The sequence below is a fragment of the Xenopus tropicalis genome, chromosome 1 (assembly GCF_000004195.4).
Source record: "Xenopus tropicalis strain Nigerian chromosome 1, UCB_Xtro_10.0, whole genome shotgun sequence".
In the NCBI taxonomy this organism is placed as follows: Eukaryota; Metazoa; Chordata; class Amphibia; order Anura; family Pipidae; genus Xenopus; species Xenopus tropicalis.
In genome coordinates, this window is record NC_030677.2 from 31,268,582 (window position 1) to 31,405,251 (window position 136,670).

A 136,670-nucleotide genomic window follows, 5' to 3' on the forward strand; every position below is an offset into this window, starting at 1 on the left:
ACTCCCAGTTCCCTCCCTTAGGATTGTGTGATCTCAGCTCTAACGGCTAGCGCTGGAGCAGGAAGCTATTTAAAATGGCAGCTGCTATCCTAAGCAAACGGAGAAAGCTTCTAGGGCTCTTTACTCAGGTATGGTAATGGTTTCTGCAGAATAAATATATTGTTCTAGGTGGCACTAATGTGGTAAATCTATTGGCAATAAAATGCTAAAATGAATTTCCTTCTCCTTTAAAGCCAAAAATGAAAGGCCTTATGCCTCACATAAGAAATTATAGGTGGAGACATGCAAATTATCCCTTTATGGGTTGTGGCCAACTATGTATCTAAGCTATAACGTCATAATTTAGATCATATATATAAACTTTCAGGCAGTCTGTTTAGATGATTTTAGATATTATCAGTGCAAGATACTGAAACATGGCTTCTAATGAGTAGGGCTGTGGAACAACCAAACAAAAATATCCATAGGGTCAGGTGTGAGAAGGGCCAAAAGGAGTTTGGTATACCTTCTCTGTGCAAGAAATGCAACAATAAGCCTTCTGAAATGCAATATTAAGCCTCCTGTAAAATAGGATCTTAAGGGACACAGACAAAAAAAAAAATAGAAACCCAAGTTAATTAAGGAAAAATCTGGTGAAAGCTACACCCAAATGCATTACTTTAGAAAACACATGAAAGCTTAGATGATCATGTAAACGTGTATAAGGTCAATATGCAGATTTCTCTAATTAACTTTTTATCCTTTGGGCAGTTCAGGTGAAAGACGGATATCCTCGGAGACTAGGAAAATGGTGGGTCACCCTCTGCATTACAAGGGGCAGTTATGGAAATCCGTACCTAAGCCTGTGACGAGTGACTAATTAATTAGGTTGGAAATGGAAAAGTACTTGTCTACCGCAGTGTTTGCTCATGATTAATGAGTTTTGGAGGAAATGAACATGGGGAAAGTTCATCTCTTTTTTTCAGCTAATGGGGCAAGTGATATAAATACAAGGCTTTGTTCCTAGTAGCAACATCAAAAAACTGATTCAGCAAACTTAATATGTTTCCTGAATGCAATTTTAAAAGAAGCAATATGTCTATGAAGATTCTCATTCACCCAGGTCATGATATACAGTATCTAGAAGAATTAAGTCTAAAACAACTGGACTTTTCTGAGTTTTTCTTGATAACGTTTCACCAACTCATCCGAGTGGCTTCTTCAGTTACCTACCAGGGTATATCCCTACCAGTCATTTGAACTGAAGAAGCCACTCGGATGAGTTGGTGAAACGTTTTCAAGAAAAACTCAGAAAAGTCCAGTTGTTTTAGACTTAATTCTTCTACATAATTTTAAAAGAACCTATTTTGAAAGTAATGATAAGAAAGTCAACAAAACCACAAAGATGCATGTTGGTGGTCCTGCTGCCTGCGACCAGGGATGAACCAGGTTGCACAAAATGCGCTGCATGAGAGATATGCCAATGCATTCACTGATCACAAATCAAATTTCATTTCATTACTGGATTGTGTTTTTATTGAATTCTGTCATCCAAGTGAAGAAAATGTAATCTGTACCATTCCACTGCATGTTTCAAGCAGAAGAACCTCAAGGAAGTGAGGAACATCATCTATAATGTAGATCAGTGATCCCCAACCAGTGGCTCGGGGGCAACATGTTACTTCCAACCCCTTGGATGTTGCTCCCAGTGGCCTCAAAGCAGGTGCCCATTTTTAAATTTCTGGCTTGGAGACAAGTGTTGGAAGCCCAGACACAGTTTTACTCCAAACAGAGCCCCCTGCAGGATAGCAGGCCTCATGGGGCTACCAAATAGCCAATCACAGCCCTTATTTGGCATCCCCAAAGAACTCTTTTCATACTTGTGAGGCTCCCCAATACTTTTTACATCTGAGTGGCTTATGAGTAAAAAAAAGCTTGGGGATCCCTGATCCAGATGGACCTCATTTGCCACTAAATATAAAATGTCTTTACTGATACACAGCCTGATATGGAACAATGCTTGCCATGAAGTCAGGGGTATTGTGTTCGGGGATGTAAGCAGCCAAAATCCTACCGGTATAGGTGAGAGCAGACTGAAGAGAAATAGGTAGGTAGGTAGGTGGGTAGAAAAAATAGAAGACCATTAGTATTGTCTAAATTATTAATTATTAATTGCCTAAACATGCTATTTAAAACAATTTTCAACCTATATACCCCCTTATTTCAACCTCCATATATTTTGCTATATTACCTTTTATTTGTCTTTAAAGGGGAACTCCACCCAACACAACTTAAGCTTTTTGAAAAGTAAACATAGTTTAAGCAACTTTGCAATATATATCAATAATAATAATTAAAATATATGCAGCCTTTTCATGATGTTTAATGTAATAATATGGTTTGGAACAGTTCCCTAAGCCCCGCCCCCTGTTCCCCTTCTGATCTGGCTGACTACTTTGAGACTCAAATAAAATGTAACAGTAGTCGCCTGTCCTCAGCCTGCCTTCAGCCTGCATCTTCCCAATCCCACAATCCACTACGCATGTAATGTCAATAAGGAAAGGAACAACACCGTGCAATGCATTGTGGGTTATGTAGTTCCTGCATGCTGTCTGTAAGCTGTGGAGAAGTTGTTACAATTTGTAACATGAATGTTTTAGTCCCTTCTCCCCTACCAGGATTTCAAATGATACAGAACTCCTTGCAGCTGGATTTCAGCATCTAAAAATGGTATTTATTCATACTTTTAAAGTAACCGATTTAAGTGGTAGATATATTATGGATTTCTGTGGTGTGTGGGGCTCTCAATTTTTGGTTCAGAAGCTGGAGTTTACCTTTAATAATTAAAACAAGCAACACATTTTTAAATGGTGCCAGATGACCACAGAACTGCGCTACTGGCATGACACAGACCTTTAACTATGGAGACACTGGAATCCTGACAAGTTAATTTATTAAGATTTATTGCTGCAGATAACTTTCATGTGCTAGAGGACAGTGAGTGATCCTCTTAAATCCCAACCAAAATTCAATACATGGACTTTGGATTAAAAAGGCCACGGCTTTAATAAATAAACAGCATGCAGAAAAGGAAGCTTGCCAGCAAAGTGAACACTGCCTCATAATCCTCAAGGTCGGTCACATACCTGAAAGCAGGACTCAGAATGTCCTACATTTATCAAGTAGCAAGAACATCTCTACGGAGAGAAAAAGATGGCACAGTCTAATCCGCTGAAGCTGCACTGCTAAACAGGGATCTGAAAACCTGACCGGAAAAGATGCCCTACAGAAATGCGGCTAGCGAGTCCCAACTTTATTTATAGTTTAGCTCAGGTTTTTCGGAAGCAGTGCATAGAATAAAAGGGCAGCGGCTTGTATTAAACATGATTTATTTGATGCAGATGCTGAAAGAGACAACAAATATTAAGTTTATCTTCTAATAAACTAACGTTGTGTTTGTGCACAAAGCAACTGCCCTGTAAGGTAAGGTGCCAAAAGGTAAATATGCCAACCAATTAGCATTTGCTTTACATTCTGTGCTGGATGGCCTCACTTTTTAGCAACTACATAACTTCATTTTGGATTATGCTCCCACTTCACCCACCTATAGATTCTCTAATGGAAAGTTTCATCACCATAATAACATTCAAGTATTTATTTAAGTAAATACGATAATTTCTGATGATTGCAAATATCACGTAAATGCTTACGAAAAGATCGTGTTAGTCACGATAATATTGTATTGGCGATCCGAAAGTCACAAAATTTTCGTATCTGAACGATCGTAAACGGCGGGAAAACCTTTCCAACTTTGATCCTTCAGTGCATGATTTTGGAAGCCTCCCATAGGACTCAATGGCACTCTGCAGCTCCAACCTGGCCCAAGGAAAGTCTCCCATAGGACTCAATGGCACTCTGCAGCTCCAACCTGGCCCAAGGAAAGCCTCCCATAGGGCTCAATGGCACTCTGCAGCTCCAACCTGGCCCAAGGAAAGTCTCCCATAGGGCTCAAAGGCACTCTGCAGCTTCAACCTAGCCCAAGGAAAGCCTCCCATAGGGCTCAATGGCACTCTGCATCTCCAACCTGGCCCAAGGAAAGCCTCCCATAGGGCTCAATGGCACTCTGCATCTCCAACCTGGCCCAAGGAAAGCCTCCCATAGGGCTGAATGGCACTCTGCAGCTCCAACCCGGCCCAAGGAGACTCTCCCATAGGGCTCAATGGCACTCTGCAGCTCCAACCCGGCCCAAGGAGACTCTCCCATAGGGCTCAATGGCACTCTGCAGCTCCAACCTGGCCCAAGGAAAGCCTCCCATAGGGCTCAAGGGCACTCTGCAGCTCCAACCTGGCCCAAGGAAAGTCTCCCATAGGGCTCAATGGCACTCTGCAGCTCCAACCTGGCCCAAGGAAAGTCTCCCATAGGACTCAATGGCACTCTGCAGCTCCAACCTGGCCCAAGGAGACTCTCCCATAGGGCTCAATGGCACTCTGCAGCTCCAACCTGGCCCAAGGAGACTCTCCCATAGGGCTCAATGGCACTCTGCAGCTCCAACCTGGCCCAAGGAAAGTCTCCCATAGGGCTCAATGGCACTCTGCAGCTCCAACCTGGCCCAAGGAGACTCTCCCATAGGGCTCAATGGCACTCTGCAGCTCCAACCTGGCCCAAGGAAAGTCTCCCATAGGGCTCAATGGCACTCTGCAGCTCCAACCTGGCCCAAGGAAAGTCTCCCATAGGGCTCAATGGCACTCTGCAGCTCCAACCTGGCCCAAGGAAAGTCTCCCATAGGGCTCAATGGCACTCTGCAGCTCCAACCTGGCCCAAGGAAAGTCTCCCATAGGGCTCAATGGCACTCTGCAGCTCCAACCTGGCCCAAGGAAAGTCTCCCATAGGGCTCAATGGCACTCTGCAGCTCTAACCCAGCCCAAGGAAAGCCTCCCATAGGGCTCAATGGCACTCTGCAGCTCCAACCCGGCCCAAGGAAAGTCTCCCATAGGGCTCAATGGCACTCTGCAGCTCCAACCCGGCCCAAGGAAAGTCTCCCATAGGGCTCAATGGCACTCTGCAGCTCCAACCTGGCCCAAGGAAAGTCTCCCATAGGGCTCAATGGCACTCTGCAGCTCCAACCTGGCCCAAGGAGACTCTCCCATAGGGCTCAATGGCACTCTGCAGCTCCAACCTGGCCCAAGGAGACTCTCCCATAGGGCTCAATGGCACTCTGCAGCTCCAAACTGGCCCAAGGAAAGTCTCCCATAGGGCTCAATGGCACTCTGCAGCTCCAACCTGGCCCAAGGAAAGTCTCCCATAGGGCTCAATGGCACTCTGCAGCTCCAACCTGGCCCAAGGAAAGTCTCCCATAGGGCTGAATGGCACTCTGCAGCTCCAACCTGGCCCAAGGAAAGTCACGATACCGAAGCTTGAATGAATCTGAAACTTTCGTACTCGGCGCGACAATACTATTGTCGCACAAATTTTGTCGCAAAGTACGAAAAAGTAGCAGAAAATATGCAAAGTGCGGTCAAATACGAATTTTTGGTATTTCATACCTGTCGTCCTTTAATAAATAGACCCCTTAAGGTGAGCTCCTTTCTAGAATCTAGCAGGCTAAATACATATTTCAGTTTCTTATTTTACTCTTTACTTTTTTGTAACAAATCAGCAAAAAATTTAAAAAAAAATGAAGAAAGAATCCATTGAAGTTTCAGTGCTGTGGTCAAGGGTCTGAATATTTGCGTTTGTTACAAAGTAGCGCTTATAATACAACTAATTGTACTTTTGCTTCATTAAATCTTTATTGTGCCTTTCAGACAAGAACAATTAAATGAAATGCGCGTGTTATTGCAAGTTCACATAGGAAAGCGACACCTTAAAACAGTGTCTGGGGGGTCTTTATTGCCTTCTGAACCCTGTTATTCTGTGCAGATCATTATATATAGAGAGAGAATAAAATGGAAAATACCCGTGAAATTCTTAATATAGGTTTTTAATGTCGTCGGTACAGAATAAAACAAAATGCATTTTTTTAAACATTGTAAAGATATATATCTTCAATAAAAGTCTACTTGTTTGGGTTGAACATATGCCGTCTATATTTAAAGGGCCAGTAATGAAATCCATTTTTTTTAACATATTCTTTGTCCAGCAAAGTGAAAGTAGATTTAGTCATTTTACTGTAATAGAAATATATTTTTCCTAGAATGAGTTGCTGTTCTAGAGAAAATGTTTGTGACCTCCCATTTTATGAACATAAAACGCATATTGGCATTATATTGTGTTTTATTTTGGGCATTACTAGCCCTCTGAGTAAAATTCCCATCACTTAAGGGGATGTTACAAAGAGTACAAAAGGTCCTGCATTCAACAGGAAATAATTAGCCCATCTCTAAACCACGGGGACAGCTAAAATTATTTCAAGGTACGGTTTATTCTGTTCATAAAAATCTAATTTTAGCACTGAAATGGCTGTTCCAAGGGAAAAGAATAATGTTCTTTATCTTAAACTGGTCGTGAACTTCAGTAAACATAATCATTAATAAAACATGCAACATATAAAATGGCATTTATATATTAATTTAGATGGTAAAATTCTGTTATCTGAGATCCTATAAAAGCCCAAGGTGAATAACGTGGGGACAGTCAATGAGGACAACAAAATGCAGAAATAAACCTTAAAGGACAATGAAAGGTTAATATAAATTAAAAGTAAGTCTAAAGACATTATTTTTAAGTACTTACTGCATATCTAAATTCCCAGATCCCTGCTTGCTTCTCTGAGATATGGTGCTGGCAGCCTACAGCAGTGTGAAGCCTACAGTGACATCACTGAAATCTCTCTCCCCTTCCTGTAGGTGCCAGCGGCAGCCTTCCTATTCTCTGAGCATGTGTGTAACTTGATCCTGTCTGCTGTTCTGAGCTACACATGCCCACCAGCCAATCAGAAGCGGATCTGGCAGAGGGGGGGGGGAGGGAATGAAACACATGTGCAGTATGAAGCAAGGAGGGAAAGGAAGGGAGAATACCTTTTTAGAGATGGCTGCCTGTTCTAGAAAATGTGAAGTAAGTGTGACTGAGTAAATATTTGATTAGGTGAGCCAAAAGTGTGGCGTTTTTACTAAACAATAGGAGGACTATTGGGCAGTATGCTTTTTACATTTTGACTTGCATTCTCCTTTAAGGTATGTATTGGCAGTGCAGCCATTTAGCTCTTAGCAGTGAGCACAATTGTTCCAAAGGCTTTTTGTTCTTCTAGATCCATTTCTGTTATTAAAATGCATTTATATGGGGTCAACACCTCCTTTCTGTTGGGCGTGGGGGGGAAAAGCCTCAAAACGCCGAATATGATAGGAATCAAAGTCCGATCTACCCATAGTTTGAAGTTAATCCCTGCTTTGGTGCTAAAGCCCATTCCTGCCCATACACATCTAGTTTGTGACCTTGCTACTGTAGTTTGTGATGACAGCTAATTCGATTTCTATTGGATGTTGGCTCTGTTAATAGACAGTTTTACAGACGAGTGGAAGTAGAAATGTCCTGAAGAGGTTGCAGATCAAGTTGAATAATCTGGGTGCCAAAGCTTTCATTTCTTATCTAAGGACAGTTTGTTAAAGTAGCCCATCATGTAGGCCATAAAAATATTTAATGTGCCAATAGTGACATTTAGAATTCCCATGCAAGGTATGTTACCCTGGCCTCATTGTCTCTGGGCAAACACTCAGCAGCGTATTGTGGCAATGGCTGCATAGCGGTCAGGTTAATAGTTTCACTTCTACCTTTGTACATTGACTGATTCCCTATAATCTTGGTATCGGTTTCCCTTAATTGTCCTCTGTTTCCTATAAACCATGGACTTTTGCTTCTTTTGATGGACCGGAGGCATAATTTGAATGAGATAGTTCTTAAAACCCCAGTGAGACACAAGTACAAGTAGAAATGTCCTGAAGAGGGTGTAGATCAAATTCAAGAATCTGGGAGTCAAAAACTCCAGTTTTGTATTTGAGGAAAGTTTGCTAAAGTAGACCATCATGTAGGCCATGATATGACAGTGATAGTGGCATTTAGAATTTCCATGCAGTGTGAGTGTCCCTGACATTCAATTCTTTGCTCTGGGCAAACACTCAGCAGCTTATTATGGCAATGGCTGCATACTGGTGAGGTTAATAGCTTCACTTCTACTTGAGCACATTGACTGATTCCCTGTGGTTTTGGTATCTGTTGCCTATAATTTTCCTCTGTCTCCCATAAACCACACAGAGACAGTAATGAAGATAATGAAGGGAGAAAGCCACCTTGGAACTGTTTCTGTGTGGACAAGTAGCGGTAGAATTTTTCTGATACCTGGAAGAGCCACTCCACCATAATTTATGGCCCTTTCCAGGCAATCTCTAACAAGCCTAAAAGAGTCTGTATAGTCCATTTTTTTTTTTTTTTTTTTTTTTAAATAAGCCTCAAACCGTGATTTCTCTCTCTGCATGCAGAAGATAGGACCTCCTCCCATGAGTCCCTGCAACCATACTGCAGCCTTTGATGATTTCTATGCTGTGAATAAAAGAATGCAGCTAAGAAAACGAATATGGTTATTCTCTGATTCCATATCATTGATAGATTGGGGTAATAGAATTAATACCTGCAGTAACAGAGGTGCCCTACTTAGAACGGAACATAATATGCTGATGCTGCAAAGCTAACCACTGTGCCACCAAACTACCCTACATACAAGAAATGGCAATATTAACACACAAAATGCCCTTTGGCAGCGTTATGTTTGTGCTGATAAGAGGCTCAGCTGTTGCTCATCTCCTAACCTGTTACTGAACAGATCATTAGCTTGGCAGCTTAGAGACATGATAAAGATACCATTTTATATCAATCACAAACACTACACCTGGAAGGGCTATTAGGTTTTATAATGTAACCAGCTGCCACATTGCTAATGCTCTCCCCCTGTATAACTGATTGCTTTGCATCCCTGCAGATATGGGTATACGTTACCCATGCACAATGTATAATACTAGGGCACTAATATGCACTGCAGGACATATATATTCATGCAAGTGGGGAAAAAACTAGGATCAAATATGCTTACAAATCCCCATTTTTTTAACCACAATGCAGCATTCTATGGTGAAAGTGGGAAAATTTGAATACAAAGCTCTAAGGTTTCATTTATTTCACAATTTCATGGCTCAGTCACAAAACGCCATACGTGTTTATCGGCACTTAACTGAGACACAGAGGAGCCGGCTATGGTGAACAGTACACAAAGTATAAATAGCTGTTTGTAATGAACTGTACATAACATACTTTTTTTCTGAAACTTGAGTTTGTGAAGAACAGTACAGGTATGGGATCCGTTATCCGGAAACGCGTTATCCAGAAAGTTCAGAATTACGGAAAGGCCATCTCCCATAGACTCCATTTAAATCAAATAATTCAAATGTTTAAAAATGATTCCCTTTTTCTCTGTAATAATAAAACAGAACTTTGTACTTGATCCCAACTAAGATATAATTACCCCTTATTGGGGCAGAACAGCCCTATTGGGTTTATTTAATGGTTAAATGATTCCCTTTTCTCTGTAATAATAAAACAGTACCTGTACTTGATCCCAACTAAGATATAATTACCCCTTATTGGGGGCAGAACAGCCCTATTGGGTTTATTTAATGGTTAAATGATTCCCTTTTCTCTGTAATAATAAAACAGTACCTGTACTTGATCCCAACTAAGATATAATTACCCCTTATTGGGGGCAGAACAGCCCTATTGGGTTTATTTAATGGTTAAATGATTCCCTTTTCTCTGTAATAATAAAACAGTACCTGTACTTGATCCCAACTAAGATATAATTACCCCTTATTGGGGGCAGAACAGCCCTATTGGGTTTATTTCATGGTTAAATGATTCCCTTTTCTCTGTAATAATAAAACAGTACCTGTACTTGATCCCAACTAAGATATAATTAATCCTTATTGGAGGGAAAACAATTCTATTAGGTTTAATTGTTTTATTCATTTTTCAGTGGATGGAGATCCAAATTATGGAAAAACCCCTTATCCAGAAAACCCCAGGTCCCGAGCATTCTGGATAACGGCTCCCATACCTGTATATAAAATATATTTCTTGACCATAAGCTGTTTCATTGGTTGTGTAGCAAACCAAATATATACGCTAGTTTCTCATTTAATGGCTAGAATTCAATAAAATGTTTGCACATTTCTAATTATATAGAGATGTTGATATGGCCACACCCTAGGAAATACTCCCATAACTGCATTATACAAGTCTGTTAGGAAGAGGCTGCCTTAGGCACCCAGGGTTTGACACCCAAAGTATAATGTATTGGCCCCATTTTAGAAATGTGTCGATTTGCATTCTATAATTAAATATTTGCTTCCTGAGATGATGGGCATTTGGCTTGTGCGTTGCTGTGCTCCCCTATTATCTATGCCAATCATTAGATTAGGGCTGTACTACTCAGCCACTCCACCCCTTCCATCTGGTCTTGTTCCCATAGCAACACATGCACAGAAAATACAGATGGGATGCAGGTATTGGATCTATTATCCAGAATCCCCCTATTCAGAAAGCCCTGGAATACAGCACTTCTCACTGTGTCCTAGCTAAACAATGTGCTTTTCTCTGCAATAATAAGAAAGAACTTTCTACTTGATGGCAGTTACGCTTGCATTGAGCTGTTTCAGTGTCCCAGGCAAGATGCGAGACATTGCTAAGAGAATTGTTTGTGTATCACACAAATCCCTGGCCCAAACGGACAAACCTTCCTCCCAAGGGGCATGAGCAACAGAACCAGAACGTCCTAAACCAGTAGGGGAATTCCTGACCTAGAATCACCAGTCTCATCACCTTCACCAAAGATACCATAGTATGTTATACAATTTCCTATTCATAACAACTTTTTAACTGGTCTTTCATTTTTTATAGTTTTTGAATTGTCTTCTCCTTTTGCCTCTATCCAGCTTTCTGATAGGGGTCACTGACCTCGACAGCCAAACCATTCTCACTCTGTGAGGCTACAATTTCATATTTATTCCTACTTTTCATTACTTATCTTTCTATTCCAGCCCACCCCTAGCGACCACTTCTTGGTAAACTGGACCCTAGCAACCAGACACCTGCTGATATCCCAAACTTTAGAGCTGCTGAACAAAAATCCACAATAAAAAATGTAAAAAAGAGTTGCAAATTGTCATAGAATATGAATGGCTACATCATACTAAAAGCTCATGTAAAGGTGAACCATCCCTTTAAATGATTAAGGGCATTGCAAAATTATTCTTTTGTTTAAAAAGGTGCATCCAAGGAGTACATACAATGTCAATACAGGCATCTCTCCGGCAAACTATATCATCTGCAAAGCAGGTGATGCCAAAACAACCCTTTTTAGTGGTGAAAAGGATATTTTAACACCAGCAAAGTATATAATTGTTTATGATAAGGTCAATAAAGTCAGAATCCCTACCTCTAGATGTTGTAATACCTGGTTATTCTGGATTATTATCCATAATGCACTGAAAATGTCAGTTTGGAAATGTATTTAATTTTATTTTATTAGTGCATTCTGGATAATAATCCAGAATTCTCCCACTCTCCATAAACATTCAGGCAAGTTCATTGGCTGCTGATAAAACTGACCCAAGTGTGTGATAGGGACCTTAGATTGTAAGCTCCACTGGGGCAGGGACTGATGGGAATGTGATAGGGACCTTAGATTGTAAGCTCACTGGGGCAGGGACTGATGGGAATGTGATAGGGACCTTAGATTGTAAGCTCACTGGGGCAGGGACTGATGGGAAGGATGTATCATATCTGTAAGCACTGTGGGATAGGTTGGAAATATATAAATACATAATAATAATACTTATAATGATGTTCTACCTAGCAGAGATGCAGCTGCATTGAGGCTGTTTTATCATTATTTTTCCCCTTTATTTCAGGCATGATGGAACAAAATATAGAAAGATCTTTTATCTGGAAACCCTATGGTAAATATTCCAAATAGCAGATCCCAAACCAGAATTTAATCTTGATTTTAGCCAAGTTTGTTGATCAAAGGAGTAATCATATTGCCCCCTTGTGGCTACACTGAATAATGTCTCTCTTATTTTTTTGCCATCCTCAGGATAAATGTACATGGGTCCTTACCATGTAAAACTTGATGTACTTGTATCATTTTAACCCTTTAGTGTTTGACTCCCTTTTCTCTTTTAACTGCTTTTCCCCAAGGATGAGCCCTTTCACACTTGGGTTGAACCCTGAAGCCACCAGGATTCCATGGGATTAACTTCCCAAGTATTTAAAAAAAAAAAAAAAAGTACAAGGAGGAACCAATCTAACATTCCAGAAAAGGGTCCAGGAAGTTGGCGCAGGTTGTGGCAGATATAAAACATACATAAGCAGAATATCAGGCAGAGGGGTGCATCACCAAGAAACAGACAAGAGCAGTCATATCAAACAGAGACAACTAGGGTTACCACCCGGCCAGTATTTGACCAGCCCAGTCAGTAAATCACCAGCTAAGGCCCCAGGCGGAATTACAAACTTACCAGCAATGTAATTGCTGGTAAATTTGTAATACCCTACGAATCCTTCCAATCGTAGACCCTCTCCACTGATGGATTACCCCATAAGGCCAGACCCTGCCCATACTTTGCCCATTTCCCACCTACTCTGCCCATTTCCCCATCCACTCTGTCCATTTCCCCATCCACTCTGTCCATTTCCCCACCCACTCTGTCCTTTTCCCCACCCACTCTGTCCTTTTCCCCACCCACTCTGTCCATTTCCCCATCCACTCCGCCCATTTTCCCACCCACTCTGCCCATTTCCCCACCCATTCCACTCATTTCCCCGCCGATTTTCCCGCCCACTCTGCCCATTTCCCCATTCACTCTGCCCATTTCCCCACCCATTCCGCCCATTTCCTCACCCACTCTGCCCATTTCCCCACCCACTCCACCCATTTCCCCGCCCCATGTGATGCCCCCACTTGCTCCCCCAACCCAAAGGCCGGTATAATAGTTAAAAAAAGATGGCAACCCTGGAGACAACTGGTCCTTTAAACCTGTTTTGGTAGCACAGGTGGCACCATGACTTCCTCACATATCCTTGAGAGTGATGATGTCACTATGATATCATGGCAAGGTGATGACATCATTATATTGTTACGCTGTGATGACATCACTGTTGCAGCAGGACTGCACAATGGCTCAAAGAGAACAAGGAGCTGGCTGGCACCAAGCAAGAGAAACCCACGTGGCTCCTAAGACTTGGCTATTACATTAGAGCTGACAACAAGCACCTCACTCAACAACAGAGTGCATCTAACTTACAGATGGCGTTCACATTACTGAAGTATCTGGTGCACAGATGCTTCATTTAAAGCTGCTTTCTCTGTGCAGAATACATAATATAAATATACTGCAGTTAAACCTGTAATCCCTCTACCTACAGCTCTGATAAAGTGACTTATTCCTATCGGTTTCATTTCACAGCACAGAAAAAAAAAAGCCACTGCCAACTTCATATTGTGTTTATAATGATATATAATCTTTTTACTGATAAACCGGCATGCCTCCTGCAGCAATGTATGAATCCCGAGCAGAACACAGATGGATTGCAGCACAGAATCCGCGCCCATATTTCACAGTAATAAATGTTAAGTGTCTTCATAAATATAGTTCGTCCTACAGAACTAAACGATAACATTCATTGATCAGATTTGACCTATAAAGAAAGACAAAATGCTTTTATGCAAATATGGTTTCCCAATCATAATGTGGAGTTATTCCGCTCGTGAAGATGATGTCTCTAGGGCGGCGGCACACGGTGAATTAAATAAGGTTTCCTATAGAGGGGAGAATCTATTCTGCAATCAGCGCTGTTTCCGGTGAGGGGATCAATCTCACGCAGTTCCCACGAAGGCTTGATATATCCTCTCAGGTGGCGATGAAGCTGTCTGTGCGGCGCAAATATTGCTTCCATTTTACTCTCAGAAAAGCCACCAAATATTACTGCCCTCTCCAAAATTTATGTAACACAAATTTAATAAAAGAACACACTCACTGTGTAACGAAAGGAATGTGCACCCAAGGTATAAATGGTTTATTATTGTGCTTCCTCAGCCTAATCTTTTCTCTACTGCAAATAACTCCGCAATGCTGCAGTAATGCAACTCATGCTGGAATCATATTCAAAGAGTCGCACCAAATGATCGCAGTTACAGCAAATTTTAAGTGAAGCTCTTACCCGTAGTTCAGGTGGGTCCGGGTGCTCATGCCCCAGACCTTCAGCTTAGGAAGCCAGTAGGAAATTCACATAGGCCTATGATTAAGTACCCTATACGTAGGAAACGCGTAAGGCTTTGCTTTTTAAGACTACTAATGTATGGATAAATAAATGACTATGTTTAACTACGCTGCTTTTAGACTGATGTTTGTGAATCATCCGGATGTGCCTGCCAGCTTCTTTCCTATGTGATTTTATGCTGGAATCAGCCAATCAGAGCAGGAGATATCTGTCAGTGACTCAAAGCATGGATGTGTTGGTTGCAGCAGGGAAAAAAGTTAGATTGAGAAACTTACACGTACATTTAGACATAAATATATATAGAACTGCAAGAACACAAACCCTGGCCGAATACCGAACCGAATCCTGGATTCAGTGCATCCCTAGTTAATAGTCCACTGGTTATTTGGAATCAACTGTAGGTGACCCAAAGGATTAACTTCCTCTACTCCTCAGGACGTTCCCAGTTATTAACCTATGCCCTGTGGGAGGGAATTATTCCTCATTGGCCTTAAGGTAGTTAAGCAGTTTTTGGTTCCCTAGTGTATGAAAAGAAACAAGTGCTCAGTCTCTGTATGAATGTCACTATAGCAGGGTGTGCTTCTGCCAGATGGCCTGGGTGGTGTTGGTCTCAGCATCCAAGGGGAAGAGTTCAAACCCTAAGGTAGACCCTTGTAGATTTCTCCTCACTTGCCCAGATTACAGCTTAAGAATGCAATAATACTCAAATGTTTTACTAGTTAAAGGGTTTGTTTGCTATCAAATTAGCTTTTTGTAAGTTATAAAGTGCAGCTTTGCACTTGGTTTCCATTTTTATTTTTTACAGTTATTTGCCTTCCTCTTCTGCCTCTTTCCAGCTTTTATGGGGGTTAGTGACCCTAGCAGCCAAAATCTATTGTTCCTTGAAGCTACAATTTTATTGTTATTGTTACATTTATTATTCTATGCATGTCCTCTCCTATTCATATTCCTGTCTCTTGTTCCAACCACTGCCTGTCTTGGAATATCAATGTCTACATGGAGTACTACCCTTTAAAGGCAACATGCTCTGTAGGATGTGCTGCTAGGGTTTCGGCGGGAGTGTACATGCTTCTAATACGGGCTGGCACATCTCAGGATCAGATTGGACTTCTCACGTGCACCTGTTTTCAGTCTCTTTTACTGTATGTGCGCTTTGTGTGTTGTTCTGTAAATAAAGGGGTCATGCTTGATAAAGGGGTCATGTTGCCCCGAAACATTGCACCTCCGCAATAAACTTTTAAAAGGGTTTTCCCTTGTTTGTAGCCCTGAGTGCCATTTGCATTTTTTGTGGTTGTACAGATTTTGGAGGGTGCCGATCCCTCCAGCAGTGTGCACTGGGCATATAATTTTGGAGTGCTAGGGTGTGCGGATAGAGTCTCTGTGGTACTAGAATTGTTCTGTAAATAAGCCAATCACATTGAGGAAAGCTTGGCACCCACATCTGTACCATCTCTGTAGGAACATCTATGCCCCATAGCTCTGCTTTGCCAGCGTACAGAGGCTCCCACCTGAGGAACAACTAATTCCTAATAAAGTCCCTTATTGAGGAAAGCTTGGCACCCACATCTGTACCATCTCTGTAGAAACATCTATGCCCCACAGCTCTGCTTTGCCAGTGTACAGAGGCTCCCACCTGAGGAACAACTAATTCCTAATAAAGTCCCTTATTGAGGAAAGCTTGGCACCCACATCTGTACCATCTCTGTAGGTACATCTATGCCCCACAGCTCTGCTTTGCCAGCGTACAGAGGCTCCCACCTGAGGAACAACTAATTCCTAATAAAGTCCCTTATTGAGGAAAGCTTGGCACCCACATCTGTACCATCTCTGTAGAAACATCTATGCCCCACAGCTCTGCTTTGCCAGTGTACAGAGGCTCCCACCTGAGGAACAACTAATTCCTAATAAAGTCCCTTATTGAGGAAAGCTTGGCACCCACATCTGTACCATCTCTGTAGGTACATCTATGCCCCACAGCTCTGCTTTGCCAGCGTACAGAGGCTCCCACCTGAGGAACAACTAATTCCTAATAAAGTCCCTTATTGAGGAAAGCTTGGCACCCCCATCTGTACCAGCTCTGTAGGAACATCTATGCCCCACAGCTCTGCTTTGCCAGTGTACAGAGGCTCCCACCTGAGGAACAACTAATTCCTAATAAAGTCCCTTATTGAGGAAAGCTTGGCACCCACATCTGTACCAGCTCTGTAGGAACATCTATGCCCCACAGCTCTGCTTTGCCAGCGTACAGAGGCTCCCACCTGAGGAACAACTAATTCCTAATAAAGTCCCTTATTGAGGAAAGCTTGGCACCCACATCTGTACCATCTCTGTAGGTACATCTATGCCCCACAGCTCTGCTTTGCCAGCGTACAGAGGCTCCCACCTGAGGAACAACTAATTCCTAATAAAGTCCCTTATTGAGGAAAGCTTGGCACCCACATCTGTACCATCTCTGTAGGAACATCTATGCCCCACAGCTCTGCTTTGCCAGCGTACAGAGGCTCCCACCTGAGGAACAACTAATTCCTAATAAAGTCCCTTATTGAGGAAAGCTTGGCACCCCCATCTGTACCAGCTCTGTAGGAACATCTATGCCCCACAGCTCTGCTTTGCCAGTGTACAGAGGCTCCCACCTGAGGAACAACTAATTCCTAATAAAGTCCCTTATTGAGGAAAGCTTGGCACCCCCATCTGTACCAGCTCTGTAGGAACATCTATGCCCCACAGCTCTGCTTTGCCAGTGTACAGAGGCTCCCACCTGAGGAACAACTAATTCCTAATAAAGTCCCTTATTGAGGAAAGCTTGGCACCCACATCTGTACCAGCTCTGTAGGAACATCTATGCCCCACAGCTCTGCTTTGCCAGCGTACAGAGGCTCCCACCTGAGGAACAACTAATTCCTAATAAAGTCCCTTATTGAGGAAAGCTTGGCACCCCCATCTGTACCAGCTCTGTAGGAACATCTATGCCCCACAGCTCTGCTTTGCCAGTGTACAGAGGCTCCCACCTGAGGAACAACTAATTCCTAATAAAGTCCCTTATTGAGGAAAGCTTGGCACCCACATCTGTACCATCTCTGTAGGAACATCTATGCCCCACAGCTCTGCTTTGCCAGCGTACAGAGGCTCCCACCTGAGGAACAACTAATTCCTAATAAAGTCCCTTATTGAGGAAAGCTTGGCACCCCCATCTGTACCAGCTCTGTAGGAACATCTATGCCCCACAGCTCTGCTTTGCCAGTGTACAGAGGCTCCCACCTGAGGAACAACTAATTCCTAATAAAGTCCCTTATTGAGGAAAGCTTGGCACCCACATCTGTACCAGCTCTGTAGGAACATCTATGCCCCACAGCTCTGCTTTGCCAGCGTACAGAGGCTCCCACCTGAGGAACAACTAATTCCTAATAAAGTCCCTTATTGAGGAAAGCTTGGCACCCACATCTGTACCAGCTCTGTAGGTACATCTATGCCCCACAGCTCTGCTTTGCCAGCGTACAGAGGCTCCCACCTGAGGAACAACTAATTCCTAATAAAGTCCCTTATTGAGGAAAGCTTGGCACCCACATCTGTACCATCTCTGTAGGTACATCTATGCCCCACAGCTCTGCTTTGCCAGCGTACAGAGGCTCCCACCTGAGGAACAACTAATTCCTAATAAAGTCCCTTATTGAGGAAAGCTTGGCACCCCCATCTGTACCAGCTCTGTAGGTACATCTATGCCCCACAGCTCTGCTTTGCCAGCGTACAGAGGCTCCCACCTGAGGAACAACTAATTCCTAATAAAGTCCCTCATACCTCCAACATGTCCGACAGCTACTGTTTCCCTTTAAAGAATCCACTGCAGATCTCCATAAACATCCTGAGACTTTCGGCTGCAGCTGTGTGGCACATTCCAATGCATTTCATGGTGATGATTATATTTCCCAGCTAACTGCAGGGTTTTTTTCTGTATATAATTGGCAGGGCTTATTGCGCTAACTACTGCATTCGCCAAACAAATGACAGCGCATAAGGATAGCATGTACGACGTGACCACCTCGGTATATTTCCAGTAATCTATAGCATGCTTCACAAATTCACTAATCCGCTCCTTCGTCACTCTAGCTTCAAATTGTCTCTGTCTAAGTGATGGATTTGACAATTAAAACTCCTAAAAGGCTCACCGTTCTTAATGTTATGTAAAATTTACACACAGAACACCGCAGCTCCTGGGACCGGATGGAAATGCGAATACATTTTAATTTTCGCTCTGCGTTGTGCAATGCCATTAGGTTCCTTGCCTGTAAGGCTCCCCATGCATTCAGCACATGACAAATGCAGCATTATCTAATTTGGCCTTCATTACGCATAAATATGGCAAAGTAAATGCATGTAAGCTGAGAATAAAGGGGATAATTTACTGCTATTTTGCAAACAATCATTTTCTCTTTCTCCAGCAACACTAGAAACACATATGCTGCAATAAAACTCATATTCCCCGTAATCTCTCCGCTGATGGGAGACACTTATCATCAGTAGCGCAAGGCAGGGCTGGAGGAATGCAGGTTTTAGGGCACTGCCTAGGGGGGTTCATTTACAAACCCTGGGCAAATTGGCACCTGGGCAGTAACCACAAAGCAACCAATCAGTGGTTATGTTTTTTCAGCTAGCTGCAGGTAGAACAATGAAAGCAAACTTCTGATTGGTTGCCATGGGTTACTCCCCAGGTGCAAATTGCTCAGTGTTTATAAATGATCCTTCAAGAGTTCCATCTCATTAAAGGGGAACTCCACCCATGAACTGTTTTCTGCCTAATTTAAGAAAATGCATTGCTAAGCAACATTACAATACACGTCAAATGTTTTCAGGGGCAGGCCAAGCCAACCAGGCACCCTCGGAAACCTGGCCGGCAGTGTCAGACTGAGATGCCAGGGGCCCACCAGAAAACCTTGGACCATAGGCCCACTTTCTAAACTATTATTCCTCCTCTCCTCACTCAACCTCTCCTCCCTTAACTTCTTCATTATCCAAGTCTCTTTTCTCTATCCTTTCCTATCTCTTTTTCCCATACGAGAAATAGGGAATGACCATGCAATTGGCCAAATAGTCAGAAGCAAGAGGGCCCACTGACACCTGGGCCCACTGGGAGTTTTCCTGGTATCCTGGTGGGCCAGCCCGACACTGCCGACCGGCCTCCTCACCCCTTTGTCCTTCAACCCCTCCTGCATGAGTACTGCGGGGGGGGTACTAGGGGTGGGCAGTAGAGATACCTGCCTGTAGCCCCTCCAGCACTGCCCCCTAGGCCTCTTCTGCCTACCCCTAGTTCTGGCCCAGAAAGTTATCTGTAAATGTAAGTGCTATTAAAAGCAGCAGTGTCAGACTTGGGTATCTGGGGCCCACTGGGACTGCCACCTGGGGGCCTCCTACCCCAGTTGTGACATAAAGCTCCCCCACCTCATGCACCTCCCTTCTTCCTTGCTGCCACATTGAGGGGAGATGTGCTAGCGCCTGCAGTTAGCAGATGGAGCGGCCCTGGGTGGGAGGGGCTGAGTGGCCCATCAGGTTTTTTCCTGGGGCCCTGCCTGTCTAACCCTGAAAAGCAGCCTGTGTCTATCTTTTTCTAATCTCTGCTCTTCTGGTTCCCGAAACAATGTTGCAGCAGGCAGCTGATCAACAAACCTGTAAGAGAATGAATCTCTGCTATATTATTGGAGGATTTGGAATCAGAGAACAGAAACAAAAAACAAATACTGCTTTCAATTGCAATTATATTTGCAAATAATGATTGAAATGTGATAAGTCAGGGGAGGCCAATACGTTGATCGCGGTCCACCAGTCGATCCTCCGTGGATTTCTGGTGGAGCGCGATCAAGCCGGTGCTGCGTGAATGCGTACACATAAGTCCGGTTGATCGCGACCGAAAAAAGACTGGTCACCCCTGTGATAAGTGATATCGACTTCTTTTTCTTTTCTGTTGTTAGGGAACAAACAGGTTATGGGCGGACAAGCTCTTTAAGGCCAGAGAAACTGATTTCACAGGTTGCACCACATTCACAACGTCATTGCACCTCTGTATAAGCTAAGAAGGTTTATTGGTAGGCACAACTTTCCCTTGGGCTATCAGTTTATACAGGGGCAATGGTCAGTTTGTTGCTTTTGCTCCCATCATTCCCAGCCTCTGCCTGGTGACCCCTGTAATATCCAATAAATAGGGCTGCAGGTACAATTTAGTCCCTATATAAATACATAGTAAATGAAAATCTATGTTGTTCTGCCCAGTCCATGGATTAATGTAGCTTTCATCTTAATGGCAATCTAGCCTATTTTTTTAGTTAAGCTTGTTGGTCTCTTTTCTTCTACCTTTTAGACATTATCCCCCATATATAATAGGCACTGAGTTTGTCCAGAAACAGTAACCCATAGCAACCAATCAGCAGGTAGCATTTACCGATCACCTGTTTAAAAGCAAACATCTTATTGGTTGCTATGGGTTACTGCTCCTGGACAAACGCAGTGCCTTTTATTACATATGGGGGATAATGTCTAAAAGAGCTTATTTGCTTATCATAGTCACCACCCAGGTCTCAAACATTTCAAATCTCATTAAACTCACAATAAAGGTTGTTGGAAAACATTACTATTAAATTTAAGGTTGCCTTCAAAGATGATGATGATGAGTGTTGCAGCAAAAGCCCTAAAATGATATACGCATACATTGTGTGATGGCACCTTGCTTGCTCTATATTCCCCAGTTATTGTGCACTTACGGAATTAACAGGTGGCAAGAAGAACATGAAAGAACCAATCTAAAACCTGGATTTGCAGAATAACTTAATTGAAACCAAACCTATAAAATATAGCTTAACCTTAATGTCTTCCCTACAGCTAAGGAAATATTATTTCTACAAGATGGCTAGACGTAATGAGGCAAATGCACACAGGGGATAAAAAAAAAGCTTAAAGTCACATTTATAATAATTTCCCCCCCTTTAGTCTATCATTTTTCACTAGCAGTGGAGGGCCGTTACTTGAGGGCTAATAGATTACAAATTGAGAACACTGTTCCAATACTGTAATGTGCTCCTAGGTCAAATATCATTTAGAATCTTCCATTCCAGAGAACTTTTTTGTTGACTTAGTAACTATTACTGACATAATTGCAAAATAAGCCAAAAACCTTTAGCATTGGGCAGTGTTGACATCCACTGAAGGACATCTCTCTGTATATACACATTTGCCAATACAAGGCACCAGTGCCATATACTTTATGTTTATAAATTAAACATAATTATAAATATGATACCATTGTTTTTGAAAAAAGCATGTACCAATAAAAAATGTCCATCAAGTTCAACCAAGGACCTTCTCACTAAAGAAGCTGTAATGCTGAGCAACAATGTCCACTGCTTACTGCCATTTGTTTATCTAAAACAATTCAATTTATAACTTTATTTGGCATCATTCTCTTTAGTCCAGCCCCTTCTCTATCCATATTTTCTCACCAAGATCATATTTCCTTAACAAGAAACAGGTGCTTTACAAGAAATAGTTGCCCCACACCACAAAGCATTCAACCTGCTTTTAACTAATGAATCACTCAAGTGCCCTTAGTGGAAAAAGTTCTTTCGATGCTGACACTGAAAGCACCTTTCCAGTTAATGATTTTACCCACAATGCCCTGTGACAAGTTAACGAGATATATTACCAAATATTAGGAAAGACCAATTTTGTAGTCATATTAAGTCAACCCTAAGGATAATGGTCCATGGTGCGTAATGACTGCACTTTTCACCAATTAAATAAGCAAAGATCAAGCCTTCTAAATTGGTGATGGGTCATATTATTAAACTAAGTATCAATGTAAGAGGATTGTGGTAACGTTAGATTAGAAAATCACCTTAACACCTTTTTGGTCGCACAGTGATCCCGACACCTCTTCAGCTATGGCTGCTTCGGATGTGTCGTTGGGCTGGGTAACATGAGAGCCAACTGGATAGAGAATAGTGTCTCTAGCTTTTAGGCTTTTAGGCTTTTTCCCCAGCTCCCCAAGTCCAATGCAAGTTAACAAAAGAGGGGGTGGTGAAAAATGTAGTAAACAAAAGTTATTATCAAGACATAAGTAAAATTATAGTTATAATTACCTCATGTCTGCAGCCCATCAGCTGTTCCAAAACTTCAACATTGTTTTTTTTTTCTTAATTTTAAAACCTAGCTTTCTGCATTTGGCTAACCCCTTCTTTTCTATCACTAGTCTATCGCATTAGTGTAAAGGCCTGTTGTAGAAGGGCCCTGGGAGGCAGCTGGAATGAACTAACTCATTAGTGAACAGGAGGGCCCCTGCTGGTCCCGGTCTTTGCCAACACCTTTTTGGGGCCTTGGAACCCTAATAACACAATATAGAGGCAACAATGAGCCTGTTTAGTAGTCAGGGACAGGCTAGAAGCCAAGGCAGAATCAAATTCAAATCCAGACAGCAGTCAAAAAACTACATGACACCCTAATGGGTGACAAAAATTCAACTGTTTGGCGGTATATGACGTCCTGACGTCAAAATGTTAGCAAATTATTGTGACACAATGTCTAGTGATGCAGCATGTCTGTCAGATGCTATGCACACAGACACAGTGGTGTAACTACTAGACCACAGGCCCTGATACAAAAAAAGAAACCAGGCCCACCCAGTCTGGCCCCCTCCTGCTGGTGACTCTGGCGTGCAAATGGTGGGTTCTACTTGGGGGGCAGGTCTGGGTGCAGTTGCACCGGCTGCTCCCCGGTAGTTACACCACTGCACAGAAAACCAGGGATAGATTTGTTGTAAACAGTGGCACTACTAGTTTTAAAACTCTGAGCCACAGAACCCCAATCCTATGCCCTGTAAACCAGGTCTCCATAATGAATTTATAAGGAAAACATTAAGTTTCTTGGCTTTATGGCTCCATTTCAGCCCCTTTCCCTGTTACCAGCGTGCAGCAATGTTCCTTGCCTACTGTAGACAAACTAAGACCTTCCTCACACACCCTAGCTCTCCAAAGAATTGAAAAGCTCGGCGCACAATGCTGGAGGGATCGGCACCCTCCAAAAAATGACAAATAGTAAAAAAGCACTGGCACTCAGAGCTACAAATGGGACAAGCCCTTAGAAATATTTACTGTATTGCGGAGGTGCACCTCAGCAATAAAGATTTCTGAGGGCTTGTACCTGTGAGTGCCCTTGCCTACTGTAGGTCAGTACAGGGTTGACAAGAGGGTCTTTTTCTGAATTCACAGCCCTGATTGTGGCCTTGCATCCCTGGTCTTTTGCCAAGCGGGCGACTCCTCAAGCTGACAGCAGACAGCAGAAAATATTGATTATGTGTTATCTTTTCCAGACCAAATGTTATTTCAAACTTGGGCGATCACACTGCAGTAACATATGCAGCAACAGGAAAACAAGCTGTTTGTATATATTTTAATACACTGCATTATGTCACAAACTCCAGGGAGATGAGCTATGAAAACATAATTTGAGTATCATTCCTCATCATTCAATAGTTTCCCAACCCCTTCAAAATTACATTGAAAAATCCATATAATGTGCTCTTAGATTAATGAACTGTTTGAAACCGGATCAATATGCACTCAAAGATTTGAACTGTTGACACTTTCTGGAACCAGTTACAAAGCAGCTTTATATACTGTAGAAGCAATGAGTACTTTGTAACTACACGCGGATCACTTAATAAAAGCCCAATCTAATATACGGCCTCGGCAGATTACGCCTGCTCTCCTGCGAGAGAGTAAATAATGTTGACGGGAATTTTCTATGGTTGCACGTGTAATTACATTATCACTTACCAATTAACACATTGATTTAAACTTCCTTAGGATAACGTACCTCTCTACACAAAAGCCTCATAGCCATCAATTGTTAGGAGCACTCTGCAAGCCTTTGTTAGGATGAGGAAAAGATACAGAAGATAAGAAAACGAATGTTCTAACAGGGAGAAGTAGGGAGAGGCCGAGCCTGAAACCTTACGAAAGTGATTTTTCATTATAATGTTATACTACACAAGAGCCATTTATATTACTACCTGTAATTTATAACCTTGGAAACATCTTACTCTGACACTAAAGGGAAGCAAATGAACTGTCCGTCTTATCTATGTATCCAATGGCCAAGCTCACAATAAAGCATTATGGGAGGAGTGTTCAGTTGTTTTTTTTCTAAAGCTGACATCTAATATGATGGGTGTACCCCTTTCTACACCATTAGTGTATTCTTAATACATTTTCCAAAATAGGAACCTGAATATGTAATAATGTACCACCTACTAATATTTATACAGGTATCAGACCCCTTATCCGGAAACCCATTATCCAGAAAGTTCCGAATTACGGAAAGGCCATCTGCCATAGACTCCATTTTAATCAAATAATTCACATTTTTAAAAATGGTTTTCTTTTTCTCTATAATAATAATAAAACAGAACCTTGTACTTGATCCCAACTAAGATATAATTACCCCTTATTGGGGGCAGAACAGCCCTATTGGGTTTATTTAATGGTTAAATGATTCCCTTTTCTCTGTAATAATAAAACAGTACCTGTACTTGATCCCAACTAAGATATAATTACCCCTTATTGGGGGCAGAACAGCCCTATTGGGTTTATTTAATGGTTAAATGATTCCCTTTTCTCTGTAATAATAAAACAGTACCTGTACTTGATCCCAACTAAGATATAATTACCCCTTATTGGGGGCAGAACAGCCCTATTGGGTTTATTTAATGGTTAAATGATTCCCTTTTCTCTGTAATAATAAAACAGTACCTTGTACTTGATCCCAACTAAGATATAATCAATCCTTAATGGAACCAAAACAACCCTATTGGGTTTAAATGAACTAATTAAACTGTTTAAAGCTTTTTTTGGCTTAAGTTAGGGGATCCGAATTACGGAAAGACCCCTTATCTGGAAAACCCCAGGTCCCAAGCATTTACAATATAAAGGAATTGTATGACTTTATAAGACACAATGCTGTCCCTTATATACAGGGCATGGAATGCCAATGGGTTTGCCTTGAGGAGGGTAATGGTAGGAAAAGAATAAGTGCCCTTTTCAGGCACAAAATACATTAGGCAATTCCTTGCCATTTCAGAATAACTGACTTTGTACAGCGGCTGCTTGCACTTTTTATCAGGCATGCCACCATTTTGGATTATGGTATATTTGGTCCTGTTGCAGTTGGTCTGGTGTAGTGCACCTGCACCCTATGTCTGCATTAGTAAAAATAGACTATTTCTTTATTGCCTGATTCATTATAGTTAAATTTACCTCCTTGTAGGTAGTACTGCCACAAATATCTTGGGCCGGGGGGGTACACCAATAAAATCTTTAACTTGGGCCTACTGTACCTAACATGGATAAGTAGGTAGCAAAAGAAGCAGATCTGGCAACCCAAATGATTGTTTATCCAGGAGGGCCTACGGAGATCCATTGGGAAAGGGCCCATCATGTGGTGATGCAGTCCTCACTTAAGTGGATTTTCAAACCTGTCCAACAGATATTTTTAGCCAGATATCAGGCAGGCCAAGCGGCAGGCACCATACATTGACCAATAAACTTCTGAGTCTGGTGGGGCCCAGTTTGCAGCTTTCATTTGCACATGTATGGCCAGCATTAGAGGTCCAGCCAATCATATCTGCTTAGATTTTATATCTGATCATAAATAATTACAGATTTGTTTAATTGTGTTTCAGTAAGTCATGTCACACAATTAACATCAATTAACATCACAAAAATAGAAATTGTGTGTATTAATATGCAGAAGACACCTAGGAGTTCTTCTAATGTCCTCATAACTTATATACAAGCAGTGCATCATTTTCAATAAAATCTACATTTTGACCACTTGCCTATGGACCAAACTATAAATGATATCCTTATAAATGCTGTGTTCTGAGGTCAGAGCCTGTCTGTATCTGCATGGGATCCAGTAGCCACTTGATACCACTAGAATGCATTACACCAGTGATCCCCAACCAATGGCCCATGAGCTCCCCAACCCCTTGGATGTTGCTCTCAGTACCCCCAAAGCAGGTAGTTATTTTGAATTCCTGACTTGGGGGCAAGTTTTGGTTGAATAAAAACAAGATTTCCTACCAAATAAAGCCCCTGTAAGCTGATAGTGTGCATAGAGGCCCCTAATAGCCAATCTTAGCCCTTATTTGGCTCCTCCATGAACTTTTATGATGCTTGTGTTGCTCTCTGGGTCTTTTTACATTTGACTGTGGCTCACGCATAAGGTTGGGGATCCCTGCATTAGACTCTCAGCAAACAACAATAGTTCATCCAACTGCATTTCTTAGTGCATTTTTATGGTCAATTTAACAAGCATTTGGTGTTAAGGTAAGAGAATGCCCTAGATTTTCTTGGAACTATGGCTGATACCAACTACATTTGTAAAACTGCTAGGAGCTATAGATGGCCTTATGGATGGACCTCCCTGGTGGGAATGGAAAAAGTCCACGGTTCACTGACTTAGAAGCAGTCATTGTTGTCCATACAATTGCCAAATGCTGTGAAGCAAAAAGCCTACATTATCACATCGAATATACAGTATGTTTGACTTGCAAACTTTGATAACTGTTTGGTTAATACTGCACTGTAAGCAAAATTCAAACTTCTATTTTGCATTGATCTGTTGTGAAATAAAGCCAAATAGAATGTTTTCCTAGCCGATTCAGAGAGAAATAACTAATTATTTCTTAATGCCAGTGAAAGCACTGAAAAATTAATTTGTGTTTACTGAATGTAACCTTTCAGTTAATGGTATCGTGAGAGAAATATATGAATTTATATTTTAGGCTCATTAACTTAAAATGCAGGAGATTTTAACATCTACTTTATATCAAGTACCCCTTGTGCCTAGGTGTATTTTAGCTTCATTAATTCTGTTATGCCATGCAGCACATTCAACTGAATATATGACTTCTACAGCGAACTTATATTAACTGATTATATACAGTGCCTTGAAAATGTATCCAGACCACATCACTGACCCACCTCTCAAAAAGCCCCATACCTATAGTGGGGTGCAACAGAGGTAGCATGGGACTGGGGTGCTGAGGGGGTATGTGTCAAGAGAACCAGTTTCAGTCATCTTGGGGGAACGTTTATGCTACAACTGCCAAGTCATAGGTCATTACTATGGAGAATCTGTTCATCTACTTGAATACTGAGGTGGAGAGGTCATCCAATTAACCTCAACCCAACCTGGAGAAAATTTACATGAAAAAATAGGTCAAAATTAGACCTGAATTGTAGGAATACTACCCAGCCTTCTCTGATGAATTAGGCAAAGGCAAGTAAGGAAATCTTGGATGTACTGGTGGCCTGTCCTGATATAGGTACAAATTGTGGTGGACACTTATAATACACACACACACCACCATCGCAATGCAAAGGGAATTTGTAGTTACACACTTTTAGTAGAATAAACTGAAGGTCCACATGGTCTTGCAGATGAACACAGAAACACTTTATTCACAGTCACCAATACAGATTCTCCAATAATACTGCTGGGCCCACCTGACGCCTACCCTCCTGTTTCTCTTTTTCAAACCAAGGCCTCTGTACTGTACAGACTCCAGGCATAGGAGTTAGCCTTGCTCTCAGGGTTGAAAGGCCTATCCATTATCCCAGTTTCCCCTTTCAGTGGGTCCCTTTCTGGCGAGGTACTTCCAGGGCACTGGCCTCTTTCTTACTCCTTGTCGGAGCCTTAGCTGTTCAACTAGCTGGCACTATATCTTACCACCTTTAGTGAGCTTCATGGGTCTTGGCTAACCTAACTGTTGACTCACTTTGGGTATATGCTATTCTGTGAAGTGAGAAAATGCATCAGTACTTTTGCAGGAGAGAGGAGAGAACTGCGCAGACTCTGGCCATGGGAATTAAGGATGTTTCTGAGAGAGGAAGTCAGACACTAGAACATCATGTTTACAAAAGAGACAAGAAATCCTGTGTTTCTTTTGATAGAGGACTCTGTGAGTGCTTATGGCTGCAGTTACATAGACGTTTCTGATAAAGCTTACTTAGTTTTTACCTTTCCTTCTCCTTTCAGAGTCTCTTAGTCAAAGTTCAGGCTTAGGTTGGGACAGAGTAGTCAAAACCAGGTAAAAGATGATCAGTCAGATCAATCAGATGAGCAAAATCCTATATTTGGGTATTGAACCCAGGTCACCGGCACCTATTTATTTTGAATTTTCAAACCGAAGAGCATCGCAACAACATCACAGGGCAGTGCGTTGTTATGCAAATAGATAGAGCTCCTAACCGGAGCACTTGAGACACTGGCGTCATTGTCAATACCTACCCGTACCCTCATTATAACATGCTGGAACAGCTCTACAAAATACCACTTTTTATGCTAGATATCCTCTTTGCGCATCAGTTTCAGTAAGCGTTACTCACTATATTCTATACATGGCACCAAAACTACAGGGACAAACGTTCTTCTGAATTGGGAAGCGTGGGTTTCAGTGCTTCTAGCTGCTGCAGTCAATAACAGATCGGCTGTTCCTTCTCTTCCTTGAATAATTTCAGATGGGATGATGTGTGGCTCTGGGAACAATTAATGGCGTTTGTCCTGTTTGGAACTGAATAGTCTGTGTTTCTATCGGAACTGGCATCTGCTTGGTAAGCATATGGCTCTGCAAGCACATCTGGCTGCTGGAAGTTTGAAGTTTTTGACAACAATACTTGTGGACGCGGGATGAGTTATAAATACCATCTTCAAGTGAGTCTTCCTTGCAAGGAGCAAAATCCCGTTAGCATTTCCAGGTTATGAAATACTTAATGCTCTGCTGTGTGCTCGCTGTAAGGCAGCATTTTAATGAGCTCTGCTGGAAACATATTTCATCTGTAAAACTTCTTCATTTTAGGTTGAGCCTGATATCATTTCACTAGTTATCCCTTCCAAACAACCACCTGTTCTGCCACCACTGCCTGTAGGACCTGACAGGAAGGGGAGGGGCGGCGGAGGGGCCACAATGGCAGTTAGCAGCTGGTGCCGTACTCCAGAGCTGAACTTGTAGGCTACCAATGTCCCACAAGCACCTGTTTCAGTCTAAAAGGAAATTTAGATTCTTGGTGGTTATAGGAATAACACAGATGACAGATTTTTGGGAAATAAAACTAAGAACAGAAATGCAGTTATTTCAAATATAATTTCTCTATGAAACATTTACAAACATAATATTGTCAATATATATATCTAGTGAATATTGTACTCCCAACTGTAAGATATAAGGATATTATAAGACACCCGAGGAGTTCACTGACCATATTAAGGTACAAGGCCAAAGGCCAAGTGCTTTTATACAGGTCATAGAACTCCGTGGTGACTTCTAATATCCTCATATTTTATAGGGGGTACATTATTTATTATAATACACACATTTCAGTGAACATATAAATTATATTACTAAGCACCAATTATAACTGATGACATCACTAAGCAATGTTTATAAGGATATAATTTAGAGGATAATCATGGCTCTTGTGTAATTATCTATATAATGAAGTCCCTGATGTACATTAGAAGTAGAATTTAAAGTCACCAAGGAAAGTTCTAAGGGCACTTACGCAAGGGCATTTACATTGGCGTTCCTGTCATGTGACTTTTTTATGTGTCCCATTGCAATAGAAGGAACACAGGAGTTAACAGGGTATGTTATTTCCTATGAGATCTGTTGCGGCTCAATGGTCACACACGGTGCTGTGGGTACAGGCAACACAGGGAAGAATGGGCTCCGTTAACTCATTCATTTCTGCTTCCTTTTTCCCATATTGGGCTTAAAAATAATAGGAAGTAGTTACAACTTCAACACCAGAAAAAAACTCAATGGGCCCCCGGCCTTCATGGGCCCTGCCGACCCTGGCCCGCTCCCCAACCCGGATCATCCAATCCCTGCAAAGTAACAACTGTGCCTTTCTTTATGATACAGTTGGTGCATTCTTATAACAGGACATTTATACAGCATTTATACAGCTATTTACACTTTATTTAAGTTTTGCTTTGTTTTTTAATATGTCCTGCAAATTAGATGATGTCAATTTAATAAAGGTTCAAAAATCTATTCTCCGAACAGCTCTTGAGAGAACCAAAACAAAGGCAAAGATGGCGTTCATGCAGTAAGTGCAAATCATTTTCCCTTGCTCATAGTTAATATCTGTTTTGCAAATACATAAATGCATCAACTCGACCAACAATGGAAGAAAAATCACAAATTTTGACATTTGTATTAGCAGTGTATGTAACATGCAAAAGTCATTATTTTGCACTACAAAGATTACCTGTAGTCCAACCTGATTTTTTCCTTATTCTTTTATCTTTAAAATGTTATTCCATTTTGCAACAAGGTTTCAAACATATAAATCTTAACATATAAATCAGCAATTCAGTGATACTTCCAAGAGTATCTAGTACATCAAAGGTGTGTTCCCCCCAAATCTTGCATTGGGTAATTAAGAGAGCAAATTGTCATTCTCCCCAAATCTGTCCTAAATTGGCGCCTGCAGACGCCCCCCCCAACCAAGTCTTTTAGCCCTTTCCCCCACTACTAAGACCTGCCATTTTCAAGTGTTATTAGCAGATTTTCTCAGAATAGACCTTTGCTCCTTATAAGAATGTGAATGATAGACCCTTTCTATTCTGGCACCTTTCAATTATGTACACATAACAATGTGGGCTTCCCATCCCAAAGCCCAAACTTTCTTCAAAAGACTTAATTATGACCCATTCTCTCCTGCCAACCCTCCTGCGACAATTACCATTTACCCGAACCCTCTATAGGAACCTACCCAAAGAACAATCCCACCTTCTCTCTACCAGAAAACCAGGTGGGAGGGTGGGATGCTGCTCCTTCGGGCTCCCAGATCAGAATCCACTTCCATATTTGATATCTGGTGTAGACCACTCCTCCCTATATCTGGCCCCACAACCCAATTAAGGGTAATTGCCCAGGGTTAAATCTCGACTACCACAGGCGACTAATTTCCCCAGAATGCCACCTACAATAAAGTGAAATGCGGGTGGAAAGGTATACATGTCACTTCATTTTCTGAAGTCATGCCTGCAGGAGGAAACCTCTCACAACTTTGGAAAATGAAGCGGTGCGTATGCCTTTCCACCGGCAATTGAATTTATTGTTAGTGGAAAGGCATTCCAGGCATGCCCACAGTAGCAAGATTTAACTGGGGGTGATTTATCTCCCCATGGGCCATCACCCTTACCTATTTCCTCCTAAGCCTTCCTAATCTGGTCACAGCGTCTCAGTCTCCACCAGGTATCGTCAAGGAAGCAATTATCCTTTTTTGGCTAGCATTTGCCTCTATAGAAGAGCAGCTTAAACTAACTCTAACTCTAAGCATAGTGTAAAGTGATAGAAATTGGAAAGTTTGCTCTATGTCTAGCAATCAGTCAGCAAGAAGTATTTATTGGTCAGACTTGAAATGAAACATTTAATGGTTGCAATGGGTTAGTATACCTGGTGAAAATGGGAGCCAAAATGCAATAGTGCAACAACAAGCAAACTGAAAACATGTTTTTTTCAAAACGCATCAGTTAATAGCACTGCTCCAGCAGAATCCTGCACTGAATCCTGCACTTAAATCTGTTTTTTAAAAGAGTAAACAGATTTTTTTATCTTTAATTTTGAAATTGACATGGGCCTAGGCATGTTGTCTGTTTCCCAGATGCCCTCAGCCATGTGCTTTAATAAACTTCAGTCACACTTTACTGCCAAGCTGCAAGTTGGAGTGATATTACCCCCCTCCCTCTCCCCCCAGCAGCCAATCAGCAGAACAATGGGAAGGTAACTAGATAGCAGCTCCCTGACACCTGCATTGCTAAAAATGCTCCTATTCCCACCTCATGGTAGATATCAGAATAACACTCAATAGAAAAAATCCAAGTCCAGCTCAGCCAAGTGATGACTCCTCCAGTTACATGGGAGTAGGAGAAACAATAGGTTACCTGAAAGCAGTTCTAATGTGTAGCGCTGGCTCCTTCTGAAAGCTCAGACTCAGGCACAATGCACTGAGATGGCGCCTACACACCAATATTACAATTTGTTGGTTCAAGAATGAAAGTGAATTATTTGCTATGTAAACAGTGTAATTTAGAAATAAAAACTACACCATAACAATCATGACAGAATCCCTTTAATTACTGTGAACACATGATAATAAGGTTCCTGTGTCATGTTGTTATTATTATTTTGATCTGTCGTGAATTAGAAAGATTCTAATAATATTAATATTCATTGCAGGCCCGTAGGTAAATAAAACTGCAAAAACTGCAAAATTACCCTTTTCTCTACCAATACAGCTGATGTAACTATTCTTTTCTACACAGAATGCAGTAACAGAGTTTCGAAGCTCACATCATTATGCAGGGGATTCCAACATAAACCCTTCTAGGATTCTATCAAAGTGGTTACAGAGAAGCAATAAACTAGTGTTGTGATAGATATTACTGCTCAAGCTGCATCGAAGGCTTTGGATGTGGTGCCAAGTGGTGTAATTGGAGGGACTTTGTGGCTTAAATGGACTGCAACCATATGGCATGCGGATAAACAGCCCCCCGAGGACTTTCAGCTCTGTTTGTTAAGCTGGGCAGCCAGTATATAGACATGTTTAACTAGCAATCATGCAGTTGTCAGATATGGGTCTCCAAAGTACTGTACATCTCATGACAGCTTTGGTTTCCCCGTGCTTATTCCGAGAACGATCTATAGCAGGAACTGACAACTGTGACTGTGTGATGGTTGCAGAACTACAACTCCCAGTCTAGGGCCTGATTACTGTAGTTAAACAACAGCTAGAAAGTTACAGGCTGAAGAAATATATATATATATATATTAGCAATGTGCTTGGTCTAACAGCTCAGGCTGAGGCTCGGTAAAGGCACGAGCATTTATCAAGTCATACTTTTCATGTGAAGATTAGCTCATTTGAAACGCACCACTGACAGGCTGAGGATTAAACAAGTATTTTAGCAACATCACTTGGCAACAGATAAATAATTGTTTGTCGTTAAAAGGTTCAATAAAAATCACAAGTAATTTATAACACGCGCGGTGCCTCTTAGATGGTTAACAAGAAGGAAACAAAACACAAAGGGAAAAGGGGGGGAGAGAATGTAATCTAACACATGGGTGCAATATATCACAGACAGGCAAAGGAAGGCAAGATTGATAGTAGAGTAGCTGAGTGATTGGGCCTTATTTACAAAAAGCGAACATCGTCCTGGAGACAAATCTGCACCCATAAAAGTTCCACACAGGCAGGGCTTCCAGCTGGTCACTGCAGATTCTGCCATCTATACTGCCTAGGCCCTACTGTCACATAGGTGCACGACATAGCATTAGAGTTGCCATAGGGTATTTAACTGGCCTTGCAGTAAATCACCAGCTAGGGCTGGCACCGTTATTACAAATTTATGGGCAATGAACTAAATTTGTAATACCCTATAAATCACCCCCACCTATCCTCACCTTCTCTGCTGCTGATCAGCCTTTATACTCAAAGACCCACCTCTGCCCTGCCCATTTACCCACCCACTGCACCCATTTCCCACCCTGTATATCATAGCCACGCCTCCAAATGATGTCATGGCCCACCCCAAAGCCGAAGGTCAGTATTATAGAAAAAAAAGGTGGCAACCCTACACAGCATTTGTCACAATGGGACCCTGTCATGATTACCACGTAACCAGTATATGTACTTGCCCAGCTGGTAAAGATAATAACTGATGCTAGTGTTGTAACTAGGGAAGCGACGGAAGAGATATAGGAAGGCCCTGTAATTTGTCACTCCAACTGAATTGTGTGCAAACAGAAGCCTTCTAAAGGTACTGGAAGACAAAGAGATCTCTTGAAAATGCATTCCCCTTGCCAAACCTTGGGACTGGCGCAAGTAAGAATGATGACACATGGGACATTTTGACACGCATGGTAAATCTGCCCTAACACAGGCAATAAAATATACCTAGTTTCCTTCTCACCGACAAAGTAGCCCCCTCATGGAGTACCTTCAGGATACTTAGAAAGCGAAAGCAACCCATATGTTTCCTCAACAGCGATTCATCGCTGCCGGTGGGACAAAAACTAGGGACATTTTTACACCCAAGGTAGCACACGTACTAAGGGTGACAAAATCCCATGTGCTATTGCACTATACTATACTATAGTGCCCTTTTACATCTTTTCCCCTGAGCTGTGATGGTATGTGTGCTCTCTCAGAGATCAGCTGACAGAAAACAGTGCAACTCAATGGCACATACAGGTATCGGACCCCTTATCCGGAAACCTGTTATCCAGAAAGCTCCGAATTACGGAATGCCCGTCTCCCATAGACTCCATTTTAATCAAATAATTCAGAATTTTAAAACTGATTTCTTTTTTCTATGTAGAAATAAAACAGAACCTTGTAATTGATTCCAACTAAGATATAATTAATCCTTATTGGATGCAAAACAATCCTATTGGGTTTAATTATCCGGAATACCCTTGGTCCCAAGCATTCTGGATAATGGGTCCTATACCTGTACTACTAAAAAAGTATATTTTTATGAAAATGGTTTTATTTAGATGAAGCAGGTCTTTACATATGAGCTGTTTTATGCAGAATGTTTTCATACAGACCTACATTGCTTTGGGGTATCATTTTACTTTAAAAACGTTACTTGCGGTGATCCTGCTCAATCATGGAAAATGTGACTGAATATCCCACAATTAAGCCTGATGGCTGCGAATAATGTGTTTTACTTGTGGCGATCCAAAGGCTATGCAAGGAAAAGGCATTTTCAAGGACTTTACATTAGTGCAGTGGAACCAGCTGTTCCATAAATCATGCTTATATCGGTGTATCATTCCATTACAATATGGCACTGCATGGAAACGAGAAAAAACTATACAATCAACAGAAAAACTGGACAAATTCTAAAATAGTGAGATTTTAAATGACTTCCTTAGCGTAGATTAAACATTACTTCTATGGCTTTGGTTCTGTAAATCCCACAGATAATTTGCAAATATAGTTAGCACCTCATTTAATTTTCTTCATGTAGACATTATATTTGATTAACATTGGAGCATTAGGAAGATGAAAATTCTGGCTAAGCAAAAGAATGCAGCTGCTGGGTTGTCTGACTAGATAATTTCTGCTTTAGTCTGCCATTCATTATTTAATCTCCCTTTTAAAGACTTAGCAGGCTTTTCCCATGGTCATCTAATTTTGGGCCAATAATTTTTACGGGACGCGGTTTATCTTCGTATATTTCCGACTGTGCTAGGAAAACAATAGATCAACAACAGTTAAATTGAAGTGTATCTAATTTGGGAAGTGAAGATGGATGGTCTGAAATACAAGCCCTTAAAAGTTACAAGGCTTTACTTTTTACGGTTTATTACAAAAGAGCTTGGAGACTTTAGGTATCTTTTAGGAAAAAGCAAAACTAAAATAAAAAAGATGAATTATTTCATTAAAAGAAAGTGAGGGATGAGTCTGGAAACTCATGTCTTGTTTCAGCTGTTTTTTAACAGAAAGGACAATCATATGAAATATTATGAGAGGATGGGCAGAAACAGAGGTAAAAAGGAACAGGAAAAGAAGAAGGAGAAAGCCAAGAACTTCAGAACCAATAGATGAACAGAAGAACCTCGTATAACCTTGGAAAAAATGCTAGAAGAGGGCACAGGCAAAAAGATATGTCCAACCTTTGGTCAGGGCCATCCTATTCTCGTAAAATAAGTACAAATAAAAAAAATATCAGTGTCAGTAATTCGGTCATACCTTCAACAATATTTAAGGCAGCAAATACATAATCACCCCAAATCTCACCCTACCTTACCTTCAAGTTCTCAGTTTAGGAGAGCAAATGGCCATTCCCCCCAATTCTCAAGCTGAGCCCAATCTTGTCATTGCTCCAAGCACCCTAAGGTGGGCCCACAGTTTAAGACCTGCTGGTCTACAAGTCCAGACTGTATGGTGGGACACTACTGGGAGTGTGGGCAAAACATCCATACAAAAATCTCTGTGGCACACATAACTCCCTAGATTAACTCATAGGCTATACACAAAGCTACTATAAATGACAGCAGAAGAATCTGAGGGTATAGTCACCCATTCTTGGACTTCTAATCTTTTTTCCATATATTTTTGGGGCTTTGGCCACAATACCGTCCATCTTATAATTTTCTCACAATATAATGTCTCTGTCTGCAACGGTTCCCAGTAACATTGTGATGCTTATGACCCTCTGATTTCCTTCTCTTACCTTGAATTTTTTGTATTTGTCATATCTGTCAGATCTCATCATATTTCTAGTCATTGACAAATCCCCCTACTCCTACCATATCAATCACTGCAAATAACACTATCATTAATTTCATTCTACAGGTTTGCTGTCTTCATTATCCCCTTATCCATTTCTTTACTAAATCTTGTAAAATATTTCATACATTTTTATTCAGAAAACTGAAGTAATACCAATCCACTCAAACATATTCCCATCAGATTACTGGAATATCTTCCCTACTAGGAAACCACCCATTTGCTTATCCTGTGCCCATACATAATGTTGCATCTGTCACACCCATACGCTAATCCCTGTGTTGACTCCATACAAATTCTTGTATTTAAAGAGAGACAACCCTCCTAAGTATTTCATCTTTTAGCCTCAGGGTGCGGTCCCCCCTCCCCTCTCCTCATCACATTACCCCCACAGTATGTTATACCATACCAGCTTTAAAAGTGCAGAGCTGGACACCACTGTTGGAAACATCACTACAGACTCCATGGCAGAGACTGATGACCAGAAGTATGTACAATAAGCTAGAATCATAGGTGATCTTCCAGTGTTTGTTGACAGTGTGCATCCATAAAGCCTGGCTCAAAAATTGTTTCACCTTGACATCACAAAACATGTCTCTATGTACTCCCCAAATCTAATTCATTCCTTCAGAGCACCTAAACTTTCCTGTTCCAACTCCACTAAATCTGGAATTATTATTTCTCTACTGATGACCCTAAGCAAACTCTCCAAGAAAGGTAGACCTACAATTCTACATAAGTGAACCTAGAATTAGGTTCTAATTAGGTTCTAACTAAGGTTAACTAAGCTAACACATGCCACAGACATTCAGATCCCTTTACTCCCACAACTTGCATTTCAGTACAATTCTCAATCAGTAATACAAAAAAAAAATAGATCTATTACCACCTTGAGTGGCAAGGCATGATTATATATGGGGTCATGGTGTCTGGAGCTCTTGGTACAGTATGTGCTTACATCGTGGATTATTATTAGTCCCCCGTCTTTCATAACTGTCAATTCTGTGGTCAGTTTTGATGTTGTTACCAGAATCCCATGTGCTTCAGTGTAAACTCTGGGCCTGCTCCCTGGTCACAGCCCAAATAACCACTAGCAGTTATGCCTGTAAATATCACACATCTTAGCATTTGTATTTCTTCATAGGTCCATTAACAGTGGGGTTGTCAGTTGTCATTTTTATAGTAGCTTCTCCTCTCTTTGTGCCAAGGCTGCCCCCTGATATAACAGGGCCAGTTGTAAGGGCATAAAAATATAATCAGCAGATCAAGACAACAGAGGACCAATTGGGGGTCCTAACTGATGCACAATAACTAGGCATGCTTGAAAGAAAATGAATCTTCCTAAAGCCATTTTGCCTAACAGCCCAATAACTTTAATTTATGCCCCTACACATTCCTTATATTTATGTCACTGCCCAAATGTTATATTTTCTCATAGATATGAGCATGTCACAGACTTTGGCACTGCTTAATGCGCAAGTGCCCAGAAACCTCTTCCCATTGCTTATAATAAACCAAATCTTCTTTACATAAGTGAAAATCCATGCTTATAAAGGCATCCTATTAGTATGCGCAGTTTATACCCAATGCATACCTCTCTGTGGAAAGCGCAGAATTGCTTGGCTGCATCAGGTGACCATGTTCAAACAGTTGTTAAAATAGGAAATACGTCTTATGTTCCTTTTTAATGTATGCCAGGGTGATTTAAGCTAATAAAGCACTTTATATGCACCCTTAAAACAAATTTATTAGATGTATTCAGAACTATTATTCACGAGTGCTTTACACGTCCTACAGGCTAATTTGGAATCAAAATTGAATTTCAGTCAATTTAGAGCATGCTGACAGTCTGAAGCTCATTTATCTGACCGCAATACTGCTGGAGTGCCATTCTGTGTATCCATAGAGATGCTCAAACTTTGGCTTTGCAGTGAACTGTGAAAGTCTTTATTATAAGAACTTATCAATGCGCAGAGTTATTTTTGGTCCCACAGGTCTTCTGCGCACAAGAAGAAAAATGGTCGTCAGCATTTTCCATTATGATCGTATCCCTTAACTTTAAGTAGGGACCCATAGGGTTAAATTCTCCTATGATTTGGTCCAACCCCTTCCAGATTCTTTTCCTCCTATTTCAGACATCAAATAGCCTAATGTAATTAGGGAGATAATGATCTACTCCCAGCATTTTTGAGACCTTCTACCATGTTAGAAACTAGAAATGGAAGTTTGAGAACAAACTTCATGTTGGTTTGAAAAATGTGAAGTCACTAAATTAAACCTGATCTGTTGTTGGCTGGCTGTTGTTGGCTCCACCCAGTTTTTCTAACCTTGGACCACAATTATATAATAAAACCCACTGTGCAAAGTTTGGGGACCCTGGTTTTTATAGTGTGTAACCCCTATTTGGCTGTGGAAACAGGCAACACCAGCTAGACTGGCTTTAGAGCATGGGGTACATAGGACTCTACATACTAGATTGGCTTTCACTATGTGGAAATATCCTTGGGGTGTAGTGCAACTACAATTCACTTAGGCTGTGTGCAAAGTAATATAAAGAATGAACACCAGAAGGTTCTTTTGTGGTAAATGTAAAACATAAATCAATTTGTTGAGGATAGAAAGAGAGGAAGTCCACTGGTTTATCCCACCTCTACAGAGTGTGGGCAGGGTAAAGACACCAAACAGCACAGCACCACTATGGAGAGTAGTTTGGACAAGTATCTTAGGTCCTCAGGATGTGTACCTTAGCTGTGTAAGGATCCCAAAGACCCGACTATGGATCAGGGATAAGAACTAACCTGATTCCTGCCTATTAACCATGGCCCTGCACTAAGGCAACAGTGCCTATAAGGGTAATTCCAGCTAACCTCTCCTGGTTGGAGCCAGAAACTGCTCTTTCCATCTGACCTCACAGTCTCACTTTCCTAGAAAGTGCTCTTAAGGATGTTCTACTATTCTAGCTATTCCACCTTCACGGGGTCCCTGCTCCACGACTTTCATCAAAGGAAGGGGGGGGGGCCTGGATTTTGAAGTATACAGGAAACCCACCCACACAGATCAGTACTTTCTGTTTGATTCCCCCCACCCTTTGGAACATAAACTTGGTGTTATTAGAACTCTACATCATCGGGCTGAAACTGTGGCAACCAATGTAGACGCTAAAGAGAAGGAATACAAACATCTAAAAGGAGCTCTGAAAACTTGTGGGACATTCTTTTTGCATTAAGAGTTACAATGTTTCCCCATATTTTGCTCAACTGACAATTACAATATTTAATAGACACTTTGCTGAACATTATAGGACAAGTCAACCCAGAATATAATTTTTGCCTGATAAAAGAAAACACAATTCTATGCAACTCTGCAATATAAATTCATTACAAATTGCAATGGTTTTTGACTTATTTGTATATATAATTTTTTTTGGGGGGGGTTGTCCTTTTATACAAATTAACACAAAATAAGAGTTGTATAAACCCCTATATATACTACATTGACTTTCCATGCAAATCTTAATTTTTTTTTCAGCCAAGCAGCTCAAAGCTGGTAAACAACTCATTTTATTTGCTTTATCTCCAACATGAAACAGCATTATCCTGAATCCATTTTGATAACCTCATCTATTATGGAGAGATGTTGATTGTAATAAATCAGAATAGGGCTGAGCTATGGCCTATGGGCCTAGATTATGGGCAATTAGATCATCAAATTGGCATAAGCTTAGAACAGAGAAATCAATAAACTCTATTCTGCTTGAAACCATTGACACTGCTGTATTCTATGTGAAGCTGATATCAATTTATGGAATGACCTTATTATGCTCCATTAAATTTGTTAACAGGATGTCACAATATTTGTAATAGTGATATCAACTGTACATGGTTGTCTGTCTCTGAAAGGCTTTATGGGTAGTGCTTTGCCTTGCCATGCACTAATGCAATTTCTGCCATGTTAATTAGCCACCAAAACTAAATGGCAGTCACTTGAGCGACAGATTTTGAGTCAGTTTTGAGTCATAACAGAACATAGAAGATAACATGAACAGGAGAGGGCTTGAATGACAAGATAATACAAAACACCAAACTGACCCTGACAAACGAATGCAACAAGTACAAGTGCAGTCATGTTAAAATGGGCACAAACTTTAAACATAATGAAGCCATTCGTAGGTACTCGCGTCCTAACGCTCCTTGCACTTCCATATACAGTACTGGTGCAATGCTATAGCCAATGGGAAAAATATTTACACCAGCACACCCTTACCTCCTCCAGAAAATTACTACTTGGTGTACAGCCTAGAGAGTCGACGCTCTCCACACAGTCCGGTCAAAATATTTCAGCCAGCACAACAAGTAAAGTGCAAGCAGGGCTTAGTCCCTGCGTGTTTATTCAAAATGCAACGTTTCGGCATGCCTGACGAAGGGGTACGCCCCCGAAACGTTGCATTTTGAATAAACACGCAGGGGCTAAGCCCTGCTTGCACTTTACTTGTTGTGCTGGCTATAGCCACCCAGTCTGCTATCATAAAGAGTGCCTATATACAGTATGTCAGGGTACCATGGAAATACCTATAATACAGAAGCAAGGATCTTTTGCCATTCAAAATATCCAACCTACAAACAGGGGGTGATATACCCCAGACCCCTTTATAACCAGGGACACAAGCAAACAATACAGCAGGTCTTCTTATATGTATAAAAGAAGCATAAACTGAGGATAAATACTACTAAAATATTACAGAACTGATAACAAGTCTTCGTTTGGAGAAAAAAATGAAATGTAATTAAATCCCTTTTTGCTAAAAACACAATTATGGTTCTGTTCAAAATTTAAAAAGGAGAAATTTGGTTTATTATATTTGAACAACCATAACTAAACCTGCTCCTCCAAACAAATTTTTATAATATAATTCCGAAAATCACATGAATTGGTTCACTGATGACAATACATAGAACTTAATATGATGTAAGATAATGACATCAGCAAATTCTAATATATGTGACATCAACTTTGAATAGGTAGATAGCAACGGCACTCAAGAGCTTAATACGGGACTATGCCCTTCAAATACTTTATTGCGGAAAATGCATTTTCCGCAATAAAGTATTTGAAGGGCATAGTCCCGTATTAAGCTCTTGAGTGCCGTTGCTATCTACCTATTCGGAATCTGTGGGGAGGGTGCCGATCCCTCCGAGCACTGTGCACCGAGCGTGGAATGGTTATTGGAGAGCTGAGGGAGTGCGGGAGAAGGTTCATTTTGCATTCACATTAACTTTAAAGGCATGTGGCCAGTTCCAAAAGGATTGGGGCCCACTGGGATTTTTCCCAGATACCCATTGGGTCAGTCCAACCCTGTACACGGCACTCTGCACCTTGCCGGACAGCCAGAGCTGGGGAAGATGTGCTACCTGAATGACCTCTAAGGGGCGCACTACAAGAGAATACTTTCCCAAATGTTCTTGTGTTGTCATCAGTAACTGTTGTAATAATTAACAATGCTATTTGTGATTGTCTGTAGACAAGTAGAACCTTGACTGTGCTTTTGGTGCTGTTTTTCTCAATTTCCACGTCTCGTTGTTTTTAGCATCTGTATCAGGAAGAAGGATGCCTTGCCATTTGCTTTTTTGAAAGCAGTGGGGAAGTTTTCATTAATAGCACATATTTAACATAAATGTTTATAGGCATAAAGAGTGCATCTGCTGCCTTCCCTTCATATTTGCTGTATGTTTTCAGCTATCACAAAGTGTACAACTGCTATAAAGAGTATTACTAAGTAAAAGGAGGGCATTTTTAATGTTCTGTGATGAGCTGCTTAGCAATTCTTTATAATTACATTTTAGATTGTACTACATAAAAATGTAAATTTATGGTGCATTTTCCCCACACAGCGAGTAATATTTTTCTCTGGTGGTAATATTCTTGTTATTATATTATAAAATGTTTTCAAAATATCAGTAATGCTTGAAACGATAAACCCGCAGCATCAATTACCCACAGCAGTTGTCAAGTTCTACAAGTCCAGGATGAATATCTACGTAACATGTATACAGCTTGTTGTATTGTATTGTGTTTATATAGATATAGCACCACAAATACACCCTTTGCTTTACATGGCATAAACATTATTATACTGTAAATAATGAGAATAAATACTTTAATGTTAGAAGTTTCAATACACAACCAGGATAAGGTTTCTGTCCTGAAGAGCTTACAATCTATGGTTCTCAATGCCAATAATAATATAATTTATATTATGATATCCTCAAATTTTACAACGGGGGGTACTTTAGTCTTATAATACACTATTCTCAGTTATGTGACACTAATTACATCACAAAGCAACTATTATAACTGATGACAATACACAAGAGCCATGAAATTCCTGTAAACTGTTTAGGGCTAAAATGCTTTTTTAAATTGCTTTAGGGGCAAAATGTCTTTAGCGTGTGGTGTTCAAGTATCCTTAGTTGCACTAGGGTTAGTAACCACGAGAGAAGGCCATCATTACGGGGACCAAAAGCTACAGAGCTAGAAGTAATCCTTCTTTAGTGTCCCAGGAGTGCCAAGAGAGTGATGGGCACCCCCTGTGCTGTTGTGGGTATTGATACTGAGAAAGTGAATTTTCTGTTGCTCTGCACAGTTTATTGCTACTAATGAGAGAATCTATAAAATTAATTCACAAAGGCATTTTGTCTTGTGTAATTATTTGTTCTGGTAAAAAGTGGCTCACTAGGATTATTATGTGGCACTTTGGGCATTTGCACTCCTTCCCCACATGGAGAGGTTTATTCAAAAATGTATGCACTTATACACATTTGTGTTTACTACATGCTAAACTATATATATATATACTATACTATACTATATACTATATATATATATATATTTGTCTTACAGTAGTTGGATTGTTTCTTAAGCCATCAGAGGGCTGAAGTTGCAAACAAAAGGGACTTTTCAATGTTTTTGTTTTTTAGCAACAATTTTCATTTATTAGTTTAGTTTATTATTGACTACATCAAGTGCTTGATTATTTTTGTAACACTATAAGGGAGAAGGTGGGTAAAACCAGGAAAGGGCAGTGTCACAAAGGACAAGAGAATGGAAGGACGGAGCAGGAGGTGGGCTACAGTGGCAGAGCATGTCAGAGTGCTGAGAGATCTAGCAGTATTAATAGTGATAGCAGGTCATTAGTAAGTTGTGTTAGAGCAGTTTCTGTAGCCAAAACCCAAATTGTAGAAATGTCCAGCCAAAAGACAAATTCTAGAGTGATCCTGCCAAAAGACAAAGTGTAGAAGTGTCCTGCCAAAAGCCAGATTGTAGTGGGTTCATCCTAAAGCCACATTGTAGGGTGTCCAGCCAAAAGTCCCATTGTACAGAGTCCAGCCAAAAGCCAGAATGTAGAGGGGTCCAGCCAAAAGCCAAAGTATAGAAGTGTCCATCCAAAAGCCAGATTGGAGTGGGTCCACCCTAAAGCCACACTGTAGAGTGTCCAGCCAAAACTCACATTGTACTGGGTCCAGCCAAGAGCCAGATTGTAGAGGGGTCCAGTTAAAAGCCAAAGTGTAGAAGTGTCCATCCAAAAGTCAGATTGTAGTGGGTTCACCCTAAAACCAGATTGTAGGGTGCACATTGTTGGGGAAAGCCAACAGCCAGATTGTAGAGGGGTCCAACCAAAAGCCAAATTGTGGATTGGTCCAGCCAAAATTGTATGGGGGCCCAGCAGGCTACGACCTGAATTTTTTTTTTTCAGTGCGACCTGTTATTTAGAATGTGGGTTAATTCACCCATTTTGCCTCCTGCATACTCCATTCTGAGAGAGAAGCTGACTTATACCTGCACACTCTTAATCTGCTTCAGCAATCACGTAGCCCAAGCCCCTTGAAGAAAAGACAGTTGTAAGGGGTTTACCCTTATAGGATCCTTTTTTTTTATTATGTAACTATTTGTTGGATGTGTTTTGTTCTTATTTAATTTTTTATTGCACTAAACCTCTACTGCCTTTACACCCAAGCAAATCTGATGGATAAATCTGAGAGACATTTATTACAGCCTTGAAGTATCTGAGTTGTAAAACCGATGAACAAAAAACCCCACAATATTTATGAAAGCCGGAGAAGGCAATGATTAGAAAATGACTGACGTTTGTAGCCTGCAGCTTTTAAAGATAATAGCATTTCATTTGTGCCCCGTTATACCGAATTTGTGCAATGGATTTGAAAACATCAGAGAATATTCATTTAAAATATAAAGACCACCCTGTCTTAAGGAAAAGAAAAAATAATTTTATTCCTACAAATGGGTCATTTCTTTACATTCTTTTGATCTAGACCACTAGCAACTTGTGTCTTCTGGATTTTCCATTTATCACTTCTTTTATAATAATTTATTGAATGAAATTGTTCAATTAAACTCCCCCACCTTTTATGATTTGCTTTGTGCAGCACAGGCAGCGGCGACACGGCGGATCTACAGATTCACTCACTCACCCCCCATGTTTAGTCAATTGCCAACTTCCTTAATTGTTTGATCCCTGCTTTGCCAGACTTTCTTTCCAAGCTCTGTTAAATCCTGGGATTTTCATTTGCAGGCCAATCGATTTCCTCAGCTTGTATCTGTAAGAGTCCCTTCCTCGGTATTTTATTTGTGGTCTCACTATGTTCCATTGAATTTCTAAACTTGGCAGTTTTTTAATTTTATGCATTCGCAAGTGTATCCACCAAAGTATGATGAAATGATCCTTTTCAATTTTTTTTAATATACACCTCCTCAAAATCTGTGTGCAATGTAATGTACTTTGGGTTTACTCTTATGAACTGCCTTCTGTTCCTATGTCTAAAATAAGGCTTTTCCAACTCCAGATTTTTAGACTAAATATGAAGCCAGTTTTCTGTATAAACCAAAAGGCATTTCATTTTTATAAAAGTTTCATGTGGGTTTTACAGATGGAACCCCAATTTATAAATAAAGCACTTTATCCCAAAAATGGGATATTGGAGTGTTGACCGCTTTAACTTGATGGACAGATAGATATATAGAGAGACAAGAAATAGATAGATAGATAGATAGATAGATTGATGATATATAGATAGATGATAGATAGCTAGATAGATAGATATGATAGATGTTAGATAGATAGATAGATAGATAGATAGATAGATAGATAGATGATAGATAGCTAGATAGATATATATGATAGATGTTAGATAGATAGATAGATAGATAGATAGATAGATAGATTGAGATGATAGATGATAGATATATAGATGGATAGATAGATAGATAGATAGATAGATAGATGATAGATAGATAGATGACAGAGAGATGATAGATAGATAGATAGATAGATAATAGATAGATAGATAGATAGATAGATAGATAGATGATAGATAGATAGATAGATAGATAGATAGATAGAGATGATAGATGATAGATATATAGATGGATAGATAGATAGATAGATGATAGATAGATAGATAGATGATAGAAAGATAGATAGATAGATAGATAGATGATAGATAGATAGATAGATAGATAGATAGATGATAGATAGATAGATAGATAGTTAGATAGTTAGATAGATAGTTAGATAGATAGATAGATAGATAGATAGATGATGATGAGGAGGAGCATAGCATATTATCATACAAACTGCATACCCATGATCTAGCACAGAGGTGGTGGGGTTGTTTTGTAGCTATGGGACCTGAGCATTTCAGAGTCACCCTGAACAATTACCCTTCTTTATAGAAGAGTAGTATATTGGAGGGAAATACAACACTATTTCTTACAACAACTATACCTTGGTCAAAACTGGATCATGCAACAGGACAGTTATGCTAAAAACAGAAACAAATCAAATTAAAAAATTTAGGGATGAAATATAATGAAGTCAAGCTGTTAGAATGGTCAAAGCAATGCTTAGTCCTGAACCCCACTGAGATGCCATAGCGGGACCTTAAGAGGTCTGTGCCTTCAAACATGAACTAAACCAGAACCAGAAGGAAAAATAGACTGTGTGATGTAAAAGGATGAATAGATGTATACCTGTCGCTATTTCCCATAGTTATAAATAGGAAATGCTGCATAAAGCAAAACCTGGAAATGAAAGGCGGATGACCACAATTCCAAAATGTTTGTCAGAAATAATGACAGGAGTATAGGGGTATGGTTTGGCTGCCAATGTTGCTCAGAACACCCCATGTGCCTAAAAACAAAACAGTCTGAGATCTTTTCAAAATTTGAGGAAATACTAATTTGTGGTACATTTATATTAACCAGTAAGAATTATTGAGATACTTTTGTAGCATCGTAGGATCTGAGAGTGCAGAAAGGACACAATATACTGTTTTGCAAGTGGTTAAAGTCACCGTAATAATTATCTTTTTGCAAAGATCCGTTCTGTTTGTCTGATGAAACATTTACTTTGTCAGAGAGACAACATATATAACGACGGCGTTTGATCTTCCTATTTGCATACTGTGAATTCATAGCAAATTAAAATATTCCCCAATGCGTCCAGCAATTACTTAAAGCTCACGTTCCCTTCAAGAGGTAAACAAGATATTAACCAAGCTCTCCCAGAACCGTATATCACAAGTGCACAAGCTTCATCACAAATCAAAGCCAGACTGCAAGCTACACAATAAAATATACATATTCAAACCACACCGGCATTCCACATCTCATGCAAATGTGCAGTAAAAGCAGAAAGCTGTATAAATCTAAAGTCAGCGTTTATATCACACAACTCCAGTGTCACTGTTCCACTCCTTCATCCCAAGTGCCAAGGCTATTGCTGAAAATGGTGGTCGACAGAAATTTTAAAGCTACAGACATTAAAAAAGGTTATGCCAAATAACCCCAGCAGTAAAGTTAAGTTAACCTTTCAATAATTCCAAAAATGTATTTACAGTGGCTTGCAAAAGTATTCGGCCCCCTTGAACTTTTCCACATTTTGTCACATTACAGCCACAAACATGAATCATTTTTATTGGAATTCCACGTGAAAGACCAATACAAAGTGGTGTACACGTGAGAAGTGGAAGGAAAATCATACATGATTCCAAACATTTTTTACAAATAAATAACTGCAAAGTGGGGTGTGCGTAATTATTCAGCCCCCTTTGGTCTGAGTGCAGTCAGTTGCCCATAGACATTGCCTGATGAGTGCTAATGACTAAATAGAGTGCCCCTGTGTGTAATCTAATGTGAGTACAAATACAGCTGCTCTGTGACGGCCTCAGAGGTTGTCTAAGAGAATATTGGGAGCAACAACACCATGAAGTCCAAAGAACACACCAGACAGGTCAGGGATAAAGTTATTGAGAAGTTTAAAGCAGGCTTAGGCTACAAAAAGATTTCCAAAGCCTTGAACATCCCACGGAGCACTGTTCAAGCGATCATTCAGAAATGGAAGGAGTATGGCACAACTGTAAACCTACCAAGACAAGGCCGTCCCCCTAAACTCACAGGCCGAACAAGGAGAGCGCTGATCAGAAATGCAGCCAAGAGGCCCATGGTGACTCTGGGGGAGCTGCAGAGATCTACAGCTCAGGTGGGGGAATCTGTCCATAGGACAACTATTAGTCGTGCACTGCACAAAGTTGGCCTTTATGGAAGAGTGGCAAGAAGAAAGCCATTGTTAACAGAAAACCATAAGAAGTCCCATTTGCAGTTTGCCACAAGCCATGTGGGGGACACAGCAAACATGTGGAAGAAGGTGCTCTGGTCAGATGAGACCAAAATGGAACTTTTTGGCCAAAATGCAAAATGCTATGTGTGGCGGAAAACTAACACTGCACATCACTCTGAACACATCATCCCCACTGTCACATATGGGGGGGCAGCATCATGCTCTGGGGGGGCTTCTCTTCAGCAGGGACAGGGAAGCTGGTCAGAGTTGATGGGAAGATGGATGGAGCCAAATACAGGGCAATCTTGGAAGAAAACCTCTTGGAGTCTGCAAAAGACTTGAGACTGTGGCGGAGGTTCACCTTCCAGCAGGACAACGACCCTAAACATAAAGCCAGGGCAACAATGGAATGGTTTAAAACAAAACATATCCATGTGTTAGAATGGCCCAGTCAAAGTCCAGATCTAAATCCAATGGAGAATCTGTGGCAAGATCTGAAAACTGCTGTTCACAAACGCTGTCCATCTAATCTGACTGAGCTGGAGCTGTTTTGCAAAGAAGAATGGGCAAGGATTTCAGTCTGTAGATGTGCAAAGCTGGTAGAGACAAACCCTAAAAGCCTGGCAGCTGGAATTGCAGCAAAAGGTGGATCAAGGGGGCAATATTTACTGATATATATTCCAGTTTGGCGAGATTCTTTAATAGGTCACTTAACATAATATAAACCATCTGTTGGTTAAGTATTCATTCTGGGGGTATAGTTTTCCTTTAATGACACCACTAGTAGCAGCAGCAGAGGGAAGTAAGGAAAATCCAATCCACCAATAATTTTTTAATTTTACTGGGAATGCACAGCGAAGAAGTACTGTATGTATGTATGTATGTATGTATGTATATCTTTATTTATAAAGTGCTACTTATGTACGCAGCGCTGTACAGTAGAATACATTAATACAAACAGGGGATTATTAAGATAATAATAGATAAATACAAAGTACAACAATAAATACAGATAGATACAAGATAAATACAGTTGCAATAAGTTAAGAGTCAAAGACACAAGAGGATGGAGGTCCCTGCCCCGTAGAGCTTACAATCTATATGGGAGGGTAACTAACACAAATAGGCAAATGCAGTATAAGTGCTGTAGGTCACAGTGGGTGACACTACAATATAAGTGCTGATTCCCAGATCAGGTGCTGGCACCCAAGGCAAGGAAACCCAGTAAAATGTAGTTCTATAATAGCTGCATTGCATTATAAATAATGGGGTTTTACCTGTGAACCACCATGGCTAAGGACAACTTTGACTTTACAGTAGGAGGCCATAAACAGGTTCCTATTCTGCCGACCATCAGTGGTGTATACAAAGAAACACTGCTTTTTCCTAAAAAAAAAATTAGAGAAGCTAAGTTTGTTGTAGTCCATCTTCTTTGTTAAGTCTTGGGCAAACACGCAGAAGGAACTTATTTGCATCTATTGTCTTCTACTTAGAGAACAAATGGCAGCTTCTAAAATTGTATGTTGATGGTTTTCTCTTTCATCTATTTTTATGATCTGGTTAACCTTTTTTTAATTAATTTTTATGCATATTATCAGCCTGATCTTTAAAAGCCCTTTCCAGATGAATCCCTGGCGAGTGTGGACATTTGACTCGGCGCATACCTACTTTTCCAGCCTTGAATGATATTTCAGCAATAAAATGTGAGCACAGAGCAATGAAAAGTAACCTTTATGCACATTTCAGTTAACCCTCCCCACCTTCTGTATCAGACTGATAAATACGTAAAATAACAGAACACATTTTTATGCAGTTCTTTTCTTGCATTTTCAAGCTGGATTTTTCTAAAAGCAATTAGAAGTTCAAACGTACTGAGACCCACTCAAACTAATAGGCACAATCCCTGCACTGGCTTCCCCTACCATCCAGGATAAAATTCAAACTAATGACTCTCACATACAAAGCAGTTCAAAACTCTGCCCCACCCTACATCTCTGAACTAATCTCTAGGTACCATCCAACCCGCTTGTTACGCTCCTCTACTGACCTGCTCCTCAACTCCTCTCTCATTCCCTCCTCACACACTCATGTTCAAGACTTTGCAAGGGCTGCCCCCCTTCTCTGGAATTCGCTCCCACAAACTGTCAGACTTTCTCCCAATCTCTCTGCCTTCAAGAGATCTCTAAAAACACATTTATTTAGAGAAGCTTACCCTAATCTAGTTTAGCAATACCCTGTGCCCCACCTCTCACAACTCTGGTCATGCCCATTCCCACACCTTGTGTCTCAACCTTTTCTCCTTGTAGATTGTAAGCTCTTTTGGGCAGGGCTCTCTTCACCTCTTGTATCGGTTATTGATTGCTTTATATGTTACTCTGTATGTCCAATGTATGAAACCCACTTATTGTACAGCGCTGCGGAATATGTTGGCACTTTATAAATAAATGTTAATAATAATAATAATATCACTCCACTCGTTACCAACTGAAGAGTTGTTGACAATTCGTTTTACCATCAAAGTCAATGTAATCCAAATACAAATGATGCTCTATGGCATTTCTTACAAGAAAAAGTCAGCATGCAAAAATGAAGAAGTTTTGATAAATCTCCCCCTAAAACTGGAATCTATCTAACTCCTAATCCTAATTCTGATGGCTAACAGAACTTGATACTTATTAATAAAACTGTATGTTTGGTTCCTATAAGGCAGCTGTCCCCAACGTTTTTTTACCTTTGAGCTATATTCAAATGTAATTAAAGTTGGAGAGCAACACAAGCATTCAAAAGGGGGGTTCCAAATATGGGCTGTGATTGGCTACTTGTAGCACCTATGTGGACTGTAATCTTGCTGAAGGCCCTGTTTGGGAGTACACATGGTTTTTGATGCAACTAAAGCTTGCCTTCAAGCCGGGAATTCAAAAATAAGCACCTGCTTTGAGGCCACTGGTAACAATATCCAAGGGTTTGATGAGAGAAACATGTTGATCGTAAACCACTATAGTGTTGTGGTTTTTAGTTAGGGGTAAGTGAAGGGCAAGAGAAGTCCAGCAAGTTGCAAAAACATAGGTTCCTAAATCAATAGGTCCTACAAAAACTAAATCAAAAAATGTAATTACCTACCCCCTAAAAAAATACATAGGATTTATTTTGGTGTCTTAGAATAAGGCCCCTCTTCTCAGATGATGAACACAAATGGTGGCTGTGACCAGGAGCATTCTAACCCATGGCTGCCCTTTAATATCTTTATTAGTCCTTTCCCCAGTTCACGTATCATGGCGCACTAAGCAGTGCCAAAACTACACAGGAGTGACCTATGGCTACTCAGGCTTTAATGCAACTTTATCACAAAGGCCCGCTGCTTTTTGTTCTGGTTCTTCATTACTCTTATTTTATTTAATCCTTGCAGCGCATGCATAAATCTTATTTAATTAAATATGGATTGGGTTACCTCATGCAAATGTAAGAATGCTGCGGCTGATACTTATCATGTGAGTTCCTAATAGCATTCTTTATTCTCTTTCAGTACAGCTTAGGGTTTTGTAGGACCTATATCAAAGTCTCCCAGCTGTGAAACACTCACAAGACAAAAACATCACTACAATGCTTTCGGTTGCTTTACAAGTTGCTTTTTAAAACTGTAATTGCCATTTAGTTGGAAAGAGTTTCAAAGAAAAATATTAGCTATTTATAAGGAGAGGGTTATCTGCCATAAATTTTGCCTTAGGCAAACAGAAACATATAGCAGGATGTAGGGCAGGGATCCACAACCTTTTTTATATATGATTATGATCCAAATTTAAAAAGAGTTGGGGAGGAACACAAGCATAAGAAATGTTTCTGGGGTGCCAAATAAGGGCTGTTATTGGCTATCTAGTGGCCCCTATATTAACTGGCAGCCTACTGGAAGCTCTGTTTGTCAATAAACTCATTTTTTATGCAATCTTGCTTCCAAACCAAGAATTTAAAAATAAGCACCTGTTTCAAGGCCACTGGGAGCAACATCCAAGGGGTTGGAGAGCAACATGTTGCTCAGGAACCACTGGTTGGGTACCAATGATGTAGGGCATAGCTTGCATTTCCCACTGCTCAGACTCATCTACTACAATAAATACAAGACAAATGTAACACTCAAAATTATTCTTACTCCAGAGGAACCTGGTAGATTTTTGCTGTCCCCAGGAAAATGCCACCTGATGCAAGGTTCTTACTTCTCAGAAATGTCCCATTCACAGAATCCAATATTATTGGTAGAGTGATATCAATTATTGGTCGCACGAAATTATCGGTCGCACGAAGCATCGTAAGATCCGCCACACACACATCGTAAGATCCGCCACACAACATTCAGGGCTGAATCGGCAGGTAAGGAGGTAGAAACAATAGGATTTCTACCTCCTTCTGCCGATTCAGCTCTGAAGGGAGAATTTTGGTCAGGCGCCTTCTATGGCGCCCGATCAAAATTTTCAAACTGGTCCGATCGGCGAGTCGTCCGATATCAGCAGCTTCCTGCGATATCGGTCGACTCGCCGACATGCCATACACGCACCGATTATCGTACGAAACGAGGTTTCGTATGATAATATCGGTGCGTGTATGGCCACCTTTATAGCCTATTTAATCCTATGCCTCATCATGGCATCAGTGATACATGGCAAAAAAACAATACTGATTTGATAAAACAAATGGAACATTTATTGTAGAGACTTCCGACAAGTGTTTCACAGAAGATAAGCACGGAGACAGATTAACATAATTACTTTTCAGGTGGTCCTATGTTTTTCCCTACATCAGCTCTCCCATCGATGCCTAGTTAGGCAAAGCAATAATGCTGGGTGTACGCAATATAAGTACAGAGATGCTATTATCAGTCATTATCACAATCCAATGCTAGCACTTTCCAAAGATAATGTGTTGTTTTAATAGCTTGATTACCAATTTATAATCCCTTTACATCAGTTGGATTGCAGGTGGGACTAATGCACGTGAATAAATTTAGACATAGGGTTTCTCAAGAGCACCTAAAACTCATCTATTGATGAGGGATGAGCACTGACTGCCAATTATAAATATGGCCACAAGAAAATAGGATGGAAGTGGCCTCTTGAGTGTATCTCTGTCCAGCTGAAGCTATGTCACATATGTTCCCCAGCAGAAAGAAACACTAATACTACACCATGTACACATTGTGGAGTTTAACCTGAAACCACTTCACTTCTTTGCATTTTTGGGTTGAATTTCACACTGTGTGTGCCCAGACAGGTGTATTTCATCCATATTATTACTGATTACACACACAGGTCAGTTTGGTGCACTATTGGTCTTTTTCCTGCCAGTGGGAAAAAAGTGGCATGTGTGATATAGCCCTAAGGGGAGATTACATGAGACAACAACTGTACGGAAGAAGATAAACATAAAATACCTGAAATCAGATTTGTTTAATTGATTTTATTCAGTTTAAGATTAACTCTTATAATGGTATTCCTCCTGTTGGCTCTGAGCAATCTCCACACCAGTATCATGCAGAACTGCTTGATCAAGGAGTACCTGTAACATAAAAAGGCAAGCTTATGTAAGCCTAGATGAAGGCATTATGAAGAACAAAATAATGTTGAAAAAAACCTTCAGTTTTATGTTAATAGCCACATATGTTACTCTACTATATACTATACTATAACATCAAAAAAATGTCCGGCCCTAGCCTTAAACTGGCTTATACTCTGGCCAATATTAGATGTCCACTCAGCCCCTTCTAAGTTGGAAGTTTATTGGCCCATGTGTGAGACCGAATCCCACCTTTCTGACTAATATCTGGCCGGTGACTTGCACGTCAGGCAGGTTTCAAAATCTCATTGAAAAACTGGAAAGCTAAGGGCAGTTTCAGCAGTCCTCTCACAGCTGGTCTGCACGGAACCCTGTTCTGATGTGATCACTGACCCATAGGCCATATATGTGTCCAAACTGAAGGCTCACTCACCAAACAAGTATACCTAATCCGATTTCTACGTGTTATCAATCTGTCTCCATGTCAGTTAATTAAAATCTAGGACAGAGTTTAATAGCATTTGGTACTTTCAGAAAAGGACCCATATTTGGGATTAGGACAAGATTGTTAGAGGGCATGTTTGATGACTAAAGGGGGCCGATACATGAACAGATATTGGATGCCTATTCGGCCTGTATTAACGGAATTAGCTCTCGAACATCGTATCTATAGGAACAGAGCAAATGCTCTCCTGACTGATTTTTGTCTGGACTCATTTAGCTATTGACTAGGCTAGGTGAAACATTTCACAAGTTGAGGAACTCTATGGACATAATCCACTGTTGATTGCTTAGTGCTGGTTCCTCACGTGATTCAATCACTGGCCAAAGCATTATGGCCAAAAATTCAGAAAAGCAACATCTGAAAAGTCATACCAGGAAAGGTCCCCTTGCCATGCATCATGGCCAGAAGAGAAGATCCTTATGCACACTTCTAGCTGATTTTGTCAACAGAAAATGCAAAGTAAGTGAAAATTAAAAAAAAAAGGGCGAGAGGTCAGTAAAACAGTAGCTGTGTTTTATAAGCCCAGGAAAGATATACTGCTTGTTGAGTAAATCATATTGATTTTCTGCATGTCTTCTAAAGCTATAGCTATATACAGAACTACAGCTGGAGCATATGGCATGCATAGTACAAAAGGCGCAACGTACCCCAGCATTCACTTCCAAAGAAAAAGGTGTTCTATAAATAAAGTCTGCTCCATCTTAATTTAAAAGAATATTCAGTGAGAACCAAGGAGACAGTAAAGCCAATAATAAATATATACAGAAGAGAACCTCAAAGTAAATGCAAAGGGCAAATCGTTTTTTAACAATACATCTACGACAGTTTAAAGGGTTTTACATGGTTTTACTTTGTAGTATACAGAGGATCTCTAATACATGGTCATTGTTTATGGTAAAACATATTTGTTAAAATGTTATATCCACATTTTTAACACAGTGTAATAAAGGGGGTGAACCTTTATTAATATTAATAATTTGTATTAATTGACAAAGACATTGTACCTTGAACATTGGACAATAGCCATCCCAAAATCTGCTGCTTTTACTGGACTTGATTCATATGTCAAAGCAGATGTATATATTGTAAATCATTATAAAATCAATAGAAAATCCACCGTGCCACACACAGTTATGACCCCTTCATTCCCCTGCCCAACATTTTGCCAACCCTACATCTCATATAAAAATAACATTTTCCATTCCTAGTCTTCCTGTGATCAGCGTATTCCTTGTAATTAATTGTTGTAGCCAAAAGGTTAACAATTAATGTTCATGCCACTCACTAGAGGCAATAATGGAACTTGCAATTGCTGCTGGGTGAGTTCTATCATGACAGACTAAAACTAATTACAGATTAAGACCACAGTGCTTTTTTCTTTGCAATACTTGTGGTTTAAATTTGAATTCCTACAAATGAGGCCATTTACTGGTGCCACTAGTATCATTTTACAATCTCTATTTTTGAAGAAAATTGCCATCGTAAGATTTTTTTGTATATATAAAGCCTGGTTGATGTACCCAGGCTGGTGATATAAATGTGATAACGATTTTATAATGCAGCCTGTGTGCATAGTACTCCACTCAATGGTGCCCTCTTGTGCATCTATGAATATTTAAACCTTTTATAGATACTGAGGCACTTTGTATAATCATTGCTCCCATAAGAATACATGCACAGATTGAAAGGATAAATTAAAGATAAAATGCAGCAGTCCAGAGGGAGAAATGCCTCCCAGACATAGAATGGGACCTAAATGAGGAAGGAACGGAGACCAATTTATAAAGAATGGTAGGAAAGTGGAAGGGAAACATTTTGGAAGAGAGAAAAAATATGCTAAGGAAGGAAAAGCAGCCTTAGACCAATAGGACAAGGGCACAAATAATAAAACAGTGAGAAGTAAAGATGGAAAGGGAAAATAAAGAGCAGATGAAAAGGCTATGGCAAAGAGAGAGACAGAGAGAAAGAGAACTCTGATGAAGAAGTAATGGGAACTATGAACCTGTAGGTTGTGACTAATGCTTGACAATGCCAAAAACATTCAGCAATGAGGGACTCATTTATGAAATCTCATACAATATGGAGTCATAAACGACTCACCAAGGTGTCTATGATCTTTAATATTTTCACATACTTATGAAAGGGTCTTACATTTTTTAATTGACTTTTAGAATATTATAGATAGACATAAACCCAGGAACCTTTCAACTTGTCTTCTTTATTTATTTCCTATGTTGTTTTTTTCCAGTCTGCAAATAAAAAAACGCCATCTGGCTGTCAGGGTCAGTGACCCCATCCACCAATAAATAGAATGACTGTGAGGCTTCAATTTTATTGTTATTCTTATTTTTTTACTGCTCACCTTTCTTTTAAGTTTCTCCATTCTCATTACCAGACTGTTGCCTGGGGGTAAATGGCAGAACAAACACAAAAATATTTAAAAAAAAAAAAAATACACACAAAAAGCAAAAAATGAAGAATTGTCTTTAAAGGTGGAGTGCACTTTAAAATATGTTATAACATTTATTACTAATAAAATGTCTAAATATTTATAAGGTACCAGTAAAGCAACAAATTGTGGACACGTTTACTGATTTATTAATATGACATGCAATAAATCACATATACACACAATTCCAGCCTTGGCCTATTTTTCAATGGATTCCTTTGAGGACAGACTAGTGTCAAGCATTAAACGGCCTCCTGTTACTACACATTGTTATTGACCAAAGCTGCATAAATTTGCTTCTGTGGAAGAGACGTCCTCTTGGGTGTGGTGTTGGCACAGCTGGATAGTTGGACCCTTGCCATGGCGTTGTGTCTCTGGCTCTGCTTAAGACTGTTAAGAGCTGACTCGGGTTTGGTCAAAGCTCAAAGTGACTGTTCTAATGGTTGGTGTAAACTAGTTGCCTGCCATCATGTGCCCACGAAAGTTGCTTTGTGGGTGGCCACCATGTCAGACAGTCTATACTGGTATTTATTCTTAGGCAGTCAATCCAAGACAAGCAGCACAGATACTGCACAGATGGATATTTTGAGTTATAATATATGTCAGGGATCCCCAACCTTTCTTACTCGTGAGCCACAATCAAATGTAAAAAGACTTGGAGAGCAACACAAGCACCATAAAAGTTCATGGAGGAGCCAAATAAGGGCTAAGATTGGCTATTAGGGGCCTCTATGCACACTATCAGCTTACAGGAGGGTTTATTTGGTAGGAAATCTTGTTTTTATTCAACCAAAACTTGCCCCCAAGTCAGGAATTCAAAAATAACTACCTGGTTTGGGGGCACTGAGAGCAACACCCAAGGGGTTGGGGAGCAACATGTTGCCCTTGAGCCACTGGTTGGGGATCACTGATATATGTAAACTGTTTCACCAGGTCACAATTAGTCAGTTTGTATGATACTCATAACCTATACTGAGATAATAATGGGTTTGCTTCAAATACTAGATAAGGTCCATCATTTCCAGTTTATATATATTGGAGTATGATAACAACTGCATAATCCACAAGAGTAACAAAGTAATAAAGGACTTGAGGGGGGTAAAGTTTTTCATCTTGATGGATATCTAACCTTCTGGTTGAGTGTAATTTAGGACTGCACGATGACACACTGATTTGCTATCCGGTGAAATCCATCTCTTCATAATTTAGTTTTATTTATGAGTGTTGCGAAAACAACAGCTATTTAGGTCTCGCAAAGGTTGGCGTTCAAGTGACACTGGGGGCTGAAATCTCCTATCAGGCCCTACCTAATATGGAAATGTCATGAACGCTCTCACTGACACCATAAACATGCGCTCACGTGATTTCAAATGTCACCAGAATCAAGTTGCTCCTCATTGCAAAACCTTTAAAGGTCTAGAAGATATCAAACGAGGCCGGCAACCAGAGGAACCCCTATATCAGTAAAGGGTGAGGACAACTTTCTTAACTCCTCATCGTAAGTGTTACTTGAATTTAGCACGGCAAGCAGAGGAATGGCTGAAGGCACATGAGTAGTACAGGAATAGCTACATGGTCTTACATGCTTAGATAGGGTTTGTGCCAACTCTTTGTCATTTACTGCCTGGAGGAAGTTAATAGTTGTATTTGATTTTGCTTTCTTTGCTTGTTATATAGTAAATAGTACTCTTTCTAGGATGGTAACAGACATTTTTGTGATAAATTCTGGACTTGTAAACAATCCTGGCAAATGTAAGCATCAATAATGCACCATTTTTAAAAATACATTTCTAATAAAGGTTTTAGGCTTGTCTATCTATCTGCCTGTCTGACTAAATGTCTAGTTGTCTAAGTCTGATATCTCTGCTTGTCTCTCTATCTCCCTATCTATATCTCTGCACATCTCTCTATGTCACTTTCCATATCTATCTTGCTATTCCTATTAACTGTTTGTTTTTTAGTTTAAAAGATCTCTAAAAACACCTGCCCAGTGCCACCTCCCACCCCCAACATCATTTGATATCTACAAAGCATTACACAGATATGAACTTTGAAAACAATTACTTCTTTATATAGATTTTCTTGCTGAATTACAAAAGGTTATGACCATGTTAATGAAATTCTCCATTCTAAAGTAAATGTATTGTGGAGAGAAGAAGACCATCTATCATTCTTTATGACAATTTAGTCACTGGAGGTCACAGTTTGACTAGAGATTATGGATAAAGTTTAAACTGGCTACTCAATTGAGGACAATAATGGCTACTCCCACTCATATTACACAGAGAGAACTATGCACCTAAATAAGCTTAGCTGCAGGAATAACATCTGCCAATATGTTTTCCTAAACATTTACTGAAAAATAAAATAAAAGTCAATAGGGTTTAGTTTACTTAATAGCTCAAATATAAAATTGTAAAAGGCTACTGAACACAGGAATGATAGGAACAGCAACCTAACTTGCCCAGACACATTACATTTTATTTAATTGCTACATTGTAATACTATATGCACAATTATATGCAACCCATCATACTTTGTACGGCAAAAGTTAGCAGGGATTTCGCTGGTGGACGCTGTAGTCACGAGTGGTAGCTGGGACCTCCCTGCTTTATTCTATTTTTTTTTTTTTTCTTTAAAAGATCAAGTAACACCAGGAAATTAAAAAAAAACTATGCACCTTTACCTGTGACATGCACACTTTCAAAAATGTCAGTATTATTTCTAGAAAGCATCATATCCAGTGGTTCCCAGCCAATATTGGCTGCCATCTTAGCCTCCTGTCCAAGTCAACTTTGTATTGTACTCTGTATGGAGCCAGAACAATGACCTTTGAAGTCAATATCTAAACATGGCTCACTCTGTTATTGATCAGGAAGGCTGGAAATACTTGGACAAGGACCATATCAGACTTTGGGTGTTGGCCTTATCTAATAAGTCTGCATTTGATTGCCACTGTGATGCAAACACTGATTAAGTGCCAAACAGTCACATAAGACTGATATGGTCCACAACTTGTCCGGCCAAATGCTGCAAAGATGCTAAATAAATAGGATGTCTCCATGTATGGGCAGCTTTAAAGGAGAATGCAAGTTAAAATGTAAAAAGCATACTGCCCAATAGTCCTCCTATTGTTTAGTAAAAACGCCACACTTTTGGCTCACCTAATCAAATATTTACTCAGTCACACTTACTTCACATTTTCTAGAACAGGCAGCCATCTCTAAAAAGGTATTCTCCCTTCCTTTCCCTCCTTGCTTCATACTGCACATGTGTTTCATTCCCTCCCCCCCTCCCCTCTGCCAGATCCGCTTCTGATTGGCTGGTGGGCATGTGTAGCTCAGAACAGGAGACAGGATCAAGTTACACACATGCTCAGAGAATAGGAAGGCTGCCGCTGGCACCTACAGGAAGGGGAGAGAGATTTCAGTGATGTCACTGTAGGCTTCACACTGCTGTAGGCTGCCAGCACCATATCTCAGAGAAGCAAGCAGGGATCTGGGAATTTAGATATGCAGTAAGTACTTAAAAAGAATGCCTTTAGACTTACTTCTAATTTATATTAACCTTTCCTTGTCCTTTAAGCTACTTGATCACAATAAACTGGGTAAGCCTTTAATCTGATAAAAGGCATTAGTGGACACCAAACCTGATACCAAACACCTTACAACAGGGATCCCCAAGTTTTTTTACTTGTGAGCCACTAGCAGATGTAAAAAGTGTTGGGGAGCCACACAAGCATTAAACAGTTCTTTGGCGATGCCAAATAAGGGCTGTGATTGGCTATTTGGTAGCCCCGTGGGGACTGCTAGACTGCAGGAGGCTCTGCTTGGAGTAAAACTGTGCCTCTGTGCTCCCAAAACTTGTCCCCAGGGCTGTGGAGTCGGTAGATAAATTCTCTGACTCCGACTCCTCAGTTTCTGATACTTCCGACTCCGACTCCTCTGTTTTTAATATGCTAATGTATTTTATACATTCATACAGTCAATGAAAAGCATGCTTCATGGTCATTCAACGTGTTCGTTTATGCACTACGTGCATTGGGCTTTATTCTTATAGCAGAGAAGTCATTAATTATGACTGTTTGTGAATTGGGACATTTAAACTTGCTTTATTTGTTTTTTTTATTCCCATTTAAATTTAGTAGGAGTCGGAGTCGGTTCATTTTTTGCCGACTCCGACTCCCACTCCAGGTACCCAAAATTGCCTCCAACTCCGACTCCTCGACTCCGACTCCACAGCCCTGCTTGTCCCCAAGCCATAATTGTAAAAATGGCACCTACTTTGAGGCCACTGGGAGCAACATCCAAGGGGGTGGTGAGCAACATGGTGCTCATGAGCTGCTGGTTGGGGATCACTGCTTTACAATCATAAAACAGAATCTTAAAGAATATGCTGCATGTACTGCATAGGAATAACTGGTATGTCATTGGTATGACAGTATGTCTGGCCCACAGCGCTCCTGCATTATCCTGAACCTTAATTAATCAACTGGCATAAAGGACAAAGCGCTGAGAAGATACTGCCACGGAAACTTGCTCTTCCATAAAAATCCAATGCTATACTGCAAGAATAAAGCCTGTGTTTAAAGGTAATTGGGATTTTTTTTTTCTAAATCAATGCTAGTTTCCCTTTAGACTTATCTGCCCATCACAAGAGGCTAAATTGAAAAGAGAAGGCTGTGATTAAAAGGAAGCCAAACATTCTAAAGACAGCAAATTACCACCTTTAAATGAGACACTCGTTACATCCATTATCTGTTTAACGTTCCACAGTAAAGTAATGCTTAGGAGGGTGTTTTAAAGCTTGTCCACTTGAATATAAAAGTAAATTGTTCCCCCTTGTGTTTTTCTGCTGCCTTCATTAAATATATAAACAAAAAATGCACGAGGCGTCACAGTTTCACGGGATACAAATAAGTAACATTGATAATGCAATGGGGATCGGAGGAAAAAAAGCAACAAAATCGATAGGCTACTCTTTTATTCTACAAATTGCTTTCTACTTTTGGGATATGTTGTTTTTTTTAATCCATAAATGCATTAGTGTACTGAAATAAAATATATGTCAGCTACTTTGCATGTGGCCCTCAGAAGGATTAAAGGCAGAGTAATTGGCTGTCATTTCTATATGGGCACCAAGGGCCTGTGTTTAGGGGGATGTTTTTAGGCTGTTATAGAAAGGTAAGTACAGGTATGGGACCTGTTATCCAAAATGCTCAGGACCTGGGGTTTTCCAGATAAGGGATAATTCTGTCATTTGGATCTCCATAACTGCAAAAAATATTTTTTTTATTTAATAAACCCAATAGGACTGTTCTGCCACAATAAGGATTAATTATATCTTAGTTGGAATCAAGTACAGGTACTGTTTTATTATTACAGAGAAAAAGGAATCATTTAACCATTAAATAAACCCAATAGGGTTGTTCTGCCCCCAATAAGGGGTAATTATATCTTAGTTGGGATCAAGTACAGGTACTGTTTTATTATTACAGAGAAAAGGGAATCATTTAACCATTAAATAAACCCAATAGGGTTGTTCTGCCCCAATAAGGGGTAATTATATCTTAGTTGGGATCAAGTACAGGTACTGTTTTATTATTACAGAGAAAAGGGAATCATTTAACCATGAAATAAACCCAATAGGACTGTTCTGCCCCCAATAAGGGGTAATTATATCTTAGTTGGGATCAAGTACAGGTACTGTTTTATTATTACAGAGAAAAGGGAATCATTTAACCATGAAATAAACCCAATAGGACTGTTCTGCCCCCAATAAGGGGTAATAATATCTTAGTTGGGATCAAGTACAGGTACTGTTTTATTATTACAGAGAAAAGGGAATCATTTAACCATTAAATAAACCCAATAGGGCTGTTCTGCCCCAATAAGGATTAATTATATCTTAGTTGGGATCAAGTACAGGTACTGTTTTATTATTACAGACAAAAGGGAATTATTTAACCATTATATAAACCCAATAGGGCTGTTCTGCCCCCAATAAGGGGTAATTATATCTTAGTTGGGATCAAGTACAGGTACTGTTTTATTATTACAGAGAAAAAGGAAATCATCTTTAAAAATTAGAATTATTTGCTTATAATGGAGTCTATGGGAGATGGCCTTTCCGTAATTCTGTACTTTCTGGAGAACGGGTTTCCCATACCTGTATCAAAAATTCAAATAAAATATCATACAGGTAAACCTGAAGAGGAGCCTGTGAACATTGGACAAAACCCCTGAACACACACAATGAGTTCATGACAAACTTTACACAGGCTATGTGTGCCAGTATACCTTTTCTACTAAGGTGTTGTGCGAACCCCCCCACGTGCTGTGCAACAAGGTACATTCCATGCCAGACCTGGATATGCTTGTGGCACTTCAACGAGAACCAGAATAGATAAGCAAAAAAAATCACAAAACATTAAAACAGAAAAAATGCCAAATTTTTTTAATTTCTTTGAAAATCTCTCTATACAACATAATAAGATTGAATAATAAGATTGAATTATAAGGTGAATTACTTGTGTTTGCATATGAGCATATCCCAGCCCTGTAATTAAGTTCCCATAGGGAGATGTCACACAGAGAAATGAGTTGCTTCTACTCTAGTTGCCTAGAAATATAATTCCTTGTTCCTACAGGACAAATAGCCTATTAACCCTCATCTGTAAGAGAGAGCTAGAGAGTGGGTCGAGAGAAGATCGAGAAAGGGAAGCGGTGGGATCAGGGCGTGTCAAGGGCTTAGGGGGGCAGACCAGAGCCTAAATTTAAGGATATTACAAATTTACGAGCAACTACATTGACGGTAAATTTGTAATTCCTGTCCAGACCTTGGCAGGTATTTTTAGAAGCTAGGCTGGCTTTGTTGTGGGGATCCTTACAGCATGGATTAAATGCTAGTGTTTTACATTAATGCTATCACTGTTTAATAAGCCATCAATGGCCCTTTAGGTAATTTACTTTCCTAGAGCAACGCTCCATTTTAATTGCCTATTGAACAAGCAGATGATAGGAGGCACTGTAAAACAGCAAAAATAAAAGAAGCCAATTACAATGCTTGAGGGGTCTCCTGAAATATATAGATGTTTTAGCAGACCCCCTTATTCCCACTGTCTTGATGTTATCATTATGTGTTTTCAATTTATTATTGTCATAATAATCATACTTTATGTTATGTTTTATATTTAACTAGCAACTGTCACCACTTAATTTATTTAACCTTCATCATATATTCCCCTTTCTTTACCCTCATACTGTCTATTCCTTTATACTCTTATATTGGACTTATATTGCAGTGACGCCCACAGTAACCTACAGCACTTATATTCTCCTATTCGTGTCTGTAAGTTACCCTCCCATCTAGACTGTAAGCTCTATGGGGCAGGATACCTCTTGTCGCTCTGATTCTTAACATATTGCAACTGTATCTTGTATTTATTTGTATTTATTGTTATAATTTGTATTTATCTATTATTATTTTAATAGCCCCCTGTTTGTATTAATCTATTCTACTGTACAGCGCTGTGTACACAAGTAGCACTTTATAAATAAAGTTATACATACTGTATATACTCGAGTATAAGCCTAGTTTTTCAGCACCCAAAATGTGCTGAAAAAGTCACCCTTGGCTTATACTCGAGTCGGGTGCCATGGGTCCCTCCAGACTAGCACCCTCTCTCCTTTGTGTGCAAATTAGGCCACCTGCAACCAGACCCTCCAGTGCCTGTTGTTTTTGTTGACCCTCTTCTCCGCTTACAAAGCTAGTTTACTGTTTTTCTTTGAAATAAATATTGAAAAACACATACCCCACTGATGCCTCAATTAATGTAATTTTATTAGTATTTATTTTGATTATTAAAACTTAGCAGTAGCTGCTGCATTTCCCACCCTAGGTTTGTACTCGAGTCGATACGTTTTTCCAGTTTTCTTAGGTAAAATGAGGTACCTCGGCTTATATTCGGATCGGCTTATACTCGAGTATATATGGTACATACATACATACTGTACCACGTATGCATCAGCCTGGGGGTACTGAAGCAAGAAGAAGTAGGAAGAAGAGGATCGCCCAGGCTGACACAGTTAGGGGGGGTGCCTAACATTTGGCACCTACCCAGTGATTACAATTACCTAATTCCTTCCTCTTTAATGGGCTGCCAACATGGGCTTCTAAGACTATATAGAATAGCAATTAGGGATTCCCCCAAATCTGTCCCTGTCTGGCCTTATGTCTGGGTCCCCCAACCAAGGCTCTGAGCCCTGCTAGGGGAGCAAGCCCCACAGATTGGAAACCACAGCCCTAGGGTATTGCCTACTTATTTGCTATACTCCATATTTGCTCTCCTGTTTTAGGGACATGTTTATTACAGTGTGTAAGCCAACATCAATCACCAGTAGCAACAACCCATAGCAACAATCAGCAGTTAGAACTGAGCGGACAAAAGAAAACCAAAAGATCTGATCTGGTTGCTATGGGCAACATCACCGGTGATGCTGGCTTACACTCTTTAATAAATATGCCCCTACTATGTACTACCTTCTGTTGTCTTGTTTGCCCATTTATATAAATGGGCAGATTTACTTACTGATTTTTATGGCAACTCTGCTGGTGATTGTTGGTATATGAGAATTCTTAGTTTGTTGAGTGTTCTTAAAGGAACAGTAATACCAAAATATGAAAGTGTATCAAAGTAATTAAATTATAATGTACTGCTACCCTGCACTGGTAAAAGTTGAGTGTTTGCTTTAGAAACAGTATTATAGTTTATATAAACACACTGTGGTGTAGCTATGGGAGTAGCTATTCAAACTAAAACATGGCTAAACTGCATAGGTTAACTAGCGCATAACAGATGCTCTGTAAGACACCATAGTATTCTACAGAGCATATCTGTTATCTGCTATGTAACCTGTGCCTTTTCTCCTTTTTCCAGCTTGAATGGCTGCCCCCATGGCTACACAGCAGCTTATTTATATAAACTACATTAGTCCTTCTGAAGCCAATAGACCCATTTTACCAGTGTTATTGTTTCTTTAATAAATGAAGGCCAGGATGATGATAGAAGGAGGGGGAGCAATTAGAAAAGATGGTGGGTAGGGGTTGGTAAATTACAAAAGGCCCAGTAACAAAGTTTTGTTCAGGATTCAGAGTACTGAAACCCAGACAGGCAGTTTTTTACTAGACAGCCCAACAGGGCCGGAACTAGGGGTAGGCAGAAGAGGCAGCTGCCTAGGGCGCAACAACTCGGGGGCGACAGACAGGAGCCTCTCCTGCCTACCCCTAGCTCCTCTTTCATTGCCCCCACCTCTTGTCATTACACAGTGGGAGCAATGAAGTATCGCGTAGCTTCCGCAGCCCCCCCCCCAAGTGCGCATGCATGCTAAAACGCGAAGGGGGAAAGGTGCAGGGGCGAGGTGGCCGACCGAATTGCCTAGGGCCCGCCCCTGCAGCCCAAGTGGCAACCCCACCTTCAGTACTCTTCCCAGATTACTTGCATCTTGTGGTCATTTTGGGGGCAGAATTAAGCTGCACGGAAAGTAAGTCTCACAATATAGTGGTTTCCTTTAAAGGAGACGGAAAGGTACAATCACACCTTTCCTCCTCCTTTAATCCCACTACAGAGGATGATGTGGGTGGGAATACAAAGTACAAATGGATGCCCATGTCTATATGAGGGTGTGGTTTAAAGGGGTGTGGTAAAAGGGTGTGGTCTGCCACAGAAATATTTTTATCCATCCCCTGATTTCCCTTTCAGAACCTGGTAAGCATACTCCTGCTATTCTTTACTTTATTTATCAATACTTTCAAATATATACATATACAAGTATCTGCGGCCAGTATGTAACATAGATATGCTTGAAGGATCGGCGCATAACGAAACCTGATGGAAACCCAAATTGTGTTAGCTTGCTCCCTAAATGTGCATTCGCAGTAATTCAGCATCTCCGACAAGCCTCCCTTTCTGCATACAGATGACTCTGCCCAATGTATTAGAAGATGTTATAGCTTTGCAGTGCCGAGACTCTCCGCTGGGACCTGACTGACGATTACCACTTTATTTTACTTACGCCATGATCAAATAAGACAAAGCACAGGCAGGATGTGAATTCTATGTTTCAGTGTTATTTATGCATGGCCGGTGCTGCTGTCTATGTTTTTATGTTATGCAGCTGAAATGCATTATTAATACAAATAATACCACTTTATATATATGCTGCAAATGAAAATTGCCATAAAATACCCAGGCAAGCAATATGGCAACATTAAATGTAAATATACAGAGACAGAATATACAAACATAAGCCCTGTAATTGCAGTTTACTGTGTGGGGAAATAAATAGAAGATATACAAAGGCAACATTCATATTTCCTTTATAAAGTGAACAAACAGCTGAGGATGACTATGGTAAATATAAAAAAATTCTCATTGCCAAACTAAACTCTAAAAAGAAAATGGATAAAAATGCCATATTTTATATACTGTACTTACGGTACCAGCCCAAAGGTTCAGCATCTCAATAGCAGCAATGATCCAGGCATTTGAACTTATCACAGGAGCTCCCCATCTTGGAAAATGTCTGCGACACTGCACATGCTCAGTGTGCTCTGGGCGGCTGTTGCGAAGCTAAGTTGGAAAGTTGGCTACCATAGTCCCATCAGTTCTACCAAATTTGCAGTTCAGGCACTAAAGAGGCAGTAGCCAATCTGCAAATCTTAATGTGGTGATACATGTTTATGGCCAAACTGGGAAACTCTTTGCCTAATTTATATACCCAGGATGATTGGAACTTTTTGAATTAAATGCAACAATCAGATCACATTAGGGGCCTATTCAGACTCATTAGATGAGAACTAAAACCAGGGACCAATGTAGTTCATGGCCAATAGGATTTCACCCAAAAGGCATTAGGCAGTGCCCCAGGGGAGGCCCTTTTTGTCCTTTTGTTTTTGTCCTGTACACAGCCAATATGTTGTGTTGATTACCAGTTAGTGACATTTTATGATTCCGTCTGGTCATTAATTGGTGGTCAACACAACTTATTGACCTACGAAAAGTACCAAAACCATGTGGTTCTATGATGAACTTTGCATTACATGTGAGCCCTAGGGGTTGTTATTGCAGCTTCAGTCATTAGCCATGCTGTGGGGTGAAGGGGGCCAAGTATCTACTATACCTGGCTCAGTTTAGCTCCCCTTTAGTTCAGAAATGACTACTTCCCACAGGGTTGAACTGGGGTGTAGGGGGTCCACTGGGGTTGCCACCCCAGGGGCCCCACTGCCCGCAAACACACCCAAGCATGCATATATGATACTTACCTAGGAGCAATTGGGGGAGGGAGGCGAGTGGGGGAGCACCAGCGTGCATAGGGTCTGGGTCGGCGGGGCCCACCGGGTATTACCTGGTATCCCGCCAGCCCTGTCTGACTCTGACTTGCCACCATAGCTAAATACACCCAATGGATGAGTTCTGCATCAAGTACATGATGGTACCAAAACAAACGATCTCTTAACATTCATTTAAAAAAATCAAACTGTTGAAATGGCCAAACAACACTGAACTTTTATATGACTCTGCATTTCTGTTACTTCTGTATTTCCTGCATAAATGTCCTAAAGAGTGAGAAAAGAAAGCAAAGGAGAAAAGGGTCCTTTCTGTATGTCATTAATCTCCTTCCAAAACACTGTACCTGCCCTCCACTGTATTGCCTGATGTATTTATATTAATCGCTTTCTGTCAAACATCTATTGGAATGTTCCATCTCACTATCTATAAAGCGATTAATAAAGTAAAATGCAGACGGTAGCAGTCTGGTGATAGAATGTTATGCCCCAAATACTTTAGACTGTACTAAACAGCATGGCCTACTTTTAGCAAATACTGAGAAACTTGCAGAAAAAAAACCTCGCAGCTTTGTATGGTCCCTATGTTGTCTTATTTTTAAAGAAAAATGAAAGAGTCAAAGGAAAGGAAATTCCATACAAAAGACCTTACAGTATATACTTGCTTAGCTGAAAACATGAATCTTAGCTGAATATGCTGCCATATTTGTCCTGTAACTCCAGGCTGATTGAGAAGTCCTATGACAAAAATAACACATTTTTCATGGGGCCTTGGTTGCCATGTCAGTTGCAGTAAGTGGTAGACTTATGGCAGGTAGGGAACTGAAAAGGTTGGCAGATTTATTGCCTGTTTCATTGTAGACTGGCGGTATACTGTCAGCTTAATTGTGATTGGCCAATTATGTATGAATCACAAGTAGCTTACCACTCAGTGTGACAACCTGGCTAGTTTGCCAATATTTAATGAAAAAGACTGAGATCTCATAAGTGACACAAGTCATAATCTCCTGTGGAAAGTTATCCATAAAAACTGTATAGTCACCAAATGTGGACAGAGTGAAGAGTGGATGTTGGGCCATTCTGGGGGAAAATAATATGAATTTTATGTCATAACCTTAGCACAGTAGCCTTCTACTGAGAGAAGTGAACCCAACCAAATGGTATACAATACAGACATCTGGAAATCTTACAAAACTACAGTCTGATAACCCTCCGTTGGCAAGGTAAGAGTCAGATGGCCAGGGAATTATATACCAAAAGAACAGCACACAATGCATCAGTGAAGTATTTAGAGAATTACCAATGGGCTTGAAGATTTCCACCCTTTACTGAGACTTAGCATGACCCATGTTAAATATAAAACACACAGTTTAAATGTCAAATAAAAGGCCAAAGAAGGAAAAAAGGGTTCAGCCTATAAGCCAGGCTGCTACAAGTAAAAGTACAAGGTGTTCCCCTGGGTATCTGGCAATACAATGAATGGAATGGAAATGGCAGGTATCAGAAGACCACATTTCAGCTCTGACTTTTGTCTGGATTTCGAAGCTATTGTGTCCTACTCTTGTCTATTTAGTGTTAAGTCAAAATATTGACTTTGAGAAAGGCTGGTATTCCAGCTGAAACGTCAGTCTTTGTTATTTGCTTCAATAAAATTTTTTGTTTATTATAAGTCCTGTGTGAAGCGGTTCGACTTTACATGAATATCTATGCCTCTATTTTTTGGACTGTACCCAGGCGATGGATCTCTCTTTTTTCGTGAGTGCCTATCTGTTTGGTGTTTACCTATATATATATATATATATATATTAGACCGCTTGGTCCGCACTCCCATTACTCGCTCTCCTCTATACACTGTTGCAGGGTGCTGCACATGGTTGTAACTTGTATTCAATCCAATTAATAATGTGCACTCTTATATCTTTTCAGTTCATTTATTGTTACATTACAAAATTTAAAAACATCACCACCATCATGATGTTTTTAAATTTTGTAATGTAACAATAAATGAACTGAAAGGATATAGGAGTGTGCATAATTAATTGGATTGAGTATATATATATATATATAACAATGGGTAAACAATATAACATGCCCTTTCTGCAAAGGGGACAGACACATGACTGAAGTAGTTCTACAAAAGGATCCAATTTTCTATAACAGAAATGACAATGTTAAGAATAAAAAAGACAAATCAACTGCAGTAAAGTGTGTCTGCTTTTACATTAAACAGATGTTTTCAGTTTAAAGGGATTCTGTCAGAAGAAAATATATTTTTTTTCAAAATGCATCAGTTAATAGAGCTCCTCCAACAGAATCCTGCATTGTAATCCATTTTTCAAAAGAGCAAACAGATTTTGGTTATATTTAATTTTAAAATATGATGGCTAGACATGTTCATAGTTTCACAGGTGCCCACAGCCATGGGACTTGTGATCTACCGTATTTTTCGGACCATAAGACGCACTTTTTTTCCCCCAGAAGTGGGGGGAAAAAGTCCCTGCGTCTTATGGTCCGAATATACTTTAAAAAAATGTTTTTACTTGCCCGTGTGGTCTCCGTGCAGGGCCCTCCTCTATTCACCGGCGCTTAGCTGTGGCGCTGTGCGCATGCACAATGACGCGCATGCCCATACGCATGCGCGTCATTGTGCATGCGCACAGCGCCAGAGCTAAGCGCCGGTGAATAGAGGAGGGCCCTGCACGGAGACCACACGGGCAAGTAAAAACATTTTCTTAAAGTATATCTGTAGGCTATATGCTGGTACAGATGGGGGCAATATGTTGGGTGCTGCTGGTACAGGTGGGGGGCAATATGTTGGGTGCTGCTGGTACAGGTGGGGGGCAATATGTTGGGTGCTGCTGGTACAGCTTCGCTTTTAATGCACATAAAATATTTTAGGACAGTATTTGTTTCAGAATCTTTTTTTCTTCATTTCCCTTCTCTAAAAACTGGTGCGTCTTATGGTCCGGTGCGTCTTATGGTCCGAAAAATACGGTAATAAACTTAAGTCACACTTGACTGCTGTGCTGCAAGTAGGAGTGATATCATCCCTTCCTTTCCCTCCCTCAACAGCTGATCAGCTAAAAATGCTCCCATGTTCCTCACCTAGTGGTAGTTATCAGAATAGCACTCAATAATACAAATCCAAGTCCAGCTCATAACTCCTCCATTTAAATGGTGAAGGAAAAACAACAGGTTATCTGAAAGCTCAGACTCAGGGACAATGCCTAGATGACGCCTACACACCAATATTACAACTAAAAAAATGTGTTCAAAAATAACATTATAAATGGTAGAGTGAATTATTTGCACTGTGAACAGTGCAATATAGAAATAAAAACTAGAAAGGGAAGTTTGGGAACAAACTTCCTGTTGGTTTGAAAAACGCAAAGTCACTGAATGAAATCTGATTGGCTGTTGGCTCCACCCAGTTTTTCTAACCTTGGACCACACTTATATAGTAAAAACCACTGTGCAAAGTTTAGGGACCCTGGTTTTAAAGAAGAAGGAAAGGTAAATACTAAGTAAGCTTTATCAGAAAGGTCTATGTAAATACAGCCATAAGCACTTTGCTGCACTGAGTTCTCTTTCAAAAGAAACACAGGATTTCTTGTCTGTTTGTTTTCTTCTGCCAGAGGCACACAGCTCTCTCCCCTCTCCTGCTCCCCCTCTGTAAAGAATGCTAAGAACTCCCTCCCCCCTCTTAGGAATGTGGATCTTAGCCAATCAGCAGGAAGCTTCCTCATAGTCTTACAAACTGAGCATGTATACTGGTCTGGGTCTTGGTGCAGGAGCGAGGCATTATGGGAATTTTTTTTACACAGCTCATCATTTTTTATTCCTATGAGGCTTCTGATCATCTGAATGGGAGAAATATGGGGAGACTTAAGGGCACTATTAAGAGAACGGAAGGTATGCCTGCAGCTTGAGATTAACTCTTTATTTGCCTTTCCTTCTTGACAATTTAAAATGTCAATCAGTGACATCTGATTGGCGGTTGGTGGCTCCATCCACTTTTTCTAACCTGGAACTGCAGTTACTCAGTGACTAACTGCAAAGTTTAGGGACCCTAGGATCAATAGTTAAAGAATGGCAGCAGTTTAAATTTAACCCAAAAAAAATCAATAGGTGAATTGTGATTGGTAGGTGTGCCCCTTTTTCTAACCTTTAGTCAAAGTCACCCAGTGACAAACTGCATAAATAGTGTGAGAATGACAGCATTTTATAATTAAACCAATGAAATTCAATGGATGAAATTTAATTGGCTGTTAGTGGCCCAACCCACTTTTCCTATTTTTGAACTGCAGTCCCCCAGTGACTAACTCAGGCGTAAAAATTGTGGGACTTTCAGCATTTTAGATTTCACCATTGAAAGTAAATAGGTGAAATGTTATTAGCTGCTGGTGGCTCCGCCCACTTTTTCTAACTTTGAACCGCAAATATCCAGTGACTAGCGCTGCAAAGTTTGGGGACCCCTGGCGTTATTACTGTGAGAATGGCAGCAGGTTTAATACCCTCCACTAAAAATCAAAAGGTAACATCTGATTGGCTGTTGGTGGTTCTGCCCACTTTTTCTAACATTGAACCACAGTTACCTGGTGTCTAACTCTGCAAAGTTTGGGGTTTGGGTTTGGCGTTATTACTGTGAGAATGGCAGCAATTTGAATTTTCAATTGGTAAAATCTGATTGGCTGTTCACAACTCCGCCCATTTTTGTGCATCCAACAATCATCATATTTTTATTCAGGCTGAGCCCATGATGGTGTGATTCAAGTTTGGGGAGTGTAGTCTCAAAGCTGTAAGATTGGCAGCAGTTTCAATTTCCCCATTAAAGTAAATTTGTGAAATTTGATTTGCTGTTGTTGGCCCCTCCCACTTTGGTCAACCAACAAATGTCGCTGTTTCATTCAGGGTGACCCCATGATTATGTTATTCAAGTTTGGGGGGTGTAGCTTCAAAGCTGTAAGAGCGGCAGCAGTTTGAAAATCTTTCCTGTCAAAGTCAATGGGAAAATTGGGGGGTTCGGAGCGGCGCCACAAAAAGACGGGGGCGGGATCACTTAGAAAAGCACAAGCAACCTGCTCCGCTAGAGGGCGAAAAAGTGTGGGGAGTTTGGGTGATGTACCCCTAAAACTGTAGGAGGAGTAGCGTTTAGAAAATAGGGGGCGCTAAGAATAAGAAGATGAAGAAAAAGCGGAAGAATAAGCTGAAGTCGAAGAACAGTATGTTGTGTTTTTCAACCCAACATACAGTAACTATACCATAAAAATGAAGACAAAATCCCTTTAACATTATCTTTAGGGCAGTAATTGGCCCATCGAAGCTCCAGAACATGTGGCATGATTTTGCTGTCTGAATATTCTGCATATTTTACAAGCTTTATTCCCTTCATTTAGACATTTCCCACACAAGCTCTAGCTTAATTCTAATTAATAATACAAGACAATGTATTCCTGCCCGTAACGGGTTTCCAAAGTGCAGCTTATTGATTCCAAAGTGACTTATTTTGCAGCATTTCCGAGCCTCTTTAAAGAATCATCAATAGTTTAACCAAAATCTGATGTTAATGGTCTAAACTAAATTTAGGCAGCGGAGCCGCTGAAGTAAAAGAGGATTTAGTCATTTTTGGCAGCTTTTCATATAGACCCACAAACCTGAAAATTTAATTTACCAGCTTTGCTTAATAATGCCTTTGTTTTGCCCTTTGTACACAACAGTATAAAATCACCTTTACAAAATAACAACATTTCACAGATAAAGAGACAATACATCTCCCTGCTGAACTGTGCTTAGAATAGAGGAATACCTATGTTTTCCTACTGTACAGGCATAGGTACAGACAAAAAATATATGTAGAAGTCTTTCCAGCAAGTATGACTACTTTCAACTGACCATATTGTGTCAAACCACTCCCACTGTGCCAAAAGGCCACACCCACACTGATAAAATATTTAGATTCATGTTACAAAAGAGGGAGGCTATGAGTGACAAAACAAGTTGCTGCGGGGCAGCCTGAGATAAGAATATTGTCTTTGTAAAAACTTTAGGGAAAAAGTAAAATAATTTTACATCCATTCCCTTAATATTTCCAAGATATAGATACAAATGGCAAATACAATATGAAGGGTCAGTCCCTTTACTTACGACAGATACTGATAAAGACGACAGATTTAGCAGAATTAATACAATATAAGAGATTGCTGCATCTTGTCCTTTGAGCAATAAAGGAGAAGGAAAGGTATAAACTAAGTCCTCTATCAAAAGAAACACAGGATTTCTTGTCTCAGAAACAGGCCTTAATTCCCAGGGCCAGAGTCTCTCCTCTCTCCCCTCTCTGCTCCTCCCTTCCCTCTCCTGCTCCCCCCTCCCACCAGAATGCTAAGAACTCCCTCCCCCTCCCTTAGGAATGTGTGATCTGAGCTATAACAGCTAGAGACTGCAGGAAGGAAGCTACCTAAAATGGCAGCTGCTATCTTAAGCAAACAGAGAAAGCTTCTAAAGCTGTTTACTCAGGTATGGTAATGGTTTCTGCAGAATAAATATATTGTTCTAGGTGGCACTAATGTGGCAAATCTATTGGCAGTAACATGCCAAAATGACTTTCCTTCTCCTTTAAAGCTATTTTTATGCAATATAAAACACTAAATTCAAACAGGAGTACGAAAACAGCTTCCATTTTTGTTCCACTTAATCCTCGGTCAAGCTGTGACAGAGAAAGGCCACAAGAGACAACATCAGACAGGATAGAATTGGAAAACGGCAGTGGGTAGAAATAAGTGTTGCAATGAGGGGCAAGATAACATTATTTTATATAGCGTGTGGAGAAAGGCAAAGAGTACAAATAAGACAATGCTGCATTCAAAGTAGTTATTTTTCTGCCATTATATGGGATAAGATTTTTGCCACGGCAACGGCACTTGACAATCATAGTGTTTTAATTTGGTCCTGATGCAGCAACATCTGTTGTAATAAAGGAGGAGGAAGCAAGTGAAAGCGAATGGCACCTAGAAAAATCTAGGGAGTTGCAGAGAATCATTGTGCCCCCATAATTCTAAAGATATCTTACAGCACAGGCTTCTGTTAGTAGATTGTCATGCATCAGTGGGAAAAGCTCCCAAGGTTTCAGAGCAACCACAAACAGCTGGTATAAAAATGTATCCACCGAACAATATACAGATATGTAAAATCTACAAATGGTTGAACTTCAGCCTTAAGAGTATTCCATAAAAATGGAAAACTTGAAGAAACTTGGATATCTTCCTAAAATTCTTGCTAAAATTTGGGCTAGCTAGAGGAGCTAGCCAGTAGCCTTGGTCTCGTGGAAACTGAGCGCCAAGCATATGCAGGTATTGGACTTATCCAGAATGCTCGGAGCCTGGGGATTTTGGAATAAGGGATCTTTCCGTAATTTGTATCTTTATACCTTAAATCTACTGAAAAATCATTTAAGCATTAATTAAACCCAGTAGGATTATTTAGCCTCCATTAAGGATTAAAGGAGAAGGAAAGACATTTTGGCATTTTATTGCCAACAGATTTGTTGCAATAGTGCAAACTAGAATGCTATATTTATTCTGCACAATGCTTTACTATACATGAGTAAACAGCCATTGAAGCTCCCTCAGTTTATTAGATAGCAGCTGCCATTTTAGCTTGGTCTCAGTAACGTGCAGCAGCTCTGGCTGCCGGTAGCTCAGATTACAGCAGAGAGGGGAGGGGGAGGACAGAGAAGGGAGGGTGAGAGAGGGGAGGGGAAGAGAGCAGAAAGTAGTGGGAGGGAGGAGCAATCTGAGCAGGCTTGTGCCGTGCCCTGAAGATTTTTCTGAGATAAGGAAGTCTGACACAGAAGATCATGTATACAGAATAAAAGGAAAGAAATATGGTGTTTCTTTTCACTAAGGACTCTGCAGCGTTTCTGTGAGTGCTTTTGGCTGTATTTACGTAGACCTTTCTGATAAAGCTTACTTAGTTTTTACCTTTCCTTCTCCTTTAATTATATCTTAGTTGGGATTAAGAACAAGGTACTGTTTTATTATTACGAGAGAAAGTATGGAGTCTATAGAAGATGACCTTTCTGTAAATCTGAACTTTCTGGATAATGGTTTCCAGATAATGGATCCCATACCTGTAGTATGAAGACCTGGGAGTGCACATGGTATATCTTCTTGTCTGGGAACTTTAAAGGAGAAGGAAAGGCAAAGTCACTTGGGGGTGCCAAAATGTTAGGCACCCCCAAGTGACTTTAACCGCTTACCCCATACCCCAGGCTGGTGCCCCTGTTAGGAGAAAACAGCACCAGCCCGGGGTACCTGTAGCGATGTGCTTCCTCCTTTGCGATTTGCTGCGCGCGCATGCGCAGTAGAGTGAATAGTGGAACTTAAACATTAAAGTTGGCTTTTCACTCTACCGCGCATGCGCCGACCGCTGGCATTTCAGCCAACGGAAGCAGGAAGGAGGAATCACTCGCTGCAGGTACCCCGGGCTGGTGCTGTTTTCTGCAAACAGGGGCACCGGCCCGGGGTAAAAGGTAGGCGGTTAAAGTCACTTGGGGGTGCCTAACATTTTGGCACCCCCAAGTGACTTTCACTTTATTTCTCCTTTAATCATATATACTGTACATAAATATTATTATTAAATAGTTTGTTTGCCCAATGGTTTCAGACCCGGACTTTTTATTTCTAAAGCATTTCCCCTGTAAATACATTTTTGTGGTTAAACGAGTGATTTGTAGAAGTCGCCTGAATCAGTGGTATTAGTTACTATTCTTTAAACTACCTCCTCTGTGAGTAAATGGTTTTCTTGGGGCAGGTCAGCTTCTTTCTTCATACGATTGTCTACTTAAGCCCCAAACAAACTGCCAAAGCAGGCTAGAGGCTAGCAATACAGCCATCTATCAGGCGCAGAGTATAGGAAAGCAAGATGGATTCACAGCAGTTTAAAGCAGCGGCAGCCTGTTCTTTAAATGAGCACCAACAGCTGGCCTGGCAGCACAGGGTGAAGTTATATGGGGACATACAAAAGCATCCAAGCTCCAATGCGCTGAGATTTTCACTGATGTTGTTAGCATGGGGTCAGTAAATATGCAGAATCTGGGAAGATGGAAATCTAGCCCTCTGTGTTCCTTATCCCAGCTGCCGAGGCTTTCTGCTAAAAGTAGTCTCTAGAATTCAGCATCTGGGCATTTCCGCCAACTGTAACAAATGGGATATTAGTATGGCCACCTGGCCATTAATCAGAATGAATGCAGCTTTCCCTGGTTCATTGCAGATTCTATTTCCTACATGTTTTTAAGCAAATTCAGCAAAAACTCCTGGAAATCAGTTTGGCACTAAAGAGAGGCACGTGGTTGCCGTACAAATTCAAGGACATTTCAGTTTAAAGTGAAGGGGGGACCTTGATGTGTTCAAGTATTCGTTGGGACATATTCTACTTAAAGTGGCAGCAATCTGTGCTTTGAGGTATGGGTGTGCGAAAGGGTTATTCTGGACTTCTCTAGCTCCCAGAGAAGAGCATTTTTACCCAAAAATATAGACTTTTCTGTATAATTTAACATCTATAGTAATGGCAAATATTAAAATACTTCACATGTAACTTGTTAGATGCGATTGGAATCAAAGTGTGATCTGAATCAGATCTTAACAAGATGCAAGAAAGCCGACTGTGAACAGAGCCCCAATCCTACAATAATTGTACAGGTATGGGATCCCTTATCCGGAAACCCATTATCCAGAAAGTCTCCCATAGACTCCATTTTAATCAAATAATTCAGAATTTTAAAACTGATTTCCTTTTTCTTTGTAATAATAAAACAGTAAACGACCCCAACTAATATATAAATAATCCTTATTGGATGCAAAACAATCGTACTGGGTTTAATTAATGGTTTATTGATTTTTTTAGTAGACTTAAGGTATGAAGATCCAAATTACAGAAAGACCCCTTATCCGGAATACCCTTGGTCCCGAGCATTCTGGATAACGGGTCCTATACCTGTATTGATATTGTATATGAGAGACTTTTGAAGGGGAACTCCACCCAAACACAAGCTTTTTGAAAATGAATATAATTTCAAGCAACTTTGTGATATACATCAACTAAGAAATCTGCAGCCTTTTCATGATTTTAAATGTAATAACATGGTTAAGCCAAGCCTGGCCCCCTGTTCCCCTGCTGATCTAGCTGACTACTTTAAGGCTGATGCCACACGAGGCGTAGGGCTGAAATTTTCGGCAAGCGAATATACGCGATATACGCAAGAAAACGCGAGACTTTGCATTCTCTCGCGCTTTCATGCGTATATCGGCTACATGTGCCTGCACCCGAGCGTATCCCATTCATTCGGGTGCAGGCACAAGTAGCAGGCGTAGGGCTGATTTTTCGGCAAGCGTTTTTCCGCTTGCCGAAAAAATCAGCCCTACGCCGCGTGTGGCATCAGCCTAAGACTCAAATAAAATGTAACGGCAGTCGACTGTCCTCAGCCTGCCTTCAGCCTGCATCCTCCCAATCCCACAATCCCCTGCACACGTGATGTTAATAAGCAAAGGAACATCACAGTGCAATGCATTGTGGGTTTTGTAGTTCCTGCACACTGTCTGTAAGCCAGGGATCCCCAACCTTTCATACACGTGAGCCACATTTACATGGAAAAAGTGTTGAAGAGCAACACAAGCATAAAAAAAAAGTTCCTGGAGGTGCCAATAAGAGCTGTAATTGGCTACTTAATAGCCCCTATGTGAACTGGCAGCCTACAGAAGGGTCTGTTTGGCATTATACTTGGTTTTTGGAACTAAAACTTGTCTCCTTACCAGAGATTAAAAAATAAGCTCCTGGTTTGGGGGCACTGGGAGCAACATCCAAGGGGTTGGGGGGCAACATGCTGATCACGAGCCACTGGTTGGGGATCACTGCTGTAAGCAATGGAGAAGTTGTTTCAATTTGGAATATCAATATTTAGTCCCTCCTCCCCTGCTGTTTTGCAGCAGGGTATCAGCATATAAAATAGTATTTATTCCTACTTTTTGAAGAAACAGATTACAATGATATACCATTACAGGTATATTAAGGGTTTCTGTGTTGTGTTGGGCTCGTCAACAAATTTTAGTTCAGGAGGTGGAGTTCCCCTTTAACAGTTATTGCTTTTATTGGACTCTGAGTAGGTAAAGTGGCCTCACACAGTCAAGCCTGTAGACTCCCAACATAGGAATACTGTAGGGTGGCAAAATAATAGCTCTGACTTCCTACTGTTTCTCATTCTGGGCACAGCTGTTTGCTCCTCTCTGTTCACGCATTGATACCAAAGCCAGTGAGGCTGATAATTATGTTGCTCTTATAACACTTCCTGGAGAGTAGCCTCAGGAACTGCATACTGTTGTAAAGAGTGGGAGTATGTGGCCCCTTATACATTCCAAATGATTCCACATTCCAGGCCTGAATAGTTTATGCAACTAAAAGACACATCTACCCAAATCCAGAATGTCTCTGATTGGCACAAGTTGAAGTTTAAGGGGCCACTAGTAAAATCTTTTTAAGTTTCCATGACAATGGCACACGGGGTGGATTGTCAGCCTACGGATAACCACAGGCTGACAATCTATCCCTATGCTTAAAAAATCTTGCATTTGTTGGCAGATATCGGCTGCATGTGCCGGAGCCGGGTGGATTTAATCGTTAGCGTAGGGCCGGCTTGCCAGCCTGCACTTATCCACAGGCTAGCAATCTGCCCCAAGTGCCCTTGCCCTAAGCCATGAGGAATATAACCTGTTTTGAATAAATATATAGAATGTGAGTAACAGTAAGGATCACCATGGGATCCACTGTACTCCTGGTTTTACAGCAGCGGCCAGGTCTCCACCCCAAAAAGTTTACATTCCCGAAAAGAAGAGTATAAAAATAAGCATTTGTTCTGTAACCTTTAGTTCCAGTAGCCTCTATGAAGTCATTTCTCAGGTATCCATTTTCTTACTATAAGCCCTATATATATATTTGGTGCTTGGGGGTCTAGACAGGACTGGCAATCTGTGGATTCTGGCAAATGCCAAAGGAGATGCTGAAAGAAACAAAAACAGTCACTATTTAATGAGCTTACAGAGGACTTTTTGGGCCTGTGTGTACTTGAAATGCCAGGACCTATTTTGAAGCCATGTCCAGACCTGGTGGCGGTGAAAGCACCTCAGAAATGAAGAGGATTAGATGATGGGCTGCAGTGGAGCAGCATATAAAACCCTAAACATGTGACCAACACACGACGACTCCAGAAATGATAACTGAGCACAGACCCCAAAAACAAGAGAAGATTTTTTTTTGCAGTTGTATTTTTGTGTGATTTCTTTTGTTAATGAACAATGAACAACATTCTTATTCTTTGTTGCAGAAGATGTAATGTCTGGATTGTCCCCAAAAGGTATGAAAGGTTATAATATGGTTTGAAATATACTCTGAAATAATTCTCCCTAATGCAGGGGTGCAGGGCATTGTCGCCCAAAGCCGCTCATACAAATAAGCCCCTCTGGTTACAACCATCTCTGTGGAGAGATAGACAACTCATAATCTTCCCTAGATTACCACATGGGCCAACATAAATCCTCTAAGTCTATTTGAACTACAACTCTAAAAATGCCCAACAGATCTGGTAAAATGCTGAGGGTTGCAGTCCACCCACATGTAATGGGCCCCAGGGTGCCTGTACTAAAAGCAAAGACCTTACTTACTTGCCTCCACTAAAATGAAAGTAAACTAAGCTCTATTATTTTGATTAGCTGGATCAGGGCTGTACAACTGGTGGTCCGGGGGCCAGATGTGGCCATCCAAGGGATTTTTATGGTCCCCAGTCTGCTAGAAGGCTCCATAGACTTTAATGATCTCATATATGACAAAAAATGGACCCATTACATGTAATAAAATGGATGGCAATGAGTTAATGTTTGGGGTACAAAGTGCTCTACACACATCGTGCGTCATTGTACATATAACTTCATACTTTGTTTCAATAACCCTGGGATGAATACAAAAATAATTCTAACTAAAATCTGGAAAATACAGCAAATAGGTTTTTAAATGGATTTAAATCCACAGCTCTATACAACAAACACGCATTCCAGAGACTTGAAGTAACCAGCTGAATTGAGCTGCCTGTCAGACAAATATGGCTCCCCCTTTCTCCAGAGACACTTAAAGGATAATGGAAAGTGCAAAGCAAACAGGGAAGCAGTGCAAGGATAAATAAACACAGATTCATTCTCTGATGGTACAGGAATGTCACCAATCACACTTCAAAAGGAGACATTTTCTGTATGACTGGTACAGATTTATAATCAGAAATAAAACCCTCTCTAGGGGACTTTGCAAGAGAGCAAAACAATACATGGAAATATCTCCCATTTCGAATACAATTTCATTTGTGGCTTTTATGTACTACTAGCAGAACAACACTATTAGCTGCTTTAGTGTGTGTGTTTGGAGAACAACAAGCAGGGCCCCGGATATGGCTGCTCTGAAGATGTGTCCATCACCAGTCAAAAGAAATTTCCAGTAAGTGAAGCAGAAAAAGATTCTAAGCAAAACAAATGAAACATGTTTGCTGGCTAGATATAATGATGGGACACAGACCCATACATGGGCACATCCATTCAGTGTCGCTTGGCCAAACTGCCAGCTGATCATTCTAATGGGACCAAATGAATAAGAACCCCAACTCATCAGGGCTTTAGCAGATACTGAAGTAACCAATGACCGAAAGCAACTGTACAGACACTACTAAAGGGCAGATATACCAATGGTCACGATTTGTGTTTTTTTGTGCTAAAAACATGATTCTTTAACATTTTTGTAATAAAAAAACTAGTTTTTCGCCATTTATTATGTATCATAACCACGGAAACCGCAAATGTAAAAATACGCCATCTTAAAGCTGTCACGGTCATGTAGAAGCCAATAGGAGCTGTCCTAGGCAAATTGCAACAATCTCTATTTAATTCATGGTTTTTTTAGGTTTTTGGTTTGTTTTATTCATTTATTCCTATGAAAACAAAAGTCTGAGGTTTTCACTTTCTTTTAGTTTTCGTTGCACGTTTTAATTTGTTCATGCTTTTTATATTTAAATCACTTAATAACTGAATAGACATTTGCAGTTTCAAAATAAACCCCCACTTCCAAATAGGCCCGTAAAAATCCCAAACAAGTGAACAGAGAGCTGTAATAATTCCCTCTGATGAGTTCTTTTTCACTTTCACAGATAAAGGGCATGTGAACCCTACATTGGGCACATCTCCCCCACCCTAACGGCACCATTTGTACTGCATGTATCCCCTCTGTTCCCTCTGACATCATCAGTGACATTTACATCAGTAAACAGCACATGTGCACAAAGTCCCTTATTCAGGGTAAAGTTCATGCAATGAAAAATGCAGGCTTACAGAGGCAGAACTTATTTAATTAAGAAATCCTGCTTAGATTGAGCACTGAAATAGTTAAGCTGAGCCCAGGAGAGGAAATTTGGAGAAAAAATGGGAGCAGACAGCTAGAGCAGAGCTTCTATGAAAAATAGGAGAAAAAGCACAGTTACATAGCAGATAACAGATAAGCTCTGTAGACTACAATGGAATTATATCTGTTATCTAACCTGCCTTTTCTTCTTTTTTCTAGCTTGAATGTCTGCCCCCATGGCTACACAGTAGGGTATCAAAAATGCAACTTTTACCAGTGCAGGGCAGCAGTACAATATACTTTAATTACTTTGATACATTTTCATTTTCTTGGTGTTACTGTTCCTTGAAGCTTTGAATTTCAAACAGCTTTGCAGTATACATCAATTAAAAAATATGCAGCCTTTTCATGATGTTTAATGTAACAGTTCCCTAAGCCTGGCCCCCTGTTCTCCTGCTGATCTGGCTGACTACTTTGAGACTCAAATAAAAAAGGAAACAGTGGCCACTCTATATCCCACAATCCCCTGGACACCTGATGTCAATAAGAAAAGGAACATCACAGTTCAATGCATTGTGGGTTATGTAGTTCCTGCATGCTGTCTGTAATCTGGGGAGAAGTTATTGCAATTTGTAACATCAATGTTTTAGCTCCTCCTCCCCTGCCTGGATTTCAGCATATAAAAAGTGTATTTATTCGTACTTTTTGAAGGAATAACTAACAGTTATAAGTATATTAGTGGCTTCTCTGTTGTGTGCGGTGCTGTGTTCCCCTTAAAGGTGTGGGGGGATTGAATACTTTTCATTTTTCATATTATATATATATATTTGTAAGATTTTGTTCTTTTATTAAACAATGTCATATCAAAAAACTCATTTTGAGCTTCAGTGCTTTGAAATAGAAATATCCCAAAGAACAAAATTTTAGTGCAGTATTTGTTATTCAGTAAAATAGGACAAGGCTCTGAATACTTTTCTACAACCATCCATATATATTTATTTTTAAGAACTGAGAAAGCTACAATAACTCTCATTATATATATATACAACCCTAATTTCAAAAATAAACTGATACTGATTTTTTTTACTAGAAAAACAATTTCTGAGCACTCTTTGAAAAGCAGGTTTCTTTATATTGTGTTTTCCTTTTTCAAATGCTTAAAGATAGCCGTGACCAGTGAATTACATATTGATAAGACCCACTGGAATTTAAACTGAGCAGCAAAAAAACACAACCTATTTAAACCATACGCTGATAAACACAATTGTTGCAGTAAAGGTAATTGAGTCAGCAAAGTAAGTGAACTGATAAAATTTTGAGAAGATATTGCTAAATACCAATTCAAATTTCAGGCGCTAGTTACACAATTGGCAAATGTACTTTTCACCAGGTAAGCAACTTTGTGTGTGAACTGATTATGTTGTTTGGTAGGTTAAAGCTATAATTAGCTATTATTTTTAGACTATCGGTTTTGTAGAATTTTGAATTAAAAGCAAATTATCTGAGCACGATTAAGTTTTCTGTAGAGTTTCCAGCGGGTTGGACTGGCCGGTGGGGATACAAAGAAAGTTTCTTCCATTGCTGCACTGCAATTTTCTGAAAAGTACTAGCGGTCTCTAGCGACTGATGGGACCAACACATGCACAGAATAGTAAACCAGCACTTTTTCCTATAATGACCGTAACAAAGAACCAGTTTTCTGTTCAAAAAATATAACAAGAAATAAGAGCACTAGCCAGAGGTTAAAAGGAGAAGGAAAGGTAAAAACTAAGTAAGCTTTACCAAACAAGTCTATGTAGAGAACAAGACTCAGAAACGCTCCTCAGTGTAAAGAAACACCATATTTTTTTCCTTCTATTCTGTATATATGATCTTCTGTGTCAGACTTCCTTCTCTCAGAAGAATCCTTCAGGGCACGACACAAGCCTGCTCAGTTTGCTCCTCTCTCTCCCTCCCATCTCTGCTGTAATCTGAAGAAAATGTTTCAGGCTTTGCTAGTTGATAAGCCCTTGACACCAGGTTCTCTCTTTGGCCCCTTGGTACCCCATTCTGACACTGGATGCCATACATAAATGTCTTTTGTATATAATAAATATTATGGCAATCCAATGCAAAGCAAGGTGGGATCATTTCGGAGTGTGAAGTTAGTGCCACCAGCAGTGTTTCTATTATAAACTCTGAATATCTTTAATCCCTTACCTCACTCCACTCCCAAAAGTCTTCTATGCAAAACCAGAGTTTATGGGGCTCATTTATTAAAGTACTGTGTAACTACAACAAGGATACATTTTTTAGTAGTTTCTAGATAATAGATCCTATTCTGTATATTATATAGGAAATAATGTACCCCCTTTTGTAATATATACTGCTATTGTAATTCACTGAGGAGTCCCATGACAATATCAAAGTACAATGTCAATGGCCAAATGTTTTGTATGAATCATTGGACTCTGAGGTCTAATATTCTCATATTTTATAACATTGTTTCTTATAATAGTCATGTTTCCATAAATCATTTGACAAATTGAATAATTGTGCACAACGCTAAGAACCATTTATAAGGATATCATTTACACTATTCTCATGGCTCTTGTGTATTATAGACGGTAGCCATATTCCTACTATAAATTGATTGAGGGAACCCTTGCAATACCCTGTGGCCTAGGGCTTACATTAAATTATGTTGAATTAATTCAGTGCCAGTCACTCTCTGGCCAGTCATCATGCTCATACCCTGAAGAGGGCTCCACTGAAACACCTGGGGGTGTATTTATTAACACTAGAGACAAACATTACCAGTGATGTTGCCCATGGTAATAAATCAGGAATTACATTTGAACCGTCATTTTGAACAAAAGCAAAGATATGATTGGTTGCTAGGGGCAACGTCACCGGTGATGTTTGTCTCCAATGTTAATAAATACGCCCGTCGGTGCACTGTCACTAGTGCACAATCAGGATCTGAATTTCAATCCACCCACAGATCTACTGAAGCATGTAGGAAGGTTTAGATATTATTTAGGTCAAGCTTTGCAATGACTGTTCATAAGTGATGCCGAAGCATATCAGAGCAATGTGACACTAAGGACAAGGGTGGTTAGGGGAACATTTTTGATTTGCACGCAGCACCCCTTTGATAACTAATTTAATGAGATTTAATATAAACATCAATTCACTCCTGCTTGTGCTTTCCAGTTGCTCTATGGAAGCCTCTGACTGATATATATAAGTATGAAGCACTTGCACAAAGTGTCGAGGCAGCCATCCCGCTGACATGGGGCGAGCGTACAGGGATTTCAGTGCAGAAGAACCGATCTTGTTATGCACCGGCTGAACAACTGAAGCTGCCTTGGCATGGTCTCTGATCACTTTCTTCCCTCTGCAGCAGATGAAGTAGAAAGCGCTCATTTTGGCAGTGACGGAACGCTAACACATAATGCTTCCCTCAGGCAGGTGAAATCTGCCTGCTGAACTTCTATTTTCCGGAATATCAATGAACCAGAGTCTCCTTCTGCAAAGCAATTGTACAAGACAAGGTGAATCCTGCTGGAAACAATCTGCACGTTGCCAAAAAAAGCTCAGAGGAGCAAATTTATTCTACCCTTCCTGCATAGTTGGAACTCTTATTATCTAATTGCTTTGGGAAGGGTCCATAGTTAATCAGTCATGTACCCCTGTAAAAGGAATATAGTAGCTTAGTTGTTAGGTACATATGCTTATCAGGGCCAGACTGTATTTTCTGTACAGACATGTGAGTGTACGTGTCTAGAATGGCAAACTTAAGGGGGCAGCTGTTGAGTACCTATATAGCTGGGGGGTACCTTTGCCCTAGGTGAATTGTGTATGGTTAAGTATTCATTCTGGGGGTATAGTTTCCCTTTAAGAAGAAGAGTGAGTTACAAAGGTATATACAGTACTTTTAACAAGTAATGAACCCAAAGCCCTCTATAAAAATAGATAAAATAACACACCACAAGATGGCGATATAAAATGCATGGCATTTGAATTGCTCCAGTTGTAGTTATTCTATCAGTGGCCCAGACTAGACATCTACACAAGGACCCTATTTTATATAAAGATACAGAGACTGATTTAGCATGTACTCTGACACAATCTCCTGATGTCTGCAGTAGTCAGCAAAGTGAGGGGCAGCACTGCTGAAGTTGAGGGCAGTTTGCAGATGACTTTGCTTGCACGCTTATAGGGATACTGTCATGATTTTTATGGTACTTTTTATTACTAAATTACACTGTTTACATAGCAACTAATTCACTCTAACATTTAAAATGTTATTCTTTAACCAACAAATGTATTTATTTTAGCTGTAATATTGGTGTGTAGGCGCCATGCCAGTGCATTGTGCCTGAGTCTGAGCTTTCAGAAGGAGCCAGCGCTACACATTAGAACTGCTTTCAGGTAACCTACTGTTTCTCCTACTCCAATGTAACTGGAGGAGTCCCAAGCCGGACTTAGATTTCTTACTATTGAGTGCTATTCTGATACCTACTGGGAGCGGCTCCCTTCCCATTGTTCTGCTGATCGGCTGCTGGGAGGGGGGGGGATATCACTTCAACTTGCAGTGCAGCAGTAAAGTTTGACTGAAGTTTATCAGTCACATGGCTGTGGGCACCCTGGGAAATGAAGGATATGGCTATCCCCATGTGAAATTTTAAAATTAAGTTTTAAAAAATCAGTTTGCACTTTAAAAAAAACGAATTTCAATGCAGGATTGTGCTTGAGCAGCACTATTAAATGTGTTTTGAATAAAAAATGTTTTTTTCTCATGACAGAATTTCTTAAACTGCAAACTGCTGTTTATGACTTGCAAGCCCCTTAGCCAGACAGTGGTTGGCAAGTAGTGCTAGGGATATAGGCCAATTCAGTTCATGGGTTATTGTCTCTGCTGACACTTTATTTGCCCAATATGATTCTTCTAAGAACAGCACAATAAATGAGCCCCTCTCCTAGATGTTCCTGTGCTCAGCAAAGGAAAAACATTCGCTTTCAGTACGCAGCCCTATTTCCTTCTGCAGCTTATTATTCTGTTTCGGTGTGATAATGTAGGTTTAAAGAAGAAGAGAAAACATCCATGACAACAAGACAGTAAGGCAAGATTGTATGGCCGGCTAATAATTACAATTGTAATTGCATCTAGAGGCAGCATCTGCCGCTGCTGATTTTGTCAGCAATTCTGCTCCATTTCGCTTGGGAGTGTTAACTTGTGAGCATGGGGTGGGATGAAAGGTACATCTGCTGTTTCTACCAGTGGCGTTGGCTTGAACTTGAAATGGTTAAAATGTTTTTTCTTTTAATTGAAAACTCAGTATTCAGCTGTATACACAGAGCTTCCCTTACTCTCTTATATAGAGAAATAAAGTCTTAAATATACTTCTGAGCCGACCTGCGTGCCACATGCCATAGCCCCTCTAATTCCCTTTCCTTATCCATCATTTCTCATGACTTACACTATATTACATTGGCTACAGTACCAAATTTTATCTATTGCTGACCCAAAAGCTTCAGTAGGGTTAAGACAAACCTTAAATGACATTTTCCTGTGCTGTTCAGAACATATTACCTTCCGTTTATCTATTTATATCCATTCATCTTCTATATTTTCCATTTATAGATTTTACATTACCAGCAGAAGCGGAAAGTCATATTGCCGTACTAATATTGAGAGAATAAACCTGGAGTTTTTTTGGGCTGACTGAGTTTTAAAGCAGTGGCCGCATTGTTTGACCTGCATGACCTGCACGGCGCCCAATGCCCAGTGCGTGAAAGCGCAGACACGGTTACTTTTTGTTAGATTCATGATGATTAATTTTGTACAACATTTCAGGCGACAATCATATAAAAATTGCCTGTTAGATGAGGGCTTTGGAGTCCTGAGCGGAAAAAACACCCAGCAGTTAACATGCAGAAGTGGGCCCTTTGGGAAGAAGAATACTACCGTTACTCATATCAGGTTAGTACAGGCATTAGATGTAGACTAATCATGTACTGTTTTTGTACGTTTGAACTGAAATTATAAGGTGACGTGCACCATTAAAGTTTTCCTGTATATAACCCTAGCCAGCCCTGAAACTCTTCTGCTATATCTTCCCAGGTGAATCCAAGCTGCAGTGACTATTCGGTGCTAGTCGAATCCTGCTTCTCTCTACCAAGCCTCTGATGTGCCCTCCAAGCTTCTCTTAAATGATGTATCATAAAAATTCAGATATATATTCTCCCAAAGAGACCTAACATTTCTCCACCATGCCCGATAGTCCAGAACTTACCTGCTGAACACTATGATGGTTCATATTTCCCATTGGTATGCTACACACCAGTGTCCCTTGTTGTCCCACCTTGATTGTGATTTAACTAGACGTAATGAAATCAATATTATAAGCAGTGATAGATTTGGAGGACTATTGGTGGGGTCATAAAGGGAAGAATGTTGGCAGGATGACCATATCTAGCTTGATCAGATCTCGATAAAGCTGCTGGGGCAAACAACAGAAGAACAGAGGCTTGCTTGTTGCTTGCACAAATACCAATTGTCAATATTTAATCCACTATTGTAGGCATTTCTCAAGAGATACTGTACATAGGTATGTTCCCTCTATCATCACTTCTTTTTCTGGCCAGGGAGAGGAGAACAAAATAATATGCCTTCTCTCCCTTGGCTTATTTGACATGACACCGATTCAGATTCACCTCAGGAGATGTAGGAAATACTGTATATGTTGAGACTTCCACTGTTAAAACTGCTTTACACTGTGAAGTACTTGTGAAATACTCACTCTAAATAACCTGTCTTAAATCTGGTATTTTTCTAGTCAACAGCAAAGCTCACATGGGGAAATGCCTGGAACTGCTACTACACTGACAGGGTGAAAGGATGTATATGACACCTTCTCTAACTACCACCACAGAGAGCTCATCTGAATAAGAAGACCTTTCCTGTACTTAGACTAACAAAAACCAATCCCCTCTCAAATGGGAAGTGTTCTCTTGGGATACCCCCTTGGCTGAAACAAAAGCCCAGGCATAGAACCCCCTTCTGACCAAAGTTCTCTGAAGATGTCTGCCCTTTGTTCTTAAGCATCATGATTGAAGTCACAGAACCATCCAAGGTTCCACATTTAAAAAGCCTTTATGGTACAGGTATAGGACCCATTATCCAGAATGCTCGGGACCAAGGGTATTCCGGATAAGGGGTCTTTCCGTAATTTGGATCTCAACACCTTAAGTCTACTAAAAAATCAATAAAACATTAATAAAACCCAATAGGATTGTTTTGCATCCAATAAGGATTATTTATATCTTAGTTGGAATCAATTCCAAGGTACCGTTTTATTTCTACATAGAAAAAGGAAATCAGTTTTACAATTCTGAATTATTTGATTATAATGGAGTCTATGGGAGACGAGCTTTCCGTAATTTGGAGCTTTCTGGATAATGGGTTTCCGGATAAGGGGTCCGATACCTGTATTTCAATAAATACATTTGGAACCGTGGATGCTGCTGTGATTTCAGTCATTGGTCTTTAAGCCAGTTGAATCAGTGGACAAATTGTTACAGGCGCCTGTATGGTTTAAAAAGATGAAGATTGGTAAGTGCTGACCAACTGCAAAGTTGCTGTGGTCTTAAGCCTTACATACCTCCCAAGGGCTGGTCTGTTGGGTTCCCTGCTGCCCCCACCTTACTACTGAGCTTGCAAGTAATCCCATATCATTAAGTGTGCAGTAGAAGCCCGTGCTTACTACAGAAGGTACAATACAGCTATTCACCATCAGCTTTAAGAACAAATCAAGGTCTCATTAAACCTCATCAGTTGGAAAGGAGCAGCCAATCACCATCAAACCCCAGGAGAATAGCAGCAGTTACTCACTGCCTGATAACAAAAAACTTTCACCCACTTTTACAACTACATACAAGCAAAGCACTGACCCACCACAAGATGCCACCCAACCCTTCCAAGGCGGCGTAAAAGTCGCTTAGCACACAGCAATCTCCTAAACTAAAGAACTAGGGCCCTCCGTGGCTGTATCTTACCAGAGGAGAAGAACCCAAACCAATGATCAGCTACTATGTCAATAAGCAGTGTCAGTACCAATAAACCACCAGTAATGCAAAGAGATACACACTCAAGCTACAGCCGAGCAGCATCTGCAATAACGGGATCGTCATTTGTTGTCAATTTCCTTCAAACACTGAGTGATAACCTATTAGAGGAATAAGGAACAGTCATCTACCATGTAATTGCAAAAAAATAAAACACCACACAATCAACTGCCAGACAGAAAAAGAACAGAAATATACAGCCATGAGAGGAATTTGAATAATGCCACATCTAAATCTACTGTACAGCCATAACTAGGATAAGAAAAAACAGCATTAAATGGCATCAGGCATCGGAAGGCATCACAGGGCATCAACTGCCCGAGTTACACAAAGCTCTCGCTACTGTATGAAATTTCCATTAAAGATTTGATGGATACAGTGAGGCAAAGAGGGTAGTAACAGAAGCCTGGGTGTAGTTTACCCATAATAACCAGGTGACTGGTAAATATTAGCTGATTGACTGCTGTGGGTTACTAAACCAGTTCCAAATGTTGTACAGGTATCGGACCCCTTATCCGGAAACCCGTTATCCAGAAAGCTCCGAATTACGGAATGCCCGTCTCCCATAGACTCCATTTTAATCAAATAATTCAGAATTTTAAAACTGATTTCCTTTTTCTATGTAGAAATAAAACAGAACCTTGTAATTGATTCCAACTAAGATATAATTAATCCTTATTGGATGCAAAACAATCCTATTGGGTTTAATTAATGTTTTATTGATTTTTTGGTAGACTTAAGGTATTGAGATCCAAATTACGGAAAGACCCCTTATCCGGAATACCCTTGGTCCCGAGCATTCTGGATAATGGGTCCTATACCTGTACTATATATTAAATCACCCCCAAACTTTTCCAGGTTAATCAGTGATCCCTTATACAGCAGATTTAGCATCACTGCTGCTATGCAACTGTTGTTCTCATGCTTTAGAGACAGAAATTTCACAGGATTTTTTCTATGATTTGGGGAATTTCTTTGTTAGGGGTTTAGGAATAATGGTAAAGTAACAGTAGTTAAGGGGGCTGAACACCAAAGGTTTAAATAAAAAAAATGCACACCATGTTGACGATTTTAGGGTTTTGGTTCAGTATGCTATTTAGCAGAAACCTTTGGGGAAGATTCACTGGAAAATCCTTGATTGATTTAGACCAGTGCTGTCCAACTTCTGCGGTGCCAAGGGCCGGAATTTCTCTAGCATACATGGTGGAGGGCCGCTAATGGAAGCCAGTTTTGGCCACTCCCCTTTTTTAACCACACCCATTTTATCACAATGGTGGTAGTGCAGCAAAAACCCAAATGCTTGGTCCTCACTGCGGGGATATCAACAGTTATTCATATATGAAAGAATTATATTATGTAATATTAAGACACACCCTTAAATCCATATGCCTCCTCCTCCCCTGTGGATAGCACAGCAACCCCCAGCAACATAACTACACACCTTAGGGACCATTTAATGGCTATTTCCAACTACTAACAAACTCCCAGAACAAACCCCTGCCAGGTTCACCTCTCACAGTCAGCTTAGGGCAGGTAGAGTATGGCACACACAGGCAGCATAGGGCAGGCAGAGTATGGCACACACAGGCAGCACTCTGCCTCCCTTATGCTGCCTATGTGTGCCATACTCTACATGCCCTATGCTGACTGTGTGTTCCATACCTTCCCTGCCCTATACTGCCTATGTGCCATACTTTGCCTCCCCTATGCTGCCAGTGTGTGCCATACTCTATCTGCCCTATGCTGCCCGTGTGTGCCATACTCTGCCTGCCATATGCTGCCTGTGTGTTCCATACTTTCCCTGCCTTATCCTGCCTATGTGCCATACTTTGCCTCCCCTATGCTTTCTATGTGTGCCATATACACAGGCAGCATAGTCCAGGCACTACATACAATGTCTGAGGTGTGAACAGTTGAACAATGTGGGTGATTACAGCTTGAGCCTCAGGTGTGAACACTGCAGGGGTGAACAATGCAGAAACTAAAAGGTGTGAAAAACACAGGGGATTACATGTTTAAACAATACAGAGGGATTACAGGCTGAATCTGAGGTGAGAACCATGCAGGGGGCCAGTTAATCTCAGTACTGATACCATTTAAATCTTACACAAAGGTAAGCCATCAAAGCAGCCAGACAGGTGGGGGGCCACACAGAGGGGGGTCGTGGGCCGCCAGTTGGACAGCACTGATTTAGACTATACCTTGGCCACTGTCAGAAGTCTTCAGCCCCCATACTACTTAGCAGGCAGAACCCATCCCACCCAAAGGGGATTAACACAATGTTTTAATTCCACAGCTTGCTAATTAAGTAGAACAGGGTCCCAATTACATAAAAATTGCCTAAATAGGCCATGCACCCATTTCACTGTAGCCATATCTCAGCCCCACACTTGGCCCAATGTCAGCAATCCCTGTCTCTTTAGGAGTCGCCAAAGCTGGACTGTTTCTTCTGTCAGAGCCAAACTGAATGTTCAAAACAATATTTTAGAAGCATATGGTACATATTACACCACCATTAAGAGAATGCAGGACAATAACTGTAAACAGGATAAGAGCCCACTAGCTTTCCATATGGCTAAATTTAAAAATAATATTTTAGATTTAAGGACAGAGCTTATCAGGCCCGGACTGGCAATGTGTGGCTTCTGGCAAATGCCGGAGGGGCTGCTGTAAGATGCCATAGACAGGCACTATAGTTGGCTGGTGGGGGCCTGTTTGGGCCTCTGTGTACTTGCATTGCCAGTGCCTATTTTGTATCCCCGTCCAGGCCTGATGCAGGGCCATATTTATTTATAGGCACCCAAGGACCTGTGTCTAGGGCAGCAGCAAATGCTTTTGGATTAGTAAAGGAGAGCTCCAAGTCATTTGTTTTGTTCAAGAGTGTTGCAGGTAACTAAGCGACTTGAGTCTATCATAGCAACCCACCCGGCCTGGGCCCCTGACATATCACATGTCCCAGTATAACTGTAGCCTTGTTGCCTAATCACAGCCATACCAACAATATACAGTATAAGCCTTTTCATAAAACAGCTTTGTCTCAGCTTTTTCACAGAAGCCTCCAATACTGAAAATGAACTTCATGGAAATTTCTACTTTGCCTCACAACCCAACATTCTGGGGTTCCCAATTTCTGTTTCAAACTGCCTGGTTCCATAACTACAGCATCCCAAAATCCTAACCCAATTTACTAAAGACTAAACTTAAGGAAGATGAGTAAATACACAGGGATTTGGGTCTACAGATTGTTGTGGCTGTAGCCCCCAAAATAGTGCATATTGAGAAAAAATTGGGACATACACAAGATATTGAGTCATGTGGTTGGCGTAAATAAACACTTAAAATAGTGTTAGTAAATCTTTACTAATTCCCCTTAAAGGGAAACTATACCCCCAAACAATGTAGGTCTCTATAAAAATATATTGCATAAAACAGCTCATACATAAAACCCTGCTACATCTAAATAAACCATTTTCATAAAAATATACTTTTTTAGTAGTATGTGTTATTGGGTAATCCTAAATAGAAAACTGCCATTTAAGTACTATGGGTCTCCCCTGGGGATAAAAATTGATGGTGCACACAAACAAACCACGGCACACATACATGTTAGGTTACATCAGCCAATTAATGGGCAGAGTTCTGCCTTTTGCTCCCACACTACTTCCTGTTACAGTTAGAGCTGCATTATTTCCTGCCAGCTGATCTCGATGGAGCACACAGCCCATCACTAGGGAAAAGATGTAAAAGGGCAATATTTAAATATACATATCACTTTGGTAAGATACATTAATAGGCCAGTTAATATAATATAAACTATCTGTTGGTTAAGTATTGATTCTGGGGGTGTAGTTTTCCTTTAACACCTTCAATTAAATCCATTTATTATTTCTCTACTATCTAGGACCAAGAACCATAAAACTAAAGATCCCCCTTCCAGTGCTCTTAGTCTATATATATATATATATTGTTCTAGAAAATATATATTGTCTTATTATATATATATATATATGTGTGTGTTTATGAATTTCTATGGTAGAAGGTATCTAATGATGTACATAGAAGAGTGGATGATGGATGAACATGTTGTAGGCATGGAGTTAAGTTCAAGGACAATGGCAGCCACCATAAATCAGTCACAGCAGAGTTCATATGCCCTGCTCCTCATCTACTCTGTACCTGTACTAGGCTGAGATTGCTTCCTGGATATCTTACCCTGGTATTTATGTACATGTATGTTGGTAAGAACAATGCACAGGAATGTGTATATGGGCTGCTTATTGTAGTACATGTCACGTTGGAAAGGCTCCCTGCTTTACTACATTTTCTGTTACAGTTGGAGAAAATGTGATTATGAAACAGACCCACAAAGAACACAAAAAATAGCAAATTTTGAAACAGTTTCAAATTCTTTTAAAGGATGCCATTCAGAAATAAAATGTAATCCAAATATTCAAATAGAAGAGAAATTGGTGGTTTCACTAACAAAGTTAAGGTGTGGAATGGTTTTCCTAAGATTCAGTCACCATATCTAATTATATAAAAGGGGCAATAAACAATTTGAAACTGACTTTTGTTCAGTAGAGGGTGAAAGTGGCAAGTGGGCATTCAGTGAGCGGAGGCTAACAGCAAGACATATTCTTACTTTCCCAGGTGCTCCCAGTCATGTGACTTGTCCTCAGATAACCTCAGTCACTCTTTACTGCTGCGCTGCAAGTTGGAGTGATATTACCTCCCTTTTCCCAGCACCCAATCAGCAGAACAATGAGAAGGTAGGAAAGTAGCAGTTCCCTGAAGCTTACATAGCTAAAAATGCTCCCACCTAGTGGTAGATATTAGGATAGCACTCAGTCCAAGTCATGACTCCAGTTACAGTGACTAGGAGAAACAATAGCTTATCATAAAGCAGTTCTATTGTGAGGTGCAGGCTCTTTTCGAAAGCTCAGACTCAATAGTCTGAGTCAATAGGCACAATAGTTGTCTACACACCAATATTACAGCTAAAAAATAAATGTATTGTTTCAAGTATAGTATTTTAAATGGTAGAATTAATGATCTGCAATGTACACAGTGTGATTTAGTAATAAAGTAATGACAAAATCCCTTTAATAGGAACAGTAGCACTGGAGTATTCAATAGTAGGATTCAGGAACAGGCTAGCTAAGTGGCTAGCAAGGGGTGCCAACAATTATAATTACTGAGCTGTCAGTATGCCCATCTCACTGGAACAACGAATGAGCCATGCATGTACATATTTAGTCAGACAGTTTGGTAAGTTCAGTCTTTGGGGGGTTCAGTTTCAACAAATCATCCTGTGATCCTACAGGCTCCCAGTCACTCTGTCCAAACCAATAAAAGTATGCCAACCTTGCACTTAAAATTGCCATGTTCAGTGGACCAGGGCATTAAAGGACCACTTACATCAATAATAAAAATGAGTAATTTGGCTTGCCATATTCTATTTCTATCCTGTCCATATTAAATTATTTTTCTGCTGTTGCTGGAAGTTTAAAGAAGACATGTCAACTCACAAGTACTCCCTAGGTGTCACACTTCCCCCCCCCGGATAAACTCGCTGCAGCACTCCGATTCTGTGTAGAAAGTATTTATTGTGCCAACAAAAAAGCTCTATTTCCCCCCCATCACCCAGACACCCATAGTAACAGTCCTGTTACCTATACCCTCTGATTTGCACCTGTATTGCTGATAACCTACCTACACTAAAAAAACAGTTAAATATATCCCAATATTTCAGTAACAAGTACAGCTCAGAGAGCTCAGAGAGCAGTCAGGCAGATTTTTTCTGTTAGACACATGATATTAGAGTAGATTTGGCTGAACTGAAATAATCCTGAGTAGGGTTGCCACCTTCCCCTGGAAGCCGGTGGTTCCATCCCATTCCTACTACTTTCTGGCCTAGATATGAAGGCAGATTCTGTAGTATTACTCTCTTGCCTAATTGGTTAGCACTACACTCAGAGATGAATGCATAGTGCTATGAATTCCGGGGAAAAAACTCTTATCTGAGGCTTCCAAATAGGGGCTCCCCCACCTTTTCCTACACAGGAATACAGTACAGAACTACAGGCATGAATCATTCCTTTACATTTGATTATACAGCTTTCATTCATACGGTTTTCCTTGTGCAAAGCCGCCCAGAGCGTGCTTTTCTAAATGCCAGCTATCAGCCAGTCCTTTCATTGTTATTTGTGACAAATCATATTTAGTGCTGCCACATTTCCTCTCCTGGTGCCACCTCCAGTCCCTCGCCAACTGCACTTACTCAGATGATTACGGTGACAAACGCATTTAGTGACTATTCCGGTATCCCAGGAATCTGCCCTGCAGCGCTTTGATGACAATATAAAAATACATTATTTCACCAGACGAGACACAAATCAAGGTTTATCAAAAAGAACACATATAGCAGGCAGCGGCGGCTGATAAACATTCTTTATTTTCAGCACTTAGGCCTCACAGTTTAGAGTTTATTGACGTTCCCTTGGCTCGGCAGAACCAGAAGAAATTGTTGCAGATCCAAGCATTGTTTGAACACTCCCAACCCACTGTGAGGTCTCTGCGCCTGCAAAACTCTCCCCATATTATCACGCTGTCCCTTCTCTCCCAGTGTGGCGTAACATTAAACTGGCAGATTGGGGGTTTCAGTGTCCGCCACACACAGGCCGTTTTCCATGAGATCAGAACAGCTTGTTACCGCCAACGTTGAGACTTATTAACCCCGTCATGCTCTGGCCTCTCCTGAATGGAACAGTACACGACAGTCACAGAAAACTGCCTGCAGTCATGTGACCATGCAATATAGTAGTGATGTACATACTAGGGAACTTTTTGACCAACAGTTGACCCTGAAATTAAAGGGGATGCAAACCAAAAATAACATTTTGCAAAATGAAAACAAAATTCCATTCTTAGCAACTTTGCTAGATACATTAATTAAATGTTTTCAATTAACAATTGGGGGCGGGGGTTGTACATAATTTTGGTCATGAGACATGATTGGGCAACAATTATAACTGATGACCACTAGTCATCATTTATCTTTATGTCCCTCCTACAGTAAAACATATAGATAGTACAGGTATTGGATCCTTTATCCCGAAACCCATTATACTGAAAGTTCCAAATTACGGAAAGACCATCTCCCATAGACTCCATTATAAGGAACTAATTCTAATTTTTAAAAATGATTTCCTTTTTCTCTGTAATAATAAAACAGAACCTTGTACTTGATCCCAACTAAGATATAATTACCCCTTATTGGGGGCAGAACAGCCCTATTGGGTTTATTTAATGGTTAAATGATTCCCTTTTCTCTGTAATAATAAAACAGTACCTGTACTTGATCCCAACTAAGATATAATTACCCCTTATTGGGGGCAGAACAGCCCTATTGGGTTTATTTAATGGTTAAATGATTCCCTTTTCTCTGTAATAATAAAACAGTACCTGTACTTGATCCCAACTAAGATATACAGTGGTGTGAAAAACTATTTGCCCCCTTCCTGATTTCTTATTCTTTTGCATGTTTGTCACACAAAATGTTTCTGATCATCAAACACATTTAACTATTAGTCAAAGATAACACAAGTAAACACAAAATGCAGTTTTTAAATGAGGGTTTTTATCATTTAGGGAGAAAAAAAATCCAAACCTACATGGCCCTGTGTGAAAAAGTAATTGCCCCCTGAACCTAATAACTGGTTGGGCCACCCTTAGCAGCAATAACTGCAATCAAGCGTTTGCGATAACTTGCAATGAGTCTTTTACAGCGCTCTGGAGGAATTTTTGCCCACTCATCTTTGCAGAATTGTTGTAATTCAGCTTTATTTGAGGGTTTTCTAGCATGAACCGCCTTTTTAAGGTCATGCCACAACATCTCAATAAGATTCAGGTCAGGACTTTGACTAGGCCACTCCAAAGTCTTCATTTTGTTTTTCTTCAGCCATTCAGAGGTGGATTTGCTGGTGTGTTTTGGGTCATTGTCCTGCTGCAGCACCCAAGATCGCTTCAGCTTGAGTTGACGAACAGATGGCCGGACATTCTCCTTCAGGATTTTTTGGTAGACAGTAGAATTCATGGTTCCATCTATCACAGCAAGCCTTCCAGGTCCTGAACCAGCAAAACAACCCCAGACCATCACACTACCACCACCATATTTTACTGTTGGTATGATGTTCTTTTTCTGAAATGCTGTGTTACTTTTACGCCAGATGTAACGGGACACGCACCTTCCAAAAAGTTCAACTTTTGTCTCGTCGGTCCACAAGGTATTTTCCCAATCATTGAGATGTTTTTTAGCAAAATTGAGACGAGCCTTAATGTTCTTTTTGCTTAAAAGTGGTTTGCGCCTTGGAAATCTGCCATGCAGGCCGTTTTTGCCCAGTCTCTTTCTTATGGTGGAGTCGTGAACACTGACCTTAATTGAGGCAAGTGAGGCCTGCAGTTCTTTAGATGTTGTCCTGGGGTCTTTTGTGGCCTCTCGGATGAGTTGTCTCTGCGCTCTTGGGGTAATTTTGGTCGGCCGGCCACTCCTGGGAAGGTTCACCACTGTTCCATGTTTTTGCCATTTGTGGATAATGGCTCTCACTGTGGTTCGCTGGAGTCCCAAAGCTTTAGAAATGGCTTTATAACCTTTACCAGACTGATAGATCTCAATTACTTTTGTTCTCATTTGTTCCTGAATTTCTTTGGATCTTGGCATGATGTCTAGCTTTTGAGGTGCTTTTGGTCTACTTCTCTGTGTCAGGTAGCTCCTATTTAAGTGATTTCTTGATTGAAACAGGTGTGGCAGTAATCAGGCCTGGGGGTGACTACAGAAATTGAACTCAGGTGTGATAAACCACAGTTAAGTTATTTTTTAACAAGGGGGGTAATCACTTTTTCACACAGGGCCATGTAGATTTGGAGTTTTTTTTCTCCCTTAATAACGTAAACCTTCATTTAAAAACTGCATTTTGTGTTCAATTATGTTATCTTTGACTAATAGTTAACGGTTTTTGATGATCAGAAACATTTAAGTGTGACAAACATGCAAAAGAATAAGAAATCAGGAAGGGGGCAAATAGTTTTTCACACCACTGTAATTACCCCTTATTGGGGGCAGAACAGCCCTATTGGGTTTATTTCATGGTTAAATGATTCCCTTTTCTCTGTAATAATGAAACAGTACCTTGTACTTGATCCCAACTAAGATATAATTACCCCTTATTGGGGGCAGAACAGTCCTATTGGGTTTATTTAATGGTTAAATGATTCCCTTTTCTCTGTAATAATAAAACAGTACCTTGTACTTGATCCCAACTAAGATATAATTACCCCTTATTGGGGGCAGAACAGTCCTATTGGGTCCTATTGGGTTTATTTAATGGTTAAATGATTCCCTTTTCTCTGTAATAATAAAACAGTACCTGTACTTGATCCCAACTAAGAAATAATTACCCCTTATTGGGGGCAGAACAGTCCTATTGGGTTTATTTAATGGTTAAATGATTCCCTTTTCTCTGTAATAATGAAACAGTACCTGTACTTGATCCCAACTAAGATATAATTACCCCTTATTGGGGGCAGAACAGCCCTATTGGGTTTATTTAATGGTTAAATGATTCCCTTTTCTCTGTAATAATAAAACAGTACCTGTACTTGATCCCAACTAAGATATAATTACCCCTTATTGGGGGCAGAACAGCCCTATTGGGTTTATTTAATGGTTAAATGATTCCCTTTTCTCTGTAATAATAAAACAGTACCTGTACTTGATCCCAACTAAGATATAATTAATCATTATTGGAGGCAAAACAAGCCTATTAGGGTTTATTAATAATTTAAATGATTTTTAGCAGACAGTGGAGATCCCTTATCCAGAAAACCCCAGGTTCCGAGCATTCTGGATAACAGGCATCTCATTCCTGATCATATAAAGGCACAAGCCCTCAGGTCAAGTACATTTACACAAAATGACCTAATATTTCTATATTTTACAACTGGTGTATGTTACGTCTTATAAAACACAAGTGTCATGTGATAGTTGTGACATCACTAAGAACTGATGACATCAGAAACACCATTTGTGTATGCAGGTTGTACATGACTTGTGAACTACACTGTAAATATCTATATTAAGGATTATATATAGGTTCTGTTTATTACATAAAGGGATGCCCCTCGCTGTTTCCTTGTGATGCTTGCGCTACATCACACCGTAGCTTATGCTGTAATAGCAGTGGGGCAATGGAGCATGAATTCCATTTGATTCTATTGCAATGATCTGCTAATTTAATAGCTGCCCCCGCTGCCTCCAAGCCCCAGGTAAGTTATTGCATAACAGATAGGTAGCAGGGGCTGGCTGCACTCACGTACAACAGGAGAAGGGCTCCCTTGCTGCTCTCTGTGCCTTGCATACATTTGCTAGGGAAGCCCATTAAGAACTGTATATCTCCCACTGACAGAAAATATGTTCTCTATGAAGATTTATTCGTATAATATTGTTGCCAAGTAATCCTGTTTGTTTGGAAAATTGAGCACAAATTATCCATAAAATAGCTGATGAGCATAAACGACAGCGCAGAGTCAAACAGAGAACTTCGTTAGGAGGCGTAGGGCCCAATAAAAGTCATGTTAAAGTGTAAGCCTTTTGGAACATAGTCAGTCTGTTTAGCTGTATTTTTAATACCCCAGTTTTTTTAGGGCTGTCATATAGCTTAGGGCCTTCTAAAGACAATTTTATGCCCACAGCATGCCTAATATCTTCAGGTTCATCACGTGCAACATGCTTGTTTCAGTATAGTCTAGTCTATAGGTCCCCAGTCTGTTGTTGACCATATGCCCATCAGAAATCTATCTAGGCACTCGGAACCCATAGTTGTATGCAGTGGCTATAACTTCCTGTATAGTAACTATAGAGGAAGCAGGCCATGCAGGGAGGCCCAGGGCCTGGACTGGGGGGTCTGGGGGGGTGCAGGGAGGTGGGTAGGTGACTAAAAATTTCCATGCCATTTACTATTCAGAGGAACTGGGAGAATGGCTTGCTCCCCATCTACTGGTTTAAGCTCTTTCAGCCTCTCGTGTGGCTTGTTCTATTACCTGCCATTTGTTCAGTCTGGAGTGACTTGTCAACACAATATCATGAATCCAGCAGTGCTGCCCATTTAACGGGCAGGCAGTGACTGATTTATATCTGTAACCAGCCTAACCTTCCTTTCCCCATGCACTAATCACCTAGGGCTGGGGTACACCTGCTCTACTGCTTCACTGCTAATTTGCGGCTAAATCCACAGGTGCCCTAGGCACAGGGCCCCCCGCCTAAATCGTGAGCTGACACCGCAACCTACCGACCCTCCCCTTGCACATACCATCTCCATTGCGCCCACAATTTGGGGGAGGTCAGGGCGGAGCACCAATAGTTTCCAACAGGGACCAGGTCTAGGGTGCTGGGGTCCAACAGGTTTTTTCCCTGGCCTAGTCTGATACTGATTTAAACAATAAAAACCCAATAGGATTGTTTTGCCACCAATATGGATCTGTACAGCTTAGTTACCATGAAGTACAAGGTACTTTTTTATTATTGCAGAGAAAATGGGAATCATTTTTAAATAATAAAAATTATTTGCTTAAAATTGACTCTATGGGAGATGGGCTTCCCATCATTCAGAGCAGATATAGATCCCATACCTATATTAAAAACGTATATTTTATACAGCGGCTTAACTACAGAAAACACAGACTTTTAAACTGCCGGGAGGGGGCAAGAAGTGGGGTTTTTTGCCTCTGACTCTATATTTTCCATTAACGATACAAAAGAAAAGTAAGATACCCTACCCGCACTGCAAAACTAGGCCAGCCAAAGTGCTGGATTTATCTTTCTTCTCCATGGCAAGTTCCCATTGCAGAAATGCCCTTTCTTGCCCCAGATCTGCAGCTGTTTTTTCTCAGATGGGAACATATTATGTTTACGAGGCATTTTTATTGTACAATAGCTTTCCAGGCAAGATGGCTAGAGATGTGTTTATCTCAAAAAAGCACCTGGGCTCAATAGCGGCATTATTTCACTCCGGCTTCCTGAGGCTTTTATAGGGACTGGGCTAAACATAGAGGGCTGGAAGCCCCAGCCAGGAGTCATGGGGGGCCCCTGATCCTTAGTTAACAGCAGGGCCTACAGTCGCCCCCTGACTGCCAAAGCATGCTGGGCAATGAGGCTTGCAAGCTAAGTAAAATGGGACCCCAAGTTTAAAATATGCTCATCTATAAAGCGTATCTGACCGTGCACCCAATTCTCCCCTGTTATGCCATGGTAATACTGGCAGCCACCCAAAATCTGCAGGTCCCACAGGTTTCAGGACAGCAAACACTTTACAGTGGGTCACAGGCCTGACTTTGCCCACAATCCACAATATCAGTGTCCCCAGCCCTCTGGCCGGCTGCCATCCTTCATTTATATACACGTGCCTGCTCCACTCTGCCCCCTCCTCACTAACGGGCAGGTTGGATGCGGGCGATGATGGCACAGTAGGTTCAGGTTGCACATTACCCCCCACAAGTCCCACCCCTTTTGCAGCCAGCGAATTGGTCTGTTCAGCCCTCTCACTACCTGACGGTATTCCTCCCTGTTGGCGCTTCAATGTCCTAGCCATTATTGAAGGGGACCTGTTACCCACACATAAAGTGGTATACCAAATTAATACCCAAATAATACCCAAATTCTTTTTTAATTAAATAATCTATACCAGTTATAATTGTATTTAAAAATCTGAGCTGTCAATCATATATTGCCTGCCCCGCCTCTATGCCTGCGGCATAGAGGCGGGGCAGGCAATATATGATTGACAGCTCAGATTTTTAATAACAATTGCTTTAACTTTCCATTCAGCACTTCCTATACATCACCTAGATGACAAATGCATAAGATTTTGGGGTGATACAAAGTTTGCCTTAATAACAGTGCACACAAAATGGCACCGGCCTGCTGGCTGTGACTACTAATTCCAAGACAGAAGGGAAAATAAATTCAATAATTGAAATAGTGTAAGTAAAGTTTATTTTGCTCTACTAACCTGATTCAAAAGGATTTGGAATTATTTCTTAGGGTGACAGGTCCCCTTTAAATTAGAACTCACATGACTCTCATAGTCCCCCAACTGCAACTCAAAGGGTCACCAGTTGTTGCACTACAACTCCCAGCATTCTCTGACAACTAAAGGTCTGTTGCTTTCATTAAACCGCTTTATTGTCATTATATATTGGTTGCCCTGACTGAAATTGCCTCTTCTTTTTTTTTTTTTTATAACAGGGCACCTATTAAGCCCACACTCTGCAAGGCATATAAGCAAACCACCTTAATGTATGCTGCAGACTGAATGGGTTTCAAGGCAGTGATACAGATCCCATCTGAATGAATTCCTAATTAGCCATGAGGACTGTAGATTTAATCTGTGGGCACTATTAAAGGGGAAATGCTGTAATATACACGTGTGCAGAATTCCAGTAACCCCTGTACTGGGGAAATCTGGGCACAACTTATCTTGTGATCTGGGCCGTTCCAGCTGTCACACAACGCAACCTTTCCCCGAGGGTTATTATCACCCGACAAGGAACGTGCTCCCTAAATAACTCTGGATGGGAACTATAAATGGCTTATCGATAAATTTAAACTATGCTGCAGGCCGCTCCGGAAAAAAAAAAAAAAAGGAGGCGCTCGCAGTGGAAAACAAATTGGATTTGTCTTCAGGTTGAGCTGCCGTACGCTGTTCCGTGATATCATCCAGGGTATTAGTTGCAAAGCACTTGTGGTCACGTCTCCGAAGACCCGCAGTCACCCGTGATCTCAGTCACGCAGAAGCCTGTGCCCCCCTCTATTATGAGTGGCAAGCGAGCCTTTTAACCCCTTTACTGCCAGAATGCAGAGAGGGTGAATGAGGCACAAACAGAACAATTGGCAGCGGGCACATGGGAATATTTCCGCCCCTTCATCATCATCTCAGTGAAAGTGTGTAAGGGGGGTACAATGCTGCCCAGCATGCCAACGTGCCAGGACTATGAGCAGCAGCTGGAGCAAGTTGGCCCCCCATTTCCAAAGGGGCGGATTCTGCTCAATCTAGATTTGTAGTGAGTGCCCCTGTCCCTGACGGTGATGTAGCAAGGGCAAATTACTGTGTGGGTGTCCTGATGTCTGTGCTGCAATAAAATAGCTCATATTATAAGGCAGGGAGTAGGCAGCATGGCCGGGTGTATGTGCTGGAAGGCAGACAGTCGCTGTAGTGAATGCATCTTTAGGTGTCTGTACTCATTACAGTGCCTATATTATTTACATACATGTGACATTGGTTTCCCCCAGGAATGAGGCTTTTCACCTGCATAAAGAAGTCAGTGCGCATCCAGAAAGCAGCATTACAGTTCCACGGGATACCTTGCTGCCTTAAAGGGACAGGGCACCCCAACAGTACATTAGTATGAGCATATGCACATAAGTGACACCATGTAACATTGCATCACATCATGCTGGGAAAGAGAATGGTTATAATAAGTTTCACATACACAGAACAGATACAGCAGAACATCCTATTGCAACTTCTCTGTGGCCAAAGGGGTTAAAGACATGCAGCCAATACACTGGGCAGCCTATTGCCACCAACAAACCCAAGGTCACACCCCATTGTCTGCAGTTATCCCAACGGTACCCCCGCAATACACAGCTGGGGGGCACTCATCTGCCAATCAGCATAGGCACTTAACACTTTGAATGACAAACACAACTCCAAGGACCTTTAAAACTTTAGTGTAAGGGAAAAAAGTACCATAGAAATAGAATAGCCCAGAGTGGTGCCAGCTGCTGTCAGAGCTGATGCCCCATTATATCCCAGCGAGAAGCTGAGCTAAGCCATATACAATGAATGACTGATCAATGAAACTACATTAAGGTGCCAACATAGTTACTGACTTGTTGTTTGCCCCAAACCCAACACCAAAAAGAACCCCTGCAGCACACAATCCCAAGTCAAACACCCAGAGATCTGACAGGTAATGGCAGGACCCTCAGTTGCCTGGGAGTGGTACCCAGTGGGTGCAGGCACCCTAGTGCCGCCTGGGAGCCCCCTGCATGCCGTGGGGCCACACAGTAACCCTGGGCACTAACTGAGAGACAGGAGAGTAACTTAGCCAACTACACACAGTAAGGGAGTAGTAAGTGCCGTACCTGGTTGCAGGAGGAGTGACCGGAGAGGAGGGCGGACAGGAGGGCATCTTCTGGGAGCTCACAGCTCGCCATCCTTCTTGAAACGGGAGCAGCGGTTGCCGGGGCAGGGGGGCCGCCAGTGGCTGAGGAGGTGCCGGAGGAGAAGTGGCGCCCCGTGTGGTGCTCGGCTCTTTGGGCAGGTTCCCCCGCTCTGTAGTGCAGCTCAGGTGGCTGGAGAGGAGCGAGTGGAGCCGAGTGTGTGTGTGCGGCGGGCTGGCGGCACGGAGGGGAGGGGCAGCTCGATGGAGGGAGGGTGACTGTGTGTCACTGTGTGTCACTGTACCGTGTGTACCGTGTGTGTGTGTGTGTGTGTGTGACTGTACCATGTGTACTGTGTGTGTGTGTGTGTGTGTGACTGTACCATGTGTACTGTGTGTGTGTGTGTGTGTGTGTGTGTGTGTGTGTGTGACTGTACCATGTGTACTGTGTGTGTGTGTGTGTGTGTGTGTGTGTGTGTGTGTGACTGTACCATGTGTACTGTGTGTGTGTGTGTGTGTGTGTGTGTGTGTGTGTGTGACTGTACCATGTGTACTGTGTGTGTGTGTGTGTGTGTGTGTGTGACTGTACCATGTGTACTGTGTGTGTGTGTGTGTGTGTGTGTGTGTGTGTGTGTGTGTGACTGTACCATGTGTACTGTGTGTGTGTGTGTGTGTGTGTGTGTGTGACTGTACCATGTGTACTGTGTGTGTGTGTGTGTGTGTGTGTGTGACTGTACCATGTGTACTGTGTGTGTGTGTGTGTGTGTGTGTGTGTGTGTGTGTGTGACTGTACCATGTGTACTGTGTGTGTGTGTGTGTGTGTGTGTGTGTGTGTGTGTGTGTGTGTGTGTGTGTGACTGTACCATGTGTACTGTGTGTGTGTGTGTGTGTGTGTGTGTGTGTGTGACTGTACCATGTGTACTGTGTGTGTGTGTGTGACTGTACCATGTGTACTGTGTGTGTGTGTGTGTGTGACTGTACCATGTGTACTGTGTGTGTGTGTGTGTGTGTGTGACTGTACCATGTGTACTGTGTGTGTGTGTGTGTGTGTCTGTACCATGTGTACTGTGTGTGTGTGTGTGTGTGTGTGTGTGTGTGTGACTGTACCATGTGTACTGTGTGTGTGTGTGTGTGTGTGTGTGTGTGTGACTGTACCATGTGTACTGTGTGTGTGTGTGTGTGTGTGTGACTGTACCATGTGTACTGTGTGTGTGTGTGTGTGTGTGACTGTACCATGTGTACTGTGTGTGTGTGTGTGTGTGTGTGTGTGTGTGTGTGACTGTACCATGTGTACTGTGTGTGTGTGTGTGTGTGTGTGTGTGTGTGACTGTACCATGTGTACTGTGTGTGTGTGTGTGTGTGTGTGTGACTGTACCATGTGTACTGTGTGTGTGTGTGTGTGTGTGTGTGTGTGTGACTGTACCATGTGTACTGTGTGTGTGTGTGTGTGTGTGTGTGTGTGTGTGACTGTACCATGTGTACTGTGTGTGTGTGTGTGTGTGTGTGTGACTGTACCATGTGTACTGTGTGTGTGTGTGTGTGTGTGTGTGTGTGTGTGACTGTACCATGTGTACTGTGTGTGTGTGTGTGTGTGTCTGTACCATGTGTAGTGTGTGTGTGTGTGTGTGTGTGTGTGTGTGTGTGTGTGTGTGTGACTGTACCATGTGTACTGTGTGTGTGTGTGTGTGTGTGTGTGTGTGTGTGTGTGTGTGTGTGTGTGTGTGACTGTACCATGTGTGCTGTGTGTGTGTGTGACTGTACCATGTGTACTGTGTGTGTGTGTGTGTGTGTGTGACTGTACCATGTGTGTGTGTGTGTGTGTCACTGTACCATGTGTGTGTGTGTCACTGTACTGTGTGTGTGTCACTGTACCGTGTGTGTGTGTGACTGTACCATCTGTGTGTCTGTACCATGTGTGTGTGTGTCACTGTACTGTGTGTGTGTGTGTGTGTGAGTGTGTGACTGTTCCCTGTGTGTGTGACTGTTCCCTGTGTGTGTGTGTGTGTGACTGTACCGTGTGTGTACGTGTGTGTGTGTGTGACTGTACCGTGTGTGTGACTGTACCGTGTGTGTGTGTGACTGTACCGTGTGTGTGTGTGACTGTACCATGTGTGTGTGTGACATTGGCGTGCACATCATGACCCCCAGTTGGGTGGGACACTAGTGCTGCTAATGGGATTCCTTAGCTACTTCTTTGCTTTAAAAATAAGCTAGCCCTTTTCTGTGGCAGCCATGTATGTGCCTGGGCAGGTGAGCTGCATACACACATACAGTAACTAAGCCCTCACAACTCTGCAGGGGTATATTTATCATGCTGTGAAGTGAAGCATTACCGGTGATGTTGCCCAGGGCAACCAATCAGCAATTACATTTCAACAGTTAGAAAACTAAAGCAAAGCATCTTATTGGCTGCTATATACTTCATCACCAGTAATGTTTCACTCCACTTTTTACACAGCATAATAAATATACCCTACTTACAGGCAATGTTCCCTCTGATTCCTTCTGGGCTGTATAATTCTTTTCTGCGCACATTTTAAACTTGTGTGTGCATTTTTCAGAACCGTGTGCTCAGGTCAGAATTAATGTAGAATGAAGTGTTTGCCTTTGTGCGAACCACAATGAAGTAGCTCCTAACTTTTCTGCTATAACAGCTTCTGTCCTTGGAAAGTTTCCTCTAGATGTTGGAACATTGATGGTGGAATTGTCTTCCATTCATCAATAAGTTAATTAGTGAGGTTGGGCACCAATGCTAGGGATAAGGCCTGGCTAACAACTGCCATTCCCAATCAAACCAAAGGCATTATTTTGGAATGAAGTAAGGGTTCAGTGAAGGTCAGTCAATCCTTCTACTTCTTACATGTTCTTCAAAGATCTCTGCAAACCCATTCCGTTGGGACTTCCCTTCATGTGGACATTATGGTGCTGAAGCTGGAAGCAGCCATCCCCAAATAAAAGCCACAAAATAGGAATAATTTAACTTTAATAAGTTACATTAAAGCAGAAGGAAAGTCATTTTGGCATTTTACTGCCAATAGATTCACCACAAAATATTTATTCTGCAGAAAGCATTGCCATACCTGAATAAAGAAGCCGTAAAGCGTTCTCTTTTTGCTTAATATTGCAGCTGCCATTTTAAATAGCTCCCTGTTTGCAGTCTAGCCCTTATAGCTCAGATCACACATTCCTAAGGGAGGGGGGAGGGAGTTCTTAGCATTCTTATGGGAGGGGGAGCAGGAGAGCAAATCTCCGTTGTCGCGGGTGACTAATCTCCCCACAATGCCATCCCACCGGCTAGAATGTGAATCACCTGTGGGGTGGCACAGCGATTTGCCGAAGTCGCCGAAGTTTCCTCTCAAGGCAACTTCGGCAAATCGTGGCGCTGCGTATGCCATCCCACTGGTGATTCACATTCTAGCCGGTGGGATGGCATTGCGGGGAGATTAGTCGCCAGCGACAACGGCGATTTGTCGCAGGGCGACTAATCTCCCTGTGTGTCATGGCCCTAAAATATAAAGTTGTTCAGTACAGTGTATACCTCCCATATCTTGAAATATCAGGTTTAGTAGAGCAAGATGGCAACAGCAGGAGAAGATAGGGAGCAAGACCTTATATCAGTATTACCTGACATGTAATCCTTTCATTCTCAGCACCCACCCAACAGCCAAAGTCTCATAGCATGGAATTATATTATAGATTTATCCCTTAAGCTGGCCATACACGTAAGGATTTTTTTTACTTGACAATCAACTTAAAATTTGACCAAACCGTCAAATTATCTTAAGGTTAGTGTGCACCAAATGATTGTACATCTACAGATCTGTCATCCAAAACTGATTGGTCAAAAAATTGATCAGACAGGTTTAAAAATTTTAGTCTTTTACATTGAAATGTGCCCAACAGGTACTTTTCCTAGCTTCAACTAGACGATATCACGTTAAATAGTCATTTTCGTTGATGGACAAATTGTACTTTTAAAGTATCGTTTTGTGAAAAGCTTGGTCTCACAATAACGAAAAGATCTTTAAAAATCTCAACGTATATGGACAGCTTTAGATTGGATCATCTTCCTTCCTGAAATACCTAGCCACTTCAACCTCACAATATAGTAACATAGTAATATAGTAATTTAGGTTGAAAAAAGACGTATGTTGATCACGTTCAACCATAATGCCTATATATAACCAGCCTAACTTCTAGTCCAACAACAAATGGCCTGTATCAATTCTGCCCTGTTATGGGCAATACGGCAAAACCGTAACTTCCATTCATTGTTATTTTTACTTTGCAACTGTCTAATTGAAAAGTTAATAGTTCTGTATTTCTTTTCTTTCACCCTAGCTTCTATGATAGTACCATTGCGAACGTCTAATGGGAATTAAATGAAATAATGAATATGAGACAGATAAAGGCAACAAATCTTACCACTTCCGATGACGCTGCTGTTGCCAGTAGTCTGGGTAGGATGCCAGTCTGGGGGTAAAAAAGACAAACATAAATAAATGAGACTTCAGGAAAGAAAGGGAATCAAACCCCTGAGGAGAAAATGTTTCCCTGGAACTGGAAAAATAGGTGCCCTACTGGGCTGAGATACACACGGATTGCTGGATTCTAAACCAAACTATTTAACCACAGTACCACAGAATGTCACTATATCCAATAGAAGAAACTGCCGTCAGTAAGTGGAATTAAAACCAAACCGAACCCGCACATAACCCATACAGTGACTGGACATTTGGGAGGTGTTTTCATGGTGGGTAGATTTGACCTATTTTCTGCCACTACTGGTGGGCGTGGTACTGGGTCACGGGATGGGTTATGTGCGGGTTCGGTTTGGATTCACGTACTGACGGCAGTTCCTTCTAGCCACCTTTGGGTATGGTGACATTCTGTGGTACAGTAGTTAAATAGTTTAGTTTAGAATCCAGCAATCCGTATGTATCTCAGCCCAGTAGGGCACCTATTTTTCCAGCTCCAGGGAAGCTTTTTCTCCTCAGGGGTTTAATTTCCTTTACCAGGCAGCCCTGTACTGACTGTTATTTTTACTATAATTTATTTTATTATTATCCTTTTTGTCCATTATCACACAAATATATGGCTTTTTTCTCTTGCGGAATAAAAGTTAAATTTTAATGGGGAACTTTACCTTAGATATCTATGAAGGGGAGGTGCACTCTTATGGTCATACTTTGTCTTTTGTAAAGAAATAGTTTCATATATTTGTGACTGTGCACACCTTCTGGGACTTTAGGACTGCAGTTGTGGTGGTGCTGCCCTTTTATTATATTTTCATAAGCTACCTGTACAAATATTATCCTCTTATCTTGTTTCATACTGTTATTCTTTCCAAAGTTACTATTGTCTTCTGTTGCAACTGTGCTTGCATTTTCAGTCTTTGCATCAAAGCACTATTAAACATTATGATACACACTGTGAATTTTTTTCTGTCAACATGACTTAGTTATCATTAAGTACAGTTCATTTTTTATTATAGAAAGAAAAAGCAAATCATTCAAAAATGAGGAATTGGCATTGCCGTATTTCAGAGCTTTTGGATAACTGGTTTCTGTATAATAGATCCCATACTTTTAGGATTGGGTTTACTCCTCAGGCAGACTATAGATAGAGCCTGGGTTGCCACCTGTCCGGTTTAAAAACATCCAATTTTTTCAAATGGCTGCCTGGCAAATTGCTGGTTGTATTAACCTAGTCTGGAGGGACCCATGGCACCCGACTCGAGTATAAGCCGAGGGTGACAGCAAATTTTGGGTGCTGAAAAACTAGGCTTATACTCGAGTATATACAGTATGTGTTCAGACTCATGGAAGCATTAGAACACTGTGCAGAGAACCCAGAGGACCTACTCACTGCAAGGTAGGAAGGTGCAGCGGTCTCCCAGGGTGCCTAACAATAACTGTGATGCACAATCCTATACTGACTGGAGGCACCAGTGCTCCATGCACATCAGCATTCCATCATGCCATAATACGTGCAGGCTTCAGTCTGTGCTCGAGAGTTACACTTGCTACAGTTAAATTATTATCCACAGTGTCTTACTTAACCCCATTTAGGGTATAAATGGCTTGCATATTTTTGTATACTGAATGCATAACCTACATTTATCAACAGTGACTTTCATCTGCCACATAGCCACCCAGCAACATCCTGGATTAAATTAATTGAGCTGCTTTGTTTTGTAGGATTAGTAAACACAGATGACATTATTTACAATGCTCTCCCCCCACACCATCAATAAACAAATTAAGCAAAAATGGGCCCAATATAGAATTGTGCAGCACTCACTAAGAACCCTACTGCAGGTAGAGAATGTACCATTTATAACCTCCCTCTGTACATGACCCTTTTGTTAAATACTAACAGCATTACTACCAACAGAGATAAGTTTAAAAAGCAAACATCTATGTGGCACTGTATCAAACACTTTGACAATATCCAAGTAGATCACATCTACTGCAAACATATTGTCCACATTCTTAGTTATCTCATCATCAAGGTATTCAATGTGTTTGATATGATCTATCCATCATAAAGCCGTACTGATTAGTATTTATAATGCCTCTCTCTAGAAACACAAAGTGTGAGGATCCCTTAACAAATAGTTTGCCCACTGATGTCAGATCTGCAATTGCCAGGCTTCCAGACCAAAGTTTGGACCTTTAGGGCTCTGGCACACGGGGAGATTAGTCGCCCGCGACAAATCTCCCTTGTCACGGGCGACTAATCTCCCCGAACTACCATCCCACTGGCGAACATGTAAGTCATCGGTGGGATAGTACATGCTGCGCAGGTGATTTCGGCAAATCGCCGAAGTTGCCTCGCGACTTACATGTTCGCCGGTGGGATGGCAACTCAGGGAGATTAGTCGCCCGCGAACAGGGAGATTTGTCACGGGCGACTAATCTCCCCGTGTGCCAGAGCCCTTAATGTGCAATCAATGATATCAGTCTTCTCATTTCTCTTATTTATAATCTGTAATATTTCCCCCCGAAGGACATTCTTAGAGAAGTTTGTTTTGATTCTAATTCAATTTTTTAACATTTCCATATACTTATTTTGACATTATATGGTACCACAGCCAAAAACTGTGAGCAGGTGCTTCCCACAAATAATCTTGCATCCTTGTAATCCTCGGTTCTGCTGAATAAAGACAGTATAAAAAGTACATCTAAGAGCCCATTATATGCAGCATGTTTCTGCTTTTGACAATTTGGGCCGATGCTCCTGTTAGCAGAAAACTGTTGTGGCCCGGGGTATTTCTGCAGAAGGTACGCTATTACAATCACTGGGGCGGGGGGGTGCCTAACATTTAGTACCCCCTACCCCCCCCCCTTTATTTAAACTTTCCTTCTCCTTTAATTTTCTTCATACAGCAAGCACAACGTAATATATGGAAATGACAAAATAAACAGAAGGTACAAGAGAAGTCACTGCATAAAATAGCAATCTCAGCCAAAGGGATTACAGTGCATACAGCATAGGCTTAAAGGCTTATTTTACAACCTGCAGTGGAATATGGGAATTTATTGTTTGCTTGCCCTTGTGCTGGGACTACAGATACTTGTATTACTGTTACATTACCGGAACATCCCTGATTCCTATCTAAAGTCTTTTGTTAATGTATTTCATTCAATCCTTTTACTAATGTTCTACTATTATCCGTCCTTTGGTTAAGATGACTGAATGCTGTCAGACTAGATGTCTACTTTTTTTTTTCGGGTCCTGAAGTTCTACCTTGGTTTGGAATATACTTACTTCAAACCCTGTGCTGGTTGCTACATTCAGTGAGACTGGGTTATTTGTAATTGCAGAAGAAACATTCAGTCCATTGATCTCTGGCTCCTGTTATGGGTCCACAGATTTTGGTCAAACTGGACAGATTTTGCCTCATTTGTAACCCCTCAAACCCCCCCCCCCCCCCACTTCCCTATCCGGCTATCTTAATTCCATTTAAACAGATTATTAATGCAGCTTTGAGGCCAATTTTAGAGTAACGACAGAAGATGCATTTCTCCTAGACCCAAAACAACAGAGGGACCCCTTGAAGTTACTGTAGATCAAAGTACAAAGGCCAATGGGTAATATTGTTATCTTATGGATTCCATTTGTCATCTTACTGTATATACTCGAGTATAAGCCTAGTTTTTCACCCCCCCAAATGTGCTGAAAAAGTCACCCTCGGCTTATACTCGAGTCGGGTGCCATGGGTCCCTCCAGACTAGCACCCTGTGTCCTTTGTGTGCAAATTAGGCCACCCATAAGACGCTCCATTGCCCTGGCCCGCTCCCATTTCACCTCCATCTAGCATCCTCATCTGCCCCATTCTGCACTAGACATTGCACTTTATATTCTGTATAATCTATATAGTTTTGAATGATTTTAACTCTGTGTTTTAGCTGGGTTGCTGATTGAGCTAAGGGGTGTAGTACTCTTAAGGTATCATTGTTGATACCATATTGTTTTTGTTGACCCTCTTCTCCACTTACAGAGTTAATTTACTGTTTTTCTTTGAAATATTTAAAAACATATACCCCACTGATGCCTCAATTAATGTAATTTTATTGGTATTTATTTTGGTCATTGAAACTTAGCAGTAGCTGCTGCATTTCCCACCCTAGGCTTATACTCGAGTCAATACGTTTTTCCAGTTTTCTTAGGTAAAATTAGGTACCTCGGCTTATATTTGGATCGGCTTATACTCGAGTAAATACGGTATTTTATGAATGAGGCCATAGAACATTCTTTGTATTTAAACCAATATAATATTATATTCCGATTCACCCCCAAAGTTTTCTCAGTTGCAGTTACCTTTATAATTTATTGTGTTTTGGGAAAATAAAATTAAAATCAATTCCAATGTATTTTTCCATAAAACTGGACTACTCTTTGACAAAAAAAAAATCTATTACTCTAATTATTTATTCTACTAGTTTGTCCAGACACTGGAAGCTATCCATATCATTTGAAAAGTTTCCTTTGAAAATACGCATTAAATGTTTTTCAGAGTTTAATCTACTCCAAAATTCAGTATTTGCTTATATAAATATATCCTACTACTGGTAAAGAGTTAAAAAAAAAAAATCAATTTAAATATGCCTTTCCAAAACATTTCCAGAAAATAGACGCGGAGGACGAAAAATTGCGCGACAATTGCGTTTTGTGAATTTTTCGCCGTTTGGTTTATGATGTTTGGTGCCCAATCAAAACTGTCAGTCCTGCCCTAACAACGAGATGACCAGTAGCCAAAGCTTTTACCTATATTGGTTGCCTTATCTCTCACCATACATGAACAGATCACATATCGCACCCAATCACCTTAGTTTGGTACGATAATATCGGTGCTTCTTTAGAAAATAAAAGCAAAGATCTGCTATGAGCAACATCATGGGTGATGTTTGTCTCTAATTTTAACAAATACACCCCTTATTGTGGTACATTCCTGTGGATATTTAGCTTTCATTTAGGTTGGCTTTAGGCATACCAGTACAAACCTCTCCCACGTTGTATGTTTCTAGTGTTTTAACTTTATTTCTATTTAGTATGTAGCCCACTTGTTAAATGCTCTTGTGGCACTACCTACTGGAGCACTATACTTGGCGCTACAGGAGTCCTGAGCCCCCGCTTACTATGGGGGTTTACAAGGGATTCTCCCCTAAATGGCGTGCCTCCACCCAGGGATGGTGGTGTGGATCTGTATTCCACCCCCTGGGAACTTCATAGGTTGTTATGCCCCTCCGGGCTAATAGATCTCACCACACGGTAATATGAATAAAGTAAATGAAAAGGTTTATTGGACGAACACCTCTCCAGGAGCAGCTTATCAATTGTATACAGTGCAGGGTATATCTCCATACGTCTCATTGAGTACCTTCTCCTGTTGGCCTACCCAATGGTACTCGCGCTCATGTGCTCCCCTCTAGGGGCTCTCCCCGGTACTCTCGCCAAAGACACTCTCTCTTAGAGTTCTCCCGGTACTCACGCTAGGACGTTACCCCACAGGGACCCACACCAGTACTCTCACTGGGCATCCTCAGATCCGGCCTCCTGGACTAGCGGTGACCTGTTCCACCTACCTAGCCACTTAGTTCCCTGCACTTCAGCCGATGTAATGCTGGGAGGTCTTAACCTCGCTACTACTCCTGGAGGGGCCATGTCCGCCCATTCTAAACTAGGCTGTCCTACATATCACTCCTAGAGCGATCTATTATAGAACTCCTATCTAAGAACTATGCCCGGGGCACTCACTCCACTACTGGAGCAGTCCCTGGACTGACCAACAACAACCCTACAGCACATGGCTGCTTCCCTTATATGGGCCTATGCACCACCCTGTGGCCATAACCCAAACTACAGGTACACTCCCTTTTAACTATTAATAACCCAGCCATCCCAGTGTCCCTGTCCTAGGGGTGTCCGTCCTAAGGGGCCCATTTTTGGTAAACCCCTACAAGTACATTCTACTTTACTGTTCTTAATCTCTGTATCCCAGGTCTACAATCAGTAAAAGAAAGACATAATTTCCCATTGACCCTACTGCCAGACCAAGCAGTGGACCTCCAACCAACCAAATCAAAACCAAGTGCCATACTATGTATTTGTACATCTATATACAATTGTATAGGAACTTTAGGGGGTTTGCAACACTATATATTGGCTATAGAAATAGAAAGTCTCTATCACTCCAAACTTAATAAAGACATTCCTGGGACACATCAATCTGAAGGGCAAGTTTTGTTTAAACTTTAGTAGAAAAGAATGGGGTTAGATCAGATTAGATTCATGTGGTTAGGATTGGCCTGGCTGGTTCGCTGGAGTGCATTTCCATGTTTTAGTACAATACACAAGTAGGTAAGATTGGATTAAGCTGTACCTAGGGGTAGAGCTTTGCAAAGGCAACACATTCACAGGCTTTTCAATAGAATAAGTACAATAACAGTTTGTTTTAGCCTTTTTCTTACACTATGGGGCCCATTTAACAAAGTCCAAATTTCAGACTTCTAAAAGTACAATCAATTTGTATCAAAGGAGAAAGAAAGGTAAAAACTAAGTAAGCTTTATCAGAAAGGTCTATGTACTGTAAATACAGCCATAAGCACTCACAGAAACGCTGCACTGGGTCCTCTGTCAAAAGATTTGTTGTCTCTGTTTACCTCTGCCAGAGACATGCAGTTCTCTCCTCTCTCCCCTCTCCTGCTCCCCCCTCCCTCAAGAATGCTAAGAACTCACCCCCCCCCCCCCCACTTAGGAACATGGATCTGAGCCAATCAGCAGGAAGCTTCCTCATAGTCTTACAAACTGAGCATGTACACGGGTCTTGGATTCCATGCAGGAGCGAGGCATTATGGGAACTTTCTTTACAGAGCTCAGAGTTTTTTTTCCCTATGAGGCTTCTGATCATCTGAACATGAGAAATATGGGCAGACTTAAGGGCACTACTGAGAGAACTGAAGGTATGCCTGCAGCTTGAGATTAACTCTTTATTATCCTTTCCTTCTCCTTTAAATCCGATATTTTCTGATGTGCGCTGAAAGCGCGAAAATTTTGTATCATTGTCATATGAAAATATTGTGGTACAATCTAAAAGTTCCAGCTTCAGTGCATGATTTTGGAAGCCTCCCATAGGACTCAATGGCACTCTGCAGCTCCAACCTGGCCCAAGGAGACTCTCCCATAGGGCTCAATGGCACTCTGCAGCTCCAACCTGCCCCAAGGAAAGTCTCCCATAGGGCTCAATGGCACTCTGCAGCTCCAACCCGGCCCAAGGAGACTCTCCCATAGGGCTCAATGGCACTCTGCAGCTCAAACCTGGCCCAAGGAAAGTCTCCCATAGGACTCAATGGCACTCTGCAGCTCCAACCCGGCCCAAGGAGACTCTCCCATAGGGCTCAATGGCACTCTGCAGCTCAAACCTGGCCCAAGGAAAGTCTCACATAGGACTCAATGGCACTCTGCAGCTCCAACCTGGCCCAAGGAAAGTCTCCCATAGGGCTCAATGGCACTCTGCAGCTCCAACCTGGCCCAAGGAAAGTCTCACATAGGACTCAATGGCACTCTGCAGCTCCAACCTGGCCCAAGGAAAGCCTCCCATAGGGCTCAATAGCACTCTGCAGCTCCAACCTGGCCCAAGGAAAGTCTCACATAGGACTCAATGGCACTCTGCAGCTCCAACCTGGCCCAAGGAAAGCCTCCCATAGGGCTCAATGGCACTCTGCAGCTCCAACCTGGCCCAAGGAAAGCCTCCCATAGGGCTCAATGGCACTCTGCAGCTCCAACCTGGCCCAAGGAAAGTCTCCCATAGGGCTCAATGGCACTCTGCAGCTCCAACCTGGCCCAAGGAGACTCTCCCATAGGGCTCAATGGCACTCTGCAGCTCCAACCTGGCCCAAGGAAAGTCTCCCATAGGGCTCAATGGCACTCTGCAGCTCCAACCCGGCCCAAGGAAAGTCTCCCATAGGGCTCAATGGCACTCTGCAGCTCCTGGCCCTAAGAAAGTCACGATACCGAAGCTTGAATGAATTCCAAAACTTTCATACTCGGAGAGACAAATACAATTTTGTCTCACAAATTGTCGTAAATACAAAAAAGTCATGCAAATTAACAAAAAACAGCAGAAAATACGCACAGTTCTAAAACTTGGAAAAAATACCAATTTTTAGTATTTGGACACAATCGTACTTTGATAAATCAGCTTAGATTTAAATTCTGGATGCTAATAGAGGGTTATAGGTCAGAGCAATGGCACCGTGAAGGAATCACTACAATATATTGGCTTAAAGCAGCATAAATGCCCCAGCAAGCAAACCATATATTTCATAATAATATTCAATACTTCAGCAGTAATTGCACAGTACAATTTATATCGCTTCTAATAAAGTAACCTCGCTGGCTCTGAAAGTTTCTGTACTGAATGTTTTGCTTTGCTTCACTGTTGGTCCCTTCTACGGTGCAGTCACAAAGGTCTAGTTGTAGCTCTGTGTCCCACAAACACTGAGAACAAGATTTAATCATGCGCATGAGGTTTCTCTGCACAGCTCAATAATACAGGAACAAGTGGGACTTAAATACCACCTGACGTTCCAGCCACTACAGAATAAACCCATGATGTGCAGTTTCTCTGAGAATTCTCTGGGCATTTGGATGTCACAAACCTTCCAATACATCATGCAGCAGGAGAGCACTACACACCGGCACATTAACACACCGGAGTATGTATTGAACTTCTTTCCAAAAAGGGTTTAGTACTCATAATAAATTTTCCCATTTTCATAAAAAATACACATAATTCTTATAATTCTGCGTGAGGCTTCTTTTTTTATTATAACTTCCAAGCACAAAGGGATAGGTATTAGACGTTTTACTGCTCGGTTATATCCACGGCAATGTCTGCCATCTCCAGTGACATATTCCATCATGTTTACAATGCTTTTCAGCTCCTATTAAAAGAACAATTAACTCATGAAACGCAAATGTAATGCCCAGCTCTTTATGGGCTATAACTTTAGCACAATTTCATCCACGTTTACACATATGAATTATTTTCACAGTTGGAGGCGGTGGGTTAGACTCTAAAAAGCTGAAGATTGCCATTTATACAGCTAGGAAGCAGGAATTCATCTGTAATAATAATTTATATCTGCTGCCTGCAGAAAGCTGTGTGATTTAGGGGCCGATTTATAAAAGGTCACTATTGAGCTGAATTCTGTTTCCTAGCATTTTAACATTTTAGTGGGGGGTAGTCTATAAAGCTTTGAAAAGTATTCCACTTATACATGAAATAATTAAGCAACGCTCAGATTTCACCTTTTTGGGGGCCCCCTTCAGGCTCGGGGCTCCTGACTGTAGAACCTCCTTCCCCCCTGACCTTGAAAGTTGTCCTTCCAACTCCTATGACTCCAACTTATGTAAAAGGGAAACACCTGGTACAGGTACTGATATCCCCAAAAAAATGTTTTCAGAGTACAATGAATCCAGCTTAGCAGCCTGTTAGCTGCAATATGGGAATAAAATGGTGAAAAGAACAATCAGATGGTTTTGTTTGATCAACCCTCTGCTATTTGTAAGGTAGATAGAAGAGAAGAATATAGTGTTTTTGGCACTTTGATTATAGTGTGGTTGAAATGCTCTTGAATGCTTTGAATATAAGACAAAATAGCTTATATTTTCTGGTGAGATGTTTACTTCAAGCAAACACAATACACAATAGTTATATAAGTAATACCTCCATATAACTAGATACTTACAGCTGGATATACCTAAATACATATCTATATATATAATTCATATGTCTGCGTATTGTGATCTAATCAAGGTTAATTATGAAGCAGAAAGCAGACCTATTGTTTGTAGATTGTAAGCTCTTTTGATTGATTGATTGCTTTATATGTTACTCTGTATGTCCAATGTATGTAACCCGCTTATTTTACAGCACTGCGGAATATGTTGGCGATTTATAAATAAATGTTAATGTAATGTAATATTGTTGTGACACCACCATTATCCTCAGAATTCCTCAAAAACTATTTAATCATTTTAATTATCTACATTGTTACCCAGACATGGAAACATTTAGAAATATTGGAGGTCTCCTGTATAGCTCCTGTCCCACTCCCATATTCACATCCCTAGATTGCATAAAAAGTGCCAAAAACCATATGACCAACTACAAAGAAAGTTCAGATGCCTACCATGCCCCATCCCTGCCCAGTTCTCACCTAGCAAGCCTGCATGCTGGTCCTCATTATCTAATGCTTTGGGTTGTTCTAGGGGAGAGATCTTTAGTATTAAATGGGGTATCACACCAATGACTCCAAATCTGCATAAGAATACATTAAAATGTGTGTGCATATATAGAAATAACAGATTATATATATATATATATATATATATATATATATATATATATATATATATATATATATATATATATATATTAAATAGTCCATAGGGTGCACACCATTTGCAGCAACAAAACCTGGGTGCTAGTACAAAAAAATGCACTGGGACAAGGACAGCACTCCTAGGATTTAAAGAATTGTGAGCAAAATGTAAATGCAAAAATAGAAAGGTTTATTACTCAACGTTTTGGTCTCACACAGAAACCTTCATCTGGAGTGAAAACTTCATCACCTTCATCACTCCAGATGAAGGTTTCTGTGTGAGACCGAAACGTTGAGTAATAAACCTTTCTATTTTTGCATTTACATTTTGCTCACAATTCTTTAAATCCTAGGAGTGCTGTCCTTGTCCCAGTATATATATATATTTATTGTGTAAATTTACTCAAATTCCAGAAGTCATGATTTTCATGTATTATCTGTTATGTATATAGCACAAACACATTTTATTTAGAGCTTTAGAGACATTATAAATCATTCTCATCATTCCCTGCCCCAGTAGTGCTTACAATCTTGTGGAGTGTGGGAGAGCCAGAGTAAATCCCAAGGGAGCATGGGGAGAACATAAAACCTCCTTGTGTATAGTATCTTTTCCAAACTATAAGACAGTCACACCCAGGGTAACTAACTTGAAGCAGGTATTTGCCTGTGTTTTAATCACTGCAGGATTGTTTTTCACAAAATTAGTTTCACTTGCACATAACATAAGCTACAAACAAATTTGAGTTATTTTCTCTGAAACCAGAATCAAATGTCCCTGTGGCCGGCTGCATATATATGTGAAATTTGCTCTTTGATAGTACGCAAAGCACTATTAGGGCAGATTACCATATATACTCGAGTATAAGCCAATCCGAATATAAGCTGAGGTACCTAATTTTACCTAAGAAAACTGGAAAAAACGTATTGACTCGAGTATAAGCCTAGGGTGGGAAATGCAGCCGCTACTGCTAAGTTTCAATAATCAAATTATTTAATAAAAGGACACTCACAAGTGCTTACATGACTACCATATTAATAAACACAAGGTATGGGCTGGAAAATGAGGCGCATCCAACATAAGATAACCACATGCAAGGTTGTACAGGTTAATATCTCATTTAATTTTACATACATATTGAAATTGTGATGTGTAAATTTGTTATTTAATTCTTATATAGTTCTGTATACTTTTTTGGTGTGTACTAGGAAACCGTAAATATTTCTAACTGTTATCTCATCCATTTACCATATACATTGTTTTATGTGGGAAAAAAACATCTTTGATGCTTGTGTCCCCCTAATACAAAGGTTGTCAAAACTTTTTATGATTCAAACTGCACCTAAATATTTCAGATTAGTCATTCGCCCTCTCTCCTAAATTAACCCTTGTTTCATTCCTATAATATGAAAATTACAGCTCCAGTTGGCACAAAAATGCTTTCCTTTTTGACCAAATCAGAACAGGATCTAAGAGCACCAAGCATAGTTGGCAACTATCAAAAAAACTCTTTTTGCAAACCCTTTTGCTAAATATTTGGAGACTCTGGTGATAGCTGGTACAGCATGCAATCTCCAAACTTTTCTTCTAAAAAAAGTTTTAGAAAAACTTGCATGATCGGGCGACAGATGTGCCGGTAGAACAAGTAGTCCAGCAGTGCCCCTACTTGACTCAAGTATAAGCCGAGGATTCCTTTTTTAGCACATTTTGAGTGCTGGAAAACTCGGCTTATACTCGAGTGTATACGGTACTCCATAAAAAATGGCAAATATTTCATTCAAATTTCTCCTTATCTCTTTTAAACTGTGCTATCCAGTTCCTTACATCATGGATGAAAAGCTCAATCCTAAACCCTCCCTGCTTTTTCCTAGGCTAGGGCTCATTATATCCAGCACCTTTACAGGCTTTTTCAGCCTGAGTGTCAGGAACTATAGGGATTTGAACCCTGGACTTTGTGCGGAACTCCGGGTGCACATGCTTACTGAGCCACAGGGGGCTCTTTGAGCTACATGGGATCGGTTGCTCTAATGTCCTTTCTGCCTTTCCACCAGTTTCCCTGTCTATATTGGTCATCACATGTGTGGCTGCTTTGGTAATCACCAGACTATATAAACCCTCTCCAGACTACACCCAGGGCTTGATCATCGTTCTTGCTAAACCTGGTCTTGCTACTTCTGATACCTGATTCCTATGTTCCCTGCCTGGTTCCTGTTTGGTTTTGTGATATTGACTTCTCCCCGACTTTCTGGATTCGCTTGAACTCTGCCCGGACTGACCCCTGCCTGATTAACGGATCTGATAGAACTCTGCCTGAATTGACCCTTGCCTGATTATCGGACTTGCTAGAACTCTGCCTGGACTGACCCCTGCCTGCCTTAGGATTCACCTGTTGCTGGACTCTGTAGTTATCACAGGCTTGTACATTACTTTTATTTCCATTCTGTTTGTTTTCATTAAAACTCCTTCGTTCATCTAACTTGGCTGTCTGGCCTTTTAAGGGATTTCTGGGTTATCTGCACATAGGCTCCTACCTGCCAGCCACTCACCTGTGGCTGCCCCTGACACTGAGTGAACACAGCCACTGTTATTCTCCACATCTGCAGTTTGTCATAAAGCATTCTGAGAGTGATATACCTATAGACACCATATCCAAATATATATACTGTATATATTCAGCATTCATCTTTATACTTCAACTCTCTCAGTATAACCTACATTTAAAAGTATTCTTTTGTTGCTTGAAGTAAACACCTTACCAGACAAATATGTTATTTTCCTGCTATTCTAAGTGATCAAGAGCATTTCAACTACACTATAATAAAAGTGCCCAAAAATGCTCTCTGCATTCAGCACTTCAAATAATTCCATCTACTCTGCAAATAGCAGCGCATTGATCACACAGAGCCATCTGATTGTTATTTCTTCTCTTTACAGTTTTATGCCGATTTTGCAGCAAGTAGGCTTTGATAAAGTGGATTCGCTGTGCTTTGAATATTCTGTGTCTCGCCGTCGTGATATGACTCCCCGCTGTGTCTTAATATACTGTATTTGACAACTATCCTTCTGCTTTGTGTGTCGTATATTTACTTGTATTTTGTATGACTGTGAAGTTCTGTGCAAGGTCAGAAAGATGTTTGTTTTATGTTTGTTTTGTGTATTCCTTTCAGGCAGGTTTGTTTTATTGCTGTGGGAAGAGCTAATACATTTCTATTACTCTTTTGGCCCTTTGGTGATATCAGATTGAGAACTCGGATCACATACAGCAAAGAGAAATGTCTATTCCTTGTCAATGAATTCAATGTGATTGCCACTTTGTTAAGCTGTCTGCCGCTGATCCGCTTCCCTTTTGTCTCTCCCTCTTGCTTCTGGGAACTGAGAAATTCAGAAGAGAGAGGAAACAAATGTTTTTAATACATCTGATCTGTCCTGTAAGACTGCTCCGTCCCAGGAAACTGCCCTCAAGCCAGAAGAGCACACGGCTAGTAGTCTATGGTAGAATTTAAAATTGTTAATGAAACTGCAGAACCGGGGCAGAAGGGCTGGAAATTTATAATGAAATTGAAGAAAGTAGAAATCCCAAGGAATAGCCAGAATGTGTCTGAAAAGTAGAGTCGGAATGCCCAGCGCAGGCGGTGTCTGGAGGCAACAGGCCAAGCTGATGGCAGAAAGAGAATAATGGATTTCAGACTTTTCAGGTGGCTGGTTGGTGGAGCCGTGAAAGTCAAAGGGAAGTTAAAAAATTACAACAATTCCACATAATTCTCAACACATCAAACATTAAAGTCAAGTGCTTGAACCACAATCTGAGAAAATGAATGCTCATGTCTTCAAAATAGGAAAGCCATGCTACATCTTGTGGTGCCTGGGTCCATTGACTATCCTGACAATATTTAGACTTGTTTCACTAGGGAAAGATTTGACCCAGTGGTAAAAGGGGTTGTTCGCCTTTAAATTAACTTTTAATATGAAATAGACATTGGTATTCTGAGACAATTTGCATTTGGTCTTCATTTTTTGTGTTTTGTTAGTTATTTTGTTTAGGAGCTCTCCATTTGGTATTTTAGCAGCTATCAGGTTGCTAGGGTCTTATTTACACTAACAACCAGACAGTGCTTTGAAAAGACATGGGAATATGAATAACAGAGGGCCTGGTTAGAAAGATAAAAAAATAAAAAGTAACAATAAAATTGTAGATTTATAGAGCAATAATTTTAGGCTGCCGGGGTCAGTGACCACCATTTGAAAGCTGGACTGGCCAAGTTGGGTTTGTTTACACTGGAGAAGAGGCGCTTAAGAGGTGACATGATAACTATGTATAAATATATAAGGGGATCATATAATAACCTTTTTAATGTTTTATTTACCAGTAGGTCCTTCCAACGGACACGAGGGCACCCACTCCGTTTAGAAGAAGGGAGGTTCCATTTAAACATTCGGAAAGGATTTTTTTTACTGTGAGAGCTGTGAAGTTGTGGAATTCCCTCCCCGAATCAGTCGTGCTGGCTGATACATTATATAGCTTTAAGAAAGGGTTGGATGGATTCTTAGCAAGTGAGGGAATACAGGGTTATGGGAGATAGCTCTCAGTACAAGTGGGGGAATACAGGGGTATGGGATATAGCTCTCAGTACAAGTGAGGGAATACAGGGGTATGGGAGATAGCTCTCAGTACAAGTGAGGGAATACAGGGGTAGGGGAGATAGCTCTCAGTACAAGTGAGGGAATACAGGGGTAGGGGAGATAGCTCTCAGTACAAGTGAGGGAATACAGGGGTAGGGGAGATAGCTCTCAGTACAAGTGAGGGAATACAGAGGTAGGGGAGATAGCTCTCAGTACAAGTGAGGGAATACAGAGGTAGGGGGGATAGCTCTCAGTACAAGTGAGGGAATACAGGGTTATGGGAGATAGCTCTCAGTACAAGTGAGGGAATACAGGGGTAGGGGAGATAGCTCTCAGTACAAGTGAGGGAATACAGGGGTAGGGGAGATAGCTCTCAGTACAAGTGAGGGAATACAGGGGTATGGGAGATAGCTCTCAGTACAAGTGAGGGAATACAGGGTTATGGGAGATAGCTCTCAGTACAAGTTGATCCAGGGACTGGTCCGATTGCCATCTTGGAGGCTTCAGATGGGGTTTTTTCCTTCCTCTGGATCAACTAGCAGTTAGGCAGGTTATATATAGGCATTATCGTTGAACGTGATGGACGTACGTCATTTTTCAACCTACCTTACTATGTTACTATGTAAAAAGAAAATGCTAAAAGTTAACTGAAAGGTGAACCATCACTTAAATATAGTTAAAAAGTCTGAATGGTAACATTTAGCAAAATGTAGTGCTTTTGCATTCATGGCTTTAGACAAGCAATATGTATTTAGTGGTATTGTAAAATCTGTCTGCATGATTTACACACCAGAGCAGTTTATAAGCACAGGGTATACCTTGTGTAGGAAAGATAGGGTATTTCGGAATGGAGGAGGGGTATATAATTATGCAGGCATGGGACCTGTTATCTAGAATGCTCATGACGTGAGCACCGTCAGATCTTGACCCGCCTTTCTCCCAACCTTAACCCTTTTGCCTCTTTTACTTACCAATCCCAATAAACACACGGACACCAATTCTTGGGATAAAAATGGCCGCAGAACATTTATGCGACCCCCTACCCAACAAAACTCACCTCCTGCTCCACTTACTTACCCCTGAGGTTCCAGGCATGCCCCAAACAATTCTCAAACTCCCTTCCTAACCCAACCATTGTTTTCCCCCAACTCAATCACCCCGCCAACACCACTCGTTGCCTCCACCGCTATAGGGAGGGAGGGTGGGCGTTTTACTATGCTGCCTAAAATGGATGAGGAGCGGGAACGGTTCCAAATATTTATACCCAATACAAAGCAACCAATCACATAAAAATGGGAGTGGCTATGTCTGCCCTACGTCTACGTCATGCCCCTGCTTCCCTACGTTTCCCTACGGGCCATTGGGCTACTGGAATTAGGGGTTTTCTGAATAAGGGGTCTTTCTTTGATTTGGATCACCTAAAAAATCATTTAACATTATATAAACCCAATAGAACAGTTTTCATTCATATAAGGACTGATTATATTTTAGTTGGGATCAAGTACAGGTACTGTTTTATTATTACAGAGAAAAGGGAATCATTTAACCATTAAATAAACCCAATAGGGCTGTTCTGCCCCCAATAAGGGGTAATTATATCTTAGTTGGGATCAAGTACAAGGCACAGTTTTACTATTACAGAGAAAAAGAAAATCATTTTTAAAAATTTTAGTAGAATGGAGCTTTCTGGATAGCATGTTTCTGGATAAGGGATCTTATACCTGTACTATGTTGTAAAGAAACTTACTGGTAATAGCTCATGATTATTGGGTTACCTGACAAGAAGGATTTGATGGCCATTCTCCACCAAGGTGCCACGTGCTACATAGTTGTTAGTGCAGGCTGAAAAATGCTCCTGTACAAAACCCCGGTAAGTATGATGCTTCTTTGCCCCATAAGCGGGCTCAGTTGGCACAACCAATCAGTTGATCTGTTATGATTACAAATCAAGGTGGTGCTCTTGGCACTCACTTTACATATATTTTCACTACTTCTGCCATTTACAGGCTTTGCTATCTGCTCTGTGAAGTGCTATTTAGGAGGAAAGGAACTCCAGTGTTGCCTGTATCAGTCTGTTGTAGTTGGCAAAGTTAAAGAAAAACTGGGAACCCAAAACAAGGATGCTGAAAGAACAAGGGAAAGTGAAACCAAAGGCAGAACATGTCATACACCATTACTGCCTACTGATATTCTTCTCTTTGTAACTTTAATTGGAGTGTTAATGCTTACCAAGGTGGCTAATTCCTGACTGCAGACTGCACAATGACCTATGGAGGGTGCACCCCACCCCCTTCTTTGCTGAATTAAAAGATAAGTAAACCTTTTATTTTATAATCCCTTAAAATTACTCTGTACCGTCCCCACAATAACATACTTTTCTCACTGCAAGCAGATTTTTTTGTTTCTCTATTACAAGCTGCTGACCTGCAGCTCTTTTAGTCGCTTCCTTGTCTAACATGAATCTCTTCTCTGGCTTTCTGAGCACTCCTCACCCCAACTATGAAGACTTCAAAGAGTTGCCTACTGGGCATGCCCACTGCCTCTGCTCCAATTAAAATCAGGCATGCCTAGAAGGTACCTCTTTGAGGTAACTATAATTGGAGAGAGAACAAGGGCTAGAAAGCAAAAGGGGGTGGGGCGTCACACTATACAAAGAACTGCAGTTTAGCTGCTTGTCATGAAGAAACAAAATAAATCTGCATGCAGGGAGAAAGGAATGTTATTCTGGGGGCTGTACAGAGTAGTTTTAGAGGTTTTTTTTAAAAAGGGTTTACTTTTCTTTAAGGGTGAAGGAAAGGTAAAAACTAAGTAAGCTTTGTCAGAATTATGTAAATACAGCCATAAGCACTCACAGAAACACTCCACTTTTGAGTCCTCAAAAGAAACACAGGATTTCTTTTCTCCTTTTGTATAAACATGTTCTTCTGTGTCAGACTTCCTTCTCTCAGAAAAACGGCACAAGTCTACTCAGTATACTACTTTTTCCCTCTCCTCGTCCCTACTCCTGCTCCCCTCCCATCAAAATTTGCTCCCCCCTCCCAACTCTGCGTTATCTGAGCTACCAGCAGCACAGAAGCTACTTAGACCAAGCTAAAAATGGCTGCTGTTACCCTAAACAAACAGAGAGAGTTCCTAGGGCTCTTTACTCAGGTATGGTAAAGCTTTCTGCAGAATAAATATAGGGTTCTAGGTGGCACTAATGTGGCTAATCTATTGGCAGTAAAATGCCAAAATGCCTCTCCTTCTCCTTAAAAAGCAAAAGCAGAAAAGTCATAGATTTTGTTCCTGGCAAACTCATTCAAAGAACCCTGTCTATAGCCATATATTTATGGACAGGCTCAGGATAATTAACATTTGCCATGAGAATCTCTCTAATGCTGCTGTTCTTCAACTTTCCCTATGAAAAATCTTCACTCAGCAATTAAATATACTTTGAAGTAGATTTATTCTATTGTGTTTTTAGCAGGTTCGGTTCTTCCCTTTGATTAAAAATAGGAAGGGAAAATCTAATAGCACCTTTCATAATGATAAAGAGATGATGAAATAATATATGTATTCTTCTTAAATATCTCAGTTCAAGTGCATTGTAATAGCCATTAGAGTGCAATGCCTACAACAGTGGGGTCTGCATGCGTGGCACATGTGTGTGGCTGAGTCTGAATGGTTCCATGTGCCCAGAATACAGACTGCCATCGTGGGCGCGCTGTTCTGATTTCTGTAAACTGTGCAAAAGTCTGAGAATAGAACTGATTTGTGAGCTGACTGACATTACAGGGAGCTCAGCTTTCAGTAAATTAAACATTGTTATGGGAATCTTTTTTTTTCTAATTATCTTCTATTCCCCTGATTATGTCCTCCCTTTGCAGAGATTTTCTGCTTCATAGCAAGTGACATGGCAACTGTACATCATTAGTAAATATGCAATTTCAGATTTGTTTTTAATTGACAGTAGGCACTCCTGCTGACTGGCTTGGAACGGAATTCATACAAACGCTATCCACTATCAGACACGGGTGAGAATCCTGCACGCTTGGGTTCAAAGGAACAGAGTGCCAAATTCCCTCATCCTGATTTTATGTTGTGTATGTCAAAAACATGCAAAATAAAGCTTTCAAATATATACAGGCCCTATTTCTAAAGCATTAAAGTCAGTAAATGTTGATGTTCTGACAAATATTGATGTAGAATGTTGTATTGAGGAGATTTTCCTGTGACTCAATGGAGCCTTAAAAATAAAAAAGAAGGACATGATTACTTCACATGCAAAGAACCAATTGCTTATATAAATAAAGGGAATTAAAAAAATTTTTTATTGAAATATTTCCGTTACAGGGGAAACTCAAAGACACGTGATTAATGATTTATACAGAGGATATACAGGAGGAACCAGTGTCTAAGGACTTACGTTGTAATAGTACAGGTATGGGACCTGTTATCCAGAATGCTCGGGACCTGGGGTTTTTTATTATTTCAATCTCCACAAGTCTACTTAATATGATTTAAATACTGAATAAACCCAATAGGGTTGTTTTGCCTCCAATAAGGATTAATTACATCTTAGTTGGGATCAAGTACAGGTACTGTTTTATTATTACAGAGAAAAAGGGAATCATTTAACCATTAAATAAACCCAATAGGACTGTTCTGCCCCCAATAAGGGGTAATTATATCTTAGTTGGGATCAAGTACAGGTACTGTTTTATTATTACAGAGAAAAGGGAATCATTTAACCATTAAATAAACCCAATAGGGCTGTTCTGCCCCCAATAAGGATTAATTATATCTTAGTTGGGATCAAGTACAGGTACTGTTTTATTATTACAGAGAAAAGGGAATCATTTAACCATTAAATAAACTCAATAGGGCTGTTCTGCCCCCAATAAGGGGTAATTATATCTTAGTTGGGATCAAGTACAAGGTATTGTTTTATTATTACAGAGAAAAAGGAAAAAAAATTAAAAATTTGAATTATTTCTTATAATAGAGTCTATGGGGGATGGCCTTTCCGTAATTTGGAACTTTCTGGATAACGGGTTTCCAGATAAGGGATACCATACCTGTAAATGCCACACCCTTAATTACCCTTCATGTCTTCCCTACATGTTGTTTAACACAAATACACGTGGCTAAGTATACTACATTAGTAGTACAGCAGTTAATATATGTCCTATGTTTATATTCCTTTCCAGTAGAGATATTTAAAAATGATTTTGACACATTCAGAAAGTCACATCCATTAAATACTGTATCCCCTTAATTATACGTACCTACATACTGCAACCAACTAGCTGACTTTGCCTTTGCTGGGAAATATGGTCCAATTCCTTCTGTAGGTAATATATAGGCTATCCATAGATAATTCTTCCCTGGATCTCTTTTTCTCAAGACAATGTAGATCTTATTTGCTTCTTGGCTACAATTGCTCACAAAATGTATTGAATTTTTTTATTCCTACACCCTACTCTACTCTTTCATTCCTTAAAAGAGTGTATAGATAGGTCAGTATGGGTCTGTAGAGATGTAGCGAACATCGCCGAAAATGTTCGCGAACCCGTTCGCGGACTTTCGCCAAAACTCGCGAATATTCGCGAACTTTGCGAACCCCATAGACTTCAATGGGAAGGCGAACTTTAAAACCTAGAAAAGCCATTTCTGGCCAGAAAACTGATTTTAAAGTTGTTTAAAGGGTGCCACGACCTGGACAGTGGCATGCAGGAGGGGGATCAAGCAAAAATTTCTCTGAAAAATACTTTGTAAAAAAAACGCCCAAAAAACGCCAAAAAAAAAAACGCCAAAAAATAACGCCAAAAAAAAAACGCAAGCTATTCCTATGTATATGCATAGGCGATAAAACGCGGCGGAAAAACCAAGGCGAAAAAACGCGGCGCCAAAAAAAAACGCGGCGAACCCAAAGTGGCGAACATCGGCAAAAGTCCGCGAATTAGTTCGCCGGCGAACAGTTCGCTACATCTCTATGGGTCTGTATGTGAGTGGATAGATAGGTCAGTGTGGGTCTGTATGTGAGTGGATAGATAGGTCAGTGTGGGTCTGTATGTGAGTGTATAGATAGGTCAGTATGGGTCTGTATGTGAGTGTATAGATAGGTCAGTATGGGTCTGTATGTGAGTGTATAGATAGGTCAGTATGGGTCTGTATGTGAGTGTATAGATAGGTCAGTATGGGTCTGTATGTGAGTGTATCGATAGGTCAGTGTGGGTCTGTATGTGAGTGTATAGATAGGTCAGTATGGGTCTGTATGTGAGTGTATAGATAGGTCAGTATGGGTCTGTATGTGAGTGTATAGATAGGTCAGTATGGGTCTGTATGTGAGTGTATCGATAGGTCAGTGTGGGTCTGTATGTGAGTGTATAGATAGGTCAGTATGGGTCTGTATGTGAGTGTATAGATAGGTCAGTATGGGTCTGTATGTGAGGGGATAGATAGGTCAGTATGGGTCTGTATGTGAGTGGATAGATAGGTCAGTATGGGTCTGTATGTGAGTGTATAGATAGGTCAGTGTGGGTCTGTATGTGAGTGTATAGATAGGTCAGTATGGGTCTGTATGTGAGTGTATAGATAGGTCAGTATGGGTCTGTATGTGAGTGTATAGATAGGTCAGTATGGGTCTGTATGTGAGGGGATAGATAGGTCAGTGTGGGTCTGTATGTGAGTGGATAGATAGGTCAGTATGGGTCTGTATGTGAGTGGATAGATAGGTCAGTATGGGTCTGTATGTGAGTGGATAGATAGGTCAGTATGGGTCTGTATGTGAGTGTATAGATTGGTCAGTATGGGTCTGTATGTGAGTGTATAGATAGGTCAGTATGGGTCTGTATGTGAGTATATAGATAGGTCAGTATGGGTCTGTATGTGAGTGGATAGATAGGTCAGTATGGGTCTGTATGTGAATGGATAGATAGGTCAGTGTGGGTCTGTATGTGAGTGTATAGATAGGTCAGTATGGGTCTGTATGTGAGGGGATAGATAGGTCAGTATGGGTCTGTATGTGAGTGGATAGATAGGTCAGTATGGGTCTGTATGTGAGTGTATAGATAGGTCAGTATGGGTCTGTATGTGAGTGGATAGATAGGTCAGTATGGGTCTGTATGTGAGTGTATAGATTGGTCAGTATGGGTCTGTATGTGAGTGTATAGATAGGTCAGTATGGGTCTGTATGTGAGTGTATAGATAGGTCAGTATGGGTCTGTATGTGAGTGGATAGATAGGTCAGTATGGGTCTGTATGTGAGTGGATAGATAGGTCAGTATGGGTCTGTATGTGACTGTATAGATAGGTCAGTATGGGTCTGTATGTGAGTGTATAGATAGGTCAGTATGGGTCTGTATGTGAGTGTATAGATAGGTCAGTATGGGTCTGTATGTGAGTGGATAGATAGGTCAGTATGGGTCTGTATGTGACTGTATAGATAGGTCAGTATGGGTCTGTATGTGAGTGTATAGATAGGTCAGTGTGGGTCTGTATGTGAGTGGATAGATAGGTCAGTGTGGGTCTGTATGTGAGTGGATAGATAGGTCAGTATGGGTCTGTATGTGAGTGGATAGATAGGTCAGTATGGGTCTGTATGTGAGTATATAGATAGGTCAGTATGGGTCTGTATGTGAGTGGATAGATAGGTCAGTATGGGTCTGTATGTGAGTGGATAGATAGGTCAGTATGGGTCTGTATGTGAGTGGATAGATAGGTCAGTATGGGTCTGTATGTGAGTGTATAGATTGGTAAGTATAAGTTTGTGTGTGCTGGGTTTACTTGAAGGGTTGAACTTGATGGACCTTAGTCTTTTTTCAACCCTATGTAACTATGTAACCACACATTTACTGGAAATCAATAGTTAAGGCTGGTATTGCCAGGGCGGGAGCTGAAGCATGATTCAATTTGCTCAATGACCTATAAAAGACATTAACCTAATTAAAAGAGTCAGCCTTACACAGTCAGGAGGTATTTCCTTCTAAAATTACTTCAGGTGCACCCAGCCGTCCCAGAGGAAGCCAACGCTATTATATAAAGCAGTGACATGTGAAACAACCCAGGGGCCATAAAATGCCTGAAGTTTTTTGATTCAGGGTTTGATTCTAGGTCTGTTTTCAATCTTTGTCAACCAGAAGGTCAGGGTTTGCATGTCCTGGTAACCTCCCCCTGTTTATCAGGCCCTTCCATTCACAAACCATACGTACAGTACATGTATAACTTACTGTTCCTCAGGTTCTGCCCTGCCATGTGATCCCCCAACATCACTCACCTACATTGGGAAATGGTGGGAAAACTTTGCATCTCTTTGTAATTACCCACCCAGATATTCACATACACACACACATAGCTACAAACACACATAGATAAACATTCACACAAAACTAACTAGCCATAGAGATTAATGAGACCCTGAATATTTTGTTTGCCCATAAAGGCATCCAAGCCCCTCTGTGTGATGTTGCCTGATACTGGCATAATATCCAGGTAACCAGGGATTGGTACTCCTATTAGAGTTACTCTGTCATATTCACATATACACCTATGACAGCTCCGATTTGTCTGAATATCTTGTTCATACACAGAACAAATCACACATTTTTACAAACCAAGCCAAAAACAAGACCAGAAGTTACTTGTTAGAACCACCTTGGAGGATCTACCTTGAGATAGTAAGGATTGGCAATGTATGTGTAAACATGTAACTAAAAATCTAATTACTAAAAAGCACAATATAGTTATTGATCAGTCTCTATGTTTAAAGTAATTTTGGCAAGGTTAGTTGCAATTGAAAGACACTTTAATCAAATAATTCACATTTATTAATATGGTTTATTTTTTCTCTGTCATAATAAATCAGTACCTGTACTTGATCCCAGCTAAGATATCATTAATCATTATTGGAGGTAAAACAATTCTGTTGGGTTAAATTCATCTTAAAATATTTTTTTTAGTAGACTTAAGGTATAGAGATCCAAATTATGGAAAGATCCCTTATCTGGAAAACCCTTGGTCCCGAGCATTCTGGAAATCAAGTCCCATACCTGTACTGGGAATTCATTGAATATTACTGTTTAAAACAGATGCTTTGCTGAACTGACTCCTAGGGTTTTAGTCTTCGTCTATAAAAGCTAAATAAATGGAAAATCTGAACGTGAGACTGATGCTTTTGTCAGGAGTTACTCTTCCCAAGACATGCAGCCAAGTATGGAGGTTGTCAATTGTGTACAAACAGTGAGACCTGGAAGCAGACCCATAAGCAGCTGACACTTGCAGGGGACTTGCCTAGCAGGGAATGCAGGAAGCTCAGCAGCAGAGAGAGGCAAATAAACAAAATAATGAGGTACCAAATGATTAAGCAGAAAGCATAGTCTAAACAGGTCTGGATCAGGGCAGGCAGCAAAAGTTCCAAAGTGAAGTTCAGGAGCAGTCAGGGGGATAATTATGAATATTGTGCCACCGCCCATTAGAGATCACTAAATTTCACACGTACACATGAAAAGATGAGCGCTAGTAGGTACCCTAACAGGAGGTGCCAGCCTATAAAACAGTGATCCCCAACAGTGGCTCAGGGGAACATGCTAACCAACCCCTTGGATGTTGCTCTCAGTGCCCCCAAACCAGGGAGTTAATTTTGAATTCCTGACTTGGGGGCAAGTTTTGGTTGAATAAAAACAAGATTTCCTACCAAATAAAGCCCCAGTAAGCTGATAGTGTGCATAGAGGCTGCCTAATAGCCAATCTTAGACACATTTTAGAGAGAAAATGCAGGAGCTATGGAATATGCTTTAGGTTCAGCCCTAGTTTCTCATCTGCACACAGCAGCTGCTATTTCACTTGTCCCATTAAAGAAATCTTGACTTGATTTTATAATTAAATTACAGGTCATCGAAAGCAATGCATCTGTTTTTTTTCATTATTATTATTGAAAATGAGGATTTCCCACTTCAAAACAGGCATGCAAAATCCATTAGCACTCGGTAAGGAAGGTCGTAATCTGCCAAAATGAGTGTTTAAAATAACAAATTTAGCTTGGGGAAAGGAATTAACAAATCCCATATGACTTTTACTAAACTGTTCTACTTACATAAGGCTTGGTGCTGTGCTTGAACTACAACACAAAACATGAAATTACTGGGTAATGCATAAATAGAAATCTAATCACTTTTTTTGCTTGTGTGGAAGTGTGTATTTGCTAGTGCAGGTAGGGGTCCGTTATCCGGAAACCCTTTATCCAGAAGTTTACAAATTACAGGAAGGCCATCTCCCATAGACCCCATTTTAATCAAATAATTCACATTTATTAAATGATTTCCTTTTTTTCTGTCATAATAAATCAGTACCTTGTACTTGATCCCAACTAAGATATAATTACCCCTTATTGGGGGCAGAACAGCCCTATTGGGTTTATTTAATGGTTAAATGATTCCCTTTTCTCTGTAATAATAAAACAGTACCTGTACTTGATCCCAGCTAAGATATAATTAATCCTTATTGGGGGCAGAACAGCCCTATTGGGTTTATTTAATGGTTAAATGATTCCCTTTTCTCTGTAATAATAAAACAGTACCTGTACTTGATCCCAACTAAGATATAATTACCCCTTATTGGGGGCAGAACAGCCCTATTGGGTTTATTTAATGGTTAAATGATTCCCTTTTCTCTGTAATAATAAAACAGTACCTGTACTTGATCCCAACTAAGATATAATTACCCCTTATTGGGGGCAGAACAGCCTTATTGGGTTTATTTAATGGTTAAATGATTCCCTTTTCTCTGTAATAATAAAACAGTACCTGTACTTGATCCCAACTAAGACATAATTACCCCTTATTGGGGCAGAACAGTCCTATTGGGTTTATTTAATGGTTAAATGATTCCCTTTTCTCTGTAATAATAAAACAGTACCTGTACTTGATCCCAACTAAGATATAATTACCCCTTATTGGGGGCAGAACAGCCCTATTGAGTTTATTTAATGGTTAAATGATTCCCTTTTCTCTGTAATAATAAAACAGTACCTGTACTTGATCCCAACTAAGATATAATTACCCCTTATTGGGGGCAGAACAGCCCTATTGGGTTTATTTCATGGTTAAATGATTCCCTTTTCTCTGTAATAATAAAACAGTACCTGTACTTGATCCCAACTAAGATATAATTACCCCTTATTGGGGGCAGAACAGCCCTATTGGGTTTATTTAATGGTTAAATGATTCCCTTTTCTCTGTAATAATAAAACAGTACCTGTATTGATCCCAACTAAGATATAAATAATCCTTATTGGAGGTA

The 136,670-nt window shown here is 40.7% G+C and overlaps 1 protein-coding gene across 1 annotated transcript; it reads right to left on the reverse strand.

Moving 5' to 3' along the window:
* Window positions 1-53,713: 53,713 nt before the first annotated feature.
* Window positions 53,714-112,362, reverse strand: LOC116411744. The gene is made up of 5 exons (XM_031904585.1): window positions 112,261-112,362; window positions 111,118-111,289; window positions 110,307-110,354; window positions 105,865-106,141; window positions 53,714-53,832 (listed from the first exon to the last, which is right to left on the reverse strand). The coding sequence occupies exons 1-5, from the start codon at window positions 112,360-112,362 to the stop codon at window positions 53,724-53,726; spliced, it is 708 nt and encodes a 235-aa protein (XP_031760445.1). The 3' UTR covers window positions 53,714-53,723.
* Between the last annotated feature and the right edge of the window lie 24,308 nt (window positions 112,363-136,670).

Bases quoted from the DNA above. Each gene is read 5' to 3' on its own strand.
- LOC116411744 (XM_031904585.1), bottom strand. From the start codon at position 112,362: ATGTTTGCAGTAGATGTGATCTACTTGGATATTGTCAAAGTGTTTGAT. The intron at 106,142-110,306 runs GTAAGATTTGTT...CCCTCCATCGAG, and splicing joins CAGCAGCGTCATCGGAAGTG to CTGCCCCTCCCCTCCGTGCC. The intron at 53,833-105,864 runs GTACGGCACTTA...TTTATGTTACAG, and splicing joins GTCACTCCTCCTGCAACCAG to GTACTCCTTGATCAAGCAGT.